General features: G+C 39.6%; 2 protein-coding genes and 1 pseudogene across 6 annotated transcripts; 1 reads left to right on the forward strand and 2 right to left on the reverse strand.

Annotated features, from left to right (window-relative positions):
• Positions 1–33,160: 33,160 nt before the first annotated feature.
• Positions 33,161–36,162, reverse strand: LOC130718780 (heat shock cognate 70 kDa protein 2-like). The gene is made up of 2 exons (XM_057569406.1): positions 35,848–36,162; positions 33,161–35,094 (listed from the first exon to the last, which is right to left on the reverse strand). Exons 1-2 carry the CDS (start codon positions 36,059–36,061, stop codon positions 33,359–33,361), a joined length of 1,950 nt encoding a protein of 649 aa, XP_057425389.1. The 5' UTR covers positions 36,062–36,162; the 3' UTR covers positions 33,161–33,358.
• Positions 36,163–63,633: 27,471 nt separating this feature from the next.
• On the reverse strand, positions 63,634–65,417 carry LOC130719385 (uncharacterized; annotated as a pseudogene).
• A 3,785-nt stretch (positions 65,418–69,202) lies between these two features.
• LOC130721514 (U-box domain-containing protein 52-like) lies at positions 69,203–83,455 on the forward strand. Of its 5 annotated transcripts, XM_057572317.1 has the most exons (11): positions 69,204–69,830; positions 71,001–71,107; positions 71,544–71,665; positions 72,173–72,384; positions 72,486–72,546; positions 79,177–79,196; positions 79,263–79,477; positions 80,774–80,875; positions 80,947–81,375; positions 82,273–83,028; positions 83,210–83,454. In XM_057572317.1, exons 1-11 carry the CDS (start codon positions 69,629–69,631, stop codon positions 83,270–83,272), a joined length of 2,289 nt encoding a protein of 762 aa, XP_057428300.1. In that variant the 5' UTR covers positions 69,204–69,628; the 3' UTR covers positions 83,273–83,454. The 5 variants fall into 5 exon arrangements, with proteins under 5 accessions (XP_057428299.1, XP_057428300.1, XP_057428298.1 ...); XM_057572316.1 differs by having other exon boundaries at positions 69,203–69,830; positions 71,007–71,107; positions 72,176–72,384; positions 79,177–79,477; positions 83,210–83,455; XM_057572315.1 differs by having other exon boundaries at positions 71,007–71,107; positions 79,177–79,477.
• The last annotated feature ends 60,724 nt before the right edge of the window (positions 83,456–144,179 follow it).

A 144,179-nucleotide genomic window follows, 5' to 3' on the forward strand; every position in this document is an offset into this window, starting at 1 on the left:
TAGTTACGACTAATGATAGCCTAGGAACCAAGTTTGATCGAAGAAAAGTCAGCGCACACAATTAATGTGTGTGGCCATGAGCTCTCCGAGGGGGGGGGGGAGAAAATTCCTTTTTCGAAAACTTGTTCAATCGCGTTAGATTATCGTACCTCGGAGTATATGCTACTTCGTGTAACCTTAGTGAGTATTGATTGCTAAGTTTCTGACTGATTATGATGGAATTCTGTGGTTTTTGCTCTAAGGTTCATTTGAGGAATTTCAAGGAGAAGAAGGGGAAGATTGTGAAGGAGCGTTGCAGGATAACCCTGGAGGAGCTACAGGTGAGGGCTACTCACTGAACTATTAGTTAATGCTTTAGGTGTCGACGAATTCGACTTGATTTACTGTTTATGCACTTGTTTGTGTTTGACTAGGAAATGTTTTCTGAGGCTTCGGCTGACAATGATGATTATTCATCTCTTGATTGTTTTTGAGATTGATTCACATGCTATGTGCTAAATGGTTAATCTAGGATGTGTGATATTTTCCCTATATGCTAAGTGCTACATGGTTAATCTAGGATGTGTTGATATATGTGCCATGATAGTTGGACTGTGCTAATTTAACTATGCTATTACACATATATCTGCTGTACTTCAGAGTGAGGATAACGGGCATGTTGTGCCAAATTTATTATGAGATTTTGGGAAAGTTTGACGGGACGAACGGAGGTTCGGGCCTTGTTATTGTTTTAGTGGATCAAAACATTCTCTGGGAGTTACTTGGGATTATGGGATCTTTAGAACTCATAAGATTTGCAATAAAACTAAATGGAAACTATTTTACAAGGAAAATTCATAAGACATTAAACAACCTCTAAACCTTTAAATAATGATAACAATCTCGGACGAAAGCTTAGGATTTGAATATTAGTTTTGGAAAATTAGAAGTGTCGTCGAATCCAAGTTTTGGGGAAAACTATAAGTTTCTGAGTATGTTGATACTTCTTCGCTCTTTGAGCAGTTTATTTAGCCATCCAAAGGATGAGCCGAGAAGCTTCACTGAGGCGTGAGACCTCGTGAAAGCATGGAACTTCACTAAAGCGTGAGACTTCGTGAATGTGTGACATTTCACTGAAGCGTGAGACTTCGTGAAAGCGTAGATGACTCGAGAAGTTATCATGAGTGATTACACTCTTTTTATAATTAATTGTCTTTTGTCGCAGAATCGACTTTTACCTTAGGGTATTCTTTTTAGAGACAATAAGTTAGCTAGAACACGTGGCGACGTGTCGAGTGAGGTCGGAGACGTTGTTTGGCTAATCACTTTGCATTCATGCACACATTTTGATGTTAATACACGGCGGGATACCGGACCTCGGTGGATTCCAAAATGGTCATAAGACCCGGATTTCCACGTAAGAACACTGCGGTGATTCTTAGTAGCAGACCGAAATGGCAGACCTTCGCGTTTACTGCTGATCTGACTACCTTTTGTTTCGTGTAAGAGGCACGCGGGCCCAAATGGTCCCACCGTGGCTGGTGTTAGGGCTGATCCGTTGATGCCCATCCCTCCGGAATGCATCTTGTCAACCGTCATTGCATTCATGCAACATGCATATTGACTTAGTTGCTGAGTGTGATTGATACTTGTTAATCCTATTTTATGCATGTTAATTGTTATTATGTTCGTTTATATTCATTGTGAAATATACAACTCTAGGATGCTATCTCTAACTTATAAGCCTAAGTAGCTACCCCTTAAACTGTATCTATTGGAGTTATTACTTGCATAATTCTTTGGAGTTGACCTTCACGTCTTCTGTGTAAGCTTTGGCGGACTACGCCCATTGTCAGATGTCCATGGCGGACTGGTTCACGATGGTTCACCAACTAGGTTCGAGATGCTGGATCAGGATGACCCCGACTCATGGGTGGTCGACCCCGCTGGCCACCGAGCGACTTACTCGGGGAGGATTATGGAGGACCGTGTCGACCGTCTGGGACACTTGACGGTAGGAGTGCTGAGGAGATACACTGTGAGCTTCAACCTGCCACCCGACGTGCACTGCGGACCCGGTGTAGGAGCACCACCACCACCGTCATCTTCGGATGATGACGACCCCTCAGAGGAGGAGCCTGTGGGAGGGACTTCTGCGGAGTCTAGTTCACCTACTGTTGCTGTCATTGATGACCATGGCTCGGGCCCTAGACCCGTGAGACCAGCACAGGAGCGCATCGCGGTAGCGAGAGGAGGGAGGATGGTGTACATTGACTTAGTCGTTCTGGACTCCGATTCAGACGACGATCACGCTAGCATGTAGTTTTGAGTGCTGGTGTGAGCTCCTCTAGACAGGATTAGTGTAGGAGTAGAGTCATAGCTCTGACCGTTATGTTTCATTTGGGGACAGGGTAGTTTCCTGACCGATAGCTTTTTATGTGGTTTCCCTACGGAAATCACAGAGAGTTGGTTGGACTAGGGGGTCTTGTTTTAGGCCGTTTGGGCCGACTTATTCTCATTTTTGAGGGATTGTGTTGCGGACACTTGAAATTTCCTTTTGGTTTGTACATATTGCCTACGGGCGTTACTTTCTGTTACTTCCCGTCACTGGAGGATACTCGTGATGTGGTTTGCTACTTACAGCGGGGGCTGTAATTATATTGTACATTAGTCATGTTACCTTTTGTTGTTGAGTTTTATTTCATTAAGTCTTTAGTTTTATTATTTAAACAAATCGAAAAAAAATATTCACGTTTTTCCGCTTTAATTTCTTTTTGGTTACTAAAGTGACGCCACCGAAATCGGGGTGTTACATTGTGGTATCAGAGCTTGTCGAGTCTTTCGGGAGTCTTTGGGGAATAGGTCTTCTGTGCTAGGTTGTGTGACTCTGCAAAGAGTGAAAATTGATTGTCTGCAAGCGATTTTTCGCTTAGAAGTGATTGAAGTTATTGCTTAATCATATTGTATAGTTATGTTAGATGCTACCTTATGATGAGTACTAACTGTTTGTTTGACTTAACATAACATGGGGACATATAGAGATGGAGTCTATCATGCTAACCTAGTATGCCTATCTCTCAAGAACCTAGATGTTATCCTAGGAATGGATTGGTTGTCCCACTATCATTGTCTTTTGGACTGTAACCGAAAGAGAGTGGTATTTCCTGACTCGGATCTTTCCGAGTATCTATCTGCCAATCACATTAGCGTCTCTTTGAACAAAGGATCTCAAGAGTACTCCGTATTGCTAAGCTTGGAGAGTAAAGGGAACCCGGAGGTGAACAATATTCCAGTTGTGAGAGACTTCACGGATGTTTTTCCTGGCGATGTACCTGGATTGCCGCCTGTACGCGATATTGAGTTTGCTATTGACATCATACCGGGAACATTGTAACACCCCGATTTCGGTGGCATCACTTTAGTAACCAAAAAGAAAATAAAGCGGAAAATCGTGAATATTTTTTTTTCGATTGATATTTGTTTTAAGTAAAATAAAAGACTTGTCGAAATAAAGACTCATCGATGAAAGATAAACATGACTAATATTCAGATATATATACAACCCCCACAGTAAGTAGCATGCTACGTCACGAGTAACCTCCAGTGACGGAAAGTAGTGCCTGTCGGCAAATATGTACAGAAAAAATGTAAGGTCAACTATACTGAATACAGTCCTCCAACGAAAGTAGGTCAGCCCAAAAACAGCCCGAAGAACTCCTAGTCCGACCAACTCCCTGTGACTCCTGTAAAGAGAACCACACAAAAAGCTAAAGGTCGGGGACCTACCCTGCCCCAAAATGAGAAAACTGAAGATCAGAGCCACGACGCTACTCCTACCCTAATCCTGACTAGAGGAGCACACCAGAGCACTCCCAGCTACGCATCACCAAGGACGTCGTCTGAATCTGAATCCAAGACGACTAGGTCTATGACTGCATCGGTCCTCACAGCTGGTACGGCGGGTACTGTACCCGATCCCAAATCAACAGCAGCCGCGACGGTGGGTGAGCTAGAGTCAGATGAAGTCCCTCCTACAGGCAACTCCTCCGAAGGGTCCTCCTCGTCCTCAGGCGACAGTGGTGGTACTACAACTCCAGGGCCACAGTGCACGCCCGGTGGTAGGTTGAAGCTGACAGTGTAGCGTCTCAAAACTACATGCGTCAAGTTTCCCATTATGTCGACGCGATCCTCCATTATTTGCCCCGAATAAATAGCTCGGTGACCGGCGGGGTCGACCACCCATGAGCCCGGGGTGTCCTGGTCTAACATCTCGAACCTAGTCCCCCCCCCGAAGGGACGACCATCTCGAACTAGTCGGCCATCGACATCTGACAATAAGGGCATACATAGGTAGCACGCGCAAGGGTCAACTCAAAGAATTACATAATAGTACATCCAATAGGTAAAGTTTAAGCAATAGCTACATAGGCTTAGATATGAATGACAGCATTATAAATTGTATATCCTGCCAAATGAAAATAAATAACATTTGCTGGCAATTAACATATCTCAAACAAGGTTAACAAGTAACAAATACAATCAGCAACTAAATCAGCATGAATGGTGCATGAAATGCAATGCTAAGGAACAAGATGCAATCCGGAGGGATGGGCACCAACGAGTCAGCCCTAACACCAGCCACGGTGGGACCATTTCTGCTCGGGCGTCTCTTATACCAAACAAAATGTAGTCAGATCAGCAGTGAACCCGCAGGTCTGCCATTTCCGTCTGCTACTAAGAATCACCGCAGTGTTCTTATGTGGAAATCCGGGTCTTATGACCATTTTGGAATCCACCGAGGTCCGGCATCCCACCGTGTATTAACCTCAAAATGAGTGCATGAATGCAAAGTGATTAGCCAAACAACGTCTCCGACCTCACTCATCACGTCGTCACGTGTTCTAGCTAACTTATTGTCTCTAAAAAGAATACCCTAAGGTAAATGTCGATTCTGCGACAAAAGACAATTAATTATCAAAAAGTATCTCATGATGATTTCTCGAATCATCCGACTCATCTCCATCCGATGGTCAAAAAATGCTCAGCGAGCAAAAAGTACCAATGCACTTGGAAACTACCCGTTTCCCGGCTTGTCCTTCCGATAGCCCAAACAACAAAACTGCTCATCGAGCAAAAGAGCATCAAAGTACTCAGAAACTTATTAAATTTTCCCGACTTATCTTTTAGATAGTCAAACAACAAAACCGCTCCTCGAGCAAAGAGTATCAACATACTCGGAAACTTATAGTTTCCCCAAAACTTGGACTCGGCGACACTTCTCTTTTTCCAACACTAATATTCAAGTCCTAAGCTCTTATTTGAGATTGTGATCATTATTTAAAGGTTCAGAGGTTGTTTAATGTCTTATGAATTTTCCTTGTAAAAACAGTTTCCATTTAGTTTTGTCTCTAACCTTATGAGTTTAAAAGATCCCGTAATCCCAAGTAATTCCCAGAGAAGATCTCGATCCATCAAAACAATAACAAGGCCCGAACCTCTGTTCGTCCCGTCAAACTTTCTCAAAATCTCATGATAAGTTCTGGCGTAATTGCCCGTTTATCCTCTCTGACGTACAATAGATATATGTGAAATCTCATAATCAAAGCAACGCAATCCAACAGTCATGGCACATATATCAACACATCATAGGATAATCATTTAGCACTTAACATATGAATCAATATCAACACATCCTAGATTAACCATTTAGCACATAGCATGTGAATCAATCTCAACCAATTCAAGCAATAAATGATTATCAATTGTCAGCCGTAGCCTCAGAAAACATTTTTCCCAGTCAAACACAATCAAGTGTATAAACAGTAAATCAAGTCGAAATCGTCGACACCTAAATCATTATCTAGTATTCAGTGAGTAGCCCTCACCTGTAGGTTCTCCAGCTTGCTCCTCAAATCCTCCTTCAAAATCTTCCTCTCCGACTCCACAAAGTTCCTCAAACGAACCTTAGTGCAAATCCACAGAAATCAATCACAATGAGTCAGAAACTCAGCAAACAATAAGTACTAGGGTTACACGACGCATTATAAACCTCGAAGTACGATAATCTAACGCGTTAAGACAAGTTTTTGAAAAACGAAATTTTCCTCCTCCTAAAGAGGAGCTCTCGGCCACACATCACAATTGTGTGCGTCGATTTTTCTTCGATCAAACTTGGTTCCTAGGTTATCATTAGTCGTAACTAAGAGGAATCTAAGCTCAGAAAAATTTTCGGATCGAAAACTGTCGCAGGGGTATTTTGGTCAATATTTTCAGCTCAGAATTTCAAAATTGAAATTTCGAAAAAGAAATTGGATGGGGACGTTACCAACGGCGTTTATGACGACTAATCCTACTGGCGCTAAGCTAAGTCGTGAGTTTTCAGCTTAAAGGATGAGACTTTAGCTAGAAATGGGTTTTTCCAGCAGAAATGAATTCCGGCGACATTCGGCAAAATGTAATCCGCTAGAAGTACTCTTGGGTACGTAGGGAATATGTTTAGACACTAAAATCAAGCTATTTGGATAGTTTTACAAAAAGCTCAAAACTTTGAGCACAGAAAGACATAAAAAAAACGACAGAATTGACGATCTGAAGTGAGGGATAATATCTATACCTCGAAGTCTTCGAATAGCAACGAACGGTGAAGTAATCGGGCAAGAAACGGTGAAAATCACTTCCTCCTCCTCCTCCTATGTTGCTCGCGGGTTTTGGGTGAAAATGGGTGAAGGTTTTGCAAAATTTTTCATTTTCTTACTATTTATAGGTTTTGGAAAATGCGGAAAAATGAAAATTTCGCGATTCCGATTTTTCCTACGTATTCCTCGGAGAATTCTAAGATAGGTTCTGGCGACAGAATTCCAGAACTCAAAACAGGTTTCTTGGAATTAAATCAAACGATCCAAAATCGGTGTAAATCGACTTTACCCGAAAAACTACTTTTTGCAGTTGATAACGGATGAGAGAACTTCGTTCTGAAGAAAGATTGGAAATGTCAAGAGAAATGGGTGCAAGCGTGTGGAATCTTCATTTGAAGCTCCGAATAGAAAAAGTCTTCATCGTCGGTTGATTTTAGGTTTCTTGAACTATCAGTGATTTAGTTTCGGCAAACTTTCGAGTATTGGAATTTGACGTTCGTACATTCTAGGGTTCCGTATCGAAGCGCTTGTTTATAGACGATCAAGAGAAGTTCTAACATTTCTCTGAAGATTTTTGGAATTAGTTTCCATCGTGTCTTTAAGTGTAATTTAATCGTTTACGGTCACTCTCGTTCCGAATATAAGTCTATATTAATCGTGCTATAACTTATATCGACTTTAACACTATCCTTAGCCTTTTTCCTGAACTTTCTCCTTCATAAATTAATTCCATTAGATAAACTTGTTCAGGTTTTTCCTTCACGTTACATCGACTAATCGTGAATAGGAATTTTATTCGGTTTATTCTAAACTTAAAAACTTGGGTCTCACATTACTACCCTCCAAAAAGAAAGTTTCGACCTCGGAACTTAAGGTTCAGCAAAAAGTTTCGGATACTGTTCCTTGATCTTTTCCTTCAGCTCACATGTCGCATCACCGGTGTCCTTGTTCCAAATAACTTTCACCAACACAATCTCTTTTCCCCTCAACTGTTTTATCCTTGTGTCACCAATGCAAATTGGTGGCGTCTCGAATGACAGGTCATCCTTCAACTCGATGTCATCACGTTCGATAACATGCGTCGGATTCGCAATATACTTCCTCAGTTGCGACACATGAAACACATCATGAATGTTTGATAGAAATGGTGGTAGTGCAATCGGGTAAGCAACTGGTCCTACTCGACGAGTAATTTGATAAGGTCCGATAAACTTTGGCGTAAGTTTCCTCGACTTAATCGCTCGTCCAACTCCCGTAGTCTGTGTAACTCGCAGAAATACATGATCTCCTTCTTCAAATTCTAGAGTTCTGCGCCTCTGATCGGCGTAACTTTTCTGTCTACTTTGAGAAGTCTTCATCTTCTCTCTGATCTCTTTGATCTTCTCAGTTGTCTGTTGCATAAGTTTTGGTCCAACTAACAAATTCTCCCCATCTTGATACCAACACAATGGTGTTCGACACTTGCGACCATACAAAGCTTCATACGGTGCCATACCTATGCTCGTATGTAAACTGTTGTTGTAAGTGAACTCAATCAATGGCAATAGATTATCCCAACTACCCTTGTTGTCTAATACGCAAGCTCGTAGTAAGTCTTCCAATGATTGAATAGTTCTCTCAGTCTGTCCATCAGTATGTGGGTGATAAGCAGAACTTAATCTCAACCTTGTTCCCGATGCCTCCTGAAGAGCTCCCCAAAAATGTGAAGTAAATTTTGGTTCTCGGTCAGAAACAATACTAGTCGGTACCCCATGAAGGCGTACAATCTCAGCTATGTAAATCTCCGACAGTTTCTCCACGTTGTAGGTAGTTCTCACAGGTATAAAATGAGCCGACTTGGTCAATCGATCCACTATTACCCAAATCGAATCATATCCCTTCTGAGTTCTTGGCAAAGCTACGTCAAAATCCATCGATATGCTATCCCATTTCCATTCTGGTACATCCAAACTTTGTAGCATACCCGAAGGTTTCTGATGTTCCACTTTAGCCTTCTGACATGTTAAACACGCAGCTACATACTCAGCCACTTGTCTCTTCATTCCTGGCCACCAAAAATTCATCTTCAAGTCTTGGTACATCTTTTTCATTCCAGGATGAATGCTCAACTTGCTCTTGAGACCTTCGTCCATAATCAACCTCCTCAAATCAAGGTTGTTAGGTACGCAAACTCTATCCTTACACCGTAGGATATTGCCATTTCCTACCTTGAATTCCGGGTCATTACCCTGAATTACCAAATTCCTTTTCCCAAGTCGAAATTCATCTTGTAACTGTAGGTCTCGGATTTCTTCCATCAATCCATTTGCGATCCTGATCATACCGAACTTCCGTTCTCCCTCGGATGATCTCACGTCTAAGCACAAATTTCGAAATTGTTCCAGCAATTGCATCTCTTTAACCATCATCGATGAGATATGCATCTTCCTGCTCAAGGCATCAGCAACAACATTAGCCTTTCCAAGATGATATTGTAAGGTAAATTCATAATCCTTGATGAATTCCATCCATCGTCGTTGTCTCATATTCAGCTCCTTCTGGTCAAACAAATATTTCAAACTCTTATGATCACTGAATATGGTAAAAGTGCATCCATATAAGTAATGTCTCCAGATCTTCAGTGAAAATACGATGGCAACTAGCTCTAAATCATGAGTTGGATAATTCTTCTCGTGAACCTTCAGTTGTCGTGAAGCATAAGCTACAACTTCCCGATGTTGCATCAGCACACATCCCAACCCTTGATGCGAAGCATCACAGTAAACCTCATACGGTTCCTCTGGTTGTGGCAGAACTAGTACAGGTGACGTCGTCAAACGTTCCTTCATCGTCTGGAAACTTGTTTCACAAGCTTCAGTCCATGCGAAAGGTTGATCCTTCCTCGTAAGTTGAGTCAAAGGTCCAGCAATCTTGGCGAAGTTCTCGATGAAACGACGATAATATCCGGCCAAACCAACAAAACTTCTTATTTCCGTCACAGTCTTTGGCTGTTCCCAAGCCAATACTATCTCTACCTTTGCTGGATCCACAGCTATACCTTCCTTAGAGATTACATGACCCAAGAATTTAACTTCTTCAAGCCAAAATTCACACTTGGAAGGATTAGCGTACAGTTCCTTCTCCCTCAGCACTTGCAAAACCTGGCGCAGGTGCTCCTCATGGTCCTTAGCATCCTTTGAGTAAATCAGAATGTCGTCAATAAACACTACGACAAATCGATCTAAGAATGCATGAAAGGTCCTGTTCATGTAGTCCATGAAAATAGCAGGTGCATTTGTCACTCCAAATGGCATCACCAAATACTCATAGTGTCCATAGCGAGTTCTGAATGCAGTCTTCTGAATATCCTCAGTCTCCACTCTAATTTGATGATAACCCGACTTCAGGTCTATCTTTGAGAATACTGCAGCTCCTCGAAGTTGGTCCATCAAATCATCAATTCTAGGCAACGGATACCTATTCTTGACGGTTGCTTTGTTAAGTTGTCGGTAGTCGACACACAATCTAGACCTCTCATCCTTCTTCTTTACCAATAAAAATGGCGCTCCCCAAGGCGAAACACTTGGACGAATAAATCCTTTCGACAAAAGATCTTCTATCTGAGACTTTAATTCCACTAACTCCGCAGGTGCCATACGATATGGTGCAATCGAAATTGGCCCTGTTCCCGGTACAATGTCAATAGCAAACTCGACGTCGCGTACAGGCGGCAATCCAGGTACATCTTCAGGAAAAACATCAGTGAAGTCTCTCACGATTGGAATACCATTCACATTCGGGTTCCCTTTACCCTCTAGGTTCAGCAATAGAGAATACTCTTGAGATCCTTCGTTCAAAGAAACACTAATATGGTTTGCAGAAAGATACTCGAAAAGATCAGAGTCAGGAAATACCACTCTCTTTCGGTTGCAATCCAAAAGACAATGATAATGAGATAGCCAATCCATTCCTAGGATAACATCTAAGTTCTTGAGAGTTATGCATACTAGATTAGCATGAAAGACTCTATCTCTATATGTCACCGGACAGTACATGCATGCAGCATTAGCAAGTAGGGTTTTAGCAGGTGTAGTGACAATAATATCAAAGCTCAAAGCAGTAACAAGCAGTTTCAGTCTGGTCACGCACTCCCTAGAAATAAACGAATGCGTTGCACCGGAATCGAAAAGTACAGTTAGGAGATTACTGTCAATCTCGCAATTCCCTCTGATCCGACCATCAACTCCTTCAGCCTCTTCACCATCCATGGTGTAAACTCTTGCTTTGGCAGCAGGGCGCTTTCCTCGAGCAGTGTTGATAGACGGTTCAGTCTTGGGTGCCCTACACTGACTTGCAGTGTGTCCAAACTTGTCACAGTTAAAGCATTTAGGCCTCGTGTCTGTACACGCATTAGCATAGTGCCCCAGCTTTCCACACTTGAAACAATTCACATCTTGGTTCACAGCCTGATTTCCAGAAACACCAGCAATACCAGCCATAGGTCTGTACGATCCTGGGGTAAACCCTCTCCCAGCAGGACGTTGATACGGCGTAACACCCCGATTTCGGTGGCGTCACTTTAGTAACCAAAATAAACTTAATGCGAAAAAACGTAAATATTTTTTTGTCGATAATATAAACAAGACTGAAATAAATAAAACCCAAATGCGAAAGGCAACATAGCTAATATACAATATATATAACATCCCCCGCTGTAAGTAGCGACCTCGTCACGAGTAACCTCCAGTGACGGAAAGTAGAAAAGTGTAACGCCTGTAGGCAAAATGTACAATCCCAAAATGATAGGTCAAGTGTCAGCAACACAAGCCCTCAAAAATAAGAATAAGTCAGAGCTATGACACTAACACCCAACCTTAGTAGACTCTAAACACCCATCCCCCATACTTCCATCATCGACTCTCATCTGGTCATGCATGAAGTCCAGGTCCACGTCGAAGGCTCAGTAGAAGTCATTTCGCTCCGGGTCTTCCCCGAACGACGAAGAATCAAGAAAGAATCCACCGACGACATCTGACAAAAAGGGCATACATAGCCCCCCAAACACAGGTAGCACGTGCAAGGGTCAACTTACGGAATACAGTATGGAGAATACAAGACATCAGGTAAAGTATAAGGGGTATATATATATATATATATATATATATATATATGTTGTATATATACATATAAGTTCTGCATTGTCTACCCTAAGGTTTAAACATAGCATGTTATCAAATCTCTAGTACAATTCAATCATCAAAGCACATAACGATATTTATCAACATCTACTCATCAAAACACATAACGATGTTTATCAACATCAACTCCTCTAAACACATAACGATGTTCATCAACATCAACTCATCTCAATCCCCAACGAATATAATTAGAGTGCATGATATGTCAATGCAACGTCAATCTCGACGATTCCGGAAGAAGTAGGCTGGGCACGATCGAGTCGGTCCTAACACTGGCATTGTGTCGACCATAACCCTCGAGTGTCACTTACAACCTTGACATAGCCGGATCAGTCCTAACCCTGCGGGTCGACTTTTCCCTCCGCTATGCCCGACAATCAACAGGTCGATCCTAACCTTACGGTCGATCACATCCCCCGTCGATGCCCGGATTACCCGAAGGTATAAACTGTACCCGGAGGTATAAACTGTATCTCATGATGATCTCCAAATCATCCGACTCATCTCTATCCGATGGTAACCACTGCTCAACGAGCAAAGAGCATCAACATGCTCGGAAACTACCCGTTTCCCGGCTTATCTCTCAGATAGCCCAACAACACAACTGCTCCCAGAGCACAAGAGTACCAACATACTCAAAACCTCTCAATATCTCAACACTTGGATCCGACGACACTTCTCGTTTTCCAAAAACTAAGATTTGACTCCTAAGCTTTCCTTCGAGATTATTATCATTATTAAAAGGTTTACAGGTTGTTTAATGTCTTATGAGTTTTCCTTACAAAATAGTTTCCACTTTATCTTATCGCAAATCTTATAAGTTCTCGGGATCTCCTAATCCCAAATGATTCCAGAGAATGTCTCGATCCACTAAAACCATACAAGGCTCGAATCCTCGTTCGTCCTATCAAACTTCCTCAAAACTCAAAATAAAATCGGCATGACCTGTCCGCTATTCTCACTCCTCAGAATCACAGATATGAGTGAAAGCATAGTTAAATCAGTACAGTCAACAACCATGGCATATAACAACACATCCTAGAATAATCACGTAGCACTTAGCATATAAAGCATACATCACACATCCTAGATTACCCACTTAACACGTACCACGTAATTCAATCTCAAAAACAGTCAGTAGATGAATCATCTACATTGTCAGCCGAAGCCTCAGAAAACATTTTACCAGTCAAACACAAACAAGTGCATAAACAATAAATCAAGTCGAATTCATCGACACCTAAAGCATTAACTAGCAAGGTAAGTTGCCCTTACCTATAGTTATTCCAGCGTTCTCCTCAAACGTTCCTTCACAATGAGCTCCTTGATCTTCAGGAAATTCTTCAAAAGAACCTTTAGAGTAAAACCACAGAATTCCATCAAAGACTATCAGAAACTCAGAAAGCAATACTCACTAAGGTTACACGAAGTAGTATATACTCCGAGGTACGATAATCTAGCGCGAAAGGACAAGTTTTCGAAAAAGGAATTTTCCCCCTCCCCCCCCCCCCCTTAGGGTGCTCGGCCACTATTGGTAATTGTGGGGTTCGATTTTTCTTCGATCAAACTTGGTTCCTATGCTATCATTAGCCGTAACTAAGGGTATTCTAAACTCGGAAAAATTATCGGATCAAAAACTGTCGCAGGGGTATTTTGGTCAATATTTTCAGCTCAGAAATTCAAAACTGAAATTTCGAAAAGCAAATTGGATGGGGACGTCACCAACGACGTTTATGACCACTAATCCTACTAGCACTAAGCTAAGGCGATAGTTTTCAGTCCAAAGGTTGAGACTTTGCCCCAAAATGGGTATTTGAGGCTAAAATTGATTCCGGCGGAATTTCGGCGACATAACGGAAAAACTAATCCGACAGAAGTGATCTTGGGCACGTAAGGAAGATGTTTAGAATCAAAAATGAAATATTCAGGATAGTTTTGCAAAAACCACAAAACTATCAGCTCAGAAAAGTCTAGAGAAAAGCTATGGAAAAAGCGATCAGAGGTAAGGATTAGCGACTATACCTCGAAACCTTGAAGTAGCAACTGATTAATCGACGATCAAGCAAGAAATGAACAAAAGCCCTTCTTCCTTCCTCTTCAATGGAGCTCGCGGATTTGGGAGAGAAATGGAGGAGTTTTTGTGATTTTTCTCACCTTTCTTGCTATATATAGTGGATGGCAAAACGCGGTAAAATGAAAGTTTCGCGAATCTGATTTTTTCCGGCTTCATTCTCCATGAATTCTAAGATAGGTTTTGGCGACATAAATCCAAAACTAAGAAAAGGTTTCCTTGTATTTTTGGTAACTAATGCAAAGTCGGTGTAAAACTATTTTACCCGATAAGTTACTTTTTGCATCGAATGTCGGAATAGAAAACTTCCTTCTGAAGAAAGATTGACATCATCAAGAGAAATGGGTGTACGCGTGTGGAATCTTCATTTGATGTTCCGAATAGAAAAAGTCTTCATTGTCGGGTGATTCTAGGGTTTTGAAATACCAGGGTTTCGTTTTCGGCAAACTTCCGATGATTGGAATCGGACGTTCGTAGATCCTAGAGTTTCGCCTCGAAACGATTGTGATATATGGAAAAAGAGAAGTTCTAACATTTCTCTGAAGATTTTTTTGGACTAAATTCCTACAGTGTTCCAAGGGTGGAACATAGTTTTATTTCCTAAGGTTCTTGTCCTAGGTTTTAAAGCGAATATTAGTCGTGCTATAACTTAAAACGACTTCGATACAATCCTTTGAGTTTTCCTGAACTTTCTCCTTCATAAATTTATTTCATTTGGTAAACTCTTGTTCAGGTTTCCCTTCACGATACATCAACCCTAATCGTGAATAGGATTCTATTTACTTGGCATAAGTTTAAAAACTTGGGCCTTACACTTCTTGTTCTGAAATCTCCCTTTACCTTGGTAGTTTTGAGAACCTGATCTCACTGGTCCTCCCATTCCAGCACGGTTCAACCTCTTATTCTTCATCAGTTCAACTTCTGTGGCTTTCTCAACAAGCGACTGAAAACGCATGATTCCCAACGGCCTCACAGAATCCTCAATATCTGGCCTCAGTCCATTGACAAAACGCTTACACATGTAGCGCTCATCCACATGATCATGGAAGAATTGGAAATGCTTGGCCAAAGACTCCAACTTAGAAGCGAATTCAGGTACAGACATGCTCCCTTGACGGAGTATCCATCTAGAAAATTTGAACAAGTTCTAAGACTTGAATGCATTTATGTTTTGAATAAGATCTACGATTTGAATGAGATACTGATTCCCTATAAAGGGAGGAGAGTCACACTAACATAATTAAGTAGAAAGCCTTTCCTTAGCCATAATCCAACATATCTCAACCAAATCATAACCATTATAGTTATGATATCTCTTACTCAAAATAAAATGAATCAAATCACAACCATTATAGTTATGATATCTCTTATTCAAATTAAATGATTAGATCACGTCCAATCTTTCCTTAAATGCATGAACTATTCATGCATCAAGGATGACAGCTAGGGTCTAACTCTTAAACCCTAATTTTGTGCCCCCAAACATGAACTCTTCATGTACTGCGTAACGGCAACCTAAAGATAACGATCGAAAAACGAACAAAACTAATCATGGCTTAAACAATCATAACGCATATGAAATAATAACGATACATTATAGAACATGTACAAAATTAATCATATCAACATATGAATAAATAGATCATGTTTGGACTGAGCGAGACCCCAGAGGCCCTCGCCCAGGGATGCTCGCCCAAAGGCGTGCACAAGCCAAAGGTTCTGGGCCTCTTCTGAGGGACCCAACTGGCCCACTAAGGATAGCTAGATACGTCAGGCCCAACCCTTAGCCTATAAATAGGGGTGGTTACCAATTGTAAGGGACTCTTAACTCATTTCATGAATAACAAACTTGAGATTCAGTTACACTCTCACTCTAAGCGGTTACACGCTCTCTCTCTCTAGATTATCTCACTGCAATCCTCTCACTCTAGGTACTATACCTTTTTTCTATGTTCTTGGCTGGAACATTTGGCGTCGTCTGTGGGGACCGGTAGATTTCGATTCCCAGACTACGTGGATTGCTGTTTTTGGTTGAGAGAAGTTCGGAATTTTGTACAATTCCCTCTGATTTTCGTGTTTTTGGTTGAATTTCTGGTTCACGGTTAAAATTCAATGGAGACTCGTCGTTGTCGACGCAGCGAGCCGTTGTAACAGAGGCGCGGTTCACTACCGCGTCGTGTGACGGGAAGGCCTCGTCGTGAGGAGGTTCGTCGCGAACAGCCTGAGCAACCGATTCCTCCTCCACCTCCATCGTCCTCACCTTCGCAGCAAGGATCTCCAGCACGCTAGCCGGAAGCTTCAAGAGGCGGATCGCTATTGCCTCAAGCTCCGATCATTCTCAGAGATTGGAGACGTTTGGTCCGCAATGTTGACAATATACGGCAGCAGAATGATTACTTGCAAGAGCAATTGGCCACGATCAGCGCACCATGGCCCTTCGCCATGTGGGGAGTTGACCTGGTCGGGCCCTTCCTGGCAGGTCACAGATGAAGTTCATTCTTGTGGCAGTGGATTACTTCACAAAGTGGATAGAGACGGAACCCCTTGCAAGTATCACCGCAGCCAAAATCTTGAACTTTTATTGGAAAAGGATTGTGTGCAGGTTCGGGGTCCCGAGGGCGATCATTTCAGACAACGGAACGCAAATTACAAGTAATCAGACAAGGGAGTTTTGTGAGGAAATGAGCATTCAGATGAGCTTCTCCTCGGTGGAGCACCCCCAAACCAATGGCCAAGCGGAGTCGGCAAATAAGGTGATCTTGCGGGGTTTAAAGCGTCGACTCTCTGAAGCAAAAGGGGCCTGGCTAGACGAACTCCCGGTCGTGATATGGTCTTACAACACGACGTCGCATTCAACCACCAGGGAAGTGCCTTTCAGGATGACATACAGGGCGGACGCCATGCTACCAGTAAATATAAACAACAGCCCATGGAGGACGGAGCCGCGGCTCGAGGGCGTGAACTCCTCAGACATGGCGGTAGAGCTGGACGTGCTGTCTGAAACCCGAGAGGACGCTCGTGTCAGAGAAGCAGCGATGAAGCAGCGGGCTGCGACAAGGTATGACACCAAGGTTCGCCCGCGGGCGATGCAAGAGGGAGACCTGGTTCTCAAGAGGCGGACTGGAAACGTGGGGAACAAGTTGAGCCCAAGTTGGCAAGGCCCTTATAGAATCTTGAAAGCATTGGGGAAAGGGGCCTACCACCTTGAGAGCTTGGATGGGAAGCGAGTGTCACGATCTTGGAACGCATCGAACCTGCGGTATTACTACAGCTAAGGATTGAAGAAAGGATCAGCTTTGTGCAGTGGCGATCAAGGGAGCGAGACTCATGACAAATGCAGGATTAAAAACAAAGACATGCTCTTGTTCTCCGTCTCGGGAGTTTGTTGGCTAAAACGTCTAAACTGTAAAAACAAAGACACGTTCTTGTTCTCCATCTCGGGAGTTTGTTGACTATAACGTCTGATTGAAAATACAAAATTTGTATCAAGCGATTTCTATCAAACTGAATTGCAGCGAGTGATAGGTGGGAAAAATTCCCTGAAGGTGGCGATCCCAACATGACCTTGATGTCTGGGGATCGCTCCGGCAAAACCTGACGTTGCTCGCCGTCACCCGTTGACGATGTGTGCGGATAAGCTTCTTATCCAAAAAGCCTCCCCGAAATATGGGCGAGCATTTCTAATTAGGATAAGCCTTGGGCAACCCACATGGCCATTGGGACCCCAACCACCATAAGTCCTCGCCAGATAAAACTGGCAAGGCCACACCTGATCTTACGGGAAAAGCGTGTGAACAAAGTCTCAGTTCAAAAGCTGAGCAAAAGTCCTAGTTAAGCCTGGCACACCACCAATGTCGTCAAACGTAATTCAGATCTAAGAACAAAGCGCAGGAAATAACGCAGAAGGGACACTAGAAGTTTCGAACATCAAAAATAAATTTAAAATAAAACCAAACTAATTAATTCGGATTGAAAAATACATTGTCTAGGCCCAGCGGGCAAAAACAGTACTTGCATTATAATTACTAAAAAGCGGTTAACACTACATTCATTTTTCTATTCCGCGGCGTCCTCCAAGTCAACGTTGGCAGTCTCTGGTGGATCTTCTGAACCTTCCAGCCCGGTTCGGGTAGCCTTCTTAAAAATTCTCATAGGGCCAAGGTTGGCGGAAGGATGAAGGAACTTAACTTGAGCTTTGGCAATGAGGAAGCTACGCACGCGTTCTTAGGTCGCTGCTTGGGCAGCTTCTTCCTTCATTTTCTTCTTAAGGGCTTCGGCTCGGACATCCACCTCGGCTGCGAGCCTACCTTTGGACGCCAGGTCCAACTTGGCCTCAGCTAGGGCCTTACTCTTGCTCACCAACTCGCCACGCAAGGAGGCGATTTCCTTGTCTTTGGCGGCCAGAGTTTCTTCTAGGGAAGCAGCAATGCTTCCTTTGGCGGCAAGGTCCCGCTGCAGTTCCTGGACGCGGATCTCGAGTTTCTCTTCCTTCTCATTGGCCTTGATCAGCTCCAACTTCACCTTTGAGACCTTACCAAGCATTTTCTTCATCTTGTCCTCTTAAGCCACCAGTTGGTCGGCCAGTTTAGTGCAAGTCTTGTTGGCTCGGAGGTTGTCAGAACGAAGCTTCTCCACTTCTTGGCGAAGTTCAGCGACCCCAGCAAAGTGTTGAGAACGCTGGGCCACCTGGGCAAACAAGCACCCTGCATGGAGGAGACTTGATACGGCTTCTTGGGCCACGTCTTGTGAGTCCTGATTCGAAGCCTCCCTCAATTTCTCTAGGTAGGGGTGAGAGAGGAGGAAAGCAAAGGGATCACTGAAAAAACCGGCAGGTGGGCCCTTCAGACGGTCCGCAGAAGGACTTTCTTCTTCACCGCCCGCCACGGGGAGATCAGAAGCTGGTGGGTCATTGATGGTTTGATCTTCAGGACGGAAGGAAAGCGGCGATAAGTTCCGACCCTCCGGCGGAGCGACGACAGGAGGGGCGGTGGGAAGTGATGAGGCTCCCGTCTCGCCAGGTCGAGGAAGGGGCCCGAACTTTTGAGTAGGCGCTGGGGAGCCTTGGACACCGTGCAGAGAGGGGTGCATGATAACAGACTCGAGCGCAGCGGGTTCTTCACCCGAGTTTCTCCTCTTGGGCGAATAGTCGTCAGAGGCGCTCGCCTCGCCAGAAGCACTCGTCGGCGATCGTTTTCTTTTTCCCTCGGTGTTGGCGGAGGGAGGCATTCTAGCGTTCCCAGAAGTAAAGGCACCCAAGAGCTCGGTGGTGGAGAAATTCGTATTCCCTGAAAGTCAAAGGCAAAGTTGTGAGAAGCGGAGAAGTCAAAGGGGAACGTAAAATAAGCACAAAAGGTGACCTAATCGCGGCAGTAATTTGGAGCCCGGAGGGGCGCTGAGTAGCTCGGCGCAGTTGAGGGGGGGAAGTCGAGAAACGAGCCCAAGGGCAAACATCTCCTTAGCGGGCAAGGACGCTTTGAGGAGATCGACTAAGAGACGAGGACACTCGGTCCAATAAAATTGAAAAAGGGTGGTTCCGTCCTTTCGTGTAAATGATGTGGGGTAGGCTGGGTGAGCGACTACCCGAAAGTACCGGCGAACAAGACAGGGTTCGGAGTCGATCCAGTAAGGGCCAAGACGTTCGCGGCCTGAGCGCGGCGACAGCAAAATCCAGCCGCGAAGTCGCAGAGATTGGGGATCCACCTCAAAGAAAAAGAATAAGAGGGCAGTTGAAGGAACGACGTCAATACTCTCACAGAGGATTTCGAAACATCTCAAGTAAACCCATGCATTGGGATGTAACTGGCAAGGGGCAGCGTTTATATCGCTTAGCGCCTGGCTAAGGAACGGAGAGAAGGGGATTTTGATTCTAAGATCAAGAAACAGGTACTCGTATATGAAAAAGAAATGATAGTACTTGAAATCATTAACCGCGCAATGCTGCCACGGGCGGTCTCGGCTTTGACAGCTTGTGGTACGGAGGAGGTTCTCGAATAACGGGGTGTGGCAAAGCCCATCGGCCTTGCGGGCAAGGTCGGTAATAGAGTCGTCGGAGGAAAATTCTGATGGCTGGTTAAGAATCTCTTGGTCAGGAGCATCCTAAATCGAGGGAGGAAGGGTAGGGAAGGTCTTGAGACGGTGAGCCTTTATCTCCTCCACGGAGGAAAGAGCTCTTATTGAAGAAGTTTCAGGGTAACGCTTTGAAGACATCGTGAGAGAGGAAGGAACGGGAAAACGCAAAAGCGAAATAAGGAAACAAGGCGGGAATGATGAGACTCACCGGGTGGAAGTCGTGCAGGGAGGAGCAAGGAAGTCGGAGACGGCAGGGCAGTCGTGAGGAACCGGCAGGGCAGTTGTGAGGAACCGGCAGGGAACCCGGGGGGAGGACAGAAGTAAGGAGGTGTAAAAGCTTGAGAAGAATGTGGAAGTTGCTGATAGCAAGAAGAGTGGAATTAATAATGCAAGGAGTGGAAGGACGTGTGTAAAGATAAGTGGAAGATCGTGCCCCATGATGACAAGGTGAAATGATTACTTCGAGGAAAGAAACACGGATTTTGGGGAAGTGGGAGCGGCGCATTAAATTAGAAGTCACAATGGCTGATTGGTTTAAATTCAAATTGGCAGGCTTTATGAAGATTTGAGGGATGTTTCAAGGGCAGCGGTTGAGATTCTGCAGATTTGCTGACATTTGCATTTCCTCAGCATATTACATGCGGCCTACACGCGTCAAGCCACCATGATTCGCGGTGATCGCGGTAGCAGCTGGGCGAGCAAGTCAATCGGAGTCGCCACAAGCCCACTCGTGGACTTGTGGACTCGAAGGAGTCTCTCAAGAAAGTCAAAATTTAGCTTTAGTTTTATTTACCACGCCATATTGGCGACCTATCTTGTACACTAGCCTTGACATTAGTTAGTTTTTCTTATGCTTGTCGCCTTTGATTTAAAGACACTCTTAGCTCACATGCTTTGTGCTCGGTGTCTTGTGGACTTTGGACTGGGCAAGACCCCAGAGGCCCTCGCCCAGGGATGCTCGCTCAAAGGCGATGCACAAGCCAAAGGTATGGGCCTCCTCCGAGAGGCCCAACCGGCCCACTAAGGACAGTTAGATACGTCAGGCCCAACCCCTAGCCTATAAATAGGGGGAGGTTACCAATTGTAAGAGACTCTTAACTCATTTCATGAATAACAAACTTGAGATTCAGTTACACTCTCTCTCTAAGCGGTTACACGCTTTCTCTCTCTAGATTCTCTCATTGCAATCCTCTTACTCTAGGTACTATACCTTCTTTCTATGTTCTTGGCTTGAACAATGTTATCATATAACATCATGCTATAAATCAAAACATGTTATAAATACATAAACATGTTATCAAGCCATCACGTTATATCAAGCATCATGTTATCACATAACAATAAACTGAATCGTTGGAAATTGAATCAAAACAATATATATATATATATATATTCACGAGAATACATATAACATGTATGTCAATTCAACCAAAATCATACATAATGAATTAATCCACATTTAATCTTCATTATATAATCAATATCCCTATCAATCACGTGAATTCATATCAAAAAGCTTTTGATTTCTAATTAACGTAAAAAGAACAACATTTGAATTCGAAACAACTTTGAAATTCATGTTAAATCATAAAGTTTCTTTTCAACTAACGTGAAAACAAAATAGTATTTCAATATGATTTTCAACTAACGTGAAAACAAAATAGTATTTCAATATGATTATTAAGTGATGATATATTGTTCTCGGTACATGATTTTGGAATCAAAACAATGGAATAAAACAAACCCAAAACATGTTTTGCAAGTAAGGCTCTGATACCACTGAAGGGAATCATGCGGTTGATTACCGCAGCGGAATAAAATTTCCTATATTAGAAGATCTTGCAAAATGCATGTTTCAAAGTTCATGTTGCAATCAAACACATAAAGGGGTAATAAGAATTGCCTCTTGAAGACAGTTTGGGAAAATAAGGCACTGGTAGCCTCGTCTCTACAGAAGTCCAAGCGAATTCTCCCACTAGATCTCCCTTGTGGCTCCTTGTACTAGCAGAGGTAAGAGTGTGTAATTTTCTGATCTAGGGTTTGAGCATCTCATGCTCTATTTATAAGCACCCACAAGGAGGCTAACCCTAATTCTTATTGGAGTCTTATTGGGCTTATCCAATAGGCTGGTCCAATAAGACAAATTTTCTAGTGGGCTAATTCTATGTGTGTGACCATATAGGTCTCTCTTACATATTTAGGTTGTAATATTTAAATATAAATATTAAGCTACTAGTGCATATACCAACATAATCTCTCTTAATAATTAACTCCTGACCATGCATTGAAAGTTTTTCAATTCCCACTGAAGTGAAACACTATAGAGGCTCCAAAATTTTAGAACCCATTTCCATAGCCAATAGCTACAATAGAAAAAAAATCTACTTTATTATATTGTGGCAAAAAAAATCTAATAATACATTATCTAAGCTAACGGCAACATAAAACTTAAACAAAGATTCATCCTAAATGTGCCTGGTTCATGCTACTTGTATAAAAGATTTTTAAGAAGCTCTTATTGGGAAAGAACATTTTTCCATAAATTATGTACCAAAAAACTTAGTCAATACAACTTGTTGAAAATGCTTTAACATAACCCCAGCACATACCTGCAACAATACATAATGAACAGAGACACAAAGAAGTCCATTCCATAAGAACTTGATAAAAAAAATATGACCGTAAAATCAACGAGAATCTCCAATCATTTTCATAGAGCTCGGAGAAGTTACCTACTGAAAAAACCCAAATCTTTGGAAGGCTTAACAGTTATGACGTCATCAACTCTGATAGCCATGGCAGAAAGGAGGCAATTTGGAAGGCAAGGAGGATCAGGAAATAATGAAGCAAGAGTTGATACAGCAAGCTACATACCTAATGGACCTTAAATAGGAAAAAAAGAGGGGGAATGGCTCCATCTCTAAATTGAATTCAGGAGTCTTCTCCAGTAATGGTGGTTGATGTATCTGATAGCCCATCTCTAGTAGAGAGAGAGAGAGAGAGAGTTATGGCTGAAAGCAGTTGAAAGGTGGAAAATATGAGTTTCTTTGGGAGGCTGCAGATAGAAAGAGTGGGAAAACCCAACGTATTTTCGGCTCCATTAAATGGCAATTGAACCACACGCTTATCCAACAGACTGGGTGGAGAATTAGAAGGACTCAGTCAATGAGATTTTTTCGGTTGGAAAAAAAGGAGGAGATGAAACAGCAAAGAAAAATAGATAGAGGAGAACACTAGGTCAGGATAATTAATATTGGGTGAGAAGTTGTTGGTTTTAATTTAAATTAAAATTTGAAAATTCGAAATGAGTGATTAAAGTGCTTTTCGGTTAGAGCACATGGGGTGGGGTTCAATGTGTGCCGTTTAGATAGAAGGGAGATGAAGGAAAATTATGATTTGCATTAATGGTTAATTCTATTGTGGCATCAATTAGCAGTTGGTAGTTGGAGAGTTAATGAGGCCGAGTGAATGGGGAGGGAAAAAAGGATGGAGATAGTAGGGGAAGAGAGAAAAGGAAGAATGGATAATTAAAAATGAATAAAATAATCAAGATGAGTCAGGTGGCATGTTGTGATTAAAAAAGTTAGAGAATAAAATATTGCAATTTATTATAGGACTGACAACACATCCTAATAGTCTCTTGAAAAGTTACTGCTTTAATATATATATATATATATATATATAACTTATGAAGATGATATATAACTTTAGTATTTAATTTGTTATTTATACGTGAAAAGAGTAATAAGTTTTATTAGTTAATTATTAAAATTCATCAACTCATGATTAGTAATTAAAATTAAAATTATTATTTTAATTTTAACATATAAGTATTTGAAATTTTTTACAATTAGTTATAAATGTAAAATTTATTTTTACTATATATTTTAATTAATGTAAAGGTAGTCAATTAAAATTATTATTATTATTAAAAATTTGTACTCAAGTTATAATTGATGGTTAAAATTTAATCAATAATAAAAATTATTTTAAAATATGGGAAATTGAAAAGTTTAACAATTATTAAGTAATATAATTAATAATAAAGTAGATGTAGTTTTGGTTTTGGTTTCATGGGGTGGTTTTGGTTGTTTCTTCATGGTTGTGATGTACTTCTCCCCTATTTCAAGAGAGGGTTGTTCTCTTGAGTTTTCTCTTATTCAATAAATATGTTTTGTTGTAAAAAAAAAAGTAGATGTAGTTTTAATTTTTTTAGTTTTTTATTTAATTATCTAATGTATTTAGTACAAAAATAAAGTAATTAATGCAAAAGTTCAAGTGTGCTTTACATATATTTTTAAAACTAAATTTCAAAATAAGTATTTACAAAAAGCATTAAACCATTAACTAATTTCAATATCTAACATGTTTATTTTATTTAAAAGATATTAGTTTGTGCTATTTTTGTATCTTTTATATTTTTTCAACCTTAGGTTGATAAAAAAAAATCGAAAAAGGAGAATAATATATATAAAAGGATCTCAAATCAGTACAATACATGCTAACTTAGAGTCTAGTCAAATAGAAAGCAAAATACATGCTAACCTTAGGTTGATAATTAATTGAAATGAAAATAAATAAAAAATCAATTAATCTTTCCAGTAATGTAGAACTCAAGTCAAATATTCTGTTATATATATATATATATATATATATATATATATATATATATATATATTTTGTCAATTTTTTTTCCAATAAGTCACACGTAAGTGACTCCTTTTCCTTTTCTTTAATTTCTTTCCCTTTTTTTTTCATTTAGGAAGATGAATATAATCTTAGTAATTGTTAGATAAACACAAAAGGTATAATATACACATCAACTTAAATTTTTATCACTGTTAAGCCGATAAATAACTAGTTAATTAAACACATAATTTATCTGGGTCTTACACAAGGCACGTGCACTGGCAATCTGTCCCCCACGTGATTTTTTTACTTTTCCTAGAGCAAGAGCATTGGACCTCAATTTATTTTATCATCAATAGAGAACTTTGTCATTTGAGTTGGAATCCCATATTTTCTGAACCTGGTCTTGGAGCATTGTTTCGTAGAGTTTGTAAGAAGTTATCTAGTGCTATTGTTCCAGGTTTTTTCTTTTTTTACGTTTGATTATGTCCTCCCTAGCCATGCTTGGCTTATCTTATACTTTGAGTGAAGTAAACCTTAGCTTTGATTATATTTTGAACTTCTAAGTTTCTTATATGACTAGTATAGAACCCGTTTGTCCGTGCGATGCACGGATAATTTATTACGAACTGAACTGTTAATTACAATTATTGGATATTTGATCTTTATGGTGTGATATAAGTGATATAATTTATTATTACCTCAAATGTTATTATCTTATTTTAATGTTTAAATGTTTATTTGTTATAGTATGAATTGGATGAGTTTCAAATGTTAACTGTGTTTGACACTCTCTCGATGTCTTCTTTAGCGCAAACCCCATGAGAGTTTTGTATACTGTAACTCTAATGTAATTAAGACTTAAATATGTTTCCAGTCCCTCGAAAATTAGGCTGATTTGGTTTCTATCCAAGTAGGTTATAAACAAAGTACATCAATAATATGGCAAAGAGAAATATATCTCGTTACTGTGCAATGCACGGGAAATATATTCAATAATTCATTCAGACTAATTTTGTGATAAACGCACGAGTTATATAATCATTTGTCATTTCAAATAAATTAACTGTCATTTTTATCTATCACTCATAACATTTTCTATTTATTATAGATGACATTGTACCCTTACTTTATGAGTAATATTTATTGAAGGTATTCACTTAATAATTTTTACATATTTTGAATTTGACAAATTAATTAACCAACGCTTTGCGGTTTGGCCACATGGTCTTTATCTTTAAGGAACTTCTTCACAGTTTTGAATCATAAATTTAGGGAAAACAAATCCACTCGAAGGGCAAATCTGGTGTTATAAATTTTCCGTAATGCATGAGGTATAGGGAGGGACCGAACCCAATTTGTGAATCCAGTGTAGGAAGTCTCTTACTCAAGACAAAATAAAGGGGGGGGAAGATATTTGCATGATGAAAAATTTATTATCCACATATTTGAGATTTTTATAAATTCAGTAAACAAATAGGAATGTCTCTTTTTTTTCGAAAATAATATATATATATATATATATATATATATATATATATATATATATATTGTTGAGAATCAACCTCTCTCAATATGTACATGAATATCTTTTATATAAGATAATTTCTCGTCTTTAGCTCTAATAAAATAAACAGATTAACAAAAATTTATTTTGCAATGCATTTGAAAAAACTATAAACATATTATAGCTTAAATTTAAAATAAACCTAAACCATATTAAGTACCAGTTTAAAAAACACTGCAAAAATATCACATAAAAATTCAAACAAAGGACAGAATTAGAACAAAATGTAAACTAAATATCTCATTTGTGTTTAGTGCCAGATAGTTATATACACATCAAGAGTTTATCGAAGGTTGGAGTTTTTAGAGTAGAGAAAGTCTTGTTGCATTTTGACATGATCTTACACTTTAAATAGATGATTTTGCATCAAGGAGATTATTTTGTAAGAGGGATTATGATTTTTGACATTTTGATATGTTATTATGTTTTTGGGAAGAGGGATTATGATTTTAAAGGCTATAACAAAGTATGGGTTAGATCAAGTTTGGCGACTAATAAATAAAGGAATGTTGCAAACATTTCGAATTTGCTGTCTAATATTTGATGTCTAATGTAATAGTAATAGTGATGAACAAAAATAGATATAGATAATTAACTGAAGTTGTTAATAAGATCTTAGGGAAACAAATTCTGGGTTATATTTGTATTCAATTTTAAATTTAAATTTTTATTAGACATAAAAACAATTTTTTAAAAATCGTGATATAGGTAATAAGTATAAATTGTAAAAGTTATAAATTAAATGAACAACTGCTCAACAATATCTCCTTGTAATGCATAAAAACCAAAGACATACAGATTCCTGAAGATTTCAGTGAAAGATAGATAATATGGCATTAAATGAAATGTGGCATTCCAATTCATACACCAAAAAGACCTAATAATAGTAAATAACAGAAGATAGAGACAAAATAGACCTAAGATGATGTCTCATTCATGAACTTTGATACGCTTAGCAGATTACTCAACACCTGCACTAAAAATGGGTCCTCTTCCAAAATCTAAGAAAAGCCAAACCACTCAGCATAATTTTGTCTACCTTTCCAAATTCTCTTTTATTTTATTATTTTATTCTAATAAATTAAAGACCTCAAACCTTGCTCAGTCCTACCTTATCAACTATTTGAGGCTAAAAAAAATTGTAGCAAGTGTATTCCATACCCAAATTAGGTTCTTTCTTTTTAACCTCTCTAAACTTGAAGGCTGGATCAGAGGAATAACATAATTCTTGACACATTTGGTACATTTTGTTTTCTTTTGAAAGTTAGTGATGTGCAATCACTAATAATATGATATTCTTAAAGTTTACCGTGTTTACTGCTCTGTAGTGCTAGTAGTTCTCCATATCTAGTCTTATGGTCATGCTTTCAAAGACACAATTCCTAAATCTCCTAAAAGAAGATAAATCAAAACAAAATAAAAACCAAGGCGTCAACTACAATTACAAACACCGTCAAAGAAGATAAATAAGAATGATTAGAACATGGACAATCTTTCCACGATAATCTCATGTTCTCCACTTCTCAATAACAAACTAAAAACATTGAACTACATCAGGTCTAACGTATAATAAAGCCTTTATTTTCCCAAAAATTATGTTTTTCAATTTCCATAAAGTGAAGCACAACTGAATAAGATGAACTTCAATGCTTCATTAATTAGGAAAAAATTTCGTACAGAGAAAAATGAGGGAAAAAAGATGTTCCTCAGTGGCCTTCTACCTTTTGAGATTCCTTTGAGGAGGCATCTTTGAGATATAGACCCAATCGACAATGTTAACCGCATAACAAACTGCTCTATATCATCAGGATTCATTAGCCTTCAACTATCACCTAGAGTGCAGAGGGGGATGAGAACTATAAAAAGCAAAGGAAGAAGCTAGAGTGATGGAGGAGGAGAGGAAGAAGAAAAGTACTGCATATATATAGAAAAGTAGAATTGGTATTTTGGGGAAGCCATTGATATAACTTAGACAACAAATTAATACAAAATAACTAATCTCAGCATTGATAACTTTTCAAACTCCACAATTCACAAAAACAACACATCAAACCACTACTTATAGAGACCAAGGTACAACAGGTGGAATTCATGTGATTGATTCAATCTAACACAAGCATTGGTACACAAAACTCACAAATATTAATATAAGCATATAAATGTGGCATTCGAACATGGAGACTGACATGTAAAATGTATGGTTTGTTAAGCCTAGATCTTGGCAAAAGAACATCATGAACAAATTTATCAATAAAACAGGAATGAGAGAAAGCATTAACATTGTCTTGGCACTGAAGGAATGTAAGAACTAAGAACATACACTTATCAAAATTAGAAATCTATAAAAAAAAAACAATCTGAGGGGGAAATCAATAAATAAATACATTTCAACATATAGAAGATAGCCAGCCTCACCAGTCTTTTCTGGAGTAGCATTTTTGGCCTTCTTAGCATAAACTGGAGTTTTTAAAGCAGACTCATTGGGTATCTTTTTTTCCCTAATCCACCTATCATAAATGGTTAGATTTTTACTCCCAAAATGAATTGCCATTTCACCATTCTAAAATTTTGGTTTTTGATTCCATCATAACAATAAGCATTATTCTTAGCATTAACAACTTTGAGCCTAATCAGTTCATAAAAAGATACCAAATTTCCAAAAATTAAGAGCAACACCACAACATGAAACAGAAAATCAATGATGTAAAATGGCTGAAATAACAAAAAGAGAAGAATACAACAGCAATAAAAAAGATGAAATCAAGAGAGGCAGCAGACAATGAATATTGTCAAGAGATAAATAGCGACATCAACACCGTCATCGCTGCCCCATAATCTGTTCCTCACTCCCTCACCTCCTTTACTCTCGTCATGTATACAATTCTGAAAGTAGCAGATGCATAAAGAGAGTAGATAAAAGACTGTTAGATTTCAAAATTCACTTCATTTGAAAATGAGGCAATGGCTTGAAATGTACGAACTCAGCATTCATGGGAGAAAGCAGATGTCACATCAAACATAAAACTCATAATAGGACAGTAAGTGTTCCTTCACACACCAATTTAGAATTTAATACACAATGCAGAAAAGATGGCAGTAAGTATACTAATGAGAGAACATAATGCAATGACTATTAAAGGATCTACCAGGGGCAAAAAAAAAACGACATAGCAGGGAAAACAAAAAAGAAAGTTGAGGCATACTTTTCAATGGATTCAGTCATACTGCAAGTTGATTTTTTATATGTCACCAACTTTTCACATCATCATCATCATCATGCATATGCATCCCATTGAAAATTAAAAGCTATAAAAGAGGAATAAGTAAACAAAATCAGGGAACAGATTTGATTTCACTCATGATGCCTCATTCTTTCCTCATTCTCATCACTATCCATGATAAAGGTAAGCATAATATAAAAGAGAAGGGATGAGGTTACACACTTATATTTCATTTGAAGCCCATAATGCACTTTTCTTTATTAGTAATGTATCAGAATAATGAAAGACAAACTGGAAGGGGAAAAACAACTCATAATTTTAGGTAGTTCCATTACAATTAGATGCTTCACCTTACCTGCAAAAACTCAAGAAGAATTCATGCTTCCTAAATGCACAACTTCACACATTTTATTAACAGATGCCATGCAAAATACAGTTTAAAAAAACCTAACTAAACCCAAAGGTAATGCATAATACTTTTAATTCTTTTATGTGGTGAACTATCAGTAGAAAGCAAACAAAATAATCATTTAGAGACATGAGATAAAATGGCAAGGGAAAGCAACTCATATAAGCATATGCAGTACCTTTCACCATCCTCACAAAAACTCAAGAAGACTTCATGCTTCCTCAATACATAACTTCAAATCTTTGGAAGATTAGCAATGAAATTTTGCCTTTACTCCCACACCAAAGCATGAATGTAGCATATATCTTTATGAAGTTCACTGTAAGGTTTCACAAAGTTACAATCCAAACCAAAAGATTAAGGAATGAAGTCTTTGTAGTTAAGAGTGTAAGTTCAAAGTTGCCATTTAAAAGAAATAGCTAATTGTATTTAGTCTATTGATGTTTTCCAGACACCGATTTTGAAAATACAATTAATATACTAATACGAAAAAGCAAAGAGATTGTATGTGGCTAAGGCTAAGGCACAGTTTTGAAAATACAATTAAGATACTACTACGCTTAGCAGCAACCAACCATTCTGCCTTCAGTGATTTGAAAACTAATAGACCAGTTGGTAAATGTCAAAACAATCAGTTTGTGCAAGAGGATTCATACTGTGTTGGTTTTCATTATGGTAATGTCAAATGTTTTTCATTTTCAAATCTCCTTAAAAATGCCTACACCACAATGTGACTTAAAGTTCTTTGAAACACATTTCTAGCAAGACAACTAAGAGAATGACAAAATGATAAATGAAAAACATTAAAAAGAAACTAATCTTTACCAACTAAACTTAAATTAATTAATTGAAGTTAAATAAATTCTAAACCATAATGTAGATGTAATATTAATGTCAAAAATACATAGATAAACCAGGTATTGTAGTAAGTAAGCATACATGACTAATCCAAGAAAACACCTCCAAATGTTGGCAGGGAGAGACATCCACGAAAACTGACTTTGCCCTTTCAATTAAGTCCCCACATACCAGCACTTGCAAAAAATATGCACCAGAATAAAGTATCTCAGGAGCCAATTAAAATAGCATTCCATGGCGAGAGAAATGAATAACATTGTGTAATGCGGTTAATAGAAAGATACAGCATGCATGATCACTCAGATTGGAAATACATGATCACTGAATTTTTACCATTTGAGGCAATCAGATTGGAAATACCAGATTGTGTTACAGGTGCATACCAGTCCCAGAATCTAAAATGGCACAAACCTTATAGCACTGCAACGTTTGTAGTGTCAAAACCAGCAAAAAAACCACAGGAAAATAGGTATTAGCAAGGAGAAAACAGTACACATAGCCAGAAGCCATCAACAAACCCGCAAGACTCTCTTCCAAAGGCAAAACAGCACAACCCCAACACTCCAGAATCTGGAAATGACAGAAAATACCAGAGGAGACCAGAATTACAAATATCCCAAAGTAATTATTAAAGTAATTGGTGGAAGGAAACAAAGAATATAAGGAGAAACATTGCAAATAGAAACTTTAAGTGAGAGAAGTATCTCATCTTTGGGAATGGCTAACCCCACCTAAAACAACTCCCCATGTCATTTTTGCATACATTCAATTCTTCCCTCTCTGCTTAAATGCCCAGAAAGCAAGCGTGAAGATGAACCTGCAATATGATAATAAAATGACATAAAAATTGACCTCCCATTCCACAGCAAGAAATAGTGAAATAAAAGCACACAATCATATTAGTGAGTGAGATAAAATAGAAGAGGAGGGTTTCAAAGCAGAAAGATTGGGATATGGGAATGGTGAGAATGAGACTTCACAACATGGGGTACTTATAGCCAAAATTTGAAAGTGAACTGACAACATCAGACCTCACTATACTGATTGAGAAATCTCTTTTAACACATTGGAGTTGTACGAAATATATCAAAAAAAAATGAATAAAATGAATGAGGATTGAGATTGAAACTGACCATTTGATAGAGTATTCAACCTCTGTTGATGCATTCAATCATAGTAGTTGGGTTCTCGTGAGGGAGGATGACGAGTGAATAGTTGACCATTTAAGGTGTCGATCCAGGATTGGTTCTACCATAATCGGCGGCAACGTTGGCTTCACGCACACTCAAGCTGCGGCCGAAAGCAATACCTCATCAGATCAATCAGAAGACTCTATTGTTGGATTGGTGAGAAGTAGGTTGAAAGAGGAAGGCTAACACGGAAGCACACCTAGGGTTTGAGATTGATGTGGATGAAGGGAAAGCTGTGAGAGAGAAAACTCAAAATCAGAAGATGAATGGTACGGTGGAGTAGGTAGAGAGGGAGAGAACACACGCGATTAGAGAGCTAGGTTTGATGAGAGATAGTGATTAGCAGTGTAGAAGGAAAAACGACGTCGTTCTTCCTTTGTCGAGTTGAAAAAAAAAAAACAGAAGAAAGTAAAAAGCAGGGCACGTGTCAATGTGTAATTGGCGGTTATTTAACTGCAGTAGTGAAAGAATAAGAAGTAGTAGATTTGAGTTTCCTTTGCATGGTTCGTTTCAACTTCATTTTCTGTCCAATACATGAACTCATAATTCATATATGATTTGAGCAAACCCAGCAGCATACATGTTTTGTTTCTTCCTTTCTTTCTTTTTAATTACTAATTAGGGTTATACGGAGCTTCATCTTCTCACTGAGCTCAACGACATCCCGAGCAAACTCCAAACAGCGGGGATACTTTGAACTTTGAAGTAGTATTTTGAAAAAAAAATTCTCAGGCAAAACAATGGCCAAGAAGAAATCATTTTTTACCGTGGTAGATTTCAATAGGAATAAACTGAGAACATAGTGGAGAGGAGAACTAATCATATAAATAAATATTAATTCACAGATAGGACAAATCAACAAACTTCCACCAATCAAAACCACCACAAAGACCACACTAAGGGAACGTGTCTCCTTCAAAACTTCATAGAAAAAACTCATAGTGAACAATTTTAATAAAATTTAAAATTATAATATGACCATATCCGACCTTAGTTGTTGGAATTTGGAACTCTGAAAAACTATTTTGTAAGGCTACACCTCAGCGGAAGTTCTCAAACCATTTTTTATTTATAAAATAATTAATTCTAAGATTTTATTTTTTATTTTTTATTTTTGTTAAAATATAAATGTTTTAAATGAGTTGGCAGACTATTCAAACGTTTGCAAAATAGTTGTCAAAGAAATTAAATATATATTCTGATATACATTTTTTATATAATAATTAACAATTAAAAAACAATAGTTATAATATGTAAAAATTAATCAAGCAAATCAAAAAGCATTAAAATTCAATTTCAAGCAAGTATGAATAGAGAGATGTATTGCAATGTATTAAACCAAATCAAACCCAAGGTTAAAAATCGATTGAACTATATTTAATAGCATGGATCGAATGAAATCCCAGTAAATAAAAAGTACATATTATAAATGACCAACGAGGTCAAACACAGCAAAAATTAAAAACTTGTCCTCGGCTCAAACTAAAAAAAAACTCGCAACTAAATCCAACAAAAACATTAAATAAGACTTCAAAATTGAATTGTAATCTAACTTAGTCGACTTCCTCAATCTTGGGACCAGCACCGCTTCCACCAGCAGGAGTATCATCATCCATAGGAGCACCACCCATATCCGGGCCACCAGCTCCCTGGTACATCTTGGCGATGATAGGGTTGCAGATGCTCTCCAACTCCTTCATCTTGTCCTCAAACTCATCAGCCTCCGCAAGCTGGTTGCTGTCTAGCCACTGAATGGCCTGCTCAATGGCATCCTCAATCTTCTTCTTGTCAGCTGGGTCAAGCTTTCCCCCAATCTTCTCATCCTTGATGGTATTCCTCATGTTGTAAGCATAGTTCTCCAATGCATTCTTTGCCTCCACCTTCTTCTTGTGCTCTTCATCTTCAGACTTGTACTTCTCAGCCTCTTGAACCATCTTCTCAATGTCTTCCTTTGACAACCTACCCTTGTCATTGGTGATGGTGATCTTGTTCTTCTGGCCAGTGGTCTTGTCTTCAGCAGAGACATTCAAGATACCATTGGCATCAATGTCAAAGCAGACAGTAATCTGAGGAACACCCCTGGGTGCTGGTGGAATGCCAGAGAGTTCAAATTTGCCAAGCAAATTGTTATCCCTGGTTCTAGTTCTCTCACCTTCATAAACCTGAATCAACACACCGGGCTGGTTGTCAGAATAGGTAGAGAAGACCTGTTCTTTCTTTGTTGGGATTGTGGTGTTCCTAGGGATCAAGACTGTCATCACACCACCGGCAGTTTCCAAACCAAGAGAGAGTGGGGTAACATCAAGGAGAAGTAGATCCTGGACCTTCTCATTACCCTCACCACTCAAGATAGCAGCTTGAACAGCAGCACCATATGCAACAGCCTCATCAGGGTTAATGCTCTTGCAGAGCTCCTTGCCATTGAAGAAGTCCTGGAGGAGTTGCTGAACCTTGGGAATTCTCGTAGAGCCACCAACAAGCACAACATCATGGACAGACTTCTTGTCCATCTTAGCATCTCTCAAACACTTCTCAACTGGTTCCATACACTTCCTGAAGAGATCCATGTTGAGCTCCTCAAATCTGGCACGAGTAATGGGAGAGTAGAAGTCAATTCCCTCATAAAGAGAGTCAATTTCAATGGTGGTTTGGGCAGTGGATGATAGAGTTCTCTTCGCCCTCTCACATGCAGTCCTCAACCTCCTGAGTGCTCTGGGGTTGCCAGAGATATCCTTCTTGTTCTTCCTCTTAAATTCTTGGACAAAATGGTTAACCATCCTATTATCAAAATCCTCACCTCCAAGATGGGTGTCCCCAGCGGTGGCTTTCACCTCAAAGATACCCTCTTCAATTGTAAGCAAAGAGACATCAAAAGTACCACCTCCAAGATCAAAAATCAACACATTCTTCTCACCAACACTTGTAGCCTTCTTGTCAAGACCATAAGCAATGGCTGCAGCAGTAGGCTCATTGATGATACGCATGACATTAAGACCGGCAATGACTCCAGCATCCTTGGTAGCTTGACGCTGAGAATCATTGAAGTATGCAGGAACTGTGACAACAGCATTCTTGATTGTGGAACCAAGATAAGCTTCAGCAATCTCACGCATTTTCATGAGCACCATAGATGAGATTTCCTCTGCAGCAAACTGCTTGTCTTCACCCTTGTAGCTGACCTGGATCATAGGCTTCTCAGCAGGCCCAGAATTAACCTTAAAAGGCCACAATTTCATGTCACTCTGAACAGAGGCATCACTGACCCTTCGGCCAATCAACCTCTTAGCATCTGCAAGACAGATAAAGCATGTTATGAAACTTAAATTTCATAAATCAATTTATTTAATAATATTCAAAACATATGATCAATTTTAATAAATACAAATCATGAAGCACTAAGGTAAACAAAGAACTGTCTTATGCAACACTTAATCCAATACTACTCTCTCTACCTCTGTTTACTCTCCTCTCTATCTCACTTTAATGTACCAATTTGTACAGAAGAATTTACACATGCTCCAACACAAAACTCAATCATGAAATACGAGAATAACCAATCAATCAAAAAGTTCTAAGAATCCGATTTGAATTAACAAAGTTAAGAAGAAGCTTCCACTTACTTGAAGATTGCTAATTTCCTAAAGATCATAGACTCATCGACTCGACTAAATTAGATTCAACACGTGTAAAATTTTCACAAGACTTGCAAAATCGTAATAAATCAAACACCGCAGCGAAGGAATCTAAAACCGATTGATAAAAAAGCTATCACTCATTCACAGGCCTCATGTTACAATTTCAACACGTGTAACAATTTCACAATATCAAACAAAATCATATCAAGCATCATAGCGAATGAATACGAAACACATGAACCAAATCTGGATACTAAACACAGATCGGAAAAGTCCTTAGATCCAATCCGAATCAAACACGTAAAACCAACAAAAACAAAAACAAAAAACAAAGATCTTACATGTTTGTAATATAACAACAAACTAGAACAAGAACTGAGTAAAAGGTTTGGTATAGCAGATCTTACCAAAAACGGTGTTGATGGGGTTCATGGCGACCTGATTCTTGGCGGCATCACCAATGAGACGCTCGGTGTCAGTGAAGGCAACGTAAGACGGAGTGGTTCTGTTCCCCTGGTCGTTGGCGATGATCTCAACGCGATCATGCTGCCAAACGCCCACACAGGAGTACGTCGTTCCGAGATCGATCCCGATGGCAGGGCCCTCTCCTTTACCGGCCATGGTGGTGTATCGTCGGCGAGTTGAAACAACGAAGAGAGATCTGAGGTGAGAAACTACAGCTAGGGTTTCCGAGATTGTGTGGGAAGAGAGGACTAAGGGTTCCAGCAAGGAAGAGTAGTGGTTATATAGTGATGGGAATTAGGGTTTGTGGTTCTGATTTCCAGTTTCGAGAATGTTCGAATGAGCTCTTGGGAGCCGTTAGATGAGATTCGGGAATTTAGACGGTTGTAGATCTGAATCTAATTCCTTTTTTTTGAACTTGATCTGAACCTAATTTTTTATGGGCTTTGTTGGTTTGTTCTTTTCCCTAACTGGCTCCTGCTGTTCCCTTAATTTTTACCCATTTGTTTGCCAATCAAATCAAATCAAATTAAAGAATAATAAGAAAAAATCATAGATTCTCACAATAATAAAATAAAGGCTTAATTGCAGTTTTGATCCTTGAAGTAATACGATTGTGTGATTTTGATTCCCTTTAAAAAAATGAGCTATTTTAAATCTTCTAGTAACATAATGGTGCTATTTTCGTCCTTTTGTTATCTTTTCATCCAAAATTTAACACCGTCAATCTACATAGAAATTCTATTCGCACCACCCTTACTTTTTTCTACTATTTGCACCCTTTTTTCTTCTATTTTCACCCACACATTAGTAGTTTTTCTTTTGTTGAACCCCTTTTTTTTAACACACACATCAGCAATGTAAAATATAAAAAAATAATTAAAAAATAAAATAATCAAAAAATAACCCTAAAAAATTAATCTAAACAAATTACTGAAAAAACAAAAAACATAACACACATCGTACCACCCAGCCCTTCTTCTTCATCTTTATGTTCCTCTTATTCTTCAACCTCTTCAAGAATCCAAACCATTCTTCTTCTTCTTTCTCTTCATCATAACACCACTACAACAGGTCGTGCCACCACCACTTCTCCTCTGGATCGATGACACCCTCTTGATGGCTGGTTCTCACTCTCGATCCCTTCGTCCACTCTCAATCTGAGTTGAAGATGGTTGGCGGTGGTTGCTTCAGAGGTGAAGAAGGGCTCGCAATCTGGCTTTCTCTCTGATTTGGGTTTCTCTCACATGGTTCTCAGCTTCTCTGCTCCGTGAGGCTTGAAGGTTGTCTTCTAGTTCTACCATGATTAAATTGGGAACATGAGATTCTGCGTTTCGGTCTTTGAACATGCGGATTCTAGGTTTGGGAAGTTGCGATTCTGGGTTTCTTGCTCTGGGTTTGGTGCTTGCGATTTTGGGTTGGTCTGAGGGGGAACAATCACCATGTTGTAGACAAGTACTGGTAAGTGTGAATGAGTACTGGAATGAGCAAATAAAAGAGGATTGTGGTGTTGTAGTACTAGCTTGTGTTATGTATGTTTTTTGCCACAACATTGGAACTGTGCGGTTAATTGTCAAATTGCTCATCTAATCTTTGTTTGGTATATTCGTGGGATTGATCTAGCAATTGGCCCTGACTTTGCTATCTGTAGCAGTGCTTGTTCTTGCTTTTGTATTTCTAGATTCCTCATGCTCTAGTTTTTTTCTCTCTATGCAAGGGTGAAGCAACTTTCTTTTTTTCAATTTGGCCTAAACTTTTTTGGGACAAGAAATTTTCAATGTTTCTAGGACATGAATTTAATTCTTGTTTACTTTTTCTGGGTCATGAAAAAGGGGAACAATTAGATTGCACATAATCGCAGATGGAATAGATGAGGGTGGTTGAGTTTTGTGTGTTTCTGGGTTTTTGATTCTAGATCTGATGTTATTCTGGGTTGTGGGTGGTTGATTTTTGTGGGTTTATGGATTGTTTCTTCTGGGTTTTCATGATGAAGATGAAGATGTGAAGATGAAGCTGGAGGGAGATTAGAGATTCCTAGTTCAATTAGGATTATATTTCTTTTGGTATAATTAAAATAAAAGTTAAATAATTGAAGATTTAATTAAGTTTTATTTATATTTAAACTATTGAATTTATTTATTTTATGAAGTGGCATCCTAGTGGCACGATGTGTCAAATCCACGTCCTAAAATGAAGCCCATGTAAGCGAGAATGTCTGTTGATTAGGCAAAATTGACGGAAGGACTAATATTGCACCACCGCTTTACCAGAAGGTTCAAAATAGCTCGTTTTTTTATTTGGGGACCGAAATCACACAATCGTGTTACTTCAAGGGCCAAAACTGCAATTAAGCCTAAGATCAAATCAGCAAAGAGAATAAAAGAATGAATTTTTGGTACATTTAAAAACAATTATAAATATATAAACAAATAATAATAATATAATTGAAACATTTTTTAAAGCAAAATCTCTAGTGTAAGACCTAGATACCCAGGAGTAATATTTTTAAGGGATAAACGTGAAAATCGTCCCTGAACTTTGAGCGAGATCTGATTTTCGTCGCTCGTCGGAAAATCTTCCTAAGGACGCCCTCAAACTACGTTTTTTGTTTGGAATCTGTCCATACCGTCGATGAACCTCCGGTTGTCGTTGTAAGATCAAGTTTTGATCTAGTAGTACAACTCTATGTTTTGATGATTACAAGTTAACCTTTTGATATGAACAATTGTGGTACTCTAACGTGTTTTTCTGAGTGTGCTATTTACAGGCTCTGACCTCAACTCAATCTCACACAAATCAGAAGCACTGTGTATAAAGAGTAACCCAAGCAACGCTTTCGCATTCACCATGTTCAGTATGAACAGTGGAAAAGCTTCAGAAGTTCTGAAGTTATACAAACTCTGATGAGGACTCAGTCACTAAAAGCTCTGAAGATCCAGAAGTTCTGATAACCAAGAAACACTGAAGGTTCAGATGTTCTGATGGTGTAGAAGACTCTGAAGTTGCAGAAGCTGAATAGTGGAAACTCTGAAGTCCAGAAGCAAGAAACTCTGAAGGCCATGTTCTTCCGTCTGAGTTCAGAATCAGAAGATACAATGGTCAGAGGATCTGTGCTTTCCCTCTGACTCTGATCAACCGGCTTCACAAGTTCCAATATGAAGTATTCCTCTGATCAGAAGTCTCCTAGGTTAAAAGGTCAAGTCGCTATCCAAGTACAAAAGCAAGTGTACCTTCCTGACGACCTACCTAACGTTCTCAGCCACAGCAGAAGCTGGATTTTCCAGAACTGCCCTCCAACGGTAGCATTTCCCATGCAACGCTCAACCCTAATCCTTGGAGTATATATAGAGGCTGAAGATTGAAAGAAGCGGCGAGAAGAAGTAATACACACGCGCAAGACATATTCAAAATATTCTAAGCTTTCTTTCATCTGAAATTCATTGAGTTTACAATTAGCTTTTTAGAAGCAAATCTCTTGTAAACAATTCTTTGATAAACAGTTTGTTTAGTTCCTTTAGGAGATCAAGGTTGATCGGATCCTAGAGAAGACTAAGAGAGTGAATCTTAGTGTGAGCTAAGTCAGTGTAATTGTTAGTCACTTGTAGGTTTCAAGTGCAGTTGTAACTCTTACCTGATTAGTGGATTGCCTTCATTCGAAGAAGGAAGAAATCACCTTAACGGGTGGACTGGAGTAGCTTGAGTGATTTATCAAGTGAACCAGGATAAAATCCTTGTGTGCTTTTCTATCTCTTATCTTTAGCACTTAAGTTCTCGAAAGATTTGTCTAAATCTTTAAGGTGGAAGTTTTGTTCTGAAAACGTTATTCAAACCCCCCCTTTCTACCGTTTTTCATACCTTCAATTGGTATCAGAGCGCAAGTTCTGATTACCACACCTAACAGTGTTCAGTGATCCGGGCCGGTGTGAAAAACAATGGCTGCCACCACCAGTGAAACTCAAAGAGATGGTTACAATGCAAAGCCTCCTATGTTCGACGGTCAAAGGTTCGAATATTGGAAAGATAGACTGGAAAGTTTCTTTCTGGGTTTCGATGCAGATCTCTAGGATATTATTGTGGATGGCTACGAGCGTCCAGTTGATGCAGATGGCAAGAAGATCCCAAGGTCAGAGATGACTGCAGATCAAAAGAAGCTGTACTCACAACATCACAAAGCAAGAGAAATTCTTCTAAGTGCTATTTCCTATGAAGAGTACCAGAAGATTACAGATCGTGAGTTTGCTAAAGGCATTTTTGAATCTCTGAAGATGTCTCATGAAGGAAACAAGAAAGTCAAAGAATCAAAGGCATTGTCTTTGATCCAAAAGTATGAATCCTTCATCATGGAGCCAAATGAGTCCATTGAAGAAATGTTCTCCAGATTTCAATTGCTTGTAGCTGGCATACGACCTCTCAACAAGAGCTACACAACAAAAGATCATGTCATAAGGGTCATCAGGTGTCTTCCTGAAAGTTGGATGCCTTTGGTGACTTCAATAGAGCTCAAAAGAGACGTTGAGAATATGAGTTTAGAAGAACTCATCAGCATTTTGAAATGCCATGAGCTGAAGCGCTCAGAGATGCAAGATCTGAGGAAAAAGTCCATAGCCTTGAAATCCAAATCTGAAAAGGCTAAGGTTGAGAAGTCAAAAGCTCTTCAAGCTGAAGAAGAGGAATCTGAAGAAGCATCAGAAGATTCTGATGAAGATGAGCTGACTCTGATCTCCAAGAGACTCAACCGAATCTGGAAGCACAGGCAGAGCAAATACAAAGGCTCTGGAAAGGCAAGAGGAAAGTCTGAATCCTCAGGTCAGAAGAAGTCATCAATCAAGGAAGTCACTTGCTTTGAGTGCAAAGAATCAGGGCACTACAAAAGTGACTGTCCAAAATTGAAGAAGGACAAGAAGCCAAAGAAGCACTTCAAGACCAAGAAGAGTCTGATGGTGACATTTGATGAATCAGAGTCAGAGGATGTTGACTCTGATGGTGAAGTCCAAGGACTCATGGCCATTGTCAAAGACAAAGGAGTAGAGTCAAAGGAAGCTGTTGACTCTGACTAAGAATCAGAAGGAGATCCTAACTCAGACGATGAAAATGAGGTATTCTCTTCTTTCTCTACCTCTGAACTGAAACATGCTTTGTCTGATATCATGGATAAGTATAACTCTTTATTGTCTAAGCATAAAAAGTTGAAAAAGAACTTATCTGCTGTTTCCAAGACTCCTTCTGAACATGAGAAAATTATTTCTGATTTGAAAAATGAAAATCATGCTTTGGTAAATTCTAACTCTGTGCTTAAGAACCAGATTGCGAAGTTAGAAGAAATTGTTGCCTGTGATGCCTCTGATTGTAGAAATGAATCTAAGTATGAAAAGTCTTTTCAAAGATTCCTAGCTAAAAGCGTGGATAGAAGCCTAATGGCTTCAATGATCTATGGCGTAAGCAGAAATGGAATGCATGGCATTGGCTATTCTAAACCAATTAGAAATGAGCCCTCTGTGTCTAAAGCTAAATCTTTATATGAATGCTTTGTTCCCTCTGGTCCTGTACCTGCTAAAGTTGCTAAAAACCCTCTTAAAAAGGGATCTTTCTCTATGACTAAATATCATGCAAACATTCCTTTAAAATATTATGTTGAGACACCCAAGGTGATCAGAACCTCTGGGGTAACTAACAAAAGAGGACCCAGAAAGTGGGTACCTAAGGACAAGATTATCTATGTTGCAGATATCCTTGATAGCTCCACTGAAACACCAATCATGGTATCTGGACAGTGGATGCTCGCGTCACATGACGGGAGAAAAGCGTATGTTCCGAGAGCTGAAACTTAAGCCTGGAGGCGAAGTTGGCTTCGGAGGAAATGAAAAGGGTAAAATTATTGGTACTGGCACTATTTGTGTAGATAGTAGTCCATGCATTGATAATGTTTTATTGGTAGACGGCTTAACACATAACTTATTGTCTATAAGTCAATTAGCTGACAAGGGTTATGATGTTATATTCAATCAAAAGTCCTGCCGGGCTGTAAGTCAGATCGATGGCTCTGTTCTGTTTAACAGCAAGAGGAAGAACAACATTTATAAGATCAGATTATCTGAGTTGGAGGCTCAGAATGTGAAGTGCCTTCTGTCTGTTAATGAAGAGCAGTGGGTATGGCATAGACGGTTAGGGCATGCCAGTATGAGAAAGATTTCTCAGCTGAGCAAGCTAAACCTTGTCAGGGGCTTACCCAATCTGAAGTTCGCTTCAGACGCTCTTTGTGAAGCATGTCAGAAAGGAAAATTCACAAAAGTCCCTTTCAAGGCAAAGAATGTTGTCTCAACCTCAAGGCCGTTAGAACTTCTGCATATCGACCTGTTTGGACCAGTGAAAACTGAGTCTATAGGTGGCAAGAGATATGGGATGGTTATCGTTGATGACTATAGCCGCTGGACATGGGTAAAGTTTCTAACCCGCAAGGATGAGTCTCATGCTGTGTTCTCTACCTTCATTGCTCAAGTGCAAAACGAGAAGGCTTGTAGGATTGTGCGTGTCAGAAGTGACCATGGTGGAGAGTTTGAGAATGACAAGTTTGAGAGTCTGTTTGATTCCTATGGAATTGCACATGATTTCTCTTGTCCCAGAACTCCTCAACAAAATGGTGTTGTTGAGAGGAAGAACAGAACTCTTCAGGAGATGGCTAGAACCATGCTCCAAGAAACTGGCATGGCTAAGCACTTTTGGGCAGAGGCAGTAAATACAGCATGTTACATTCAGAACAGAATCTCTGTGAGACCAATTCTGAATAAGACTCCCTATGAACTGTGGAAGAACATAAAACCCAACATTTCTTATTTTCATCCTTTTGGCTGTGTTTGTTATGTTCTCAATTCTAAGGATAGATTGCATAAATTTGATGCTAAGTCTTCTAAGTGTCTATTACTTGGTTACTCTGATAGATCTAAAGGTTTTAGATTTTATAATACTGATGCTAAGACTATTGAAGAATCTATTCATGTTAGATTTGATGATAAGCTTGACTCTGACCAGTCAAAGCTAGTTGAAAAGTTTGCAGATTTAAGCATTAATGTTTCTGACAAAGGCAAAGCTCCAGAGGAAGTTGAGCCAGAGGAAGATGAACCAGAGGAAGAAGCTGGTCCCTCTAACTCACAAACTCTGAAGAAGAGCAGAATCACTGCAGCTCACCCTAAGGAATTGATTCTGGGCAACAAAGACGAACCAGTCAGAACCAGATCTGCCTTCAGACCCTCTGAAGAGACCTTGCTGAGTCTGAAAGGATTGGTGTCCTTAATTGAACCCAAGTCCATAGATGAAGCTCTTCAGGACAAGGAGTGGATTCTGGCCATGGAAGAAGAATTGAATCAATTTTCCAAGAACGATGTTTGGAGCTTAGTGAAGAAGCCTGAGAATGTTCATGTTATTGGAACGAAATGGGTATTCAGAAACAAGCTGAATGAGAAAGGAGATGTAGTCAAAAACAAGGCAAGGCTAGTTGCTCAAGGCTACAGCCAGCAGGAAGGAATAGACTACACTGAAACATTTGCTCCAGTAGCAAGACTGGAGGCAATCAGACTGTTGATCTCTTTCTCAGTAAATCACAACATAGTTCTACATCAGATGGACGTAAAGAGTGCCTTCCTAAATGGTTATATTTCAGAGGAAGTCTATGTTCATCAACCCCCAGGTTTTGAAGATGAGAAGAAACCAGACCATGTGTTCAAATTGAAGAAATCACTCTATGGTCTGAAACAAGCTCCCAGAGCATGGTATGAGAGACTCAGCTCATTCCTTCTGGAGAATGAGTTTGTAAGGGGTAAAGTAGATACAACTCTTTTTTGCAAGACTTATAAAGATGATATCTTAATTGTGCAAATTTATGTTGATGATATTATATTTGGTTCTGCTAATCAATCTCTATGCAAAGAATTTTCTGAGATGATGCAGGCTGAATTCGAGATGAGTATGATGGGAGAATTAAAGTACTTTCTGGGAATACAAGTTGATCAAACACCAGAAGGAACATATATCCATCAGAGCAAGTACACTAAAGAACTTCTGAAGAAGTTCAATATGCTGGAATCTACAGTGGCCAAGACTCCAATGCATCCTACATGCATTCTGGAGAAAGAAGATAAAAGTGGTAAAGTATGTCAGAAGCTCTATCGTGGCATGATAGGTTCACTTCTATACTTAACTGCATCTAGGCCAGACATATTATTTAGTGTTCACTTATGTGCTCGCTTCCAATCAGATCCAAGGGAAACCCACTTAACTGCTGTTAAGAGGATCCTAAGGTATCTGAAAGGCACCACTAACCTTGGCTTGATGTATAAGAAAACATCAGAGTATAAGCTTTCAGGTTATTGTGATGCTGATTATGCTGGAGATAGAACAGAGAGAAAAAGTACTTCCGGAAATTGTCAGTTTCTGGGAAGCAATCTAGTCTCATGGGCAAGCAAGAGGCAATCAACCATTGCACTATCAACTGCAGAGGCAGAATATATCTCAGCAGCAATATGCAGCACTCAGATGCTCTGGATGAAACATCAGCTGGAGGATTATCAGATCCTTGAGAGCAATATCTCAATCTATTGTGATAACACTGCTGCAATCTCATTGAGTAAGAATCCTATCTTGCATTCAAGGGCAAAGCACATTGAGGTAAAGTATCACTTTATTAGAGATTATGTACAGAAGGGCGTACTTCTTCTGAAGTTTGTTGATACTGACCATCAATGGGCAGATATCTTTACAAAGCCCTTAGCAGAGGATAGATTTAATTTTATTCTGAAAAATCTAAACATGGACTTTTGTCCAGAGTGAAGATGGATCAGAACCTCTGACTATGATACTTCTTGATCAGAAGATGTCTAGTCCAGAAGGTAACTCAATCAGAGTGTGTGTACCCACTGGTACTGACTCTGACGCTGAGACAACAACATGTGTGTCAGATTTTCTGATGCATAGTTCCTTGTGCCCGTGTGACAGTCTGTTATGATTGCGTGTAGATATGCTTATCTCCTGTGTGTGATTTGTGTATTTTACTGTTACTATCTATCTTTAATTTTCAACCGTTGATCTTAAAGTGCTTTTGAATCAACAACGGTTATTTGATAAAACCCACTATACACACACGTTCTCTTCACTTCCGGTTTTCACTCTCGCTCTCTCTGCTTTTCAAAACCGCCTTTTCTCGATTTCTCTCTCGATCTCTCTTCATCTTTCAACCTTCATCTTCTACCTCAAACCTTCAACCACTTCAAAATGGTGAGACAAACCAGAAGATCTACTGCAGATGCACCTCAGTTCCCTCACATGGTAGTTGGTCTAGCAACGGGTCAAAGGGGCTCTGAGAATCCGACACAAGAACAAGTTCAAGCTCAAGAGCAGATCGTTCCAATTGCAGAACGGGGCTGTGCCGTTCACTGCGTATTTGCTCCTGAGGAACTTCAAGTCCTGGCAGAATGGAGATTCGACCTCGACAACCTGGCTGCAAATGGGTATGATCTTCGTCCTGAAGTCCAAGCTCAAGGTTGGGGAAATTACTTCAACCGACTTCGAGGACCGGTGTATGAGAAGCTGGTAAAGGAATTCTGGAAGCACGCCGACTGCGATGATACTCAGGTGGTTTCTCACATTCTTGGAAGAAAGATCATCATCACTGAGAAGTCATTCGTGAATCTGCTAGGTGCAGACACTGCTTATGGGTATCGGTTCCAATTCACTGAGTCGAAGCTGAAACCCAGCACCAAAGACAAAATCAACCAGGCCCTGTACACCACCTTCAAACCGGGCAAGACGAGTTACAAGGTGATGGACCTTCACCCCAAACTCAGGATCTGGCACAAGATCCTACTCAACTGCATAAACCAGAGATCGAAGGGCAGTTCTCCAGACTACATCAACTTCAACCAGAAGGTGATGTTGTTCTTCATCCAAGATCAGGAGAAGATCTGCCTTCCCTACTTCCTGTTCTCCTACTTGAAGGAATGCATCCGGAAGTCTCGCACCACCGCCTCCATCAAGTCTGCGATCAAATATATCCCTTTTGGGAGGCTGCTCTCAGACTTCCTCATTGAAAGCAACCTGGTGCAAGATCTGGTTAATGCTGGATGTGTAGAGGATCTGAGCACAATTGTCAGTGATGTCTTCACTGCAAACTCTCTGAAGAAGATGGGTTTGGTCCAGAAGAAGATTGCTCCTGCTCGTGAAGACACATCCTCTGAGATCAGAAGCAGACGGATGCCTCTGAATGACTACCCACTGTGGACTCAGGCAGACAATCCTGAAGCCATCCGGTGCTATGTCGAAGACCTAAGGGCTCAAGGCTTCGAAATTGATCTTGATGATTTCTTCAGCAGACTGCCGCCAGCTCCAGAGTTTCCTTCTCCTCCCAAGAAGAAAGCTCAGAGGAAGATGGTTCTGGAAGAATCCTCTGAAGAATCTGATGTCCCTCTGGTCAAGAAGGCGAAGAGAAATCCTGATGATGGTGATGATAGTGATAGTGAGGATGGTCCTCCTAAGAAGAAGCAGAAGAAGGTCAGAATCGTGGTGAAGCCTACTCGGGTGGAACCAGCTGCTGAAGTAGTCAGAAGGACTGAACCTCCTGCCAGAGTGACTAGATCATCAGCACATTCAAGTAAGCCTGCACTTGCTTCTGATGATGATTTGAATTTATTTGATGCACTCCCTATTTCTGCTATGCTCAAACACTCCTCAAATCCCCTCACTCCTATTCCTGAATCCCAGCCAGCCGCACAAACCACCACTCCACCACATTCCCCAAGATCTTCCTTCTTTCAACCTTCCGCTACTGAAGCACCTCTCTGGAATTTGCTTCAGAACCAACCCTCTAGGTCAGAAGATCCAACCTCTCTCATTACCATTCCATACGACCCATTATCTTCTGAACCTATCATCCATGATCAACCCGAGCCAAACCAAACAGAACCACAACCCAGAACGTCTGATCACTCTGTTCCCAGAGCATCAGAACGTCCTGCTGTCAGAACCACGGATACAGACTCTTCAACCGCCTTTACACCTGTATCCTTTCCAACCAATGTTGCTGATTCTTCTCCCTCCAATAACTCTGAATCTATTAGAAAATTCATGGAGGTTAGAAAAGAAAAGGTGTCTACCTTAGAGGAATATTACCTTACTTGTCCAAGCTCTAGGAGATATCCTGGCCCTAGACCTGAACGTCTAGTTGACCCAGATGAACCTACCTTGGCCAATCCCTTACAAGAGGCAGACCCTTTTGCTCAACCAGCTCACCCTGTCCCTGACCAACAAGAGCCCATTCAACCAGACTCTGAACCCGAACAATCAGTGTCTAACCAATCCTCGGTTAGATCACCTCACCCTCTGGTTGAAACTTCAGACCCTCACCGTGGAACCTCTGAACCCAATGCTCCCATGATTAACATTGGTTCTCCACAAGGTGCCTCTGAAGCTCATAGCAGCAATCACCCAGCCTCTCCTGAAACCAACCTCTCCATCATTCCCTATACTCACCTCCAACCCACATCTCTCTCTGAGTGCATCAATATTTTCTATCATGAAGCCTCCTTGAGGCTCCGCAATGTGCACGGTCAGACTGACCTCAGTGAGAATGCTGAAAGTGTGGCTGATGAGTGGACCAATCTGAGCACTTGGTTAGTGGCTCAGTTTCCAATTATGATGCAGCTCCTGCATGCAGAGGGAAGTCAGAGGATTGAGGCTGCCAAGCAAAGGTTTGCTAGAAGGGTGGCTCTTCATGAACTAGAACAGAGAAATAAGCTTCTTGAAGCTATTGAAGAAGCCAAGAGAAAGAAAGAACAAGCAGAAGAAGCTGCACGTCAGGCAGCAGCTCAAGCTGAACAAGCCAGACTAGAGGCAGAGCGACTTGAAGCTGAGGCTGAAGCCCTTAGATGCCAAGCACTTGCACCAGTTGTGTTTACTCCTGCTGCTTCTGCTTCCAATCCAGATCCTCAAGCTGCTCAGAATGTTCCTTCCGGTTCTACTCAGCCAAGCTCATCCAGACTCGACATCATGGAACAGCGTCTTGACACTCATGAATCCATGCTGATTGAGATGAAGCACATGATGATGGAACTTCTGCGACGCTCTGACAAACCTTAGTTTTAGGATCTCTTCTTTTTCCTTCTTTTTCGTTACCTTTGTTTTATCTTCTTATTAAACTCTGTTTCTTTTTATTTATTTATTCTTTTTTGTTCGTTTGTGATTATATATGCATATATATATATATTTGTGTCACATATGTTTGCAAAACTCGTTTTATTCATAATCTTTTTGTGTTTACATCATACATTTCTTCCCTAAGAAGTCTAGAATGGAGGATCTCTCCTCATTCTTCTGCACTCCTGGCGCTGCTCTGACCTATCCTTCTCCAGACGGTCCAGTACATGCTGGATGTTGCTGAGCCTGTTCTTCAGCTCATCCCTCTCCAGAATCTCTTCTGAAGTCTTGAGCTTCTCTTCCAAACTCTCTTTCTCTTCCAGCAGCTTGAGTTCAAGCCGGCTGAGTTCTTGCACCTCCTCCACGAAGGCAAGAAATTCCTTCAGGTCTCTCTCCAACTCTGGACGCAGATCCTCTTCCAGTAGTGTCCGTGTTAGCTCCGCGATGGTCGTTGTACCCTCTGGATGCCTAATGTTCAGGAACAAGTCCTCTTCAAAGGCCTTCTTCCTCAGCTCTTCTAGTGCTACGTTGTATGATGCCATTTTTCACTACAAATTGTTCACGGTGTGAAGCTTACCTTTCTCTCCAACGCTTTATATAGGCTTCACTTTCTCTCTGAAAGTTAATGCTCTTACAGTTTCTCGAGGTTAACACTACAGCATTTTTGCCCTTCCACCGCGGACGGAAAACCGCGGGCTCATGCGAAAAAACCGTGGCGAAAAGCATATGCCACGGTTTGGCCGCGGTTTCCTTGTCGTAGTGTATGTGGCCGTGGCCAAGCTCAAGAGCCACGGTTGTGTCGCTTTTACGCCACAGTTTGATGAAAAACGTAAGGCGACGGTTACATTTATACCACGAATCATAAACCGCGGCCTGAAAGACAACCGTGGCATTAACCCACCAATTGAAACCGCGGCCTCAGATTTATGCCACGGTTACATAAGGCAAGTTAATGCCACGGTTTCATAAGGCATATTAAATGCCACAGTTTCGTAACCGTTGCCTATGCCACAATATTTTGATATCAATCCACGGTCTTACACTATTGCTACTTTTTAAAATAAACTCCGACAGATTAAATAGGTTTCGAGCAATTAAGCTGTTATACCACAAATATTTGGCATTTACTAGTTCAAGATTTAATAAATGACAAGTATTATAACAACCCAAAAACCTACGACTAAATCAAATTCTAAGTACAAAATAAGCAAATATATAAACAAACCTTCTACAAGCTATGATTTGAATTACAAGACAAAAGAGGAGAGTGCAATTGAAGACCAATCCAACTGCTTCCCATAATGGACCCAATAAGCTCTCCAACACTTCAATCCACTGCATAGATTGAAAATGAAAACATGAAACATGTTTTGTTCCATATAGAATGGTGCTGTCACTGTGCTTGGAATGAGAGAAAAACTTGAAAAAAAATACTCTTGTCTATATTGGGTTTCCTGGAAATCTAACCTGAATGAGACATAATTTTTGAAAGTGACATTCTCTTTCTTTTTCTGACTTCAGTGCTTAGATGAACAAAATGCTAATTAAATAAGTTGTCCAGCTACCAATCAAGTCATAAAAGACTTGGAATATGATGCCTGATTCCTGAAAGCATTCCCAGGCAGGAGAAAGAGTAAGACAGAGATAACATAACCTGGGAACCTACGCAACACAAAAACCAGAAAACCCTCAGATGAAATCAAACAATGTAAATAAGAAATATCTCAATTCACATTGAGACTGAAAATTCTAGACTCATCTATCTTGCTGTTTGACTTACAATTGCACATCTAAACCAGGCATCATATATCTTGTTGCTTGATTTTTCTATGTTGGGTTGATAAATGCAAGTTTCATGGTTCTAACAAAGAAAGTGACCCTCAGTTCTAATGTGTATAGCACAACTTATGCATGAAAAATTGACCGATGCGAGAAACTACACAACAAGCGAATTATACCACATAAAGACTAAATTTTGATTCAAATTGGTATTGAATGAAAATAAATTTCTATATGAAACTCATCATTTTCAAGCATAGTGTGTTTTCTTTCAAACACAATAAACTATTTCTAAATCCAACATATCTAACTAAATTATGCGCAAAATACAAACCATTGTCATAACCAGATCAGCAATGGAATAATGGAGAAAAAACTTGAATTCAGAATGATATTAGCTCAAATTGGATCTGAAACTTATACCACTTTAAAGCTTGGTGTTTAAGTTTTTCAACAAACTAAATTGCATCTAAATCAAACATGCCTAACTCAAGTAATAATTGAAGCAACATGGGATGCTTAACACCATGACAACACGCAAGAAACATAGTACCTAACAAAGGTTGATGAGATGTTCAAATGCAGCTTTAAGTGTATTACTAAAAGCTTCATTCTTGAAAAATCTTTCTTCCCATATTATGTCAAGAAAAGTCTTCGATTCCATAAGACATTGAACCTTGAAAAAAGCAATTATATTCTCTGAAGGTCTTCAATTCAACTCCCATCTTATGCATAGTAAAAACCTGAAACAGAAGACAAATTAAAGGGAAAATTGAAACTGATATCTCTGGACTAAAATCCAAAAGATCTTACCAATTAGAAGTTAGAACCTTATCAAGAATGAAAGGAATGTGACGTTCTATAAGTTTCGATTTGCGGTCACTATCAATGGTTTCCTAGTACTTGCATCCAAGTATTTCAAACTTATGAAATGTACTATCCATAGAGAAAGCTAGTAGCAATTGCAAATTATTCTGAGGCACATATGTGAATATCTGATATGTCTAAATTTATGAATTCATTATACTATCAAAACCCTCTTTAACTCTCTCTCAAAATATATATTTGCCAATAGGTGATTTTAGGATACCATAATCTGAAAATCTGTTTGTCACTACTGCTATTAGAACCAGTCTTCTTGATATATCCCAAATACTCATCACATGACCCATTTTTCACTAGGCTAGTTTAAGAAACCTATTTATAGTTTTAGATAGTTATGATGATCATATATAAGTAAAAAGGAAAATATAAAGATAAAGATAACAGTTACATCACAAAATACTCAAAACATAACTAAAGAATACTAAGGGAAGAGTCTACCTCTTTAAACACTGAAGCTAAATGAAAATGGCTATCCTCACCCTTACTTCTCTGCACCCCCAGCTGAAGAATATAGCAAAAAACTTAGTCCTCCAGAAACTCATAGATTTAGAGACTATGCAAAAGCTCAAAGCTTCTGGAAATCTTCTAAAAACACACAAAAATTGATTAAAACTTGTCTATACAGGAGTTCAAACTTAACTAAATTATTACAATCACAAAAACAAACAAGTAACAATGGCAAAAGAGAACTAAATATGCAGAAGAGAATCCTCAAAACCAGGATCCATGCCCAAATTGAGCATCATCATCAAACTAAAACAGACACTAACTTCAGCAAACAAAATAATGCATAGAACCAAGCAACACAACCAGGCAACACAGAAGGACCCTATAATTTCTAACATCTAGCATGAAAAAAGCAAAACACACTCAATGCCTAATGAATAATGAGAAGAAAAGAGGGGATGCACAAGATAAAGGGGCTTACCAATGGAGAAGAAGAAGAGAATACCAGTCAACACATTGAACCCCTCTTTATCGATGATGAGATTCAGTGGGGTTGATGGTTGCTCTCGTTGCAGAGGAAGAAGACCAGACACATGGCAAGGGTGATGGCTCACGTCGCTCGGGATCGAAATCGCTTGAGACTTGAGAGTGAAGATAATCGGTGGCGTTCTCGTCGCACTCGTCCATGAGAAGTCTGGGCACAACGCACAAGGCACTACACAATTTTTGGCCTTCCGCTGCCCAATCCTTCCAACATGGAACGATTTTAGCATGATAGATATCAGAAAACATACCTCAATAACGGCAAGGAAAGCACCAAAACACCCAAAAAAGAAAAACCCGCACCAACAGACATAAATACATACCTCAACAACGGAGAGAGGAGGGTCGCACAAGATGAACCGTGCCAGTGGAGAGAGAAGGGTCGCGCGAGATGAGCGGTGCCGGCGGAGGGAGGAGGGTCACGATTAATCGAGATGGAGAAAAGCTAGGGTTCATAATCTTTCTCTTTGTCATCGTGAAGTTCTGATGAGAGTGTGGTGTTAGTGTTAGGGGTTTGATTTGGGGTTTTTCTTAGTTTATTACTTTTTAAAAAAAAATTAATGAAAAATTATGGCGGAAAGAATTTTTTTTGTAAAAAAATGTAGATTTTTATCCCACGGTTATAGTAGTGGGATAAGGTGTCCACGGTTGTAAATTTCGTAGCCATCAATCGTCCACAATTATCGAACTGTGGAATAAAACGTTTGTGCCACGGTTTTTCTTCACCTGTGGTATTCAAGCGTCCGCTGTTACTAAACCGTGGCATATACAAAACATAGGCCACAGTTTTGTCTCCGTTGAAGAATTTACCGTGGTCTAAAGTGAAAAATGTTGTAGTGTAAGTTCTTGGTAACTGACCCTTCTATTTACTCCCTTGACCGGTGGTAAACGTTCTTCTCTTGCATTAACTCCTTTATTTATTTCGCCTACCTCTGATTCTTACATCGTTTTCATTTTCTTTAAACTTAGACCTTCTCTAAGGGGGAGTACCTTGTACTTCAAGCTAAGTTTTTCACACCCCAAGCTTTTTGCTTATGACAAAAAGGGGGAGTAAACCCAGTTTTTGATGTGTAAGATGTGTTAGTGTGATTTATTTTTCTTTTGGAGAATTTAAGAGTTCCACCTTCATGACCATAGATGTGTCACTGGGCAAATACAAGGAATACATTTCACTTCTTCTGAAGTGATTCTAAGTTGACTCTGATACCCAAGACTCTGATACCTTGTCCGTGACTCTGATTACTTATGCGCTCTGATTATTCGTTTTTCATCTATGTCATAAGTTTTTCACTCTGAACTCTTATATCATTTAGCTCAGAATCTAGACTTTACTAACGTTTTCATCAAGTATTAGATTCAGGGGGAGCTAAGCTCAGAATCAAGCAGTGACTTGAATTCAGTATGAGCAAGATAAACTATTCACATCAGGATAAGTATTATTCTATATCTCTAAACTCTGAGTGAATTCAGTTTAATGTTTAAGAATTGTTCATCAAAAATCTTAGTTTTGTCATCATCAAAAAGGGGGAGATTGTAAGATCAAGTTTTGATCTAGTAGTACAACTCTATGTTTTGATGATTACAAGTTAACCTTTTGATATGAACAATTGTGGTACTCTAACGTGTTTTTCTGAGTGTGCTATTTACAGGCTCTGACCTCAACTCAATCTCACACAAATCAGAAGCACTGTGTATAAAGAGTAACCCAAGCAACGCTTTCGCATTCACCATGTTCAGTATGAACAGTGGAAAAGCTTCAGAAGTTCTGAAGTTATACAAACTCTGATGAGGACTCAGTCACTAAAAGCTCTGAAGATCCAGAAGTTCTGATAACCAAGAAACACTGAAGGTTCAGATGTTCTGATGGTGTAGAAGACTCTGAAGTTGCAGAAGCTGAATAGTGGAAACTCTGAAGTCCAGAAGCAAGAAACTCTGAAGGCCATGTTCTTCCGTCTGAGTTCAGAATCAGAAGATACAATGGTCAGAGGATCTGTGCTTTCCCTCTGACTCTGATCAACCGGCTTCACAAGTTCCAATATGAAGTATTCCTCTGATCAGAAGTCTCCTAGGTTAAAAGGTCAAGTCGCTATCCAAGTACAAAAGCAAGTGTACCTTCCTGACGACCTACCTAACGTTCTCAGCCACAGCAGAAGCTGGATTTTCCAGAACTGCCCTCCAACGGTAGCATTTCCCATGCAACGCTCAACCCTAATCCTTGGAGTATATATAGAGGCTGAAGATTGAAAGAAGCGGCGAGAAGAAGTAATACACACGCGCAAGACATATTCAAAATATTCTAAGCTTTCTTTCATCTGAAATTCATTGAGTTTACAATTAGCTTTTTAGAAGCAAATCTCTTGTAAACAATTCTTTGATAAACAGTTTGTTTAGTTCCTTTAGGAGATCAAGGTTGATCGGATCCTAGAGAAGACTAAGAGAGTGAATCTTAGTGTGAGCTAAGTCAGTGTAATTGTTAGTCACTTGTAGGTTTCAAGTGCAGTTGTAACTCTTACCTGATTAGTGGATTGCCTTCATTCGAAGAAGGAAGAAATCACCTTAACGGGTGGACTGGAGTAGCTTGAGTGATTTATCAAGTGAACCAGGATAAAATCCTTGTGTGCTTTTCTATCTCTTATCTTTAGCACTTAAGTTCTCGAAAGATTTGTCTAAATCTTTAAGGTGGAAGTTTTGTTCTGAAAACATTATTCAAACCCCCCCTTTCTACCGTTTTTCATACCTTCAGTCGTGCCCAGGTGTCACTTTGGATCCTACATGGACATACCACGTCGGTTAACAAAACTACATGAATTTTATAAATTAAAATAAAACTTAAAATAGTTACACTTGAATTAACCCCCAAATATCCTTAATTTACACCTAACACTAAAACTAATAATGAACAAAGAACCAGAAACATTGAGTTTCATCTTCTCCATTATCATCTTCATGTTCTTCAAAGATAAAATCCCAGAAAACTAAGAAAAAATTAAAAACTAAAAACACGAAATGGTCTTTTTCTTAAATTCATCATAATCGATTAACCAAATACATGCTATGGTCACAAATTTAAAGCACAAACACACGCAAGCACATGAATTTAATATTTGATACCAACCTAGAAAATGAGTGGACCATCGAGTTTTTCTAAACCAAATTCACTTCTATTTCTTTTGTATTTGAAAGCAGGTTACAAGTACAATATGAATCAAAGCCCATAATCAATTCTTTCCAATGAGAATCAAGCAAAAAAGCTAACTTCACGGGAAGAAGAGAAACAAAAAACTAAGAACAAACCCATAAGAAAAGGAAAGTTCACAACTTTCACTTTGAATGAAAAACCAAAAAATTACTTATATGGATACCCAACTCCAAGAACCCAGATTCCCAATCTGAGAACCCAAAAAACAACAAGAAAAATCAAATCTTTAAAGAGAAAATCCCACAACCTAGAAATCAACAAGAACAAACAATTCAGAAACGTTTTCCTCTGAAATCCTGTTCCTTCCTCCGCGCTAGATTTGTTTTTCCTGAATCCGGAAGATGAAGAACAAGAGGAGGAAGAAGAAGCCCAAGGCTCAACCGAACAAGATACAAAATGTGAGGACGAAAAAGAAGGCTTCGATCTGGCTTGAGAAGAGGAACCCCTCCGATCTGGGTTGAGAAGCCGTTTGAGAATGATGAAAATTCAAAACTTTGAATGCTCTTATCGGGGTCGAGGTCTGGTTTGGGAAATCTGTTGGTTGAGGCTTCACCTGTAACCCAACCCCATTTTTTTTGTTTGACGGCGAGTTGCACCGAGAAGAGGTTCGAGATTCCCATGGTCTCTAATGTAACACCCCGATTTCGGTGGCGTCACTATAGTAACCAAAAATAAACTTAATGCGGAAAAACGTGAATATTTTTTTTTTTGATAATAACTAAGACAAGACTGAATTAAATAAAACCCAACAATAACAATAATCAGAACTAATATACAATATATAAACAGCCCCCGCTGTAGTAGTAACCTCGTCACGAGTAAACCTCCAGTGACGGAAAGAAAAGTGTAACGCCCGAAGGCAAAAGGTACAATCCACAAGAAAGGTCAAGTGTCCGCAAACACCATCCCTCAAAACTGAGAATAAGCTGACCCATCGGCCTGAAGCAAGACCTCCTAAGTCCAACCAACTCTCTGTGATTCCCGTAAAGAAACCACACAAAAAGCTATAGGTGGGAAACTACCCTGTCCCCAAAGAAAATAAATGATGTTCAGAGCTAAGACTCTACTCCTACACTAATCCCATCTCGAGGAGCTCACACCAGCACTAAAACCTACATGCTAGCATGATCGTCGCCCGAATCTGAATTCAGAACGACCTAGTCTAAGTACACCATCCGTCCTCCTCTCGCTACCGCGATGCGCTCCTGTTCCAGCATCTCAACTCTAGTTCCCCCCGAAGGGTGAACCATCATGATCTAGACCGTCGTGGACATCTGACAAAGGGCGTTTGTCCGCCAAAGCACACACAGAAGACGCGAGGGTCAACTCCAAAGAATTATGTAAATAATAACATCGATAGATACAGATAATAGAATAGCCACTTAGGCTTATAGCTAGGGATATTATTCCTAGGGTTGCATGTTCCATAATAACATAAACGCAATAATAGCATATAGCATGTTCCAAATAGGTTTAACAATTACCAATCACACTCAACAACTAAATTAGTATGCATGTTGCATGATATGTATGCAGGTTAACCCAGTCAACCAATATGCAATCCGGAACGGATGGACATCAACGGATCAGCCCTAGCACCAGCCACGGTGGGACCATTTCGGCCCGCGTGCCTCTTACTCCAACGACAGCGGTAGTCAGATCAGCCGTAACCCGTAGGTCTGCCATTTCGGTCTGCTACAAGAGACGTCTACAGACGCTCTTTCACGGAAATCCGGGTCTTATGACCATTTTGGAATCCGACGAGGTCCAGAGTACGTCCTGTGTTAATACCTCATTAATGTTGCATGAATGCAGGATGATTAGACAAACAACGTCTCCGAATCTCACTCGACACGTCGCCACGTGTTCTAGGTAAATTAAAGTCTCTAAAAGCTTACCCTAAGGTAAAGTCGATTCTGCGACAAAAGACACTTCTTCACGACAACACATAATCCACGATGATCTCCAAATCATCCGACTCATCTCAATCCGATGGTCACCACTGCTCAACGAGCACAGAGTATCACACTCTCGGAAACTAACGGTTTCCCGGACTTATCCCCAGGATAGCCCAACAACATAGCTGCTCCAACAGCACAACAACAACCGCTGCTCCAACAGCACAACAACAACACATACTCAACGCCTCTCAATTTTCTCAACACTCGGATCCGACGACACTTCTCGTTTTCCAAAACTAAGATTTGCAACCGAAGCTTCCTTTCGAGTTTGTTATCATTACTTAAAGATTTAGGGGTTGTTTAATGTCTTATGAGTTTTCTTTACAAAATAGTATCCTTTTAGTCTTATCGCAAATCCTATCAGTTCTCGGGATCTCCTAATCCCCAAATGACTCCAGAGAATGTCTCGATCCATACACATCATAACAAGGCTCGAATCTCATTCGTCCTATCAAACTTTCTCAAAACTCTCAAAATAAAATCGGCATGACCTGCCCGCAATCCTCACTAATCAGAATCTCAGATTTCATTACAAAAGCATGATTAACTCATCACAGTCAACAACATGTCATATAACAATACATCTCAGAATAAACACATAGCACTTAGCATATAAAGCATGCACCACACATCCTAAATTACCCAATTAGCACTTAGCATGAAGATTCAATCTCAAAAGCATTCAGTAGATTCATCATCTACATTGTCAGCCGAAGCCTCAGAAAACATTTTCCAATCACACACAATCCAGTGCATAAACAGTAAACAATGTCGAAAGCATCGACCCTAAGTATTAACTAGAGATTCAGTGAGAAGCCCTCACCTGTAGATTCTCCAGGGTGAACTTCAAACTCTTCCTCACAAGCAAAGCGTTGCTCCTCAGGAAATTCCTCAAAAGTTCCTTTAAAGCAAAACCACAGAAATACTATCAGAATCTATCGAAAACTAAGCTATCAATACTTACTAAGGTTACTCGAAGTAATCTATACCCTAAGGTACGATAAACTAGCGCGAAAGACAAGTTTTCGGAAAAGGAAATTTTCCTCCTCCCCCCTAATAGGGCTCGGCCACTTTGTGCAATTATGGGGCTCGATTTTTCTTCGATCAAACTTGGTTCCTATGCTTTCATAAGCCGTAATAAGGGTATTCTGAACTCGGAAAAATTATCGGATCAAAAACTGTCGCAGGGGTATTTTGGTCATGATTTTTAACTTAGGATTTTCAAAACTGAAATCCCAAAAATAAAATTTTGCAGGGGCGTCACCAACGACGTTTATGACAACTAATCCTACTAGCACTAAGCTAAGGCGATAGTTTTCAGCCTAAAGGTTGAAGCTTAACACCAAAAACTCCAAAAATGGGTATTTTAGGTTCAAATTGATTCCGGCGGAATTCCGGCGACATAACGGAAAATCTAACCCGGCAGAAGTGATCTTGGGCGCATAAGGAAGAGGTTTAGAATCAGAAATGAAAGATTCAGGATAGTTTTGCAAAAACCCATAAACTATCCGCTCAGAAAACTCTACAGAAAAGCTATGGAAAAAGCGATCGGAGGTAAGGATTAGCGACTATACCTCGAAGCCTTGAAGTAGCAACTAACGGATCAACGATCAAGCAAGCGATGAACAAAATTCTTCTTCCTTCTTCCTTGTTCTTGGCCGCGGGTTTGAGGAGAGAAAATGGAGGAAAATTTGAGTTTTCTTCCTTTCTTTGCTATATATAAAGGTTGGAAATTCGCGGGAAAATGAAAGTTTCGCGAATCTGATTTTTCCGGCGTCATTCTCCGTGAATTAATAGATATGTTTTGGCGAAAGAATTCCAAAACTAAAATGAGGTCTCTTTGTATTTTTGGCAACTAAAGCATAGTCGGTATAAAACTATTTTACCCGATAAGTTGCTTTTTGCATCGAATGTCGGAATAGAAAACTTCCTTCTGAAGAAAGATTGAAATCATCAAGAGAAATGGGTGTACGCGTGTAGAATATTCATTTGAAGCTCTGGATAGAAAAAGTCTTCATTGTCGAGAAATTCTAGGGTTTTGAAAAACCAGGGTTTCGTTCTCGGCAAACTTCCGATGATTGGAATCGGACGTTCGTAGATCCTAGAGTTTCACCTCGAAATGATGGTGATATATGGAAAAAGAGAAGTTCTAACATTTCTCTGAAGATTTTTGGAATTAACTGCCAGCGTGCCTAAAAGTGAAAATAGGCTATATACTAGGGTTTCTGACCTAGGTTTAAGCGTGTAACGATCGTGCTATAACTTTTATCGATCATAATGCAATCCTTGAACTTTTCCTGAACTTTCTCCTTCATAAATATATTTCATTTAATAAACTTTCGTTCAGGTTTCCCTTCACATTACATCAACCCTAATCGTGAATAAGAAGTTTATTCACTTAGCATAAGCTTAAAAAAACTTGGGCCTTACATCTAATGCTTATTTCAACCTGTGATGGTGGAATAGAAATAAAAATGTGAATTGAAGAGAATGTGATGATGATGTGAATGAAATTGAAATAGGGAGAGGAATTAGGGTACTTTGGGTCGAGGAGAGGGGCATAATCAAGAGGGAATTGTTGATGGGGTCTCGCATCCATGGTAGCACTGGGATGCGTCGTTGCTTTTCTTCCGCCATTTTTTTTCACTGTTCTTCTTTTGTTCTTTTTCTGATTTTTTCCTTTTTTTCTTTGTTTTTGTTTATGTTACCTGTTTTGCAAATAAATTTATCTCTTGTCTAAAAATAAGTTTTGTTAGTTTAGGGTTAATTTCATAGGGTTTGTTGGGTTGAAGGTTACAATGTTTTTGAAATCTGGATTTGTGAGTTGAAGATGAATGTTTTGTGGGTTGAAGGTGAAAATGAAGAGTTATGAAGTTTCTGGGTTTCTGGATATGAAGATGGTGATAAAGGAGATTAAGGATTAATGTTTTTTGATTAAGAATTTTTTATTTAGAAATTTGAATTAGGTCCCTCGATATAAAGAAAAGATTGATTTTGGTCCCTCATTTAATGGCATGGCAGTGCCACATAAGCACGGTGGTCGGAGCTTCGTCGACAACAAAGACGCTTTCCAAACAAAAAACGTAGTTTGAGGGCGTCCTTATGAAGATTCTCCGGTGACGGACGAAAATCAGATCTCGCTCGAAGTTCAGGGACGGTTTTCACGTTTATCCCTATTTTTAATTAATTTCTAATTTATGCCTCGGGTTTCGTGTGAGCATAAGAATTTTTAACTTCCAAGTGAAACAATCTAAAAGTCTTATATATCTATATATAAAGTTGTAGCCACTTCGAATGCTAAGTTCTGAATCATACTCATAACTTGATTACAATTCAGAATATTCGAAAGGCGATCTCTCGCCGTAAAAAATACTAGGGTTAAACCTGAAAATCGTGCCTGAACTTTGAGAGAGATTTGATTTTCGTCCCTCGCCGGAAAATCTTCCTATGGACCCCCTCAAACTTACGTTTTTTTTAAACCGTCATAGTCGCCGATTTAGCTCCGGCCACCGTGACCAGGTGTCACTTTGAACCTATGTGGACATGTCACATCATTTAATGAAATGACGTGTAAATTTTTTAAAAAATAAAAATAAAAACTAAATAATTTAATTTTATTAAGTCCCCAAATCTTAACTAATTTAATTTATATCCCCATAATCTTCTTCACCTTCTTCAATCTTCATTATCATTTTCCAGAATCATCTTCACCTTCAATCTTCATTATCATTTTCCAGAATATTATTCAAAATGATTAAAAAAATAAAAATAAAAATTCCGAAATTAAAATTAGCAGTTAATCTTTTTTTATAATTTTTTAGAATATTCATTCATCTTCATCTTCTTCCTTAGTCCTCTCTCTCTCTTCCTTCTTCCTCAACACCATTCTAATCTCTCTTTTTTTCTCATCCACCACCACACCACCTTCTTCTTCTTCTTCTTCTTCTTCTTCTTCTTCTTCTTCTTCTTCTTCTTCTTCTTCTTCTTCTTCTTCGCCTTCTTCATCTTCTTCTTGTTGCTGCCCTCACCTCCTTCTCCTTCCCTTCCATAAAAAACCCTAAATCCCATTTCATCTTCCTAAATCAAACCTTAAATCCCTTCCCAAACAAATCGAACCCTAAATCCCTTTCCAAACGGCCAGATGAAAACGATTAACAACTAGTTAATATTAACTTCAATTTATTTAGACCAATCCTTCACTATGTCCCATATTATACCATTATTCCATGTTAACTTAGATCATCATTTTATCATCAAGATTAATTAGGAATTTTTCATTTAATAGAGCATAATTACCTACTAATAATCCAGTTAGTTCAAGATAAAATTAACAAGTTCTTCTTGCATTTGGAATTATTTCAGATCTTTCCAGATTGAGAAAATCGCTTAAAAATAAAGTTCCAAGTTGTGATAAATCATGAAAATCACCATTTAAGCTTAAAATCCTATCTTTCATGAATTAAGGGTTGTAATGTATGTTTTTCATGCTTAAAAATAGGTTCTGGAAGTGAAAGAACCTCAAAATCGCAAATCTGGAAATTGACTCGCCGGAGAAGATGAAGATGCGGCGGCGGCAGTGGCGGTGTTCCTCGTCGGAGGTGAGTGGAGCACGGATTTAGATTCTACGTTCTACCAGAAGAATAACGGCTTTTGAATCGTTGCAATCAAAGTTTGGACGAGGGATAAAAACACGTTTTAAGTTGATGATTCTCGCTGGAATCCGGGCTGCGCGGGGGCTCTGAAGAACACGATGAACAACTTCAAGAAAGTGCCCAGAAATAGCCCAAATCAACCCTGAATTTTGTGAAACTTTCCAGAATTGATATTTAGGCTTCTAGGAACATGGTGGTGGTGGTTTCAGAGTGATTTGAGAAAGTTTCAAAAATGGGTAAAGATTGAAGATTAAGAACAAGTTGAATAGCAAACCCGGATTTTATGAGAACGTGTTCAGAACTTTGCCAAACTTTCCAGATTTAATCCTCACACACCAGAAACATAGTTGAAGTGGTTTTAGAGAAAATGAAAGAGAATTTTGTGAAGATCAAGAAAGGGAAAATGATGAAGAAAAAGTTGAAGGTTTTTTGGGAAAATTGTGAGCTTCTCTCTCTGATTTCTGAAGCTGGGTTGAGTCTGAGATGTGGTGTGATCTCAGGGCTGAAGAGCGGTCGAATTTATAGGCCAAGGGTTGAAGAAATTTGAAAGACAAGTGGCCTAGAAAGTTTATGCACAAAGACAAGTGGTTATGGAAGTTCATGCATGAAAACAAGTGTCATTCAACTTGTCTTTCTACCATGAAGACAAGTTGCATTGTCCATGAATTTAATCCTCACTTAAGACTTCTAATTGAAGTTTCAATAGTCAAGGTTTGTGTGAATGGGGTTTGGATTTTCTTCATTTAGTCAAACTATTATATTTTATTTAGTTTTTCTTTGATTTAATCTCTAACAATCCTATATTAAAAGCACTAATATGTTCAGAACCTTGTTCTTAAGATAATCATTTTCTTCAAACATATTTTCTTCATCACTTAAATTTTTAAATCATCTTATTTCTTGATATTACACCCATCCACAACAATACAAAATAATAGTATTAATAATAATAATCTATTAAATTAGTGGAGGAAAAAATGAGATGTTACACTTCTAGGATCCTATGCTCAGTTAGTGAAGTATCAAGAGCTGCAAAATACATAACAAGAACTTTGACGCAGTCTGCTAGGCCAGTTGGTATTTCATAATTTTGAAGTCCATTAATTGTAGTAGCATTGAAACCACCATGAAATGCACTACTAGACAAAAGGTTTTTCGCAGCGACAAAAATTGTTGGGAAATTTTGAAAGTCGTTGGCAAATCTACCTTTCGCAGCAAAAAAAAGTTGTTGCATGTTGCTGCAAAAAGCCCCGTTGCGAAAAGTTTTGCGACGACATTTGTTGTCGCTGCCATTGTTAAAGATTTCACAACAACTTTTGTGGTTGCAATTGTAAACAATTTGTCGTTGTTATAATTAATTTTTGACAACCGCTCAAGTCGTTGTCATATCTAACATGTCGTAGCGACTAAAGTCGTTGCGATAAAATAGTTTTCTCAGCAAATTAAATCGTTACGATAAATCTTTTTTCTCAACGATTAAAATTGTTGTCATATAGATTTTTTCTCAACAATTAAAATTGTCGCTTAAGTATTTTTCTCAACCACTAAATTCGTTACCGATAATAGAAATTATATCTCTAATAAATAAATAAAGTATCAGCCATATATTACCATTTAAAATTTAAAACAATTACAAGAAAACTATCAACGAAACAAATAAAAAAATTTAAAGCAAAAAGTGATATTTATTCATTTGGAAACATAAAGCTTTATTGATAAAATTAGCCAGAATACAATAACACTAGAAAAGAAAATTACAGAGTTTTACAGAACCATAGATCCCTCCCTCACCCATCCCACAAGGCTTGAATCGCTCTCCACAATTATATCGCCAAAATCTCTGCTTCATAGACCGAAGTTTCACTCACGCTTTTGGAGAAATAACCTAAGATATGCTTCTTTTCATCACAAAGTTCCCCTCTTATGCCGCTAGGCCTTGGATTTCCACTTGAGGTACCCGTCCATTCTGATGATCTCGTAGGCTTTGAGGAACACCGATTCTCATTGGAAAAAAGGACCTATAAAAAAAACCCAAGTTAAATAGATAAGAAATGAAGACCAATTAATCTGAAGAATTCAAAATAACACAAGTTCAAATACCACAAAGTGCACATGGGGTGTTCTTTGCATAATCAGAGTATTCAAAGAAAAAGTGAAAAACCAAAATCAACAAGAGTAAAACAATCATGGAGCAACACGGTTCCATAGAATCCCATTATACAAGGCTACCCTTTGTAGGCATTCATCTATTCTTTGTTCCACAATTACAATTCTTTTGAACCTTTGATACTGAGTTTGACTTCAAAGAATGATGATCACTAATCGCCCTTCTCTAAAACTCTGCCCCATCTCCACACAAGAACATCACGTCCTCTGTATAGAAGATGAATGAATAAAATTTTCATTAATTTGAAATATGAGTACAAGGTGTATATATAATACATGATGAAAAACTGATTACCAACAAAATAGAGGTTTGTGTATCAAAAAAAAAAACAAAATAGAGGTTTGTTACACAAGGCAGAATTTAAATCTTAAAATATAAAATTGAATTATACAAATTCTACCTCTTCTTCATATCTGCTCAACAACCCACAATTTTGTCAGCGATAAAGACAAATCATTTGCATTTTTTATCAGTGACTCACCGAAAACAAGAGAATTGTGTGTACCCACCCTAGGATATACAAGATCGCAAAATTGGGGGTGCAGAAACAGCGATTTCGTGAAATTGGGTTTGTGGGAAAGACCTCTACAGACACAGAGCAAGAAGGATCATTGTGCCCGAGACAGCCATGGCGCTTACCAAGACCAACCTATGTGCGCTTTGAGGAGGAATGGATTGGCGGTGATATATTGAATTGGTGATATGTGAATAAACTGTGTGTGTCAAGTGATTCAAGCAAGAATGGGAATTCAGATTTTAGGGAAGAATGGTGAAAGTTCAAATTTGGGATACGACGGGACAGGAACGGTACGTGAGAAGGAAAGTTAAAAAACTCAGATATGCGGGATGCAAAACGTGGTTACTGGTTAGTGACTTGGTATTTAGGAGAAAATTTCCAGTACAAGCGAGGGAAAGCAAAAAAAATTAGCGCCTAAAATCTGCGCCAACACAATTGTATACAATTTCAAAGTTTTCCAATCATTTTATTAATAGTTAAACAAAATTCAGCTTTTTGTATAAATTGAATTACACAATTATAAATTTGAAAAAGTGATTACAATAAAATATAAGCTATAAATTTGTTTTTCCAAGTAAGTGGTGGGTTTTTTCAGCTTCCATTCTTGGCAGTTGTCCTCTTCATCCCGAGCTTTTGCCCTTGAAGCATGATTTGTTACTGGCTTCGGAGTTAGGATATCATCGAGTGACATATGGGAGATTGAGAGTGATTCCTTAGATGTCATTCGATTTCTAGAGGCATCTTCCATGTCTTCTTCGTTGTGTCATGTCTTATATGAGGTTATTTACTTTTTTCAAAAAGAAAATAACTATATTGATGAGGAAAATGTCAAGAATATACAACCCTCTTAAAAAAGATTAAAAAAACCAGCAAAGTTGAAGGCATCCACCCCAAAAAGAGCAACAAGCAACCTCAAAAAACACCAAAGATGAGACAGAAGCTCCCAAAGCCAAAAGACAGACACTCAAAGCACAAACTAATAGACCTCAAAGAGCCCCAAAACTAGCCAACAACCAAAACTCACCCTCTGTTACCCTGAGGAGACATGCACACATTGATCTGGGCTGCAATGTTGTACATGGAAACATCATCAGTGAAATTATACTTCATGCATAAGCGCTTCAAGATAACAATGTGCGAAGTAGTCAAAACGGCATAAGGCTTTGACAGCTCCAACGACAACAGCATAGATCTCTCCTTGTCGGCTCTGCATCAACATCAACATCTGCTGATGTCGCAATACCACTAAAGCTCTCAACGAGAAACTTCTTCTTTATTCCTCATTTCCCAACTTTCTTTGGTCTTCCCCTAGCCTTATGGGTTTGAAGTTGATCAAGATTAGCACAAGAAAGGGAGGGTTTGAATTGTGCCGTCAAAAAATTTGGATTTCCAAACCATTAAGCATAATGTTTCTTGAGTGGTTGTCGTTTGGTGCAGCGGAAATATGAGAGCAGGGAAGGAGTCAATGAACATCATCATTTTTATTCTAGTTTACCCCCTGAACGATAGGGCTACATTCATTCCTTGGATATACCAAGATTTCACCAAGCACAAGTATCAAAGACTTCTCCATTCAAGTATTCTTGTCCATGCCTCTTCGGGCATTGATGAGTATTCTTTGACCACTTCCTCTCTGAGCAAACCAAGTATTATTTTATCATTGCCTCTTTAGGCATTATCAAGTATTCTTTCTCTCATGCCTCTTCAGGCAATTACAAGTATTGTTAGGACTTCTCCTTACTAAGTATTATCAGGACTCCTCCTTTACAATGAATGTAGAGGTTGAGTGTAGTCTTCTCAGACGATCAGATTGCTTTGGTGGACCTTGCATGAGTTGACTTGAAGCTTTAAATTTTCTTCTAAAGATGGTCTTTATGCTTTGGCTTTACTTGTATAGACTACTTGTATCTTGATCATTCTTCTCTTCTCTTGCTCAGACGATGTAACACATTTGACTTTCTCTTGCTTGTATCGTCTACCTTTGTTGCTTTGAACTTTCTTCTCACAAATGGAGCATCTTCTTATATAGTCTTGTACTTTAGATATTAGACGATGAGGGATGTGAGTCATGAGTGTTGTTTTCTTGAAATTTAATTCATGAGAAACTCTAAGCCTTACACTTATACTCTTGAAAATTTTTATCATTCAAAATATGATAAACGATGTATCTAGCGTTTGAACTTAACAAAGTTTTCACTTTATCCCGACGCATAGAAATGTAAGGAGAACCCTCTAAAAGAGAGGAAAAGGCGGCACGCTCTTCCACAATCCCAAGATCACGGGAAACCCAGAGCAAAAGAGATGGGACTAAAACAAGGTGACCTTCTAGGCACAAAGTAACAAGGAACATTGCTGAATTCGTCATGGAGAAGCCCTATTGGGCTCGGGCCCCTCCTTCCTTTTTGATCAAGGCCCCTACAAGACATCAGCGGCTCACATAAACAACATGAGTCTTTCTAGCACGTTTTGTCCTCACTCACGTGTTTCTCGAGAAAACTTCTCAAAATGTCAACCATCCTAATATTACTCTAATGCAAGCACACTTAACCATGAATTTTTTATGAGTTCGACTCCCAAAAAGAAGACTCATGCTGTTACCGTGAGACTAGTCGTCAAATCGAGATATTACAGGGATTGTTACGTTGGTTTTTCACCAACTGACTCACACGGCTACTCTAAACTCATATTTATTTGAACTAACAATCGTTTTCTATAATTGTCTTTTAATCATCTTTTGATTATTATTTTCAAATTTTTAGTTGTTATTTTTTTGAACTTTTTGATTTTTTAATTTTTTATTTTGACTTTTTTATTTGAATTTTCTAATTTATCATTAATATTTTATTTGATTTTTTAATTCTTAGAATTTAATAAAAAATAGAAAAAATAAAAATAGGTATGATAAAATTAGGTATTCACACCAAATAACTACTTAAACGAAAAGGTATTGAATTCAAAATATCAACAAATTAACTATATAATATCCATATTTTGAATTCAAATTTAATATCCATATCTTTTTCTATCGCAAATAAATAACAAAAATGTATTTGTCTTCATTTTATGAAATTAAATGGTTGTTTACCAGCAACTGCAACATTTCTAGTTGTTGTCATATACATATCTTTTCGCAGCAACAATAATTATTGTTGGAAAATATATATTTGTCCCAACAACTAATAAATTTGTTGCGACAAACATCGATATTAACTAGCATTTCTGAAAATATTGTAGGTCGCTAGCAATATATGCATCTTTTCACAACAACTATTGTAGTTGATGTCATATAGGTATCTATCCCAACAACAAATATACTTGTTGAGATAAATATTGACATATCTTATTTTTTCCAACAATAAATTATATTGTTATCATAAATGAGTATTTTTTCGCAGCAACAATAATTATTGTTGCTAATCAGGTACATTTATTCCAACAAAAAATATAGTTGTTGGGATATATGCTAATCAAATTTATTATTATCAACAATAATTCGACTCGCTGGTACATATTTATACATTTTCGGAACAACTATAATTTTTGTGGCTCAAATATGCATCTATCCCAACCAAAAACTATAATTGTTGCGATACATGTCAAGTAAATCTATTATTGTCAACAATAATTTGATTCGTTGGCATATATGTGTACCTTTTCCCAACAACACTAATTATTGTTGGGAAACATATATATTTATCCCAATAAATAATAAAGTCGTTGGGATAAATATTTGTTCGGTTATTATTCCCAACATCATAACATGTCGCTGGTATATATACGTACTTTTCGCATCATCTTTTACAAGTTGTTATCAAATATCAGGTTATTTCCCAACGACAAGTATAGTTGTTGCGATAAGTACATTTTGCACATCAATATTAGTATTGTTGGGAAAAATATTATTTTTGCCAACAACTTAAAATTGTTGTTGCCATACACTTATTTTTAACAACAACTAAATTATTGTTGGGAAAAAGTCGCTGCGAATTAGCTTATTTCTTGTAGTGATGTAAATGATGATTTATTGATAAGGTATTTATAAGAGTGTAAAAAGGGACTTTTTGCTCTTAAAATGGTTTCTTTGCTCTTAATGCTTATTTAAAGATACTCACAAAAAAAATGTTTATTAAAAAATGTTATAAAACTAAAAAAGAGGTAAGCAATACTGCCTACGCTCCGATTTATAAGAACTAAATGAGAGGTTTACTTAATTCCTTTTTATAAGTATTGAAGATTGTGTTACATTATTTAATTTTTTACAAGAATCACTATTTAATTGAACTTTCTATCTCTTTCCACTTTCCTAAGCATTAGTGATGTATAGAAATTAAAAAAAGTAAGTGAAGGACAAAAATGGAAGTTCATTATCAGTATTGTCAATTCCAATCACATTAATTATTTTTATTACATAATGTGTATCGTTTACATAAAATTATTTTGTTAAGAAAATAACATAGAGTTTAAACCTTCGTGCATCACACAGGTATAATCCTAGTATATAAAGTGACAATGCAATCATATGACAATAAATTTATTCTTAATATATATATATATATTAATACTATATAATATCATTTAAATGAAACCATTTATAAAATTGGGTGCATGAAAGACTATTGTTTTACCGGGATGGTGTAGAATGAGTTTAAACTCATTTACCGTGTGTTTGTATAAACATTTTACAAAATGTAAAAACGCTCTAAAATGTAAAAATGAAATTCATATTTCAAATTTAGTTAAGCTATAAATTAAAATAGGACTAGTTTTCACACATTCTCGATCTAGGTTCCACATTCTGTTTCCTAGAGGGACATAGTCAAGGGTAATGCGCAGAGTTTGGTTATTCTCTCATGGGGAGAGGGAAGATAGAAAAATATGTGTGGTTTTCTACATCCGAGAAAAGCTCCAACTAGTTTTAGGAAACCCAAAAGACACAACATACACAAATTAAAAGTGGATCATATTAAAAAGGATTAGATGTTTGTTACTTTTTGTGCTCTTCATTCTTCCAAACACCAAAAGAAACAAAGAACAGAGTATACAAATTAAACATCATGAAAGCCCTTTTGTCTATTGTTACATAGAGAGAAACAAAAGATATTCCAAAGAAAGAAAGCTATCATGTATTTTTCTTGGAGAGAGTTTCCCTTTTTTCACAAAATCAGGCCCCACAAGTGCTTCATTTAAGGATCTCAAGATGCAACAAATGATATCCACGATAAATATTCAGAAAAACAAAAGGAAGACACTTTAGTGTTCTTAATCTCATGGTGGATGAATTATAAAGAAATATTTGGGTTTGTTATGGTTGTTTCTTTTCACTGAAAGAGCATAGGAAGCTTGGTTGAAGATTTCACATATTGAGAGACGTTTGAAACGAACAGGAAGTGATTTGAGGAATGTGGTTACAAAAGAGTCAAGGGGATAGGAAGGATGGGGTAAATGGAATAGTGGCAGTGGCAATAGATCATGATAAAGGTAGTCAAAATGCACTCAAATGGGCCATTGAGCATCTCCTCACAAAAGGTGGAACTGTAGTTCTCATCCATGTCAAGCATAAGCCATCTTCTTTTTCAACATCAGCTTCTCTTTCAACCCCAAGTGAGTATTGTCCCTCATACATTCTCTAAGAGACATGGAATTGTGATCACATAACAATAGTTGCATGCATGCCTCCTCGGATCATTTGTGAATCTTTTTGTTTTTCTACGATTTGATTGGATATTGTCTAACTTATCTTGAAATACATAAACGTCTGTTTGGATAAGTAACTTAATTAAGCGCTTTTGAAAATAAGCTTTTATCACATATGCACTTACTCACAAGCTAATTTGATAGGTTAATCAAATAATGATAAATAGGTTGTGGATAAGCATAAACTTTTAATCATAAACTAATTTGAACAATTTATGAAAAATATGTTTAAAATAATTTATTGGTAGACCATAAATTAATTACATTTATAAGCTATCCTAAGCGCTTATAATATCAAATAAGCTTAAATAATCTCTTCCGAATAATTCTATTTATGTTTAATACTTCATTAACGAATTTGATTGAATATAAACTTCCTCATAATTCTATCCATGAGATTGAGTTTGACAAAAAAAAAAATTGTAAGCAAATTTTTTTATCGATAGTGAATCACGAGTACAACCTTCTCTTGTAACAAGTAAAAACAGAACATCCTATATTAACCCACAACAACCTAGCGCACTTAAAGACAGTTTGAAGATAACTCAGGGAGCTTCCAATTAAGCTAGCTAGCACCAAATAACTCACTTGAAATTGAGTATACATTTTACAGTTGATTGTAGTTCCAAAATCATTTATTTTGAGTCCCCGTATGATAGCTCAAGTGGTAGGAGCTGAGGGACATATGGGTTGGGTAGAGGGAGGTCCAGGGATCTAATCCTGGCGGGTGCAATTTATCTTTCCGATGTACCAAAAAAAATCATATATTTTAATTACATTAAAACATCTAAAATGAGGTTAATTAATTATTGGTATAAGTTATACAAACACATAACTAAAGGTTAGGAAATTCCAAGTAGATAAACAAAAATAACATGTAAAAAAGAGTGCATGGTAGCATTTCTATTGCAAATATAAAATACTACACAGATACTAAAAAGTTTGAAAAAGACAAAACACAATACTACATGCATAAGTAATAGAACTTAATATAAATCTAAATCATAATTTAAATCAACTGGAATTATTATATATTTAATTAAACGATATAATTAACACTCACTTGTTTTGCTATAGGGGCAGGGATACATGGCATTGCTGAGCATTCATTGGTTTGCCACGACCCGGATGAGCACACCAAAGAAATTTTTCGGCCGTATCGTGTCTTTTGTGCACGGAAAGATGTGAGTTTTGTTTTTTGGGAAAGAAAAATAAAAATAAATAAATACTTTTAAGTAGTATTTGTCCCTTATCTGCATTTTTTCTTCCATTTTTAAGTATAAAAATGTGATCTTATATAATATCTTTTCTTTTTAATTAGAAAACATTCAAATGTACTTATACTATTATTTATTCAAATAGTTGAAATAAAAAAATAACAAAATAAGGTGATCTTTTTATTGTTAGAAACTAAAACAAATAATGGACACAAATCTTCCTCTAATTAGTTAAAAAAAAACTTCCTCTAATTAAACGGGTCCCAATTAATTTTTCCTCAAGAAACATATCTGATACAATCAAGGAAAAGACAATGTTTTACATTTTACAATTCCTAAGATTATTTGACCACTTAGTCATCCTTTTCTATGTGTCTTATTTTTTTTCCGTCTATGTATACAGATACACTGCAAGGATGTTGTACTCGAAGAAGTAGATGTATCTAAAGCACTAATTGAATATGTTACCCAGTCATCAATTGAGCATTTAGTTATAGGATCTTCACACAAAACTGGATTTCTTAGGTATAACTTTATGCCTCTCTGTCTATATCATATGGTTATGCCCTGAAACTTTTTAAAATTTTCTCTTCATCGCCTTGTGACATTTTAAGCCTTTGTGAAATTGTGGGTTGTCACTTGTCACGAAAAGACAAAACTTCTGACTTAATATAAAAGAAGATCAAATGTAACTCTTATCCCACTATTAGAATTTAATGTAGAACAAATTACTCAACTGATATAATTGTAATAAGACAAGATGAGATAAATTGAAGATATAACTTGTTTTGGTACAAGGTGGTATCAAATGTTTCTAGTATTATATAGGGTTTATAATTTCTAAATGTAAATTATTCATGAAAAATTTATATTATACTTATTGCTTTGGCGATAAATTCGTATTATTTAATCTAGATTAAGAAAATATCTAGAAAGATGTGCATCATAGTGTAACAAATATATATATATATATATATATATATATATATATATATATGCAATTAATTGACTAAAGAAAGTTTTTGGCATCAGAAGATTCAAGGTAGCAGATATTCCAGGAAATGTTGCAAAAGGGGCTCCAGATTTTTGTACAGTTTATGTTGTTGCTAAAGGAAAAATCCAAACAATGCGATCTGCTTCTCGTCCAGCTCCTTCCTTTACACCTCTACAAACCCAAATCAATCAAGCCTCTACTAAGTCAACCCAATCAGACCCACGTGTGCATTTGACTAATAGTGTGAAAGGTTAGATTTGTTCTCTTTAACAATCACACACTCCTATATGTGACATGTTTTTGCATATTGATCATTATATGATATTGAATGAGAAATGTGGTTTCTATTAGGACTTGAGAGGAGATCGGTTGATGCACCAGTTAAATTACAGGATGGCACAGAATCTTTCAGGTTAGTTACATTATGCAATACTTGTTATACTAGATATAAATCATGTGCGTTGCACATGTTTATTTAATTTTTTTAATATTTTATAAAAATATGATATTTTAAAAAATATGAAAATATTATTTACTTATAGAATATTATAAAATTAAAATTAATTTCGTTAAAATTTACTAAATAATATTTTGCGATATTTAAATTATAATATATAATATTTTATCATTAACAAATTTAAATTCTTAATACTATAAATAATAACTTGGTTTTATTTTAATATTTTAAATTTTTTCCTCAAATTATGACATAATAATATTCTAACTATTTTTAATTAATAGTTATTGACTAAATTTTTTATAAGAAACTGAAAAGGTGATAGTTAATAGTTAATACAATTAACAACATGAAATTGCCGTCATTGATTTATTACTATTGTCATTAATACAAAGCTCAATTGAATTTTAAAATTACTTTATAAAATAACATGGCACAACATTATAAACAAATTATAGTTTTTTTTAAAATGAATTTATTTATACAAAAATCTCAGAACAAAACTCAGATGAGATAAGAGATGAAAAAATCCACTAACACAAAATAATATTCACTCCGTTACTTTTCAAGTGTCATTTTAGCATACAACTCTCCAACCAAGATAGTGGATTGTTAGTTTTTTTCTTTCCTCTCATATCATTAAACCATTTACCACTCTCACTCAATCATAAAGTCATAAAGCTCTTCATAGTTATTGGGAAAGGAGAATTCTATGAAAATTGTGAAGTGAAGTTATTGAAAAAGTAAGGGTATAATTGACAAATTGTAACTTTAAAACATGAAAATGACAGTTAAATAGGAAAAAAAATTCTTCTAAAACGACACTTAAAAAAGAACGAAGGGAGTACCAAACAAGAATAGTCTCAAACACCCACCGTTAAAGCAAATACAAATATTAAGATTTAATTTAAAATATTATAAAACCCCAAGACTACAGAACCGCAATACAATAAAAACAAATTGAACTCCCTTTCTTATATTAAATTATAATTATAATAATTATTTTTATTTAAATATTGTCCTTGACTTTTGATTAATAATTAAATTAAATTAATATTAAGATTTAATTTCAAATATGATAAACTGAAATTTTTTCTAATTATTTATAAATTTTATTTTTTAACTTCATTTACAATGGAAATTTTATTTCTTGATATATATTTAAAAACAAACCTATATTTATATATCATTCTCTCATTGAATTAATCAGGGAAAGAAATTTCCTTCATGATATCAAGAGCACTAGATTTTCCTTCCTGCTCTTTCTTCCTACGCAGTTAGCGCCGCCCCCACCTTCCTTCCCTTCTCCATTATTTTTCTTCTTCCTCCCTTCGCATACTTTTGGCTCAATCTTCTCTTTTTGGCATCATGCACTTGAAATAACAACTTTTTTTTACAGCACAAGATATATATATATATATATATATATATATATATATATATATATATATATATATATATATATATTTCTTGTTGGGAATAGGATATCTAATCCAACAAAGAGCTTGATTGAGAGGTTTGTAGTTGATGACCAGTCTAGGGGTTCCACGTTCTATCTCAGCTTGTTTGTTGACATAGAAGACTGCACAGGACCAAGGACTCTTACTCCTGCGGATGAGTTTCTTCTTCAGAAGGTCATCAATTTCCTTTTGGCAAAAATGAAGAAGTTCTTCATTCATCTGGATAGGTCTAGCCTTGGTTGGGATCTGTTTGTCAGAAAAATCCTTTTCATAAGGAAGTTCCACCATATGGCTCTTCCTTTCCCAAAAGGCGTTGGGTAGATCAGAACAGATGCTGGATTGAATATTTCCCAAAATACTTTCAATCCTTGATTTGACAGAAGATTGTTGTAAGAGATTTCTTCCCTGAGGAAATTGATTTGCTTTTCCTTGTAAGATATGACATTCAGGGTCTTATCAAAGGGAGGTTCAGAGAATCTGAACAGAATTGGCTGTCCAAGATGCTGAACAGTGATGCCTATATATTTATATATATATATATATAATTGAATTGGTAAATTTTATGAGAACAACCCTCTCACAAACACGATAAATCATCAAAACTCCACCATTCAAAACCACCTCAAAGACTCCACCCAGAAAACATGTCTCCTTAAAAAATTCATAGGAAAAACTCATTGGAATAAAAACCTAGTGAAGGAAAAAAAAAGTACAACATCCCTGAGAAGTGCCTTTGAGTCACACGAGGCAAAATAGGTAACCAATACAATAAACAATGAACAACCTAAAACTAACCTCAATAAGTCAACTAAAAAAACCCTAAAAGCAACACCGAAACTAAAAAGATGAAAGGAAAACAACCCAAACCACAATGAACTAAAGCCTCAAGGGGACTGATACTTATTAGGGTGGGTACGTTTGAGATGCTGCACACACCCCTCAATGGCCTCCTCATTAGAAGTTTCCCAAACAAGACCTAACTCTTTACCAACCGTCCACATCTCACGGGTGCGCTAATAAACACAATCCTAGGGCTGAGAAGATAACATACCAGACATACACGATGCCTCTACGACATTAGAACCAACAACCTGTAAACCTTATTTTTTCCTTTCCCTCTTAGTGACTTTCTTAAGCCTAGCTCTTTTTCTCCCAACATAAGAACCTAGGCCCTTAACGAGCTTCTTCTCCACATAAGAACAACGGGATAAAGGCTCAAACCGAGAGAAAATCTCATGGAGGGGAATCAACGAGGGAAAACCATGGTCCGACACTAGACGCTGATTGACTGCATTCCCCGGATCATCCAGAGCTGATACCTCAGAAACAATATGACATTGACCCAACTCGTAGCCTGCACCAACAACTACAACATCACCCAACCTTATATCTGATGGAAACTCAATCTCCATAGAGGAGCCATCACCAATAATATCACATGAGAAAGATAAAACCTCGCGACTCTCGAATGAAGCATAGTCTCCATGGTGCAAAGCATTCGTCCTAGCCTCAAAATCCTTCAGCATGACATAGGTAGCGAAACCCCTATAACTAGTCCAATCCATTATATCCAACACAACTGAAGAATCAGGCCCCCAAAAAACTTGACCTCGCCATCAATAATATACTGATACGAATCACCTACACTAATACGAGACTTCTCAAATAAGGTCAAATACGACAAGCCCACATCCTCATTCCTCGAAGAGTCACCACCGACGTCAAGCAAAGATAACATCACATTTTTAGGAACTTCGGAAATACCTACACTAACACAAGTTTCCGGGAAAAGAAACGCATCCGGAATCCGCTCATCTGGAACCCAAGGCCTAACCACTGAAAGTGCAGCCATATCTCTTACTGAACCCGAAGAAAAAGGAGCACCCAAACCAGACGGTTCCCCATAGATAGAGCCTGGTACAACCTTCATAGTTTCACCAGCAATCACCAATTCCTTCGCAGGAAGTTCACTCGCTCTCCACCTCGATCCCAGTAGAAATGAATTTGCGTTGCCCTTTAAAAAGAGACTCAGCCATAGACACAAAGATACGAGAACAACCGATTATCCTTCCATGCACCGTTGAAAGCGCCTCCATAGCAGAATGCGAATTTGAAAATGACGACACTTAACCCCCTAACCCCTTAACCCCTTAACTCCATAGTAGAATCCCCCCGTGGAAGAATGATGACACTTAACCCATTGACGATACCTCTTTGTTCCACGAAGATCAAGACCTGCCACATCCATTCTATCGGAGCCTTCAACGACCTCAACGCCAGCCTCGACATGAACCAGCACATCCTCATGCCCAACAACAAAACCAAAACATACATTATTGCACCCCAACGATCCACCACAAACCGAGGTATCCATCATGATAGAAGAAACAACTTATCTTTTAAATATTCCCTCACATAAATCCCATAAAATAATAACCTACCCAAATTTAATATCATCGGGACCCGACTTACACACACCTTTGGGTTTTTGATTTTTTATGCTACCCTATTTTTCCTTCAACTGATATTCATAAACTGCAACCCCGCTCTACCTCGTGTGTTTTCTTCGGCTGCCCACATAATCATAGAGGCTACAAATGTTATGATTTGTCAAACAAAAAAAATAGTAATTTCTCAGCATGTCATATTTGATGAAACACAACTTCCTTTTTCTCAGCTGCATCTCCCTTCTACTATAGCGTTAGATATTTTACATGACAACTTACATTTTTCATTAGTTGAAAAATCAGTTTTTGCAGATTCCTCCAGCTAGCTCAGTGGAACCTGTAGCTTCCTCACCCGTCCCAACCTCGCCTCCAATGGCACCTAGCACCATTGAGCCCAGACAACCACCAATGAACCACGTACAAACACGACCTCCAACCGTGTCTCCCCATGACCAGCAACCCAATCCACCACCTCGGACCATGGCAACTTGCAGTATGCATGGTATTTTACAACCCTAAAGCCACTTAAATTTTTTGTTGCTATCCCTGATTCCTCATCTTCCACGATTCTTAAAAATCCTAGACTTGTCTTGTTTGATCCACATTGGAAAATCGTTATGCCAGAGGAATTTGATGCCCTTATTAGAAATACGACGTGGGATTTAGTTCCACAACCTTGTGATGTTAATATTAGGCTTAATTTCACTTTTGGTCCCCCAACTTTATCCTTTATGCAAAAATCATCCCCTAACTAAGAAATTAGCAAAAGAATCCATGAAGTTACCCTCTATTAACACATTTGGTCCCTTTAGTATTTTCCATCCAAAAACTAATGGTCTGAGGGATCAAAATGTAAAGTGCCTTGCACGTAGCGGAGTATGCGTTTGAGAGCATTAATGTTCTATGTTTTGGGATCATGCATATGGACGAAAATATGTTGGACAACACAGGATATATTTGGGTGAGTGAAAGTTACATACTATAAGGCACTAGCAAATCTCCGATAAAGAGTTGAATCATAGGCTCTTTCAACAACAAAGAAAACTTAAATAATGTAAAATATAATTTTTTAAATTTCTTCACTTTTTTAATAAGTTTCCTCTTCTTAATTCATTTTCACTAATATATAATAGATAAAAATATATATAATTTTTTTCAAATAAAACAACAATACCTTATTGCAAAAATTTTAATTCTAAATTATTTTGTCTAAATTTTTTATTAAAAATTTATATTTAATTATTTATTAATTTTAATTCTTGATAATTGTTCATATATGAAAACATTATCTAGTTTCATTTTATGAGTGTGTAATTTGTTTATATAGGCAAATTTGGTTCTTTATCATGAAGGATAGTGAGTAAGTAATATGAAAAATGAAAAGTCATGAGTTTTTTTTTTCAAGGAGATAATTTTTTTTTGACAGAAAAAAGAATGAAGATAGATAGATTGGTTTTCATTGGGTTGAAATATCTCTCATACTTCTTTAATATATTTTTCTTATCCAAAAAAAAATATAGATAGATTGGTTGTAATGTAGCGTGAAAATTAAGTTCATATGATATAATTTAGCCTATTGTTACTTCCATTGAAATTTTGGGGTGTTAAACATTATATAGAACTGGTCATTTTTATAAGAATTTCTTATTTCTATTAATGTATGATTTAAGAAGATAACATTAATTACTAAGCTCTCAATTTCACACTTTTTTGCACCCTTTTAATCAATGAAAAAATGAAAACAAGAATGATTGAAATATAATGTGTTAAAGAGAACCCTGGTGTATTATTTAATAGAATAATAATTCTAATGCTAACTTGGGTTAACACAATTGGTTACAGGTTCCGAGTTCAACTCTCCAACTCCATAGATTGAGAGTTTGAAAACATGTTTTTTTTTCGGCAAATTTTAGAAACTTTTCTTAATAACCTTGTACAACACTTAGGGTAAAGAGAAACTTTCCTCAACTTTTCCTAATTGTAAGAAATTATGGAAACCTACAAATACTAAGTTTTGTATTAATTGCAACTAGAATTGGACTGAAAATGAAGAGATTGAATTGCTTGGTTGAGATCACCATAAGTTCAAATATTATTACCTTAATTGTACCTAGAAAGAAATTATCAAAAGATTACCAGATCGGTATTACTGAAAAATAGTAGTAAATTAAAAATAAAAGAACTTGTTGTAAGAAATTAAATAAATAATAATTGTTTAGGTAAGTTAAAAGTTCTAATAGTTTCTTATACATAAGTTTTGAAGAATTTTTACTCATATTACTAATATATTAAATGACAAAGTAGATATAATTAGTAATATAATTAAATCAACTAAGATTAGTAGATTAGAGAGAGATGATTATTGACAAATCCTATATAGTTTAGGTACTGAATTCGAAGATGTATTTTTTTTAAGAGCAAAATATATTATTATCAAAAAATATTGAGAACATAACTCTCTCAAGTGAGTAAAAATAACAAACCTCTCTCCAAATAATATCTTAACAAGAAATAGATTTAAAAAAAACCACCCAAACTCAATTCGAAGATATATAATTGAAGTAAATTATTTAAAGATAAGAATTTTAGGTAACTTTTTTTTTATTCTTGGCATAATCAACTTATTACTCATTTGACTATTTTCATCATGTTCTAAAATTTGTACGGTATTGCAACAGGTCACCATTCAATAGGAAAGGTATGCATGATAAGTCATACGGAGAAATTTCATTGTCGGATACTGACATAACCTTTGTAAGCTCAGGAAGGTCAAGTACAGACCGCATGTTCCCTTCCATTCATATCCACTCAGATACAAGCATGTCCAATCCTCGCTTATCATATAGCTCTGACATAGATCCAAATCATAGCTTTGAGTCAATGCATTGTGGAAGGACATCTATGGATATCAACTCTTCTGAATTCTCATCCTTCTCCCACGATAGTGATGGGTTATCATCTTCTAATTCATCGTCCATGGTAAGGACAAGTATAAAATGTGCACTTTTTTATTTCTTTCATTATGTATGCATATACATTAGTAGTTCTCCTTGTTATAAGAAAAGTATTGTAGAACTTAGATACATTTTCGCATGAAAAGTTAGATTTTTGAGATGTCTTAGTTCAAGATAAAGACGTAAATGAGGTGTATGGCTATCCTTCAATATTATTAAACATATTATTCAATTCATTCTAATCAAACAAAAAACCCAACAGATCCAAAGTTGAGAAAATTGAAATTTTTATTGGATTGGATCAGATTTGGGATTTGATTTTCAAAATCGAACAAATCCAATCCAAACCGAATGTATATAAATACATATAATTTTATTTATACTTGCATATTTATTTAAATACATATCATTCGTACTTACATATTTACGTCTTTATACGTTTATAGAATTGTTATATAACACATATTTATTCATATGATGATATATTTGGGTAAATTAAATTTCAAGTAATAATTTAAAAATATGCATCAAAGTAATTTTTTTCTTGTTATTATATTTGAGGTACTTGATATTTATAGGTTCTTTGAAAAACCGAAATCCAAGCCAATCCAATCCGATAAAAAATTGGATCGGATTGGTTCAGATTTAAAAAAAGAATAAAACTGATTGGATAATATAATGACAAAACCGAAGTGATTGGATCAGATAGATTTTCACCTCAAAACCTAACCAATCCAGACCGCGAACACCCCTACATTCTATTATCGATGTTTTTAAAATGTTTAAGATGTAAACACATCTATTGAAAGCTGATATATTTATAAAACAACTAAATTGAATATTTTTAAAATAAACCAGCAATTAAGTATATATTAAAGAATTGTAATACGTATTCTTCATAAATTCAGCATGAGTTGCATAGATATTTACTTTGCATAGATATCAATGATAAAATGATTAAACATTTCTATTGCACATAATATTTTTTATAATGGTATGGCTTAATAGTTCTTTTGGTCTTTCACTTATCACAATTTTGCACTTTTGGTCTCTTCAGAAAAAAATTAGCAAAATTAGTCCCTCACGTTTACACACTTTTGCCATTTTAGTCTCAAATAGAGATCATTTTTGCAAAAAATTAAGTAATATGGAGGACCAAAAGTGCTAATTTGTTTATTGTGGACCAAAAGTGCAAAATCGTGATAAGTGAAGACCACAAGAGCTATTAAGCCTAATGGTTTAAGGTAATTTTGTTCCCTTTTTTTTTTGAAAAGAGGTATTTTTGTTCCTTATTGCTACTACTTGTGGTTTGCAAGTATAGGATGAAGTGGAAGCCGAAATGAGGAGACTCAAGTTGGAACTCAAACAAACAATGGAAATGTATAGCACTGCCTGTAAAGAAGCACTAACTGCCCAACAAAAGGTATAAAATAATTATATATATTTTACATGTGAAAAATCATGAGAATTTTCTTGACATGTTTCGCACGATAGGCTGTAGAACTGCAACGCTGGAAGATAGAGGAAGAGAGGAGGTTGGAGGAGGCAAGGCTAGCTGAAGAAGCTGCAATGGCAATTGCAGAAAAAGAGAAAGCTAAGTCTAAAGCAGCCATTGAGGCAGCCGAAGCACAAAAACGGATTGCAGAACTAGAAGCGCAAAAAAGAATTAATGCTGAAATGAAAGCACTTAGAGAAGCAGAGGAGAAACGAAAAGCAGTTGATGCTTTGTCAAATAGAGATGTCAGGTACAGAAGATATGCAATTGAGGAGATTGAAGCTGCGACTAATTTTTTTACAGAGTCTCTAAAGATTGGAGAAGGGGGTTATGGTCCAGTTTACAAGTGCCTTCTTGATCATACCCCTGTCGCGGTGAAGGTTCTACGTCCCGATGCAGCACAAGGAAGGTCGCAATTTCAACGAGAGGTAAGTTAATAAAGCAGAATTCTACTATTATATCCATCAAAATGAAAGTGAGTATGAACATCATGAAATATAATATTTTTTCTTCTATGTTATATGCATATAAAAATAAAATATTGCATTTCATTTTATTTAAGAACTACCTACAACTTCGATACCACAATGATAATTTTGGGTTGAACAAAATTATGAAAAAATTGAAAACAAGACTCTTTCAAACAAATGAATTTTATACAAGTTTCACTAAATAATAACAGGAATACCCTTCATTTTGGGCCTACATAAAATTCATTCACTAATTTAAATAGTAATAAAAAGAGTTGTCGATTACTAAGAAATAGAAACACAACAAGAAAGAGATAATTAAAGTCCTAATTCTTGAACGTTTCTAGTTGCAAATTATATATGACCTAGTTCTATTAGTTACAACCTAACTCAATTTTATAGGAAATGGTGGTATTCTACAAAAATGTATATCTTAATATAAGAAATCTCATTGGGCTTATATAATTCTATGTTGTGAGACTTGCTTAATAAGATATTAATTTATATGTTTATCTGAATTGGTTGTAGAGTTCTACATTAGGAAGAAAACATCACTAAACTAAAAAGTATCTAGGATACTTAAATAGGGGATATGTAACTATTTCATAATAACTTGCTTTAATTTACGATAGATACTCCTACACTCATATGAAAGTTTTAAAGGAGACTCATTGTAAAAGTTGTGGTTTTTAGATTTAATTACAATTTTAACATTTTTCAAGTTTCTTTTTAACTATAATGGCATCTCATCATCCTGTATTCTCTATAGTCTTATGAATATTTGTAAGTGGAGCACAATAGTTACTCCGACTAGTAAAGTAATTTAATAACGACACTTATGTACACACATTGCAGGTTGAGGTATTAAGTTGCATTCGACACCCAAACATGGTTCTCCTCCTAGGAGCTTGCCCAGAGTACGGATGCCTTGTCTATGAGTACATGGCAAATGGAAGCTTAGATGATCGCCTCTTTTGTAGAGGAAACACTCCCCCAATTCCTTGGCAGTTTAGGTTCAAAATTGCAGCTGAAATCGGCACTGGCTTGCTATTCCTGCACCAGACAAAACCAGAGCCTCTAGTTCATAGAGACCTTAAACCAGCCAACATTTTGCTTGATCGCAACTATGTGGCCAAGATTAGTGATGTAGGTTTGGCTAGGCTAGTGCCACCGTCTGTGGCAGAAAATGTGACACAATATCGCATGACATCAACTGCCGGAACATTCTGCTACATAGATCCTGAGTACCAGCAGACAGGAATGCTCGGGGTAAAATCTGACATATACTCTCTTGGGGTAATTTTATTGCAAATATTGACAGCAAGACCTCCAATGGGTTTGACACATCATGTTGATAGAGCCATTGAGAAAGGAACATTTATTGACATGTTGGATCAAAATTTGCAAGATTGGCCAGTAGAGGATGCCTTGAGCCTTGCAAAGATGGCAATCAGATGTGCCGAGTTAAGGCGTAAAGACAGGCCAGATCTTGGTAAGGAAGTTCTACCAGAACTAGAAAGGCTAAAAGCACTTGCTGAAAATAGTGATCAACATATGATGCTGGGTGGCTACATTAGCCCATCCAATCATAGCCAAGTTTCTCTTCATTTGGTAAGTTTCTTTCTAGAACAAATCATTCTGAGCCACATTTGATTATGATTGTATATATTGTGCTTATGAAAGTAATTACTCTGTCAATTAACGTTATATTTTTTTTTGTTTTGAATACTTGGAATTATGAGTCAAGTTTATAACATGTTCAAATAAATTTCGTTGCATGAACCTTTTGTAGGATGGATCTTGTTCCCCTCTTCCTTATTCTGGGGAAAGCTCAAGAAATCCTTCAAGCCCTTGACAAGTAATGATAAGATGATCCCTACAACAAAAAAGAAAGTTCATTTGAATAATCTTAATTATAAAATTGTAAACTATTTAGGTGCATTGATGTAAAATAACATGCACATTTTGTTTATTTAAACATGTTAAGTAATTTTATTATATTTTTTCATATACTGGAAAAATAATATTGTCAAAAGTGTATGAAAGTTAAAATTTACACTAAGTCTCTATTCGAGTTACTTGATCCCAGATTGAATCCCAATTATGTTATGTTTCCTCCATTATGATATATTGTTGCTTTATTTCTCTGTAGTTGTCCTCCTTAAAGGCCGTGTTGGATAACTCAGTTGGATGAACAATAACAAAGTAGCTTGAGATGTGTGTTGAAATTTTCCTCAAGAGTTCATTCTCCCAAGACGTGAAAACTAAAATAAAATGAAGTAACGCAATAAAGATGGGTTGAATTGTGTTGTGATAAAACTTGGGTTTTCAAAATAATTAGTAGTTTCATAACCTTTTCCGATTGTTTAGTGCAACAGATAAATAAAATGTAAGTAAATGATAGAGATACATTATTTTTTTATATTGGTGCACCCTTAAACGATAGGGCTACATTCAGTCTTTGGTTATCACCAAGATTTCACTAATCACTAAGTATCAATAACTTCTCCTCTACAAGCATTCTATATGATTTCTCCTTTTTCTTTTCTGTTCCTTATTTATTTATTTTCTTATTTCTTTATTTTCTTTTCTTACATTATAATTCCCTCTTCTGAATCTAACTTTTTCTGTTCATTATTCATTCTAACCAAGAACATAGAGATGAGGTATGATATCTAGAGTGAAAGGATCGTGATGCGAGAATCTAGAGAGAGATTAGAGCGTAACCGCTTAGAGAGAGAGAGAGAGTAACTGAATTTCAAGCTTTCCTTTCTCCAATGCTCTAAGAGTCCTTTACAATTGGTAACCACCCCCTATTTATAGGCGTGGGGTTGGGCCTAGCGCCCCTAGCTGTCCCTAGTGGGCCAGTTGGGCCTCTCGAGGAGGCCCAAACTCTCTGGCTCACTCACCGCCCTGAGACAAGCGCCTCTGGGTCTCGCCAAGTCCACAAGTCGACAAGACATCGAGCTCGAAGCATGAGAGTTAAGAGTGTCTTAATAATAAAAACTAACCAACACCAAAGCCTAGTGACCAAGAATGATTGCCAACATGGCATAGTAAGTAAAGTTAAAGCTAATTTCTGATTCCCTTCACGAGCCCCTCCGAGTCCACAAGTCCACAGGTAGGCTTGTGGCGACAGTGCCTGGTCCTCTCGCCCAGTCGCAGCTGTGTTCGCCGTGAATCGTGGTTGTCTGACGCGCGTAGGCTACTTGTAATGTACTGAAGAAGTGCAAAGGCCAGCGAATCTGCAGAATCCCAACCGCTGTCCTCGAAACGTCCCCTCAAACCGCAATAAAGCCTGTCAATTTGAATTTAATCCCATCAACCGTCATGATTTTTATTTAATGCACCACTCCCACTTCCCGAAATACGCGACTTTCCCCAACAATCATTTCATCCTGCCATCTTAGGTCACAACTCCTTACTTAATTGCGAACCATCTCCTTCCTTCCTTCTCTATTGCCTCATCCCTCACTGCCTACTGCCCTCATACTCCTCCCGGCTCTCACACCGGCTTCTCCTGACATTCCCGCGAACTCCGATCTCTCCTGCTTCCTTCTTCACAGCTTCTCTTTGGTTAGTACTCTCATCCCTGTCCTTACTCTTTCCTTTTGTTTTCGCGATGCCCCCGACAGGAACCCCTTCTTCCGTGGAGGAAATCAAAGCCCACCGCTTGAAAACCTTCGCCAATCTTCCCTCCCCAATCCAGAATGCTCCTGATCAAGGGATCCTTGACCAACCTTCGGAATTTGTTACCGGTGACTCTGTCTCTGAACTCGCCCGCCGGGTTGAGGTTTTTTTGTAGCACCCCGTCGTTAGAAAACCTCCTTCGCACCACCGGCTGCCAGGGCCAAGATCGCCCGTGGCAGCACCGCGCACTTAAGAACCCCAAGTATTCCCATTTCTTTTTTATGTACGAATATCTGCTTCTTGACCTTGGCATCAAATTCCCTTTCTCCCCATTCCTTAGCCAAGTGCTAAATGCCGTCAAAGTTTCCCCTTACCAGGGTGACCTTGAACCCCTTCTGGCTCGCCGGTATTTCCGGGTCATCGTCCATCCCGCCTATCCTTCGTCCTTTACGCGGAGAGACGGGAAAACTCTTTTCCCGTTTTACTGGACCAAGTGCCCTAAACCCGTAGCCGATCCCCTTAGAACTCCCTTGTCCGCCAGAGAGAATTTCGCTCTCGGGGTCCTCGCCCGACTTCCCAACCTTAGTTGTGTTGAATTACTCGGCGCCGCCCCCGCGGGCTCCAAGCTACTCCCGCGATTAGGTTTTTCCTTTAAATTCTCCCGGTACCCTCTTGACCTTTCCGTTGCTAACAATACCTTTTGTTTTTGCCTTTCAGGGAATATGAAGTTCTCCACCGCTGAGCTCCTGAAGGCCTTCACTTCTGGGAAAACCAAGGCATTCTCCTCGGCCCAAGTCGGGGAAAAAAGAAAATGCTCGCCGGTGAACGCCGAATCACCCAAGAGAAGAAACTTGGGTGAGCCAAACCCTCAGACTAACCCTTCGACCAGCACAGATGGAGGGCCAATCGGGTCGGAACCTGCCGTCGTGGCCCCCACTGGTGTCCACTCAGCATGGTGAGGCGGGCGCCTCACTGCCCCCAAACATTCCTCCTACCGTGGCCCCATTGGAGGGGCAAAAGTCACCTTCCTCCGATCGCCCGCCGTCTCCCTCACCCGGCTCGACTTCCTTTGACCCATCAACCCCACACCTTCCCAGGGCTGGTGGTGAGGGAGAAAATCCTCTTGTGGACCACCCGAAGGGTCCCTCCAGCAACTCCTCCCCAGACCCCTTTGCCTTCCTCCTTTCTCACCCTTACCTTGAGAAACTGAGGGAGGCCTCTAGCCAGGACCCGCAAGACGTTACGCAGGAAGCTGTGTCCAACCTCCTCCGCGCCGGGTGTTTGTTCGCCCAAGTGGCTCACCGAGCACGACCTCTTTCCGGAGTCGCCGAGCTCCGCCAGGTGGTGGAGAAGAAGCTGCGTTGTGATAACCTTCGGGCAAACGATACTTGCTCTAAACTGTCCAGTCAATTGGCTGCGGAGGAGGGCAAGGTCAAAAAGATGCAGCAAAAGCTCAAAAGGGCGAAGCTGGCAGTGTTAACGGCGAACGAGATAGGAGAAAACCTTGAGGCCCAGGTTGAGGAGCTCCAACGAGACCTAGACGCCAAAGAAGTCATTGCTGCTTCCTAGGTAGAAACCCTTGCCATCAAAGACAAGGAGATCGCCACCTTGCATGACGAACTAGCGGGCAAGGATAAGGCCCTCGCCGAGGCCCAGGCGGATCTGGCGTCTAAGTGCCGACTCGCGGCTGACAAAGATGCCCAAGCCAAAGCTCTAGAAGAGAGTATAAGAGGGGAGGCGACCCAGGCGGCGGCTAAGGAGCGCGTCCGCGGCTTCCTCATAGCTAAAGCTCAAGTCAAGCATCTCCACCCCTCCGTTAACCTCAGCTCCTTGGGAGTTTTTAAAAGGGTCACCCCAATCGGGCTGGAGGGTCCAGAAGATCCGCCGGAAGTTGCCCCTGTTGATCTCGGGGATGCTGTGGAACAAAAGAAGAAAGCATAATGTCAAGCATTCTTAATAATTGTAACATTAGTACTTTTGTAATAACGTATTTGTTTCAATTGCACGTTTAGATTTCAAATTAACTGGTTCAACTTTTATTTCATATGTCTTGTTTAATCGCTCTCCAAAATTTCCCACACTTCCCTTCTCAGTCTCCTTAGGTCTGAATTACGTGTGACGACATTGATGGTGTGCCGGGTTTAACTAGGACTTTTGCTCAGTTTCGAACTGAGGCTTTGTTCACACGCTTTTCCCGTAAGATTAGGTGTGGCCCCGCCAGCTTTATTTGGCGAGGACTTAGCGTGGCTCGGGTCCCAATGGCCATGTGGGTTGCCCAAGACTTAGCCTAGTTAGGTTAGCTCGTCCAAATTTCGGGGAGGTTATTTTGGACAAGAAGTTTATCCGCACACGTCGCCAACGAGTGACGGCGAGCAGCGTCGGCTTTTCCGGAGCAATCCCCAGACATCAAGGTCGTGTTGGGATTGCCACCTTCAGAGAATTTTCCCACCTAGCACTCGCCGCAATTCAGTGTGATTGAAATTGCTTGATACAATTTTTGTATTTTCAATCAGACGTTATGGTCAACAAACTCTCGAGATGGAGAACAAGAACATGTCTTTGTTTTCAGTCTTTGTTTTTACAATTTTTAGGCGTTTCAGCCAACAAACTCCTGAGATGGAGAACTTGAACATATCTTTGTTTTAAGTCCCGCGACCCTCATGATTCTTGTTTAGTCGATTCTCCCCGCCTTTAATCCGGCCTGTTTCTCAATCTTCAGCTGTAGTAATATCTTAAGCTTGATGCATTCCAAGATCGCGATACTCGCCTCCCATCCAAACTCTCGAGGTGGTAGGCCCCCTTCCCCAATGCTCTCGCGATTCTGTAAGGGCCTTCCCAAACCGGACTCAACTAATTCCCCACATTTCCAGTTCGTTTCTTAAGAACCAAATCTCCCTCCTGCATCGCCCTTGGGCGAACTTTTGAGTCATACCTCGCCGCAGCCCGCTGCTTCATAGCAACCTCTTTAATGCGAGCCTCATCCCGCATTTCTGACAGCAAGTCCAGCTCCACAGCCATATTGGAAGAATTCTCGCTCTCGAACTGTGGTGCTGTCCGCTAAGAGCTATTGTCTATTTCCACAGGCAGCATGGCGTCCGCGCCGTAGGTCATCCTGAAAGGAGTTTCCTTTGTGGTTGAGTACGGCGTCGTGTTGTAGGACCAAATCACAACCGGGAGCTCGTCCAGCCAGGCCCTCTTTGCCTCGGAGAGTCGAAGCTTTAATCCTCGCAAGATCACCTTATTTGCTGACTCCGCTTGGCCATTGGTCTGAGGGCGCTCCACTGAAGAAAATCTCCGCTGTATGCCCATTTCCTCGCAAAATTTCCTTGCTTGTTTGCTTGCAAACTGCGTCCCATTGTCCGAGACTATCGCCCTCGGGACCCCAAACCGGCATACGATCTTTTTCCAGTAGAAACCTATGATCTTTCCCACGGTGATGCTCGCATGGGGTTCAGCCTCTACCCACTTTGTGAAGTAATCCACTGCTACTAGGATGAACTTCATCTGTGATCTGGCGGTCATAAAGGGTCCCACCAGGTCAACTCCCCACATGGCGAAAGGCCATGGTGCGCTGATTGTAGCCCACTGCTCTGGCGGGGCCTTGGGTAAGTCAGCAAACATCTGGCATTTTTCGCACTTCTTCACAAATTCTACCCAATCCTTCCTCATCGTGGGCCAGTAGAAACCTGCCCTGAGGTCGCCTCCGCTCTTATACTCTCTTCTAGAGCTTTGGCTTGGGCATCTTTGTCAGCCGCGAGCTGGCACTTAGACACCAGATTCGCCTGGGCCTCGGCGAGGGCCTCATCCTTGCTCGCCAGTTCGTCACGCAAGGTGGCGATCTACTTGTCTTTGATGGCAAGGGTTTCTACCGGGGAAGCAGCAATGACTTCTTTGCACGCCAAGGATCTCCCCCCGATGTGGCTAGCGCAGACTCCCTCGTGAACCTCTGCCATGACGACCTCGTACTTTCCGGGCGGCAGACACCTTAGGAGGGGCGAGCTAAATCCTCTTCGAAAGAGCGCACCATCAATTAGTGTGTAGTGCCCCGCCTCTCGCCTTTGCTCCTTTGTGTATTTTAATACCTCGCCTGGTCTTCCGGCCAGGATTTCCACGATGGGGTCCATCCAAGTTTCCTGGCGCTTGACACTGGCCACTAGCTCCCCCTCTATGCTCGGATTGGCCAGTGTCTCCTGAATTACACTCCGGTTATTCCCAGGTTTCCGGGTGCTTGCTAGCTTCGCCAGGGCATTCGCCCTTGCCACGAACTCAACTACCACCTCCTGTAGCTGACCCATGAGGAGTCGCACACGCTCCTGATATTTGACAAGGGTAGGCTCCTTCACCTAAAACACTTCATTTACGTTATTTGCTACCATCAACGAGTCTGTTCTAACTAGCAAAGTGTCGATCTGAACCTCGATGGCCAACTTCAGACCCGCGATTAACACTTCGTACTCCGCCTGATTGTTGCTGGCTTTGAACTGAAACCTCAAAGACTGCTCTAGTATTAATTCCCCAGGCCCTTGCAGCATGACCCCTGCTCCACTCCCATTTTCATTCGACGACCCGTCGACAAATATCGTCCACTGCGTACTCACCCTCTCGCCGGCCTTCGGTGTTAACTCTACCACGAAATCTGCTAAAGCTTGCGCTCCTATCTTCCCTTTCTTGTCATACTGCAAACCGTACTCCGACAGTTCTACTGACCACGCGACGAGCCTTCCTGATAAGTTTGGCTTCTGCAACACCTACCTTAAAGGTAGGTCAGTCCTTACCTTAACCTAAAAGCTCTTGAAGTAAGGCCTTAGGAGTCGGGCGGTCACGAGTACGGCAAGCTCCGCCTTCTCAATCTTCTAGTACCTGATTTCCGCACCCTGAAGCGTGTGACTCACAAAGTAGACTATTTTTTGTTCGCTTTCCACCTCTTGGAGAATTACTGAGCTGATTGCATGGTCGCTGACAGAGAAATACAAATGTAAGGGGAGGCCTTGGACAGGTTTTGACAGAACCGGTGGTGCAGACAGCAGTTCCTTGAGGCGACTGAAAGCCTCTTCGCACTCTGGACTCCACTCGAAAGCCGCATTTTTCTTAAGGCACTTAAAAAACGGAGCTGACTTGTCACCCGAGTGAGGTAGGAATCTGGAGAGGACCGCAATCCGCCCCGTCAGGCGTTGCACCTCCTTTACACTGCCTGGGCTCTTCATTTCCTGAATCGCTTTGCATTTGTCCGGGTTAATCTCAATTCCTCTCGATGTTATCATGAAGCCCAGAAACTTTCCTCCTTGTATACCAAAAGAGCACTTTTCTGGATTAAGTCTCATGTTGTGCTTTCGGAGCCTAGCAAAAGCTTCCAGCAAATCTTCATGATGACTCGCTCTCAGGACGGACTTCACGATCATGTCATCTACGTAGACCTCCATGTTTCTTCCTACCTGATCTGCGAAGACTCTGTTCATCAGCCGCTGATATGTCGCCCCAGCATTCTTCAATCCAAAAGGCATTGTCTAATAGCAATAATTTGCTCTGGCGATCATGAAGGTCATTTTGTCCTCATCCCACGGGTGCATTTTGATCCGGTGGTAGCTTGAGTAGGCATCCATCAGGCTCAACAATTCATTGTCGGACGCCCCGTCCACTAGTTTGTCTATACTTGGCAAGGGGTATGAATCCTTAGGGCACGCCTTGTTCAGATCCGTGTAGTCGACGCACATGCGCCATTTTCCGTTCGCCTTCTTTACCATTACCACGTTCGCCAACCATGTGGGATATTTGATTTCTCGGATAAATTCCGCTGCCAGTAACTTGCTTACTTCTTTCTGAACGACCTTCTCCTTTTCATCGCCGATGCGCCGGCATGTCTGGGTTACTGGCTTAATCCCGGGGTCCAATGCTAGCCTATGGCAAATGAAGTTTGGATCTATTCCCGACATGTCCTTATGGCTCCACGCGAAGAGATCCAGATTTGTTTCCAACAATTTTGATTGCCTTTGTTCTTGGCTCTCAGTCAACCTAGTCCAGAATTTAAGGACCCTGTCTCCAAATTTCAGCTCCTTGGTTTCCTCGATCGGTGTGGGCTTGTTAACGCGGCCTTTGCCTCTCGGATCCAGGCCCTCTTCCGGCACATCGACATCGTGGCATCGATGTCCGGTCGAGGCACTCTTCCGTCCGTACCGATCCACCGCGTTGCAGTAGCATTCTCTTGCGATCTTCTGGTCCACACTAATTCTCCCAATGCGCCCGCTCGCCAACGAGTATTTGACAGCCAGATGTGCTGTTGAGATCACGGCACACAACCGATTCAAAGTGTTTCTGCCGATTATGATGTTGTAAGATCCCACCAACCCTAAGACTAGGTATCTTAACTTCAACGTCTTAATGTTCTCACGCTCGCCAAATGTAGTATCCAGGTCGAGGACACCCTTCACCCATACCTGCTCGCCCGCAAATTCCACAAGAGAACCTTTGTAGGGAGTGAGATCCTTCTCGTCCAATTCGAGCCGATCAAACACGTCGCCGTAAATGATGTCCGCCGAACTCCCCTGTTCTAAAAGCACCGGCTGTACATTGAGCTGGTTTACACGAGCAAGACTACAATCGGGTCATCAAGATGTGGCTTTACTCCAAAGAAGTCAGCAGAGGAAATAATAATGTCTGGATGCAGAAAACCAAAAGGAACCTCCGTAACCGCATTCACGACCCTATCGTATCGTTTCCTTGCCGCACTTGTGACTCCGCCTCCTCCGAACTCTCCGGCAATCGCTCCCACTTCTTTAGGCATTGAGTTATTACTGCCTTGAGTTCCCATGGGCTCCTCTGCCGCCAACAACTTCTCAATCCCGTGCTGTAAAGCGCGACATTCCTCTATAACATGACCCTTCGCCCGGTGGTACTTACACCATTCGTGAATCATTTCGCGGCGCCTGCGTTTCTTGGCAGATTGTCGTCTGGTTCAGGCCATCCACGTACATCAGCCTTCCATTTCGCGGTGACAAGTGCCATTTTCGCCGCGTTTTCCACTGATCTTTTCGCCTAAATAGTTCAAGTTCCGTCACAGCCTCCGCCTCCCGGATTTCTTCATCTTGTTGCTCGAGCCGGCTAGCAATAGCTCGGATTAAGCGTCTCCAATCCCTATGAGCTTCCGGCGCCCGAGGTGCTGGCAATGCACTTTCTGAGACCTCCAGCGAGAGCGCTGGAGGCTCCTGCTCCTCACTGCGCGGTCTTTCCCCGGCACGACGTAGCAGGGAGTTGCGACTCTGCGTCAGTTCTGCGTCATGTCGTCGACGACGTCTCTCCATCAAATGTCACTAGCAAACTAGGAATCCAACCGAAAATCTAGAAATCGAAGAAAATTGCTTAGAAAATCAAACTTCTCTCAACCCCACGTAGTCTGGGAATCGAAATCTACCGGTCTCCACAGACGGCGCCAAATGTTCTTACCAAGAACATAGAGATGAGGTATGGGACCTAGAGTGAAAGGATCGTGATGCGAGAATCTAGAGAGAGTTTAGAGCGTAACCGCTTAGAGAGAGAGAGTAACTGAATTTCAAGCTTTCCTTTCTCTAATGCTCTAAGAGTCCTTTACAATTGGTAACCGCCCCCTATTTATAGGCGTGGGGTTGGGCCTAGCTCCCCTAACCGTCCTTAGTGGGCCAGTTGGGCCTCTGGAGGAAGCCCAAACTCTCTGGCTCGCTCACCACCCTGAGACAAGCGCCTCTGGGCGAGGACCTCTGGGTCTCGCCCAGTCCATTCATTTACCCTAATCAGGGGGAGTACTAGTCTACTTCTTGTGTTTTTAACTAAGTTTTTCACACTTAAATCTTTTTGTTTATGACAAAAAGAGGGTGCACTAGTAATTATTTTGATAAGAAAAAATTTGGAGAATTTAGTCATCAATTGTGTAACATTTATAGACCCTTTCTGAAGCAATGCATGGCTTACATCCACTTCTTCTAGAAGTGCTTTTCATTTGCGATGGTTAGCTCTGATACACATGTTACATATTCCATACATATATTGCTCTGATCACATATCTTTTAGATATAAATTGCTCTGATCACTTATTTTATATATAGCTCAGAATCTAGACTCTTCTAATGTTTTCATTAAGTCTCAGATTCATGGGGAGCTAAGCTCAGAATCAAGTTCAAGTCTTCGATTCAAAAAGAGCTGAGCAAGCTATACATATCAAGATAAGATCTTTCTAAACCCTAAACTCTGATTTGTTTTAGTTTTTTTGTTCATCAAAATAAATGGTTTTGTCATTATCAAAAAGGAGGAGATTGTAAGACCATGATTTGGTTCTGTTGTACATGCGAAGGTTTTGATGATACCAAGTATATATTTGGTAATGAACAATTTTGGTACTTTAACGTTTGTCTTTTATGTGTTTGACAAACAAGTTCTGATTCTGCTTGAAAGTTGAATTCAACAGAAGTCAAAGACAAAACATTGACCAATAATCCGCTTCTGCACTCACTACGTTCTGATGAACGATAGTTCATTCCTTCAGAAGTTCTGAAGTTGAAGCACTGATAATGTGTTTTGAAGAATCAAGTGCTGAAGACTCTGAAGACCAGGCGTTCTGAGTGAATGGTCAACGACTCTAAAGACTTGAAGATTCTGAAGACCCAATGAAAGCTGACTCTGAAGATAAAGTGCTTATACTCTGAAGATCAGATGTTCCGAGTGAACGGTCCAGATGCTGAAGACTTGAAGTTCTGAAGATCCAAGCAACCTCGTGACTCTGATTAGAAGCTTCACTTGTCTCAATGAGAACCGCCTCTGAAGATCAGAAGTCAAAAGCAAAAGGCAATGGTCACTATCAATAGTACAAGCGCAATATACTATTCTGACCGCCTACCTAACAAGGATCAGCCATAGCAGGTTCTGGAATTTCAAGAATTGCCCTTCAACGGATAGATTCGTTCAACGAAAAAAATCACTCAAGGCTTGGAGTATAGAAAGGCTGAAGAAAAGAAGAAATGCCTAAGAAACTCATTGCAATCAAATACACTCAAGCGAATACCTTAGCATGCAATTTCTTCATTGTTCTAAATTTGTTTACACCTTGCTTGTTTTGAAGCACTTCATTGCAAACCCAAACTTTGATCATACTGTTTGTAATTCCTTAAGGGACCATGTTAGGTTAGAATCCTTGAGAAGACTAAGACTTGTGTGTCTTAGTGGTTGCTAGTTCTTAGGTGTGTTAGTCACGTAGCACGTTGTGCTAGTGCAGTTGTAACAACCTTTGATTAGTGAATTACCTTCATTCAACGAAGGAAGAAATCACCTTAACGGTTGGACTGGACTAGCTTGAGGATTTGTTCAAGTGAACCAATGGACTGGGCGAGCCCCCAGAGGGCCTCGCCCAGTGTAAGACCCGGATAATTTATACGATTAATTAACTAATTATTTATCGGTTTAATGACAATAAGTGCTATTAAGCGTTAATCGATGTGTTAATTGTGCCTTGTGTGTTTATACAAATGAATGTATTATTAGTATTAGTATTATTTTCTAACTTAAAAGGGAAGAAAAAAAAAGAATTGAAGTTAAAATATTGAAAAAGAAAATGAAAGAAAAAGATAAAAATTACAAGAAAGATTAGTCACGTAAGTGACTATGTTGAAAGCAAAATTAAAACATAAATGAAATCATTGACATTCAGAAAAGAAAGAAAAGTGGTTTTATACTATACTTATAATATATATGTACATGCATTATTTTGTTAACACTTTTACACTTAATCACTTGAACTTGCTCAAAGTGTTTTTAAAATTATATTATAGAGTCCCTAATATTTTTAGGATAATGATTAATCTTTCCAATATTTTTTCTCTTAACTCTCTGAGTTAAATCCCACCCTACCTAAATTGATATATACCTTACTTCTTTATCTCAATCTCTGTTTATTTCTCACCCATTGTACATAGTCGAAAACAAGTAATCTAAGGTTCTGCCAGTGAAAGTCGGTTCATTGCTTTCTTCGTGATGAAGAACTCTTCAATATATGTCCTAGATAAGAATTAAACACCTGGCTGTGTCAGAGAACAGGGGATGAGGACAGCCGCAATTGTGGAATTTTTGGAACACTAAGCGATAATTTTAGAGCTTGCTTAGGGGACTTTAGCATGACTCGCCATCTTTTAGCAGCTTATTCATTGCTTTCAATCACTATAAAAAGGAAATGGAAGCTGTGAATTATCACCACCAACATCAAGCTTCACTCTCTTTTCCCTCTTCATTCTCGGCTCTCTTTCTTTTCTCCACCACCATAATCCTTTCCTTATTCTATGGCCTGGTATGTGAGCTCCATGAGCAAGGAATGAAGCAACACCTTCAGAAGAAAGGGCCAGCCACGAGTAATTCTCTCCCTCTGTTTTTCCGGTGAGCTTCACCACTATGGTGGCACTCAAATCTGCCCCAAAACACCACGAAGCCAACGCTTCTGGAATCCAAAACTAATGAGGACAACCCGAGAAGCCATTGGAGGAAGCTATGACGCATTCCTGAACCTCTGAAAAATCTCTATCGGACCTGCAACTAAGATTTGCGAGCAAACCGTCAAGATTTTGGAGGAACAGACACCACCATCGTGTTCGGAGCCGCAAAAGGATGAAGAGCTTCTACTCCTTTTCTTTTCGGGCGACTGCTCCGCCGTGAACCACCGCAGCCGCTATATTCGTCGGAAAATTTCCATAACTTGGTTTTGGATACAAAGTGCGAGAATGCATTCGTGTCGGAGCTAAAGAATGGGAGGAAAGCGAGCCGGTACGAGGAGCGATGACGTGATTGGATCGAAGTCGCAACTTAGAAAGGAAGTGGTAAGGTAAGGGCAACTCTCCTAGTTATTAGCTATTATCCTTAGGTGTCGAAAAATCGGCAATTGTTAAATGATTTTGATCTGTGAGGCTTTTGTCCCTGTCGACTACTGAGGCTTCGACCGTTTACTGTTGTAATTCAGGTTCCCTCTGATAAGATTGTCCTGCACGATGCTGGGACAAGAGGTTCGACAATAGCTTAACAGTAAAACAGAACTTAACAATAGAAACAATAACACACAGTAATTGTTAACCCAGTTCAGTGAAAAAAACTTTCACCTACGTCTGGAGGGTTTGCACCCAAAGAAAGGAAATCCCCTATCTCAAGATTCAGGAATTACAGACACTTAGGAACAACTCAGTTCTTAGTTCACTTCCTAATCTACCTAGTGTATTTCTACTTAGAATCTCAACCTAAGTATGAGAGCCCATCTCACTTTCTCTCAATCACTGCCACAGTGATTTGTGAATACAATGAACAAACAGAGTTTGAACGCAATCAAACACACATAACCCTTCTTTGCTTTATAGAATCATTGAGCAAAGAGGATTCACAACTAACAAAGGACAAAGCACAATAACAAATCCTAAAACACTCGATCTCTCTCTCTCTCTTAGCTTCGGTGATCTTCAAGTTTTAGGTCTTCATCCTTTTATAGACTTCAGCAGCGGTAGCATGGGCTCTAGGGTTAGCATGGGCTGAAGAAACAGATTGCAGCAACAGCAATTCAAAAACGCAATCTTGATAGAGTTGGTTTCTTATTGCACAAGAAAAGATAGAAATCAATCTTTTAACAAAGATTGTTTCAACAAATAACAACCCAACAATTAAAACCCTTATGGAATAGCTACTTGCTCCTCAAGTAACTCAAAAACATATCTTCAGTAAATCTTCAGAGGGCCACAACATAAACACAAGCTGAGGACTGATGCCCTAGCTTCACGAAATCAGATGCCGCGACATCTGCTTCGACAATCAGTTGTTTTGACAAAATGCATGACAACATGTTCCAACAATCTCCCCCTTTGTCAAATTTTGTCTAAAACAACTCACAACCAGAGAGGATAAAAACTAGAGAATCAATTCTCCCCCTTAAACATTGCTCCCCCTCACATGATGCATCCATACCAACAACTTAGCATAGTTGGAACAAAACACTTAGCCGCACAAACACACAGACAGATGTACTATCAATCCTTAGCAAATGATGACTTCACAGTTGATCAGCTTGGACTTCAACAACCCAGAAAACACTATCAGAAGTTACTCTCACATAAGCTAACCACGTAAAATGAGACTAGCCACATAAACCAGAAAATGCAACAACACCATTGTCTTGAACTTGTCTTCAAATTTAAACCAGACCAAAGCTATCACTAGCAAAACACACATGATCTTCACTACAACAACTTCACAGTAGTAACATAGGTCTTCACGGAAGTACTACAAAATATTGCAGACCACATAGCAGATAGAATCTTCAATCTCAAACTACTCCCCCTTTTTAGCACAAATTTGCAAAGGGTGCACAAATACATCCAAAAACAAAAGAAAATAGCAAAATCACATAGCAAGCTAGTCTTCAGAACTGGACTCCTCTCCTGACCCTTCTGCACTTTCCTTTGCACTCTCTTCAGATCCTTCCTCCTCTTCATTGCTCTCATTCTGAGCAGCTGTAGCAGCAACACTTTGCTCACCACCTTGATGTTCTTCTTCTTATAGCTTGAGTAGCAAAGCATCAACCTTGAGCTTCCTGGCAGTGCACACCCTGATTGTCTCCTGCAAAGCCTTCGAGACTTCCTGTAATTCAGCAATTATGGCCTGAGTGCCAGATTCAGTCACAGGAGGGGCAGATGTCCTGCTGGTTGGCATAGCAATGTCTAGGACATGTGGCTCCATAAATAAACGTTGATCCAAGGTGATTGGAACACCACGAGACATAGCCTTCATCAGCCCTGAGAATCTGAGGATGTTGCTTGAAAATGATCTCAGTAAGAAGTGATGGAAATGAAACAGGTAGCTTCACAGCACAAGTATCAGCATGCTTCAATGTCTGCTCAAACACAAAAGTTCCAAAATCAAAAGCGATAGACTTGCCAATCCTATAGATCAATTTGGCAAGCGTTGCAGAAACACCAGAGGTATGTTGAGTAGGAACCCAATTCACAGCACCAATCTTGTTAAGGATAGCATACTTCACACTGAGATTTCCAGTAGACAACAACTTCTTGCTGGGCCACTTCTTCACATAACCAGCAGTAAGTTCCTTGGCCACATCATCCATGGACACTTCTTCATCAACAAATTCAATAACACTTCTGCCAAGTGCTTGATTGATCACAGCAGGTGAGAACACAACACATTTAGCCCTCACATAGACTTTCCTGAATTCTGCACTATCAGAAAGTCCAACATCAACAGAGAGATTCTCCAAGAACTCTCTCACAAGCTTCTCATAGCACCTTCCAACATTCTGAATTGTCTTCATCAGACCAGCCTTCTCAATAAGAGCAATAACATCCTTACACTCAAGAACATCAGGGCCAACTTCCCTTTCCTTGGCCATTCTCCTTTTGCAAACAAACTTCCACTTCTGACATTTTCTTCTAAGTGAAAGGACACTCTATCAATAGGAACAGCAGGAACATTTTGAGGAATACGCTTACCAGAAAACTTCTTTTTCTCAGAGGATCGAATGTCCTGAACATCGACTTCAACATCTGACTCAGAGTCTTCAACTTCAACTGGAATCTTCCTCTTCTTCTTCTCATTGGGAGTCTTGTCTTCCTTTTGCTTTCCCTTACTCTTCACACTGGCCTGTCGTGACTTGTAGGTTATCGGTGAAGACTTGGATTTCTTTGATAGAGTAGGAGTGACTTCAGGAGGAACATCACTGTCTTTTCTTTTTCATCCTCGCAACAACACTATCGGCAAAGGACTTAGTCAGAGGAACATCATCAGAATCATCATCAGAGATGTCCCGAACAGAGGCTGGAGCCTGGATTGGCTCTTCAGAATTGGTGCCCTCAGAGTTACCATTCTTTGGATCAGCATCCTTTGAAGAGGATGAAACAGAGATATCAGGCTGGGTTGCATCGCCTGAATCTTCATGAGAAGTGGAATCCTTTCCAGGATTTTCTTGAGCAGAACTTTCCTTAGACCCAGATGTCTCAACATCAGGCACAACATCAGGGGGCGATTTCACAGGAGAGTCTTCATCATTGATTTCCTCTTCGTCAGGAACATCCTCAAGGACAGGAACATTCGTAGGTTCTCTGTTCTGAACCCGTGACTTGTAGACTTTACAAGTTGGGTTTCTTGATGTCATCTTCTTGGGAGCTTTCTTTGACACAGAAGATGATTGAGAAGAATCACTCTTAAAACCCATACACTTGACTCCTTTAGCAGTTCTTTCAATCTTGGCCTTGACTAATCCCTTCTTTCCTGAACTTTGAGACATGATGAATCGAGAGAAAACACAAACAGAGTACAGAACAATGAAACAGAATTGCAAATGAGAGATGATAAGTCTTGAAGAAGATAGATGCACAAGCGGTTGAGAGAACACAATTTGCCTGTTGGAGGTAGTTATAGGATACGTGAACCATGAAGTAACTTTCTCTCTACTGATGTCACAACGGCAGTTAATGATGACCAAACATAAACTAGCCGTTAACACAATGGGGCACGCTAATTGCTATGCATAAAAAAGGCAAATCCCTAGATTTCCTCTTAATTTTTCAAAAGTAATTGCATCAAGGGGTTTTGTGAAAATATCAGCCAGTTGCTTGTCATTTGTAACATGCTCCAAATTGACAATTTTATCCTCCACCAAGTCTCTAATAAAATGATGTCTAATGTCAATATGCTTGGTCCTGCTATGCTGTATGGGATTCTTGGAAATATTGATTGCATTGAGGTTGTCGTAGTTCAATGTCATGACATCCTGTTCAACATCATACCCCTTCAGCATTTGCTTCATCCACATGAGTTGTGTACAACTACTTCCTGCTGCAATATATTCCGCTTCAGCTGTAGACAATGAGACCCAATTCTGCTTCTTGCTAAACCATGAAATCAAATTATTCCCTAGGAAGAAACATCCACCAGATATGCTCTTTCGATCATCTGCACTACCTGCCCAATCTGCATCACAGAATCCAACTAAAGAGGAATTTGTATCATGAGTATAGAGAATACCATAGTCACTTGTGCCATTGATGTACTTGATAATTCTCTTGACTTGTAGCAGATGACTTGCTTTAGGAGCTGCTTGATATCTAGCACAAACCCCGACAACAAAGGTGATGTCTGGTCTGCTAGCAGTGAGATACAACAAGCTTCCAATCATGCTTCTATAGAGACTTTGATCAACATCTTCCCCTTGCTCATCCTTGGAAAGTTTGATGTGTGTAGCAGCAGGAGTTCTCTTGTGACCAGCCTTTTGAAGGCCAAACTTCTTGACTAACCCTTTAGCATACTTACTCTGTGATATGAACATAGAATCATCCATTTGTTTGACTTGTAGTCCTAGAAAATAATTCAATTCACCAACTAGGCTCATCTCAAATTCAGATTTCATTTGTCGGACGAAATGCTCCACCATTGAGTTCGTCATTCCTCCAAAGACAATGTCATCCACATAGATCTGTGCTATCATGAGCTTTCCTTTGTCATTCTTCACAAACAGAGTTTTATCAATTCCTCCCTTATAGTAACCATTTCTTACAAAAAACTCAGTTAACCTTTCATACCAAGCCCTAGGTGCTTGCTTCAAGCCATACAATGCTTTCCTCAGTTTGTACACATGATCTGGATGATGTGGATCTATAAACCCTTTAGGTTGTTCAACATAAACTTCTTCACTCAAATAGCCATTTAGAAAAGCACTCTTCACATCCATCTGGTAGAGTCTGAACTTCAAAAGACAAGCAACACCTAACAAGAGTCTTATAGATTCAAGTCTAGCTACTGGAGCAAAGGTCTCATCAAAATCAACTCCTTCTATCTCCTTGAGCAACTAGCCTTGCTTTATTCCTTGTGACTGTTCCAGTTTCATCTGATTTGTTCTTGAATATCCACTTAGTGCCAATGATGTTTACTTCTTCAGGTCTAGGCACTAACTACCATACTTCATTTCTCCTGAACTGCTCTAGCTCCTCTTGCATAGCATTTATCCAGTATTCATCAGTGAGAGCTTCATTGACATTCTTGGGGTTCTATATTAGAGATGAAACAACCATGAGCAACAAGACTTCTGGATATGGTAGTCACCCCTTCTTGAAGATTACCAATGATGTTTTCTTGAGGGTGATTCTTCTGAACCCTAATTGATGGAGCTTTATTTGATGGGATATCTTTGTCTTATTTTTCATCAGCACTTGTCTCTGAATCATTGCCGAGGGCGGTTGTTGGAGCATCGACTGGAACATCTGCACCATCATCATCTTCATTCAAATTTGCTTCTTCCTTCTTGCTTGGTTCATCATCCACAGTCACATTCACAGATTCCATCATGGTCCTTGTGCGAGAGTTAAAAACTCTATAAGCTTTGCTGTTCATAGAATACCCCATGAAAATTCCTTCATCACTTCTAGGATCAAGCTTCCTCTTAGGATCACGATCTGCAAGGATATAACATTTACTTCCAAATATGTGAAAGTATTTTACAGACGACTTTCTACCTTTCCATAGCTCATACTGTGTAGAGGATGTCCCTGCCCTGATGGTGACTCTGTTATGTATGTAACAGGCAGTACTCATAGCTTCAGCCCTGATGGTGTGGAATCTTCTTAGCATGTAACATTACTCTAGCTGATTCCTGGAGAGTTCTATTTTTTCTTTCAACAATTCCATTCTGCTGTGGAGTGATGGGGGCAGAAAATTCATGGCTAATACCTTCTGTTCCACAGAACTCCAAGAATTTTAAATTCTCAAACTCCCTTCCATGATCACTTCTGATTCTTACAATCACACAGTCCTTCTCATTCTAAAGTCTCAAACATAGATTCTTGAATATTTCAAAAGTCTCTGATTTTTCTCTCATAAATTCAACCCATGTATGCCTTCAAAAATCATCTACACAGACAAACACATACATTTTTCCTCCCAAGCTTTCAACCTGCATGGGACCCATGAGATCCATGTGAAGCAATTCCATAACCTTTGTCGTGGTCTAATGCTGGAGCATCTTGTGTGGCACCTTGGTTTGCTTACCAATCTGACATTCTCTACATAGCTTTCCTTCTTCCAAGCTCAAATTGGGCAATCCCCTTATTGCTTCATCAGCAATAATCTTTTGCATCTCCTGTAGTTGAGATGTCATAGTCTTTGATGCCATACATTCACCTCATCTTCTTTAGTTAACAAACATCTAGAAACATGAGCTTTTTCTTCTGATGTCCTCATATAACAATTGTCTTTTGATCTGACTCCTCTCATTACAACTTCCTCATTATCAGTGATCACAACACATTCTATCTTATTGAACTTCACATTATACCCTTGATCACACAGTTGACTATGCTAATTAGGTTGCAGTTAAACCATTTACAAGTAACACATTGTTCAAGTTAGGAGATTCTGTGCTAACAAGCTTTCCTACTCCCTTGATCTTTCCTTTAGCTCCATCTCCAAAAGTAACATAGTTGGTGGAGTGACTTCTGATGTCTTGCAAGAAACTCTTGTTTCCTGTCATGTGCTTTGAGCAGCCACTATCAAAATACCAATCTTCATTTGATGATGCTCTGAAAGACGTGTAGGCTAACTGACATCTGACTTCACCCTTGGGCTTCCATTGCTTCCTCATCTGAATAGGCTTTTTATCGTGCATCTGAGGATAACCATATAACTTGTAACAGTAGGGCTTTGTATGACCATTCTTACCACAGTAATGACACTTCCAAGGTACAGTTTTGTCAAGCTTAAGCTGGGGTTTCACATGCTGAGGTACATGTCGAGGCAATGGATCTGGAAACTGATAATTTCTGGGCTTCTTGAATTCAGTTTGTTTTGCAGCAGACACAAATTTGTTTGACCCTTTCTGATTTTCTTTGTTTGCCGTTCTATAGTCAAAGCCAATTCCCTTCAAACTCCCTCCTTGCTTGCTAGTTTCTTTCAGAATTTTATCAAGCATATCAGAACCACTGTTTAACATTCTAACAGATTTATGAGTGGCTTCAAGTTTTCTTGTCAGAGTTGTCACTTCCTCTTGAAGTCCTGCATTAATCAACATTAGGTTAGCCTTTTCCATAACATCAACATTATTAAACTTACTTTGCCATTCCTCCAGATCTTCCTTCAGCTTAGTGCTGAGCTCTTTCAACCTTTCATTCTGAGAAACAAGTTGTTCTATCTCACTTTGCTTTTCTCTTACAAGTTTGCATGCTTCTTCCCACTTGTTGTGTAGCAGCTTGTAAGTTTCAGCCAATTCCTCATCAGAGATGTCCTCATCACTTGTCTCAGACTCACAGATAGTTCCAGAGAAAGCATTGACTTTGTTTGCAGATATCTCCTCCTCATCTTCAGTGTCTTTATCTGACCAAGTTACCATCATACCTTTCTTTTGCTTCTTTAGATAAGTGGCACATTCAGACCTGATGTGACCATATCCTTCACATTCATGACATTGCACTCCTTTGTTCTGAACAGATCTTTCTTCTTCCTTGGTCTTCCTCTGTGAATTTGAAAACTTGGGTTTGTTATCGAACTTCATGTCCTGGACATTAGGCCTGGTTCTTTTGTCAATCTTCCTCAAAGCTCTGTTGAATTTTTTTGCTAGCATAGCCAGAGCCTCATAAAGGTTTTCACCCTCACAGTCTTCATCATCACCTTCATCAGTGTTAGACACAAAAGCAATACTCTTATTCTTTGCCACAGTACACGTATTGATCAGCCTAAACATATTCTTGTCAACTCCATTAAAGATAGCATTTAGAGCCTTTGAATTTCCAAGACCAGCTTCATCTTCAACACTGGTCCATTCCTCTTCAGGTTTCTCCACAACAGTGGTAGAGGTGCCTTCAACCTGGGACTTAGTAGGGTGCTTCCAACCCTTGACTATAGCTTTCCAAGCTTTGTTGTCAATTGACTTGTGAGAAATGCTGTCATGCGAACCTTCCAGTAGTCATAGTTAGTACCATCCAGAATGGGTAGCCTATTGACTGATCCTCCCTCCTTGTTAACCATGAGAACTTGAATCAAACTCCCTAGAGCTCACCCAACCAGAACAGGGTGCCTGCTCTGATGCCAATTGTAATTCAGGTTCCCTCTGATACGATTGTCCTGCACGATGCTGGGACAAGAGGTTCGACAATCGCTTAACAGTAAAACAAAACTTAACAACAGAAACAATAACACATAGTAATTGTTAACCCAGTTCAGTGAAAAAAACTTTCACCTACGTCTGGAGGGTTTGCACCCAAAGAAAGGAAATCCACTATCTCAAGATTCAGGAATTACAGACACTCAGGAACAACTCAGTTCTTAGTTCACTTCCTAATCTACCCAGTGTATTTCTACTTAGAATCTCAACCTAAGTATGAGAGCCCCTCTCACTTTCTCTCAATCACTGCCACAGTGATTGGTGAATACAATGAACAAACAGAGTTTGTACGCAATCAAACACAAAGAACCCTTCTTTGCTTTGTAGAATCAGTGAGCAAAGAGGATTTACAACTAACAAAGGACAAAGCACAATAACAAATCCTAAAACCCTCGATCTCTCTCTCTTAACTTCGGTGATCTTCAAGTTTTAGGTCTTCATCCTTTTATAGACTTCAGCAACAGTAGCATGGGCTCTAGGGTTAGCATGGGCTGAAGAAACAGATTGCAGCAACAGCAATTCAAAAACGCAATCATGATAGATTTGGTTTCTTATTGCACAAGAAAAGATAGAAATCAATCTTTTAATAAAGATTGTTTCAACAAATAACAACCCAACAATTAAAACCCTTATGGAATAGCTACTTGCTCCTCAAGTAACTCAAAAACATATCTTCAGTAAATCTTCAGAGGGCCCACAACATAAACACAAGTTGAGGACTGATGCCCTAGCTTCACGAAATCAGATGCACATCTGCTTCGACAATCAGTTGTTTTGACCAAATGCATGGCAACATGTTTCAACAACTGTGATTCTGTCTTATTGCTTTTTAGTGGATAGACATGTTCTATTCCTTTGAATTGTGTAAGTGCATAAAAAAATTTTATGCCAAAATCTGATGATTATATTGATTGCGATTGCGGAGTGTTATAAGAGTTAGTAAGTAGGATCTGATGGGAGGTCTGAGTTACTGCTGACGTGGAGGACCGAGGCTTTCTGAAAAAAGAGGACTTGGGGATAATGGAGATCTTTTGACTTGTTAGATTTCAAAACAAATGAATGCATAAGACTTGATTTTGAGAATAAATTCCATATTGAATTAACTCAAGATAGAACACTTTGAATGACACAGATAACCCCTTTTGAGAAAAACTTAGGATATAAAATGAGTTCAAAAACGGGAAGGTCCGAGGATCCGAGGTTTCATGAAAGATAAGTATTCATGTTGCGGGCATCAAGAGAATGGGTCGTTACAACTAGAGCATCCACTAAGTACAACGACGCTTCCTTGCTTGTGAAGCAATTGGTCTATGGACCAACGTTTACCTTAGGGAAAAACGATAGAGACGATAGACCATAAGCTAGACACGTATTCGGGTGAAGACAAATCGTGGTTTGCTAGCTCTTGCATACGTTCATGACTTGATTAAGAGGCTTGTCCTTAATCATATTATTTATTGCTTGATTAAGTGGTAGGACCATAATCAAACTTTTTGCTATTGGATTAAAGAGGATGGACCTTAATCCTATTATTTGCTTGTGGATTAATGTGGCTGGACCTTAATCCTATTCTTTGCTATTTGATTAAGTGGATGGACCTTAATCATATTATTTGTTATTTGATTAAGAGGATGGACCTTAATCATATTACTTGTTATTTGATTAAGAGGATGGACCTTAATCATATTACTTGTTATTTAATTAAGAGGAAGGACCTTAACCATATTATTTGTTATTGATTAAGAGGTTAGACCTTAATCATGCTATTTGTTACTGGATTAAGAGCATAGACCTTAAATCTCTTTTTTGCTATCGATTAAGGGGCTAGTCCTTGATCCTGTTATTCAGTTGTTTGAGTAAAGAATATAGACTCTCATCACGTTAGATGATTGACTCCTGTGTCGTGCAATTACATTAGTGACACTTGGTGCTGCCCTGGCACGGGGGTGGGGATACACTTACGCGTAGGCGACGAGCGATGGACTGATGACTTGACGTTCAGATGCTAGAGATGGACATACGTCATCCTTAATTATTATTTATACGCTACTTATAGCTATAATGAATCTCGTTAGGACTTATATTACATTATTCTAGGAAGTTGACCCTTTTCTTGCCTTGTTTGTTTTGTTTGTGCTTGGGAGGTCGGCAAACTGCCAAGCTATAACAGGTAGTGTTGCGAATAGCTGTTGCCGCTGGGAGAAGGTGGTGGGATTGGTTGATGAGAAGACTTCCTTGGAGGATTGTTGTACAATTTACTTGGGTTTTGGGTAGGTTTCAATTCATTTCTCTAGAACAGGGACTGTAGGAAGTATAGATCGCTCGACTGATGGTTTTGCTCTTGGATCAGGAAGAGTAGAAGATGCGAGACGATGTGATGCGAGCGTGGGATGAGGCCTTGGGGGCACGTGGATTATGAGTCGGGTATTGGGTGTGATAATTGAGTCTATTCTTGGGGGTGAACCGAGTTTATTTATAGGGTTCGAACCTAACCTTGAGATTGTGTTGGCTCAAGGGCGGTCAAACACAAGTTTAATAATTATGTTTTAATTTGAAAGAACCATTGTACGCTTCCGAAGCTTTTATTAATAAAATTATCAAGTCTATTCACTCATGTTACTACTTCTTAATTGTTAAGCTATTGTTCTATCCAAGAACATAGAGATGAGGTACGGTACCCATAGTGAGAGGATCGTGATGTGAGAATCTAGAGAGAGTGAGAGTGTAACCGCTTAGAGAGAGAAAGTAACTGAATTTCAAGTTGTTATTTCTCAAATGAGCCAAAAGTCCCTTACAATTGGTAACTTCTCTCTATTTATAGATTCGGGGTTTGGGCTTGGCACCCTTAACTTGGGCCAGTTGGGCCTTCCAGGAAAAGGCCCAACTCCTTGGCTCACGCGTCGCCCCAGGTTGGCGCGCCTGGGTGAGGGACCCTAGAGTCTCGCCCAGTCCACAAGTCCACAAGACACCGAGCTCGAAGCATGAGAGCTGAGTGTGTCTTTTAAAGAAAAAGCAAATATAAGGCGACAATCACGAGTAAATTACCTAAAGCCAAAACCTAACGACTTAAAATAACTGCCAACATGGCTTGATAACTAGAGCCTAAGACTAATTCTTTGACTTTCCCGGTGAATTCCTTTGATCCCATGAGTCCACAAGTTGGCTTGTGGGGCGACAACGCTTGGATCCCCTACCCCGTTCCAGCAATGATCGTCGTGGACCACGATAAATTGACATGTGTAAGCCACATGTAACGCATTAGGATAGCACAAAGTCCAACAAATCCTATAAAATCTTAACCGCTATCTCCGATATGTCCCTTCAAATCACAATAAAGCCTGTCAATTTGAATTTAGACCAATGAACTTCAGCGGTTGCCACTTTCACTTATTGCCGTTCCCATTCCCCAAAAACCGCGTCACGTTCTCCTAGTGTAATCATTCCACCTTACCACGATGGGACACGATTTCCCAACTGCTACCAACTTTAGCTTTTAAATCCCCCTTGCTCCATCATTCACCATTTATTGAGATCCTTACATCCTGCCAAAAACTTTTACCCTAGCACCTTACCCTATCTTCACTCCACTCTTCTCCTTTGGCAGTAATGACTTCCCCACGCCGTACTAAAAAATATTCTCGATCCCGAAGTACGACCCTTACGCCTCCGCCCCCAGTTGACCTTCCTCCCTGCGGAGGACTTCCCCTGGGCGAGGGGGAGATCACCGCTTTCTAGCGCCGGGTGTTTGCCACCCTCCCAGAGTCCACGGATAAAACCCCCGTCCAAAAGGCCATTTGCCAAACTTCTGAATTGTCCTCTGATGAGTCTGTTACTGAGATGGCTCGCCATGCTGGTGGGTTTTGCTATGAGAAATCTCTCAAAGAGGTTCTTGTCACCGGGAGATGCCTATCGATTCGCCGGCCCTGGCAGCACCATGCGGTCGATCATGGAGTGGAGAGACCCCATTTCCTTTAGGTCTACGAATATTTGTTCCTTGATCTGGGAATCAAACTGCCCTTCTCCTCTTTCCTTCGCCAAGTCATGAGGGAAATCAATGTGGCCCCCTGCCAACTACATCAGAACGCCTGGGCCTTCGTTCGTTGTTTTGAGATTCTCTGCGATGTCGTTGGCCTTGAACCAAAAACCGCCCACTTCTTTTACTTCAACGTCGTGGAGCCGAAGTCTCTAAAAACCAAAACCCCAGGGTGGGTTTCCCTGAAATCACGTACAGGCCACCAACGTCTCCACACCTACAAGAGCAACGTCAAGATGGGACCGGGCGCCAGTATTTCCGTATAACCGTGCATCCTACTTATCCTGAGGCTTTCACCCTTCGGGACGGGACTGTCCTGTTTCCCTTCTACTGGACCAAGAGCCCTCGCGATGTTCCGCCGCTGTCAGATGCGTCGCTGAGTGATGGCGATAAAATCATCCTTAAGGGCTCGTTTGGCACGCCGTATTAGGCATGATAGTATAAGCTTATACAATACATTATGAGTTTATCCATTGTTTGGTGATGACATTGTATTGTATAAGCTTATCCATCAAAATCCCTTTATACGTCAAAATGACGTATTATTTAATCCATCATGTGAGTGATGGATAAGGCATGATAAGGTTGTGACGTATAAGTCACCATCACCACCACCCTCTATTACTGCCAACTTACACCACCATTGGCACCACCACCGCCACCACCCGATCACCGCCACCACCGCCCTACCGTCACCCCTGGTGTTGCCACCACCACCACCACCGCCACCCTACCGCCACCACCACCATAATCACCGCCACCACAACCCTATCGCCACCACCACCATAATCGCCGCCACCACTCTATTGCCACCTCCGACACCACAACCACCACCCTATCGCCACCACCACCACCATTGCCTCCACCCTCCACCGCCGCCGCCACCGCCTTACCACCACCACCACACCCTATCGTCGCCAACACCACAACCACCATCGCTGCCACCACCGCCACCACCCGATCACCACCACCGCCACCGCCGGTGTTGCCGCCACCTCCACCACCACCACCACCACTACCGCCGCCCTACCGCCACCACCGACACCACAACCACCACCCTATCGCCACCACCACCATAATCGTCGTCACCACTCTATTGCCACCATCGCCACCACAACCACCACCACCCTATCGCCACCACCACCACCATTGCCTCCACCCTCCACTGTAGCCGCCACCGCCTTACCACCACCACCACCACCCTATCATCGCCACCACCACAACCACCATCGCTGCCACCACCACCACCAACCTATCTCCACTGTCACCACCACCGCCACCAACACCAACCTACCACAATTGCCACCACCACCACCAACCTACCACTACTTCCATCACCACCGCCACCACTGTTATAATCACCTCCATATTTGATTTTTATTATATATCATTATTCAATACTTCATTAAACATAAAATTGCATTAATTTAAACGATATGGTAAATTATACAGAGTATGTCCAAACGCTGGATAGTATAAGAAAGTTATCAGGGCTTATACTATCAGGCCTAATACTATCAGGTCTTATACTATCAGGCCTTATACTATACGTCGCACCAAACGGGCCCTAACTTTCTCGCGGGGCTTCCGATCCTTAAGTGCTCCCAATTACTCGAGGCCACTCGTAAGAAAACCCTTGGTTCATTTATGGGAGGAATGAAATTTTCTAAAACCGAGCTGGAGCGTGCCCTGGCCGTCGAAACCTTCGAATTTCCTCTCGTCTTCAACACCAACGGAAGTAAGAGGAAACACACTGCTGCTGATGCCGACGCCGAGACCACCGCCCCTCCCCAAGGAAACAGGTACGCGGATCCGCGTCAATTGAGCCTGCACCGCCCTCTCCTGAGGTCGGCGGGGCAATGCCACACACTGCAGTTCTTGGGTCTAGCGAACCCACGCCTCATGTTATCATTCCTCCAGAGATTGATGAGCCGACGCCGGGTTCTACCACCAACACCACTCTTCCCTCTTTGGCGGAAGATTCCCACAAATCCAAAGAAGTTGATCTTGGCACAGACGGAGAAACTATAGCCGCCCCCCTCTGTTGAAGAAGAGAAAAAAGAGAACCAAGGGGGTCAAAACCGACAAGTCATCTATTCCTCGCCAGGATGTGGCAGGCGAGGATGTACCGGACCCCAAAGGCAGTGAGGCGGAAACCTCGCCCCTTCTTAAGGAGACTCCCATTGTCCAAGGCGTCTCCGAGAACGCCGCTCCTTATCCTGCTCAAACAGTATCCCCTTCTGACCATACATCCCAACAAGCTGAGGTAAGCTCTCCCAGGGCTTCCCCAACCCATGAAACGGCTCGTAACGACAAGGATCAAGCTCCTGCTGTCTCGCCATCTCTTCGCCTATGTTCTCCTGCTGGCAGTCATCCGAACGCTGTCGAGGAAGAAATCTCTCCTCCAAACCAGCAACCTACTCCCGTCGACTTCATGTTGTCTGATCCCTTCTTTGATAACATGAGAGGAGTTGAGAATTTCGACCTTGATGGCGTGGCAGAAGAAGCCAACTCAAGCCTCATGCGCGCGGGGTGTCTCTTTTCCCAGTTGTCCCAGGATTTAGCCTCTGCGACTGAAGTTGAAGAGCTCCGCCAGAAGGCTGAAAGTTATCGTCTCGCCACACTCGAGGCGTATGGAGAGCGTGACAGGTTGTTGACTCAGGTGGCGGCCCAAATAACTAAGCTGACCAACATGGGAATCGAGATGAACGGTCGTGAGGCCGACTTATCCGCTTGTGAAGAGAGAATGAAGGACTTAGAGGACGAGCAGGACGACTTGCAGAAGGAGTTGAAGGCGAAGACCGAGGCAATCGCCGTGAGCAGGGCCGCCTGTATTGCTAAAGATAAGGAGATAGCATCCCTGCGCAGCGAGTTGGCGTTGTCAAACGAGTCTCTCGCCAAAGTGGGGAATCAACTCGCAGCGAAAAACAAAGCTGTTGCGGAGATGGAAGCCCAGGCGGCCTCTGAAGCCAAAACCCTTCGTGCGAGGTTGGAGAAAGAAGCTGCTGCTGAGGCTGTGGACGGGCGTGACCACGGTTTCTTCCTTGCCAAAGCCCAGGTCCAATACCTTTATGAGGGAATAGATCTCAGCGGAATGGGAGCCTTCAAGAAGATTACCCCCGAGGGTTTGGTCGGCCCTGATGATCCTCCAAGCTTCGACGCTGCATACTTTGCGGCAGCTGAAAACGCAGGGAAAGCGGAGAATCTTAATATAATTTAAATATTCTGTATTGATTTTCCCTTACCCCTTTGTAACTAATATTGTTTTGTGTTAATAAACAAAATTTCGCTATAGTTTCGCTTGTCTTATTTTATTCATAGCCTTGCCATATTTCCTCCATTTGTTCGTTTTACGACTTTGGGTTTAGTCGTCGTGTAGCGATTTTGAGTGTGTGCCAAAGAAAGCTAGGACTTTCGCTCAGTTTTGAACCGAGGCTTTGTTCACACCATATTTCCCGTAAGATCAGGTGTGGCCTTGCCAGTTTTGTCCTGGCAAGGACTTATGACTGCTTGGGACCCAATGACCATATGGGTTACCCAAGACTTAGCCTAGCTTTGGGTTCTTGCCCATATTTCGGGGAGGTTTTGCTCGCCCATATTTCGGGAAGACTTTTGGGATAAGTAACTTATCCGCACACATCGCCAACGAGTGATCAGCGGTTCGCACTGGACTTTCCGGAGCGATCCCCAGACATCAGGGTCGTGTTGGGATCGCCACCTTCAGAGAATTTTTCCCACCAGGCGATCGTGACATTTTGGTTGAGTTGCTAATCGTGTAGCAGCGGTTCGTGTCGGACTTTCCGAAGCGATCCCCAGACATCAAGGTCGTGTTGGGATCGCCACCTTCAGGGAATTTTTCCCACCGGGCGATCGTGATAATTTAGTCAAGCTAGGAGTATTGCTGGGAATATTCTTTTGTATTGGATCGTAAAATGAGATTTTACATTTATTGAGGGATGCCTCATTGACGAACGCACTGTCGTGATGCGTGCCAAAGTATTCTGCTTTGAATACAGTACAAGGTGCTGAACACCAGGATCGTTCTCACAAGGACTCGGTGAAGTAATAATTGATATTAGAGTAAAATAAGCAATTAAAAAGGGGGTTTCGTTGATTTGTTTGAAAAGTAAGCAAACATAAATTAAAAGAGATTTAAATCAGATAAGAGAAAGTTTTAGTCATCGGATTATAACATTCAAGTGCAACAAACTTTCATTGGTTACAAAAGATTAATTCTTCCTTATTGTTTCCCTAATTCGTGAGAGTTGATTAACTAAGCGAAAATCAATTCACAGTTTCCTAAACTAAGCGATTAAGAAACAGTTACGAACTAACATGAACTAAGCGAACATGCATCAACTCTTATTTCTAAAACTACGGAATTAAGCAAACCCTAGATTAGAAATAAAGATGAAGAGAATTAATAAAGAAGAAATTTGTGTTAAGAACAGAACCTCAAGTTTGCAAACACGAGAATATTAAAAATCCTAAGACTAACTAGGGAGCTTAGCAACTCATATTAGAAAAGAGGGAAAGATATGAGAGGGGAGGAGGTGAGGTGGTGTAATGGTGAGGTTGTTTGGTGGTGAGGTCTAACAAAAACCTAAACTCACTTATTTATACTAATAAATAAACTTGTTCATCAAGTAACAATCCTTGCTATCTAAATCTTTTCTAAATCTTCACAAAATCGGGGCACATAAAGGAGTAAGCTGCTGAACAATCAGGCATTCGCGGGTCCCACAAGAAGTTTGTATCTTCAATCGAGGTAAACATGAGAGTTGTAGCTATTTAAGTCAGCTTCGCGTTCCTTCAATCGGATCCTAATTCGGAGTTCTGTAGCCGAAGATATGATCATTTTAGTGCAGACTGTTCCAGACTCGCAGGATTAGCAACAGCAACTTTGCAAGGACATTATGACCAAGTTAGAGACTGATTCTAGAATTGTGCTGAACATGAAAGTTGTAGGGCTTCGAGTTATCTTTCCAATGACATATTATGATCCCAATTTGGATATTTGTAGCTCCAGATTTAGCCTATTCTAGGAAAACAGTCACAGAAACTAAAAGTGTAGAATTAAGCATTTTTCCATGAATAATCCAAATAAGCACTAATGGTCAAAATATGGCTAAGTCATAACAATTAAGCATAAAAATGTAAATAATGAAGCTTAGAAAGATACATGTAAAGTGCATCAATTATACGCTTATCAAATTCCCCCACACTTAGTCTTTTGCACTCCTGGGCAAAACTCAACTTTAAAGAAGAATCAGAAAATCACTTATGATAACAAGTACTCCCTAAAACATAAAAACTCAGCTCACACTTATCTTTGAGAAGTAGAAATTCAGGTTTATGAGCAAGAAAACAACCACTTCATTTTCTCAGAGATTAGACAAACAAGAATTTCATCACCCACATTTCAAGCCAACAAGAGTTGCACATTGAACATGAAAGTTGGATGCAAGTGTTATACTCTCTACTCTCAAGTGTTTGGGCTTGTATTTAATCATGTTTAAGAAACTCTCATCATCTCATGAAAACATGCATCTATCATAGGCTTGACAAGATTCTAACACACCAATTAAATTGAACAAATGCATACAAAAATCAAAGGACTTTTCAAGGTTGTAATGAGGCCAAGGTCAATGAAGGATTTATGAAAGATATTCAGAGTTAAAACCTTAGGAAAAATAAGAGCAATGAGGAATAGTTCAAATTAAACTTACTCACAACCCCAAGAATTAACACATTCTTCCTTTTCACAACTTCCTTTTTACAACTTTCCCTTCCTTTTACTTTTGCAATGAGTAGCTTCCTTCACTTTGTAACTTCAAATTTTTTTCCTTCTTCTTTTGCATTTTTCTTTTTACATTTGCATTTTTCTTTTTTTCTTTCAACTTTTTTTTCCAGCTTGCTTACAATTTATCCACAAGGAAGGTACCTCTTTAGAGCAACTTATATCATGCATTCAAATAATCCACCCACACACTTGTTGAATACTATTTCCAAGACAATTCCAAAGCTCTTACATTCCCTAAGGTAATGTATCATCATTCTTTTTCACTTAGGCTTGTAATGAGCTACAAAAGAATGGAGATATTAGGCTCAAAGGGGCTAAAACAAAGGTTAAAACATGCAAGGTCAGCTTTTTAGGCCAGTAGCTTATTGAAAAAGAATGCCTAATCACTTCAATGTGTGCAAATGAACAACAATTTCAGTCAGAATCAAGTCAAGTTCTGCAGTGCATATAAACATGAGGAAATCACACAAGAAAGAAGAGAATGATGGCAAAGACATTACCATTCAAGTGTTTGGTCCAAAACCTCACAAGGTATTCTCACATGGCAAACATATAACACAATGAATCCAACAAATCAATTCTCAATGCAAATCATGATGAACTCAAAATACAAGCAACTTCATCCAAAAAGAGACTTGAAACTTAGCAGAAAAGTGGTTATATTACTCACAAACTCAGCATCTCTAAAACTCATTGAAAAAGTGTGAACTATTTTATTGAAAACAATAAAAACAAAGCAAATAAATTGAAACTGCAAACTATCCTAACTGAGGTTCTACTACTCCTAAATAAGATTCCCACCCCCACACTTAAATCACACATTGTCCTCAATGTGTGACACAAATCATCAAATAAATTAGACAAGTGTAAGAGGAGAGAAGGGATAGGAAAAACCAGGGATCAATGGAGCTGGCGAGGCATGAAACCTGGTAATGCTCTGAAAATGCTATCACCTGGGTCCGGTGGAGGCCTTGCATTAAGGGGAAGCTCATAGTCTTGAGGCACAACAACAACAATCCACAAGTCAGGTGGTTTTGGAGAGATCTCATCTGCAACAATCTTAACAAACCCAAACTGTTTTCTAGCACCTTCAGCATGACTCATGACAATGTTCAGTTTGAGTGAAAACGTTTTTCGAGCATGTGTCCAACCTGAAATAAGAGTAAATGAAAAATCAGTACATTCAACAATCAACTCTTTGTCTGGAGGTTTCGGTAGAGGTTTCAAAAAGTATTCCTCCATTGAGGTTGGCTCCTTGCAATCAACGGACTCTCCAATAAGCACGACTTTTTCAAAAATATCTAGATTAATTAAAAGCGGCTTATGTGGTAAAATTGCTAATTTAGATCCACGTTCTACATCCATCTTTTTAACTTCATACACTGCAAAACACTTCTTGAAATTATCCAACAACTTATTTTCTTCTTCACCATGATACATCTTCTCATTCTCATAAGTTCTTTGTGGAAGAGGGAGATGTATTTCTTGTTGGTTGGCTTCATCATTAGAATCAGCATCAGAAGCAACATCGACTTCAAACTCGTTAACATCACCGGAACCATCAGTGCTAGCATCAAGATGAGTATCAACACAAGGATTAACTTCATCATCAATCTCCGCATCAACTTCATGTTGCAATTTGTGAGCGCGTACAACCAGCAATGTGTTCAATGAGGTAGCCATATGTCCTAATTGGCTGGTTAAATTATGAATGGAGACCTCTTGATTTTGAATGAAAGATCTGGTTTCTTGAATGAACGATCTAGTTTCTTGCTGGAATTGCATGTTCTGAATCGCAAACTGCTCACCAATTCTTCCAACGACGAATCTTTAGATGGTGGTGTAGGGTTTGCTTGTTGATGGAATTCCTCTTGTGTATTGTAGCATTGTGGATCATAAAAAGGATATTGAAATTCCACTTGTGGATAGTAGCATGGTGGTGCATAAATAGGCTGCTGCAATTGCCCTTGTGGATGATAGAAAGGTGGGTCACACCAAATATTTTCAAAATTCTCTTGTGCATAACATTGAGGTGACTCAAACAGTTGTTGTTGGTTTTTGAGCCACATTTGTGTAACAGAAAATAGTAGTTTGTCGAGTCTGGCTTCTAGCTTATCAAGTTTAGCTTCCATCACTGCAAAAAAAAAAACTCCACAACCTAACACTTGTGTTCTGTTACTCCACAAACAAGAAATAATAGTAATGATAAAAGACTAACGAAAAGAAAAAGAAGATATGTTAGTGAGAAAAAAAAGTTAAAAAAAAGTTGAGGAAAAAAAAAACCTGTTACGAAAACAAAAGGAAAAAGAGGGGAAAGAAAACAACGTTAGTAAAAAAAACAAGAAAGGAAAAAAAAATAATACTAATAATTCTGAACGTGATCTGAAACAAAATAGAAAAAAAAATGTTAGTAAAAAAAACAAAAATCTAGTAATAATAAGAAGAAGAATAATGAAGGGAAAGAAGATAGAAAAGATAGCAAAATAAAATAAAAGAGAGAAAAGATAGAGAAAGAAAGAAGATAGTGATATAATAATAGAGGATAGCAAAGAAAATTAAAAGATATGAGATAGGAATAAAAGATATGAGATAAATCAAATTAAATCTACTTATAGCCACTGATATTTTTTTTGTTTTTTTTAATAAAAACGAAAATAAAATAGATTAAATAAAAAAAGGAAAAAAATACTCTAAAAACAATTAATAATCACCGAAGTCCCCGGCAACGACGCCAATTTGACGAATGCACTATCGTGATGCGTGCCCAAGTATTCTGCTTTGAATGCAGTACAAGGTGCTGAACACCAGGATCGTTCTCACAAGGACTCGGTGAAGTACTAATTGATATTAGAGTAAAACAAGCAATTAAAAAGGGGGTTTCGTTGATTTGATTGAAAAGTAAGCAAACATAAATTAAAAGAGATTTAAATCAGATAAGAGAAAGTTTAAGTCATCGGATTATAACATTCAAGTGCAACAAACTTTCATTGGTTACAAAAGATTAATTCTTCCTTATTGTTTTCCTAATTCGTGAGAGTTGATTAACTAAGCGAAAATCAATTCACAGTTTCCTAAACTAAGAGATTAAGAAACAGTTACGAACTAACATGAACTAAGCGAACATGATTCAACTCTTATTTCTAAAACTACGGAATTAAGCAAACCCTAGATTAGAAATAGAGATGAAGAGAATTAATAAAGAAGAAATTTGCATTAAGAACAAAACCTCAAGTTTGCAAACACGAGAATATTAAAAATCCTAAGACTAACTAGGGAGTTTAGCAACTCATATTAGAAAAGAGGGAAAGATATGAGAGGGGAGGAGGTGAGGTGGTGTAATGGTGAGGTGGTTTGGTGGTGAGGTGTAACAAAAACCTAAACTCACTTATTTATACTAATAAATAAACTTGTTCATCAAGTAACAATCATTGTTATCTAAATCTTTTCTAAATCTTCACAAAATCGGGCCACATAAAGGAGTAAGCTGCTGAACAATCAGGCATTCGTGGGTCCCACAAGAAGTCTGTATCTTCAATCGAGGTAAACATGAGAGTTGTAGCTCTTTAAGTCAGCTTCGCGGGCCTTCAATCGGATCCTAATTCGAAGTTATGTTACCCAAGATATGATCATTTTAGTGCAGACTGTTCCAGACTCGCAGGATTAGCGACAACAACTTTGCAAGGAAATTCTGACCAAGTTAGAGGCTGATTCTAGAATTGTGCTGAACATGAAAGTTGTAGGGCTTCGAGTTATATTTCCAATGACATATTATTCGCCCAATTTGGATATTTGTAGCTCCATATTCAACCTGTTCTAGCAAAACAGTCACAAAAACTAAAAGTGTAGAATTAAGCACTTTTCCATGAATAATCCAAATAAGCACTAATTGTCAAAATATGGCTAAGTCATAATAATTAAGCACAAAAATGTACATAATGAAGCTTAGAAAGACACATGTAAAGTGCATCAATTATACGCTTATAACTCATTAAAAAACTCTCGCGATGGAGAAAAAGAGTGCATCTTTATTTTTATCCTAATTTTTCAGTCCTCTCGCCGCATCCTGGCTCCTGCCCTTGGCTTTTTCCCAAATCAGAGCACCACGCCAAGCACCTCGTGTAAGACGCTAGACTTACTTATGTAATGCTTAAGTGATAGATTGAATAAAATGTGACTTTTGGCTAAGTTTGAGTTTTGGACAGATTACGCCTGTCAACTTGTGTGAATTTTTGAGAGGTCTTAAAGACCTATTCTTGAAAAGCTTCCTTCATAAGGGTTGTAGCTCTCTGAGTTAGCTAAATTCTTTAGTTGGTTTCAGGTCATTCCAACCTCTGTAGCCCGAGATAGCCATGTTTTAGTGACGGAAGGTCAGACTGTTCTGTACAAGCAATTTTGCTAGAAGAAATTCTCTTAATTCCGAATTTACTTCTTTAAAATCAAGGGAAGGTGTTTGCCTTGATTTATTTTATCCTCTTATTCAGTAGTTAGGAGGGTAATTAGTTGGACTTGGGCCAAGTTATGAAAGGAGAAGAGAAAAGGAAAACCTAGCCCATGATGTATGCTAGCCGATTTCACTTAGGGAAGGAGAGTAGTGTTTGTTCACTTGGTTTGCATGAATCAAGGGGAAATTTGGGAGTTATGTTTTTTAGTTAAGTGCTGATCAGTTTTGGGACAAGGGAATTATAGGCAAATGATGAGCCATTAATGCCTTGTCTCTTTTCAAATTGGTGGAAGTTTTGTGAAGGCTTAGGAGGGGTGTGTATAGCTGCGGGTTTGAGGGTAAAAGGGGGAGAGTTTTCTGATTTTTGAGAGACAAAAGGAGCTGAGTGAGAAACCCAAACACAAACCCTCATTTTCCCACACACAATCAGAAGAAAAAAAAGAAAGAAAGAAAGAAAGAGTAAGAGAGTGAGAGAGGGTGGCGGCTAGAGGAGAGAAAGAAGAAGAAGAAGGAGTGAAAGCAAGAGAGATCACGAGAGGGAGGAGAAGATCAAGTCAAGGCTGAATGTGCAGCAAGGAGAGGGCTTCTCCATTCATCTTTTCCATCACATTTCTATCATCTCTTTCACAACCAAAAGCCAAGGTAAGGGGTGGATCTAGTGGGTAGAGTCTAGGATCAAAATGATGAAGGTTTGCATGATTTACATGGTTATGATCTGAATTTCGTGATGATGGTGATGTATGAGGAATGAGGGTAGAGAACATGCTTAGGGTATTTGATATGTGCAGCCATGAGATTGATCAAATCTTGATGCCATGCTTACATGCCATAGATGCCAAAACTTGACTATGTTGCCATGTTTTTACCTAGAACGAATTCTGTGTTGTTTTGTATGCTTAGGGCTAATTATGATGATGAATAGCATGATGTCTTGCTGCTGTACAATGTCCTAGATGATGGCCAAAATGTTTAAAAAAAAAAAAGAAGAGCAACCTAGGGCAACGGTGCTCTCGGCTAGGCCAAAACCTTGGGTTTTGGTGAAATTTTCTTGAGCTTTTTGACGTATTGATTGTTGCTGATTGCTACTGGGATTTTTACCATATTAGTGATGCTTGTATGATGCCATGATCAGTAGGTTAATGATTGAAAAATGACCCTAGGTCTTGTATGTGAAAACCATGATTTTATGCCAAATTTGCCTAGTTTTTCACATGATCTTAAACATGCAATTTGTAACAAGATCAGTTCTGGAATTTTATGAGGAATTACTTATTGTGGATTGGCTGGACATTGGCTTGTGGACTTGATATGGAGGGAAGAAAGTGTTTTTGAAAATCCTTGAGTCCTTTAGGATTAAGCCGAGCCATATATGTGGTTCTCGGTAGGTTTCCTTACTTCCATATCAAGCACTAGTTAATGTGTTGGCTTGGTTTATGAAGTTGCCATAACTGAAGTATTGCTATACATGAGAACATGACTAAGTGCTTAGTATAGCTTATATATGTTTAACTTGGTTATTGCCAAAAGGTCGCTCATCTAGCTATAATTCCTTTTGGTGCTGTGATTATTTTCTGTGATTAAGTTGTATAAGTCTTGTGAAGATGTTAAGACTCTAGGTTGACCAATACAGCCTTTAACAAAGAGAAATGAGAACTTAATCGCTTGCAAGTAAATGTGAATAATTGGACATAGGTCTAGTGAGTTGTACGGTGTGTCCCCACGTGATTTGGTTGACTGCGGTCACCTTGTGATTCTGTGGACGGACGGTGTGTCCCCCCACATGAATGAGGGTTGTACGGTGTGTCCCCTCCGAGAATTGTTCATCTGCGGATGATCGTGAATATGGCCATTGGTGTTGAGGTGGTTGTGTGAATGGTGAGGTCGCTAGCCTAACTGAACTTAGGTGACTGACTGAGAAATAACCTAAAAACTATGCTTATTATACCTTGTTGATTTTGAGAGTTACATGATTATGTGAATGTTTATTTGAGAATATGAGATCTGACCCTGTTATTTGTTTATGTGTTATTCTGGGGAGGGGGGGGCAGATGGTGAAGGTCAAGAGTGTAGTGGTCTCGTGGACGATAGATTTACATGACCAGCATAAGGACAACGCCTGGCAGACCGACTCTGCCCAGGTACGTCGCATCTACGTCGACAACGCTACGATCACGGGACGTGACCGGCATGGGAACGTCGTCGAGACTCAGATCATGGAGTAGGGCAAGGTCAAGATGCCCTTTGTACCTTATCGCTTCTTGCATCCAGGAGATGAAGGTTCTTGCTCGAACTCTCCACAGAGGGTTATAGGGAGGGTAGGTTTCTTCACGGGCGTTCGGGGCACCAGATTGGTGGGCACGCATTGGCGACTTTCCAGCTCCGCCTCTAGAGTCCCTTCCAGTTCCTGCTGAGCCTATGGAGGACTTTGCTCCACGGTACGCTGCAGTAGCTGATGCACCTAGGGATGTCGAGATGAAGGGGCATGGAGATGCACCAGAGGTCAGGGCTCCTGTGAAGAAGCGCTAGAGACACTGCGGTTGGCTCGACGAGTGACTGATGTTGCCATGCTAGGGGTTGAGTGTTTCATAGTGTTGAACTATCTTTTATCAGTCTTTATTTTAGGGATTTCATTTGATGTAGGGCTTTAGCCCAGGATTTAATTTATGTACTTGAATTATGGTTTCTTTTACTTACGAGTTATTTTATTCAGTAATGCATTTCTTATTTATTCTGCAAATTTATTTCGTAAAGTTTCAAGAGTTTCGTAACTAATGAACTTTTGTCATTAAAACAAGATTAATAATTGAACGGCGAAAATTCTTTACGAAAATGGTGATGTTTGGTTTACTGTGTGACACTCGAGAAATCGGGGCGTTACATTGTGGTATCAGAGCTCTGGTTGAGAAACCAGAGCACTAAGGGTTTTGGGCTTACGATTTTCCGAACTCGTTGGTGTTTTGTTTTTGATAAAGGTGTTTTCAAAGTTTCCACGGTGAGATTTGGGTAGAACTTGTTTGCTAAGATGTTTGTTTGGCTTGTGAGAATGTATGTGATTAGTATCATTACCATGATACTTGAGATTAAGTGTTTGACTCTATGTCAAGATATTTTGAGGAAGTCGATCTTGGATGAGGGTCATAAGAGTAGATTGAGCATTCATCCGGAAATGACAAAGATGTATCAGGACTTAAAACTTCATTCCTGGTGGTCTGGGATGAAGAAACGAGTAGTCGAGTATGTATCAACGTGTTTGACGTGTCAAAAGGCGAAGGTAGAAGCTAAGGATGAATCTTAGTGGAATGACATATGAATTCCAGAGATGAGATGTCAAGGGTACATAATTTTTGAGATTGCAGTATTAGAAATTGAATCGATTGGATAGGACCTCAATTTATGTGACTACTGGATGATAGAGACTCATTGAACTTTTCAGTGATTTTTTTTCTAAATTTCCATCTTCGACATATTAAGCTTAATCGACTTAATATTGAAGGGTGATGATCTTCAGAATTATAGCTGGTGATGGACCATGATAGAAAGGTTGATAGGAATTGATAGATGTTGGTCAAATATGAGAGATGAGTTTGTTAGGTGTTTGATCCCTTTGTGAAGAAGTCGTAGTGCTAAGAAATGAATATTCATCTAAAAAGTGTTGAAGAGTTAGAGGACCTTATTGGTGCGAACTCGGTGAAGGTTTAGATTTTAAGTCCATAAATTCTTGTCCTAATTGTGTAGGACTTAAAGTTTGTTAGAATTGGATTGAGAGAGTAAGAAGTTGATTGGTGTCATAGTGATCAAGCTAGAGAAAGGAAGTTTTAGCATAAGTTGAATACATGAGAGTTTTGATATGGATTTCAGAGAAATGTGCTAGGATTACTAAGTGAGATTGACTAAGCTGGATTAAAACCTTAGGGGTTAAGATTTTCCTTGAGAGTTGAGAGACAGGTACGAATAAGAGATTTAATGGTTTTAGTTGTGACGATAGCAGTTGAACCTTTGAAGATTAAAATCTAGGGAGCGAAAGTTGGGCTAAGTCCCTTGAGGCACAGTTTATGGTTTGATCTTGAAGGGAATGAATTATGAGTTATGCAGAGATTTCAAACTTAAAATAGACTATAATTTGACTTGTAGATAAGTGAAAGATTGATTTAAGGTCTGAATGAGGATAGTTCTGAAACAAGAGATGACGTATGGATTGTTAGGTATTGAGATGATGATTAGCTTATAAACGGTTGATCAATTGGACTTGGATTTGGCGCCTAGTGCCCTAGTACGAGCGTGATATCTAAGTCTATCTGAAGATGATTGCTAGATATCTAAGGGTTGTTGTTGCCTTGTATGTCACCCTTGAGGTGAACTTGCATGACGTCTCCCGGGTTTTGGGATTCGTGCTGACACTACTTGTAAGATCGAAGAAAAGTGAGGGATTGAAAGGATGTTTTAATTAAGGGTTGTCGCTTACCAAAGATTGAGATTGGAATGGACGCTCCAAGTGGGACACGCCTGACCACATCGAGACTTTGTGTCAGAATTGGTAAAATAAATAATAATTGGTATTATCTCATTTTGTGAATGGTTTGTGATTTATGTGTGTGATATGATTTGGTGTGCTGAATGCTCAATATTGAGTCATAGAGGCGGGGAAGAACACTGACCGAGTCAATGTCTTCCTTAAGTTTTTGTGGGGTTTTGTGTGACTGTGTTACTCTCTCGATTTTGTTTTTCCTTGCTTAGCAAAGATGGTGGATGGAACCATCGGCTAAGAAAGGATGGCGGATAAAGCCAGTGAACGGAGTATGTCGATCAAGATGGTGGATGGAACCATTAAGATCGATGAGATGGCGGATGGAGCCAGTGAACGGAGTGCGTCGATTGAGATGGTGGATGGAACCATCAAGGTCGATGAGATGGTGGATGGAACCATCGGTGAAGCAGGAATGGTGGATGGAACCATTGGTCAGACCGAGATGCTGGATGGAACCATTAGGAAAGACGGGATTGGTGGATGGAACCAACGATAGTATATGGTGGATGGAACCATAGATCGGACAAACCAGATGGTGGATGGAACCATCGAATGGACTAGGTGGTGGATGGAACTACCGAACGAGTGAATTAATGGATGGAACCTTTGAGCTCAGTGTCTGGAAAGTTTGTTTTCCTGTGTCTGAGTTGTTGATGTTGCATCTGGATCACCTGGACGGGACGCCGACCAGCGTGTGCCGGCATGAGCATAACACCTGTTTGACTTAAACTTTTGTTGTTTTTGTGTGATTGCAATGAGGCAATCTAGGTCGTGTTCTTACGAGAGAGTTTCGTAAGGTTCTACGACGAGTGTCTAGGTTATAGACAGTGAAATGAGAGTGACTCGAACATCCTTACCAAATATTTTTCCTGATTGCCATCTTTTGGATATTGAGCCTGATCAACTTGATATTGGAAAATGGTGATCGGAATGATAGTTGGTGTTGGACTATGAAAGGAACGTTAAGGAGAGACGGATTCCCTTTGTGAGAATGATGTGGAACTAGACCATTAGAGATGTCGCGTGAAGACAATAAAGATGAGACTAAGGACAATAGCCTATGCGTCGAGACGACTGGGAAATTTGTAGGGAATATCAGAGTGCGCAATGGAAGCGTGGTATGTCTTCCTATAGTAGTTTCGAGGACGAAACTATTTTTAAGGAGGGTGGTATTGTAAGACCCTAGACATACTTATGTAATGCTTAAGTGATAGATTGAATAAAATGAGACTTTTGGCTAAGTTTGAGTTTTGGACAGATTACGCCTGTCAACTTGTGTGAATTTTTGAGAGGTCTTAAAGACATAATCTTGAAAATCTTCCTTCATGAGGGTTGTAGCTCTCTGAGTTAGCTAAATTCTCTCGTTGGTTTCAGGTCATTCCGACCTCTGTAGCCCGAGATAGCCATGTTTTAGTGACGGAAGGTCAGGCTGTTCTGTACAAGCAATTTTGCTAGAAGAAATTCTCTTAATTCCGAATTTACTTCTTTAAAATCAAGGGAAGGAGTTTGCCTTGATTTATTTTATCCTCTTATTCAGTAGTTAGGAGGGTAATTAGTTGGACTTGGGCCAAGTAATAAAAGGAGAAGAGAAAAGGAAAACCTAGCCCATGATGTATGCTAGCCGATTTCACTTAGGGAAGGAGAGTAGTGTTTGTTCACTTGGTTTGAATGAATCAAGGGGAAATTTGGGAGTTATATATGTCTCTTAGTTAAGTGCTGATCAGTTTTGGGACAAGGGAATTATAGGCAAATGATGAGCCATTAATGCCTTGTCTCTTTTCAAATTGGTGGAAGTTTTGTGAAGGCTTAGGAGGGGTGTGTATAGCTGCGGGTTTGAGGGTAAAAGGGGGAGAGTTTTCTGATTTTTGAGAGACAAAAGGAGCTGAGTGAGAAACCCAAACACAAACCCTCATTTTCCCACACACATTCAGAAGAAAAAAAAAAAAGAAAGAGTAAGAGAGTGAGAGAGGGTGGCGGCTAGAGGAGAGAAAGAAGAAGAAGAAGGAGTGAAAGCAAGAGAGATTATAAGACCTGGATTTTCAGAGCAAATTAATTTCCGACTCACGCGTAGAATCAGTGTAAGCGTGACAGGAGTATGATGTTTGAGAAAGATTAACGAAGAAGAAAGTTCAGGAATTGCTTGAGGAATGTTGTGTAGTCGCTGTAGGAATTAGTGCGAGTCGTCTGCACACCTGCCTTATGGCGAGCGTGTCCAATTAGGCTAATTCGCCTTTAGAGTAACGTTTTAAGTGAGATTTCGAATCCTTGGAAAATTTAAAGATTCTCTTTATTTTTCCATCGACCAGCGTTTCATTTCGGAACTCTGGACTGTACGCACGCACGATTGGTTTCACTTTTCGGATGTCCGCCGACGCTAATTTCTTTGCTTCGGAACCCTAGTTTTGAGCAATGGATGAAGACTTTTTCTATTCGGGACTTCTAACGAAGATTCCGTTCGCGTAGCCAGACTTGTTTCGACGTTTCCAATCTTTCTTCAATAGGAAGTTTTGTCGTTTGAGCATCACAGCAAAAAAGTAGTTTTTCGGGACAGACTTACTTACACCGCTTTTGGGATTTTGGATATCGTTTTTCCCAAATCATAGATACTTGTTTTGAGTTCTGGAATTCTGACGCCAGAATCTCTCTTAGAATTCCTCGGTGATCGTGCTGCAAAAATCGGAATCGCGAAATTTTCATTTTCCCGCGATTTCACCCGCCTATAAGTAGCGCGAAAAAGCAAAATCTCACCATTCCACACCCATTGGAGCCGCGAGTTTGGGGAGCTTGGGGGAGAAGGAGATTTTCGCGAAAACTTGACCAATCTTCGTGCAGTTCGTCCCTACTTCGAGGTATCGAGGTAACTAGCTTGATTCTTACCTCTGATTACTGTTTCTGTTGCGTTTCTGAAGTCGTTTCTGTGCTCTTAGTTTTGAGCTTTTTCTAAAATGGTCCGATTTCTTCGATTTCTTGGTTGGGTTATGTTCCTTACATTCCCATGAGCCTAAAACCTCTGTCAGTAATCGCCGATTGCGATTCAGTTGTCCAGGATCTGAAAAACTGTTTCAAAACCTTTTTGTCTCACATTTCGAAACTTTATTGTCGAAAAGTCATAATCTGACTTCGTGCCTTTAGGATATGTTGTCACGGATGTCGTTAGGATCATTGCTGTCAAATTTGTTTTCAGAACTGATAACTTTGAAGTTTTGAGCCTTTATTTTGGACCAAAATGCCCCTGGATAGCCGTATTTCGACCCGATTGTCCGAAAATTGTTCCGACAGTTTCTTTGCCTTAGTTTTACCCTAAAACTACCTTGTGAATTGATTTGGTCGAAGAAAAAGAGCCGAAGCCCTTTTTCCTTTGTGGCCGTGACCTTATAGTGTTGGGGAGGGAGTTTTCGTTTTCGAAAACTTGTCTTTTCGTACCCGATTGTCGTATTCTGAAGCTTTAATGCTTTGTCTATCGTTTATGTTTTGTTTTGTGATCGAACTAATCGATATTGTTTGGATTCTGCTTTGTTTTCTCCGAGGTTCAGTTGAAGGAACTTTGGAAGGTTCAGAGCACTTGAGTGAAGGAGCTTGTGATTTCGAAGCTGGATCAGCTCGAGGTTAGGGCAACTTGCTATATTTAGCTATGATTGCATGATAGGCGTCGATAAATTCGACCTATGCTTTATCTGATGTTGTTTATGATGATGGTTTATTGTTATGATTGTTTTCATAACTCATGATATTGATGATGTGTTGAATTGGGCGTTTTGACGCGACTTCGGAGTGGAGATTCATTGATCTGGTGATCTTTGACATTTCGGGATGGATGAACAACCCTAGGCAAGTTCAAACAAGGGGTTTGAGGCTTAGCCATTTGTTGGGATTCGTTTGAATACTTAGACTTTCCCCGGGAAACTTCTTTTGGAGGGTTTTGGAAAACTTAGAATGAATATAATTTCGAAAACTAGAGACTTTGGGAGACTTAGACTTTGAGAAATAAACTCATAACTTGACTAATTCGAATTGGAACAATTTTCATTAACGTTTAAGCATAGGAGAACTGAAGGGGAAAATATTTACGAAAGACGGGGAAAAGTCGACTTTATTGTGGGTTTGGAGAGTTATTGGAATTGGGGAAAGCCACTAAGGTGAGCTATGGTGATGATTGAAAGTCACCGAGTACTTTAGTACTCTTGGGAGTGTTGTTCGAGTCGTGCTGTATTGACCGGCACAGACTCTGGGTTTTGTTTGTGGATTTTGTGGTGGGAGTTGTGTTGTATTGACCGACACTAACTCCGAGTCGTGTTGTATTGACCGACACTGACTCTTGCTTTGATTTTGGGTTTTGTTGTGGGAGTTGTGTTGTATTGACCGACACTAACTCCGAGTCGTGTTGTATTGACCGACACTGACTCTGGTTTTGATAATCATATTGCACACATGCATATACGCGATGAAGTGCCAAGCAGAGTACTTTGGTATAGCAGGATGTAACGATCAGCCATGCAGAGTTGAATCGGCCCTGACTATATCTGGCACAACAGGAGGTAACGATCATCCATGTAGAGTTGTATCGTGCCTGTTGATGTCCGACATAGCAAGCAGAAATGGTCGAACCATGTAGAGTTTGTATCGTCTTGACTATAGCCAAAGGTGATAAGCGACGCCCGAGCAGAAATGGTTAAACACGAGTTGGTTGTTACTGTAATGGCTCTGATTCGTTTTGCTTTTGAGATAGGGTAGGTTCCCGACGCATGGCTTTTGTGTGGTTCTCTTACTGAGGGATCACAGTGAGTCAGTCGGACCATAGGGGTCTTTCCTTAGGCCGTTTTGAGGCCGACTTTCTCCTAGTGGTTTGTGATTATAATTTTTCTCACTTACACTTCTGGGTCTGTACATATTTGCCTACGGGCTCACTATTTTGGAGTCACTGCGAGTGCGCGTGACGTGGAAGTGCAGCTGAGGCTGTACATGTCTATATGATGAGGACAAGGACAAGGACAAGGGTCATGGAGCACTAAAAGGACTTGGAGGACCAATGACTAGGGCAAGGGCTAAAAGGGCCAAGGAAGCACTTCAACAGATGATAGCATTAGCTCTTGAGGAAGGAACCAATGTGCACGAACTTGAGCCCAAATTGGTGAATTTCCTCATGAACTATGAAGAGGAAGTCGTCCAAGATCAGCCCAATTAATTGGAGCTGAGTTCGAATTTTATTTCTAGTTTTTTTTTCAATCCAATAAGTCCCTAATACACCAAGGATGCATTAGCAATTAATGGACCTGAAGTGGAGGCATGTGGGGCGTGAATAAGAAGGCTTTAAGGGAGGAATATTCCAAGTTTGCATCAGCTCTTGATGGCTGAAGTAAAACTCCAAGAATCTCTTTCAATTGAAGTTAATTTCCTGTTTTTGTTTAATGTAATGAGAGAAAGTTTAGGGGCTGTTACAAGCTGAGCTTGACCAGCTCATTAGGAGTTTTTATTTGAATTTTCAGCTCAGAATTGGATGTTAAAACTCCATAATTAGTCATTAATTGGAGTTAAGATCATGTCTCACCTTTGTAATTCAAAACAAAGCCAAACTCTTTTAAAAGGGAGGGACGGCCAAGCATGGAGATCATGAATGAATAAGATTATTTTTTCTGAGTTAGTTCAGTTTGTTGAGAGTGATTCTCATATCCCTTGAGTGATTCAAGACCTTGACTTATCAAAGGTTTGCCACCACCTTTGTGTGACGTCTGCACTTCCATATCCATAAAGTTCCATTCCAATTCTGTCCATCTTTTCCTTGCACGAAATTCTTCTTTGTTTTTCCCTTCCAACTCTGATTTCTCAAGTCCTAAAATCATCCTAGACGATCCATCAAGCCCTTGCATCAACTTGGGGCATATCATTTGGTAATCAGAGCTCCGGTTCTAGGATTTTGGTTTCTTTTCTTATCTGGAATTCTGGTTAGCAACTCTTTGTCATTTCTTGTTACCTTGATTTTAGTTTTTGTTTCTTTTGGCTGAACCATTGCAAAAGTTAAGCCTTGTTAATTGTTCAGAATCAAAAACAAATTACAAAACGAAAATTCAAAAAAAAAAAAAACGAAAATTCAAAAAAAAAAAATGGCTGAATGGTTCTTGTTTAATTAGCCAAATTCAATTGTTCAAGGTAATTTTGTTGCTAGCATTCCAATTTATTTTCTTCTTTCTGTTTGTTCTTGAATTCTTCTTTAGTCTCTAAATATTTGGAGTCCTTTCCATTTCTGTGGTGATTTGTCTTGTCTTCTTTTGTTTCATATTCTAAAGTCTATTCTAATCTGTGTGACTCTACACAAATTTGGTGGCATAATTCTTTGTGTGTCTTAACTTTGATTTACTCAAGAGATTGTGAGAATTTTTGAGTGGAAAAAGGCAAGAGTGCACATCATAGAAAAGCCAATTTGAGGGAAACACGAGAGAAGTGAGGTAAACACTAACATTTGTTTGTTCTACTTGAATCTTTTCATTTGTCAAAGATGTCAGGAGAAGAGGAGGAGCAACCAGCAGTGCGACTCTCGACCATCGAAATGCGGGCTCTTACACAACATCTGGAAAACTTAATGAGGAGGCAAACTGAAGAGATCCACGAAAGGCTGGATCAAATGGAGAACCGGAACAATAGTGACAGTGAAGGCGGGAGGCCACGACGAATTCATGAAAATCCTAGACCTGCTCGGATTGAAGGAGTCAAATTCCAAATTCCTCCTTTTAAGGGAAAGAGTGATCCAGAGGCATACTTGGAGTGGGAACTCAAAATAGAGCATGTCTTTGCTTGCAACAACTATGAGGAGGACCAAAAGGTGAAACTTGCAGCTGCTCACTTTTCAGACTATGCTCTTGTTTGGTGGAATAAGTTTGCAAAAGAGAGATTGAGAAATGAGGAGCCAGCGGTGGAAACATGGGCTGAAATGAAACGAATCATGAGGAAAAGATATGTCCCTTCAAGCCATGCTAGGGATGTAAAATTTAAACTTCAAAAACTTACCCAAGGCAGCAAGAGTGTTGAGGAGTATTACAAAGAACTTGAGGTGCTTATGTTGCAAGCCAATCTTGAGGAGGATGAAGAGGTAACCATGATTCGATTTATTAATGGTCTCTCTAATGATGTTAGAGATATTGTAGAACTTCAGGAATATGTAGACATGGAAGAATTGCTGCACAAGGCCACTAAAGTTGAGCAACAACTCAAAAGGAAAGGGCTTGCAAGGAAGAGTTCTACCAATTCCAATTCATCTTGGAGAGACAGAATGAAGAATGAAGGGCCGAGCACCCTTAGCAAACCAGCCACCAAACCACAAGCTTCCGCTTCTTCAAAACCTCTTGAACAACCATCCAAAAAGAGCAAAGAGGTCAAGTGCTTCAAATGCCAAGGTATGGGACATTATGCTTATGAATGTGCCTCCAAAAAGACCATGATTCTTAAGGATGATGGAGACTACACCAGTGAGTCCGAAGGAGAACAAAGTGAAGAAGAAGAGGAGGCAGCCATGAATGGTGAACTGTTGATGATCCGAAGAATGCTTGGTAGCTAACAAAAGCCAAAAAAAAAAGCCAAAGAGAGAATATCTTTCACACAAGATGTTCTGTCAATGGGCAGATTTGCTTGATGATTGTTGATGGCGGGAGCTGTACTAATGTGGCTAGTGAAAGAATGGTGGAGAAGCTGAACCTGGTCACAAAACCACATCCTTGGCCATACAAATTTCAATGGCTCAGCCACTATGGAGAAATACAAGTAAGTAAGCAAGTTGAAGTTGACTTTTCCATTGGCAAATACAGGGATAAGGTTCTTTGTGATGTTGTTCCCATGGAGGCTAGTCACATACTGCTGGGAAGACCATGGCAATATGACACCAACTCTGATCATAATGGCAGCACCAACAAGATCTCATTCCAACATCATGGCCAGAAAATTACGCTCAAACCTTTGAGCCCTAGGGAGGTGCGTGAGGATCAAAAGAAAATGAGAGAAAAGATTGAACAAGAGAGAAAAGAAAAGAGTGAGACACTTGAGAGAAAGCAAAAAGAAAAGAGTGAAACACTTGAGAGAGAGCAAAAAGAAAAGAGTGAAATACTTGAGAGAAAAGAAATTTGTTTGATCAAAAAGAGAGAGGTGAAAAGGATGATAGCTTCAAAACAGATCCTATACTTGATGTTTTGCAAAAATCAGATTTTGAACACTAACACTTTTGAAAATTTTGAGCTGCCTTCTAGTGTTAAATCTCTTTTGCAGGATTATGAGGATGTGTTTCCAACAAGTGTTCCAAGTGGTCTACCACCACTGAGAGGAATTGAGCATCAAATTGATCTCATTCCGGGAGCTTCTTTGCCTAATAGGCCAGCATATAGAAGCAACCCACAAGAAACCACTGAAATTCAAAGACAAGTGGAAGAACTCTTGAACAACGGGTGGGTAAGAAATAGCATGAGTCCTTGTGCTGTACCGGTGATTTTGGTACCAAAGAAAGATGGGACTTGGAGAATGTGCTCTGATTGTAGAGCCTTGAATAACATCACCATTAAGTATAGGCACCCTATTCCTAGACTTCATGATTTGCTTGATGAATTGCATGGAGCATGTTATTTTTCTAAAATTGATTTGAAAAGTGGTTACAATCAGATAAGGATAAAAGAAGGGGATGAATGGAAAACTGCTTTCAAAACTAAATATGGTTTGTATGAATGGTTGGTTATGCCTTTTGGTTTAACTAATGCACCTAGTACTTTTATGAGACTAATGAACCATGTTTTGAGGGAATTCATTGGGAAATTTGTGGTTGTGTACTTTGATGATATTTTGGTCTATAGCACTACTCTTGAGCTGCATGTTGAGCACTTAAGATCCGTCTTGAGTATGCTTAGAAAGGAACAATTGTTTGCCAATCTTGAGAAATGCACTTTTTGCACTGACCATGTTGTGTTTCTTGGTTTTGTTGTGAGTTCGAAAGGAGTGCAGGTTGATGAGGAAAAGATCAAAGCCATTCAAGAGTGGCCCACTCCTAAATCCGTGGGTGATGTAAGAAGTTTTCATGGCTTGGCCAGTTTCTACAGGATGTTTGTAAAGGACTTTAGTACCTTGGCAACACCCCTAAATGAAGTGGTGAAAAAGAATGTGGGTTTTCATTGGGGAAAGAATCAAGAAGAGGCCTTTGCTGCCCTAAAGCATAAGCTTACCCATGCACCTATACTTGCTTTACCTAACTTTGCTAAATCTTTTGAACTTGAATGTGATGCTTCAAATGTAGGTATTGGTGCTGTGTTGCTTCAAGAAGGCCACCCAATTGCTTATTTTAGTGAAAAGTTAAGCGGAGCTGCCCTTAACTATTCTACTTATGATAAGGAATTGTATGCTTTGGTGAGAGCTTTGAAGACTTGGCAGCATTATCTTTTGCCCAAGGAATTCGTGATTCATAGTGATCATGAGTCGCTGAAATACTTGAAGGGGCAAGGTAAGTTGAGCAAAAGGCATGCCAAATGGGTTGAATTTTTGGAACAATTTCCCTATGTCATAAAACACAAAAAAGGGAAAAGTAACATTGTGGCTGATGCTTTATCCAGGAGACACGTGTTGCTTTCCATGTTAGAGACTAAATTGCTAGGACTTGAACATGTGAAAGAAATGTATGAAAAAGATGATAACTTTGCTGAAATTTTTGTGGCTTGTGAGAAAGTTTCTCAAAATGGATTTTATAGGCACAATGGATTTTTATTTAAGGAAAACAGGTTGTGTGTGCCTAAAAGTTCCATTAGAGAACTGCTTGTTAAAGAATCCCATGCTGGGGGATTAATGGGTCATTTTGGAGTCCAAAAGACTCTAGAAACTTTACAGGAACATTTCTATTGGCCCAAAATGAAACATAATGTGATCAAGTTTTGTGAACATTGCATTGTTTGCAAGAAGGCTAAGTCTAAGGTGATGCCACATGGTTTGTATACTTCTTTGCCAATCCCTGAATACCCTTGGGTTGACTTGTCTATGGACTTTGTTTTAGGCCTCCCTAGAACAAAGAATGGTAAGGATTCCATTTTTGTGGTTGTTGATAGGTTTTCAAAAATGGCTCACTTTATTCCTTGCAGGAAAGCTGATGATGCTTGTCACGTTGCTGATTTGTTCTTTAAAGAAGTTGTAAGACTTCATGGGATGCCTAGAAGCATAGTTAGTGATAGGGACACCAAGTTCCTAAGTCACTTCTGGAGGACTTTATGGGGGAAGTTAGGCACTAAACTTTTGTTCTCTACCACTTGCCACCCACAAACTGATGGGCAAACTGAGGTGGTTAATAGGACCCTAGGCACCTTGCTTAGGACTGTCCTTAAGGCCAATTTAAAGGCTTGGGAGGCGTGTTTGCCTCATGTTGAATTTGCTTACAATAGGGCTGTCCATAGCACTACCAATTGCTCTCCATTTAAAGTAGTGTATGGATTTAACCCTTTGACTCCTCTTGATTTGTTGCCTATGCCTAACATTTCTGTTTTCAAGCACAAGGAAGGACAGGGCAAAGCTGAATATGTCAAGAAGATGCATGAGCATGTGAAGGCTCAAATTGAGAGAAAGAATGAGAGTTATGCTAGGCAAGCTAACAAGGGAAGAAAGGAGGTGGTGTTCCAACCCGGAGATTGGGTTTGGGTGCACATGAGGAAGGAAAGGTTTCCAGAACAAAGGAAATCCAAACTCCAACCTAGAGGGGATGGACCTTTTCAAGTGCTTGAGAGAATCAATAACAATGCCTACAAAATAGAGCTTCCAGGTGAGTATAACATCAGCTCAACCTTTAATGTCTCTGATTTATCTCTCTTCGATGCCGATGGAGGAGAATTTGATTTGAGGTCAAATCCTTTTCAAGAGGGAGGGAATGATGAGGACAAGGACAAGGACAAGGGTAATGGAGCACTAAAAGGACTTGGAGGACCAATGACTAGGGCAAGGGCTAAAAGGGCCAAGGAAGCACTTCAACAGATGATAGCATTAGCTCTTGAGGAAGGAACCAATGTGCACGAACTTGAGCCCAAATTGGTGAATTTCCTCATGAACTATGAAGAGGAAGTCGTCCAAGATCAGCCCAATTAATTGGAGCTGAGTTCGAATTTTATTTCTAGTTTTTTTTTCAATCCAATAAGTCCCTAATACACCAAGGATGCATTAGCAATTAATGGACCTGAAGTGGAGGCATGTGGGGCGTGAATAAGAAGGCTTTAAGGGAGGAATATTCCAAGTTTGCATCAGCTCTTGATGGCTGAAGTAAAACTCCAAGAATCTCTTTCAATTGAAGTTAATTTCCTGTTTTTGTTTAATGTAATGAGAGAAAGTTTAGGGGCTGTTACAAGCTGAGCTTGACCAGCTCATTAGGAGTTTTTATTTGAATTTTCAGCTCAGAATTGGATGTTAAAACTCCATAATTAGTCATTAATTGGAGTTAAGATCATGTCTCACCTTTGTAATTCAAAACAAAGCCAAACTCTTTTAAAAGGGAGGGACGGCCAAGCATGGAGATCATGAATGAATAAGATTATTTTTTCTGAGTTAGTTCAGTTTGTTGAGAGTGATTCTCATATCCCTTGAGTGATTCAAGACCTTGACTTATCAAAGGTTTGCCACCACCTTTGTGTGACGTCTGCACTTCCATATCCATAAAGTTCCATTCCAATTCTGTCCATCTTTTCCTTGCACGAAATTCTTCTTTGTTTTTCCCTTCCAACTCTGATTTCTCAAGTCCTAAAATCATCCTAGACGATCCATCAAGCCCTTGCATCAACTTGGGGCATATCACTATATTTGATGTACATTGGTTAGTTAGTGGTTGGGTTATGTTGTTATTTTATATTAATTTGATTAAAAGGAATCAATCGGAAAAAAAATACCTGCATTTTCCGCTTTATTTTATTTTCAAGTTACTAAGTGACACCTGGAAATCGGGGTGTTACAGAGATCAAGAGAGGGAGGAGAAGATCAAGTCAAGGCTGAAGGTGCAGCAAGGAGAGGGCTTCTCCATTCATCTTTTCCATCACATTTCTATCATCTCTTTTACAACCAAAAGCCAAGGTAAGGGGTGGATCTAGTGGGTAGAGTCTAGGATCAAAATGATGAAGGTTTGCATGATTTACATGGTTATGATCTGAATTTCGTGATGATGGTGATGTATGAGGGTTGAGGGTAGAGAACATGCTTAGGGTATTTGATATGTGCAGCCATGAGATTGATCAAAGCTTGATGCCATGCTTACATGCCATAGATGCCAAAACTTGACTATGTTGCCATGTTTTTACCTAGAACGAATTCTGTGTTGTTTTGTATGCTTAGGGCTAATTATGATGATGAATAGCATGATCTCTTGCTGCTGTACAATGGCCTAGATGATGGCCAAAATGTTTTCAAAAAAAAAAAGAAGAGCAACCTAGGGCAATGGTGCTCTCGGCTAGGCCAAAACCTTGGGTTTTGGTGAATTTTTCTTGAGCTTTTGGATGTATTGATTGTTGCTGATTGCTACTGGGATTTTTACCATATTAGTGATGCTTGTATGATGCCATGATCAGTAGGTTAATGATTGAAAAATGACCCTAGGTCTTGTATGTGAAAACCATGATTTTATGCCAAATTTGCCTAGTTTTTCACATGATCTTAACATGCAATTTGTAACAAGATCAGTTCTGGAATTTTATGAGGAATTACTTATTGTTGATTGGCTGGACATTGGCTTGTGGACTTGATATGGAGGGAAGAAAGTGTTTTTGAAAATCCTTGAGTCCTTTAGGATTCAGCCGAGCCATTTCTGTGGTTCTCGGTAGGTTTCCTTACTTCCATATCAAGCACCAGTTTATGTGTTGGCTTGGTTTATGAAGTTGCCATAACTGAAGTATTGCTATACATGAGAACATGACTAAGTGATTAGTATAGCTTATATATGTTTAACTTGGTTATTGCCAAAAGGTCGCTCATCTAGCTGTAATTCCTTTTGGTGCTGTGATTATTTTATGTGATTAAGTTGTATAAGTCTTGTGAAGATGTTAAGACTCTAGGTTGACCAATAGAGCCTTTAACAAAGAGAAATGAGAACTTAATCGCTTGGAAGTAAATGTTAATAATTGGACATAGGTCTAGTGAGGACTATGGACCATGAGAACAATGGTACCGTTAGAGACAAACGGTTACTTGCACGCGAGGGTGTTTTGTGGGTTGTACGGTGTGTCCCCACGTGATTTGTTTGACTGCGGTCACCTTGTGATTCTGTGGACGGACGGTGTGTCCGGCGGACGGTGTGTCCCCCCACATGAATGAGGGTTGTACGGTGTGTCCCCTCCAAGAATTGTTCATCTGCGGATGATCGTGAATATGGCCATTGGTGTTGAGGTGGTTGTGTGAATGGTTAGGTCGCTAGCCTAACTGAACTTAGGTGACTGACTGAGATATAACCTAAAAACTATGCTTATTATACCTTGTTGATTTTGAGAGTTACATGATTATGTGAATGTTTATATGAGAATATGAGATCTGACCCTATTATTTGTTTATGTGTTATTCTGGGGGGGGGCCCAGATGGTGAAGGTCAAGAGTGCAGTGGTCTCGTGGACGATAGATTTACATGACCAGCATAAGGACAACGCCTGGCAGACCGACTCTGCCTAGGTACGTCGCATCTACGTCGGCAGCGCTACGATCAAGGGATGTGACCGGCATGGGAACGTCGTCGAGACTCAGATCATGGAGTGGGGCAAGGTCAAGATGCCCTTTGTACCTTGTCGCTTCTTGCATCCAGGAGATGAAGGTTCTTGCTCGAACTCTCCACAGAGGGTTGCAGGGGGGCAGGTTTCTTCACGGGTGTTCGAGGCACCAGATTCGTGGGCACACGCATTGGCGACTTTCCAGCTCCGCCTCTAGAGTCCCTTCCAGTTCCTGCTGAGCCTATGGAGGACTTTGCTCCACGGTACGTTGCAATAGCTGATGCACCTAGGGATGTCGAGACGGAGGGGCATGGAGATGCACCAGAGGTCAGGGTTCCTGTGAAGAAGCGCTAGAGACAGTGCGGTTGGCTCGACGAGTGATTGATGTTGCCATTGTAACACCCCGATTTCCGTGTGCCACTTTAGTAACCAAAAATAACTCTAGGCGGAAAACAGGTAATTTTTTTTTTTTTTCCGTTTGATTCCTTTTAAATCAAGCAATAGAAAGTAAAGACATAACCCAACCACTAAACTAACCAACATACAAATATATACACATGTACAGCCTCAGCTGCACTCCCATGTCACGCGCACTCGCAGTGACTCCAAAGTAGTGTGCCCGTAGGCAAATATATACAGACCCAGAAGTTTGAGTGACTCGCAGTGACTCGCATGTCGGGAACCTACCCTGTCCCAAAAGCAAAACGAATCAAAGCTCTACACAAGATATGACGCCTGCCTAAACCTAACCTCCCAGTACCAAGCCCACAGCGATCTGAAGTCGGCAAGTTGAAGCTCAGCTCCATGCGTCGTAGAACTCCTTTCGTCAGATGTCCACGCTCGTCAGTCCGGTCCTCCATGACCCTTCCCCGGTACGTCGCTCGATGACACACAAGATCGATCACCCAAGCGGTGGGGGCATCACGAACCACCAACTCATACCTGATCCCCCCCGAGGGAGAGATCATCGAAACCCAATCCACCGTCGACGTCTGGCAGCAGGCCGACCGCCCAAACACAAACATGAAACCAAAGTCGAGGCGCTAGGGTCAACTCACGGAAATAAGTAGATATACACTCAACATGTGACAGGGTGTAGATATATAAATTGTTATATATACACATAGATAATCCTAGCATGTATGGCACTAACAATGCTTCAATAAAGCAAACAGCACACAATTCCAGTCAGAATGAATGTATGCGTGAAATGCAATCATGATCCGGATTGTGACGCGTTCCCATTCGCCACAAGTGAAGCATTCCCGTTCTTCACTATGGATGAACCATTCCCGTTATTCATCCTTGGTGAACCATTCCCGTTACTCACCCTTGGTGAACCATTCCCGTTATTCACCGTATGATGAACCATTCCCGTTATTCATCATTAATACATTGGTGAACCATTCCCGTTATTCACCAAAAGATGCACAGGTGAACCATTCCCGTTATTCACCCGATTGATGCAATATGGTTAGCCAAACATCGAATCGTCCTCAGCACACAAACATTTAGCTCAAACCCAATCTCAAAACAACCCAAGAGTTAGTGTCGGTTAATACAACACAACTCGGAGTTAGTGTCGGTCAATACAACACAACTCCCACCACAATAGAACCCAAGGGTTTGATGTCGGTCAATACAACACAACCCAACCACCAAGAGCACTGAGTGTCGGTCAATACAACACAGCTCCAACCACAAGAGTACACAAGGGTCTATTGTCGGTCAATACAACACAGCACAAACAACAAGAGCACTAAGTGTCGGCCAATACAACACAGCTCCAACAACAAGATAACCCAAGGATTTAGTGTCGGTCAATACAACACATCCCCAACAACAAGAGTACGTAAAGTACTCGGTGACTTTCAATCATCACCATAGCTCACCTCAGTGGCTTTCCCCCAATACCAAAACCCACAACAAAGGTCGACTTTTCCCCGTCTTTCGTAAATATTTTCCCCCTTCAGTTTTCCTATGCTTAAACGTTAATAAAAATTATTTGAATTCAAATTAGTCAAATTATGAGTTTATTTCTCAAAGTCTAAGTTTCCCAAGTCTTTAGTTTTCAAAACTCTATTCATTATAAATTTTCAAAGATCAACCACCCAAAATACATTTCCCGGGGAAAGTCTAAGAATTCTAACGAATCCCAATAAATGGTCAAGTCTCAAACCCCACATTTGGACTTGCCTAGGGTTGTTCATCCAACCCGAAACACCAACTTTAACCAGTTCAGAGGTTCCCGACTCCGAAATCGCGTCAAAACGCACAATCCATCAATATCACAATATCACAAGTTATGGAAAAACATCATAACATCAACTCATCATCATAATCAACATCAGATAAAACATAAGTCGAATTTATCGACGCCTATCATGCAGTCATAGCTAATATGTAAGTTGCCCTAACCTCGAGCTGCTCCAGCCTCGAAATCAAAATCTCCTTCACACGAAAGCTTTGAAACTTCCAAAGTTCCTTCAACTGAACCTCGGAGAAAAACAAAGCAGAATCCAAACAAAATCGATTAGTTCGATCGCAATACAACACATAAACGATAGACAAAGCATTAAAGCTTCAGAATACAACAATCGGGTACGAAAAGACAAGTTTTCGAAAACGAAAACTCCCCCCCCCCAACACAACAAGCTCACGACCCTAAGAGAAAAAGGGCTCCGACTCTTTTTCTTCGATCAAATCTGTTCACAAGGTAGTTTTAGGGTAAAACTAAGGCAAAGAAACTGTCGGAACAATTTTCGTTCAGAGGCGTTTTGGTCCAAAATAAAAGCTCAAAACCTCAAAGTTATCAGTTCGGAAAACAAATTTGACAGCATTGATCCTAACGACATCCCTGACAACAAATCCTAAAGGCACGAAGTCAGATTACGACTTTTCGACAGTAAAGTTTTGAAATGTGCGACAAAAAGGGTTTTGAATCAATTTTTCAGATCCTGGACAGCTCGATCCAAATCGGCGAATACTGACAGAGGTTTTAGACTCTTGGGAACGTAGGGAAGATAACCCAAGCAAGAAATCAGAGAAAACAGACAGTTTTACAAAAAGCTCAAAACTGTGAGCACAGAAACGACTTCAGAAACGCAGTAGAAACAGTAATCAGAGGTAAGAATCAAGCTAGTTACCTCAGTACCTCGAAGTAGGGACGAACTGCACGAAGATCGGTCAAGTTTTCGGGAAAATCTTTCTCCCCCAAGCTCCCCTCAAACTCGCGGCCAACAAGGAAGAAAATGAAGAGATATTTTGCTTTTTCGACTATTTATAGGCAGGTGAAATCGCGGAAAAATGAAAATTTCGCGATTCCAATTTTTGCAGCACATTCACCGATGAATTCTAAGAGAGATTCTGGCGTCAGAATTCCAGAACTCAAAACAAATCTCTGACATTTGGGAAAAACGATATCTAAAATCCCAAAAGCGGTGTGAGTTAATCTGTCCCGAAAAACTACTTTTTGCTGTGATGCTCAAACGACAAAACTTTGTACTGGAGAAAGATTGGAAATGTCGAAACAAATCTGGCAACGCGAACGGAAACTTCGTTAGAAGTTCCGAATAGAAAAAGTCTTCATCCATCGCTCGAATCTAGGGTTTCGAAGCAAAGAAATTAGCGTCGTCGCACATCCGAAAAGTGAATACTATCGTGCGTACAGTCTAGGGTTCCGAAATGAAACGCTGGTCGAAGGAAAAATAAAGAGAATCTTAAAATTTTCCAAGGATTCGAAATCTCACTTAAAACGTTGCTCTAAAGCGAAATTAGCCTATTCTGGACACGCTCGCCATAAGGCAGGTGTGCAGACGACTCGCATTAATTCCTAAAACGACTACGCAACATCCCTGAAGCAATTGCTGAACTTTCTTCTTCATTAATCTTTCTCAAACATCAAACTCCTGTCACGCTTACACTGATTCTACGCGTGAGTCGGAAATTAACTTGCTCTGTAAATCCAGGTCTTACAATACTCCCCTCCAAAAAGAAAGTTTCGTCCTCGAAACTCAGAGTTCTGCAAAAAGTCCAGGGATACAGTTCCTTGATCTTGTCTTCCAATTCCCATGTAGCGTTGCCTGTGTCATTGTTCCTCATAACCTTTACTTAAGCAATCTGTTTTCCCCTTAACTGTTTCACTCTTCTATCCCCACTGCTAATTGTCGGCGTCTCAAAAGACAGACCATCATTCAACTTCATGTCGTCTAACCCGATCACTTGCGTCGGATCTCTGCTTGAAATGATACCGGTTGGCACTCCGTGCAGTCGCACAATCTTAGCCACTTACTTTTTTACTTTCGGTTGTCCGAAATTCTTCTTAAACTCGGTACATCTCTGCCATTTCAAAGTAAATACTCAACTTGTCCTCGTGATCTTCATCTACAGTCCAAAACTCCACTTGTCCATTCGATAACTCCTAGACGAAATATTGCGTTGGAATCTAATAGTCCATTAACGTCACATCCAACTTCGTAACCATCATCACTCGCACCATGAAATCAATCTTCTACTTAGTCACTATTCGAATTAAACCTCGACTTATGTCCTTATTTCTTGTCCTTCACTAATCTTATCCCCTTCAACAACTTATAAGATAATCCTCCTCTTAATATCTAACAATCCATTATTATCGTCTTCTTCCTCAAAACTTCCCTCACTCAAACCTATTTACCCTTACTGAAATCCCTAACACTTCGCACAAATCGAGACTTATCCTCTAGAAGATCAAATCATAACTATACCTCAAGGGACTTAACTAGCCATTTTATCATCCGATCCTTCAACATTCTGAGATTAACTACTATCGTAACCTGCCAACACCACTAAATCTCTTAAGTGTACATGAATCTCAGCTCACTAGGTCAACCTTAGCCCTAGGATTCTCATTCCACTTTAGTAAAATTCACTTGTTAACCGTAATATGTATCATCAAAATCCATAACAAAGTTCGATTGACTCTTAAACTCTACGAAACTCGTCCAAATATAACAACCTCAGGTATTCATCTTAAAACTAACATTTCCCTTTCCGTAACTTAATCATCCTCCAATCAATCCAACACTTAGTCTCTCGATCCGAACCCGACAAGACTTCATGTCTCACGCGTTTGGGATAAAATCAATTGGCTTAAAATCTAAACCTTCACTAAGTTTGGACCACCAATATCCTTCAACTCTCCAACACTTCTTAAATGAATATTCATTTCTTAAAACTATAACTCCTTCGCTTACACAAAGGACCTGATAAGTGTCGTCATGCTCTCACACTCACCACCTGATCCTGATATCCATGATCATAACTTATTATGCTAACATCATTCAGATCTTATCACATGGTCATTATGTCCGCAACGTAATAATCAACATCAATCGATCACCAACTTATAACCAACCTTAACACTTTACACAACCCAGAATTCCTTTACTTCAAGATCTCTCTTATACTATACCTCAATGGTCTTAACCCGAAACTCACCTTCAGGTCTTCAATCTTCTAAGATTCAACTCCTATTGTCACACCTTCAACCATAAGATCTCCTACTCGTACGCGATTCTCGACTCTCAAGATAAATCTTAACCCTAAGATTTCAATCCAACTTAGTAAATCTCACTTAGTAATCTTAGCATATTTCCTTCGAATCCATATCAACAACCTCAAGTGGAACACCCCGATTTCCAGGTGTCACTTTAGTAACCAAAAATAACTCTTTACGTGGAAACAGGTAATTTTTTTTTCGTTTGATTCCTTTAAATAAAGCGATAGAGAAATAAAGACAAAACCCAACAACTAAACTAACCGATATACATCAAATATAAACATGTACAGTCTCAGCTGCACTCCCACGTCACGTGCATTCGCAGTGACTCCAAGGTAGTGTGCCCGCAGGCAAATATATACAAAACCAGAAGTATGAGTAAGAAAGTTTATAATTACAACCCACTAGGAGAAAGTCGGCCTCAAAATGGCCTAAGCAAAGACCCCTATGGTCCGACTGACTCACTGCGATCCCTCAGTAAGAGAACCACACAAAAAGTCATGCGTCGGGAACCTACCTTGTCCCAAAACTAAGACAAATCAGAGCTCTACACAAACTATGACGCCTGCCTAAACCTACCCTTCCATTACTGCTCACATAACCGATTCCACAGCGAACTAAAGTCGGCAAGTTGAATCTCAGCTCCATGCGTCGTAGAACTCCTTTCGTCAGACGTCCACGCTCATCAGTCCGGTCCTCCATGACCCTTCCCCGGTACGTCGCTCGATGACCCACAAGATAGATCACCCAAGCGGTGGGGGCAGCACGATCCACAAGCTCATACCTGATCCCCCCCGAGGGAGAGGCCGTCGAGACCCAATCCACCGTCGACATCTGGCAGCAGGCCGACCGCCCAAACACGAACATACAAACAAAGCCAAGGCGCTAGGGTCAACTCACAGAAATAAGTAGATATACACTCAACATGTGATATGGGGTATAGATATATGTTGATATATATATATATAAACAATCCTAGCATGTTATGGCTCTAACAATGCTTCAATAACCAAACAGCACACAGTTCAAGTCAGAATGAATATATGCGTGAAATGCAATCATGATCCGAATTTGTGACGCGTTCCCGTTCGCCACAAGTGAAGCATTCCCGTTCTTCACTATGGATGAACCATTCCCGTTATTCATCCTGGATGAACCATTCCCGTTATTCATCCTTGGTGAACCATTCCCGTTATTCACCATATGATGAACCATTCCCGTTATTCATCATTAATGCAAGGTGAACCATTCCCGTTATTCACCATGAGATGCACAGGTGAACCATTCCCGTTGTTCACCCGATTGATGCAATATGGTTAGCCAAACAACGAATCGTCCTTACCACGAAAGTGTTTAGCTCACAACCCAATCTCAAAACAACCCAGGAGTTAGTGTCGGTCAATACAATACAACTCGGAGTAAGTGTCGGTCAATACAACACAACTCCACCCACAAGAGTACACAAGGGTCTAGTGTCGGTCAATACAACACAGCCCAAACAACAAGGGTACACAAGGGTCTAGTGTCGGTCAATACAACACAGCCCAAACAATAAGAGCATTAAGTGTCGGTCAATACAACACGGCTCCAACAAGAAGATACCTAAGGGATTAGTGTCGGTCAATACAACACAACCCCAACAACAAAACCCAAAATCAAAGCCAGAGTCAATGTCGGTCAATACAACACGACTCGGAGTTAGTGTCGGTCAATACAACACAACTCCCACCACAAAACCCACAAACAAAAGCCCAGAGCCTGTGCCGATCAATACAGCACGACTCGAACAACACTCCCAAGAGTACTAGAGTACTCGGTGATTTTCAATCATCACCATAGCTCATCTTAGTGGCTTTCCCAATTCCAAAACTCTCCAAACCCACAACAAAGGTCGACTTTTCCCCGTCTTTCGTAAATATTTTCCCCTTCAGTTCCTTTATGCTTAAACGTTAATAAAAATGATTCCAATTCAGATTA

This window comes from Lotus japonicus, chromosome 5 (genome assembly GCF_012489685.1).
Source record: "Lotus japonicus ecotype B-129 chromosome 5, LjGifu_v1.2".
NCBI classification, from domain to species: Eukaryota; Viridiplantae; Streptophyta; class Magnoliopsida; order Fabales; family Fabaceae; genus Lotus; species Lotus japonicus.

Bases quoted from the DNA above. Each gene is read 5' to 3' on its own strand.
- LOC130718780 (XM_057569406.1), bottom strand. From the start codon at position 36,061: ATGGCCGGTAAAGGAGAGGGCCCTGCCATCGGGATCGATCTCGGAACG. The intron at 35,095-35,847 runs GTAAGATCTGCT...TCTGTCTTGCAG, and splicing joins CCCCATCAACACCGTTTTTG to ATGCTAAGAGGTTGATTGGC.
- LOC130721514 (XM_057572313.1), top strand. From the start codon at position 69,629: ATGTGGTTACAAAAGAGTCAAGGGGATAGGAAGGATGGGGTAAATGGA. The intron at 71,108-71,543 runs GTGAGTTTTGTT...CTATGTATACAG, and splicing joins TCTTTTGTGCACGGAAAGAT to ATACACTGCAAGGATGTTGT. The intron at 79,478-80,773 runs GTAAGGACAAGT...TTGCAAGTATAG, and splicing joins CTTCTAATTCATCGTCCATG to GATGAAGTGGAAGCCGAAAT.